The sequence below is a fragment of the Delphinus delphis genome, chromosome 1 (genome assembly GCF_949987515.2).
Source record: "Delphinus delphis chromosome 1, mDelDel1.2, whole genome shotgun sequence".
NCBI lineage: Eukaryota > Metazoa > Chordata > Mammalia > Artiodactyla > Delphinidae > Delphinus > Delphinus delphis.
The window spans coordinates 97,132,638-97,241,891 of NC_082683.1; the positions used below are offsets into that span (position 1 = coordinate 97,132,638).

At 40.5% G+C, this 109,254-nt stretch overlaps 3 protein-coding genes across 13 annotated transcripts; 1 reads left to right on the forward strand and 2 right to left on the reverse strand.

Annotated features, from left to right (window-relative positions):
• Positions 1–6,396: 6,396 nt before the first annotated feature.
• Positions 6,397–30,133, reverse strand: DRAM2 (DNA damage regulated autophagy modulator 2). 6 transcript variants are annotated; one of them, XM_060027100.1, is made up of 11 exons: positions 30,047–30,125; positions 29,809–29,854; positions 29,306–29,428; positions 28,287–28,350; positions 23,273–23,417; positions 19,615–19,682; positions 17,611–17,750; positions 11,145–11,322; positions 10,549–10,631; positions 9,473–9,565; positions 6,413–8,964 (listed from the first exon to the last, which is right to left on the reverse strand). In XM_060027100.1, the coding sequence occupies exons 5-11, from the start codon at positions 23,401–23,403 to the stop codon at positions 8,857–8,859; spliced, it is 801 nt and encodes a 266-aa protein (XP_059883083.1). In that variant the 5' UTR covers positions 23,404–23,417; positions 28,287–28,350; positions 29,306–29,428; positions 29,809–29,854; positions 30,047–30,125; the 3' UTR covers positions 6,413–8,856. The 6 variants fall into 6 exon arrangements, with proteins under 6 accessions (XP_059883130.1, XP_059883118.1, XP_059883083.1 ...); XM_060027109.1 differs by lacking the exon at positions 29,809–29,854 and having other exon boundaries at positions 30,047–30,133; XM_060027117.1 differs by lacking the exon at positions 30,047–30,125 and having other exon boundaries at positions 29,809–30,018.
• A 7-nt stretch (positions 30,134–30,140) lies between these two features.
• On the forward strand, positions 30,141–66,676 carry CEPT1 (choline/ethanolamine phosphotransferase 1). Of its 5 annotated transcripts, none has more exons than XM_060027070.1 (9): positions 30,141–30,221; positions 37,016–37,425; positions 41,592–41,739; positions 43,671–43,812; positions 57,299–57,383; positions 63,910–64,041; positions 64,532–64,690; positions 65,185–65,310; positions 65,906–66,676. In XM_060027070.1, the coding sequence occupies exons 2-9, from the start codon at positions 37,087–37,089 to the stop codon at positions 66,023–66,025; spliced, it is 1,251 nt and encodes a 416-aa protein (XP_059883053.1). In that variant the 5' UTR covers positions 30,141–30,221; positions 37,016–37,086; the 3' UTR covers positions 66,026–66,676. The 5 variants fall into 5 exon arrangements, with proteins under 5 accessions (XP_059883053.1, XP_059883046.1, XP_059883037.1 ...); XM_060027063.1 differs by lacking the exons at positions 30,141–30,221; positions 57,299–57,383 and adding exons at positions 30,661–30,735; positions 50,414–50,498; XM_060027054.1 differs by lacking the exon at positions 30,141–30,221 and adding an exon at positions 30,662–30,735.
• A 2,463-nt stretch (positions 66,677–69,139) lies between these two features.
• Positions 69,140–87,317, reverse strand: DENND2D (DENN domain containing 2D). Of its 2 annotated transcripts, none has more exons than XM_060027169.1 (12): positions 87,118–87,317; positions 82,146–82,321; positions 81,221–81,333; positions 80,104–80,173; positions 79,321–79,398; positions 78,098–78,238; positions 76,716–76,864; positions 74,167–74,344; positions 71,288–71,329; positions 70,791–70,875; positions 70,224–70,463; positions 69,140–69,746 (listed from the first exon to the last, which is right to left on the reverse strand). In XM_060027169.1, the coding sequence occupies exons 1-12, from the start codon at positions 87,173–87,175 to the stop codon at positions 69,670–69,672; spliced, it is 1,407 nt and encodes a 468-aa protein (XP_059883152.1). In that variant the 5' UTR covers positions 87,176–87,317; the 3' UTR covers positions 69,140–69,669. The 2 variants fall into 2 exon arrangements, with proteins under 2 accessions (XP_059883152.1, XP_059883142.1); XM_060027159.2 differs by lacking the exon at positions 87,118–87,317 and adding an exon at positions 82,883–83,099.
• Between the last annotated feature and the right edge of the window lie 21,937 nt (positions 87,318–109,254).

The window sequence follows — 109,254 nt, forward strand, 5'->3', positions numbered from 1 at the left end:
GCCTCAGGCTGGACTACCTTCCCAGTGGGCCTGGAAGACAGAGCATTGAGACAAAAAAATTATTCTCTAGTCTTAAAAATCTAATGGAATGTTCCCTGCTAGGTTTTCAACTCCCTTGGAACCAATGACTCCTGTCTTCTGATTTCTCCCTTTTGGAATAGAAATGTCTATCCTATGTCTGTTTCAGCACTGCATTTTGGAAGCAGATCTTATCTGATTTCACAGGTTCACAGCTGGATAAGAATTTTGCCTCAGGATGAATCATACTTTGACTCTTGCCCACCTGATTTAGATGATATTTAGATAAGACTTGGGACTTAGAGTTGATGATGGAATGGTTAAGACTTTCGGCAGTTGTGATGGGGATGAATGTATTTTGCCTATGAGAACATGATTTTCAGGGGTCCAAAGAATCATGTGTTATGAGCTGAATTCTGTATCCTCAAAATTCGTATGAAATCCTAATCCCCAGCTCCTCAGAACATGACTGTTTGGGGATATAGGTCCTTCCAAGAGGTGATTTAATTAAAATGAGGCTGTTAGTTTGGGCCCTAATCTATCTGACTGGTTTCCTTATAAGGAAATTTGGACACACTAAGAGACACCACTGATGTGAATGCATAGAGAACGTGTGTGAAGACACAGCAAGAAGGCAACTAACTGGAAGCCAAGGACAGAACTCAGAAGAAACCAAACCTGCTGACACTTTGATCATGGACTTCTAGCCTCCAGAATCGTTAGGAAAATAATTTGCTGTTCAAGCCACCTAATCTGTGGTATTTTGTTATGGAAGCCCTAGCAAACTAATACAGGAGTGTATGTCTCTATGTTATACCTCACACAAAATTTTGGTTATTTTATTTTTCTACCAAAAAAAATTACACATAATGTTGAGGTTCTCTATTATACGGAAATTGGTTGGTTTAAATTTTCTATTTCAAAATAGATCAATTTTGATAAATTATATATTTTTGAGAACTGTTGAAAATATAAAATTTATTTCTATATTATGTATTCTCATTACTTAAAATTTTTGCTTTTTCAACTATTTCTCCTTAATAGTTCTCATTTTGTACATTTGTGCTTTATTTTAAAGAAGGTTAGCTAAAATTTTATCTATTTTACTGACTTCTCCCCAAAGCATCAGCTAATTGTCTTATTTGTTTTTCTATTTTCTTCTTTTATCTTTTCTTAATTAAAATAAAATAAAGGCATGTAGATCTTAAGTGTTCAGTATAATGAACTGAAAACTGTATACACCTATCACACACATCTACTTCAAGATGGAGAATGTCTGCATCATCCCCAGTAAAATTATCATATTAGTTTGCTAGGACTGCCATAACAAAGTACCACAGACTAGGTGGCTTAAACAAATTTATTTTTTCATAGTCTTGGACGTGAGAAATGTGAGATCAAGGTGTTGGTAGGGTTGGTTTCTCCTAAGACCTCTCCTTGGCTTGTGGATGGCCATCTTCCTCCTTTGCCATCCTATGGCCTTCCCTCTGTATATGTCTATGTTCCAATTTCTTCTTATAGAACACCAGTCATATTGGATTAGGCACACCCTAATGACCTTATTTTAACTTAATCACCTACTTAAAGACATCCTCCACATATTCATATTCTGGGGTGCTAGGACTTAGAACTTCCAACATATAAATTTTGGAGGGATGTAACTCTGCCCATGACAATCTCTTATGCCCCTTTCCAGTAAATCTTTCCCATAAGGATCACTTTCTGACTTCTATCACCATAGTTTTTGCCTGCTCTCGTGCTTCAAATAAATAGAATTATATTTATATATTTGTGTGTGTGTGTGTGACTTCCTTTTCTCAATACAATGCTTTTCTGATTCATCCACGTTGTTGTGCATATCTGTAGCTTCTTTCTTTTTACTGCCACGCAGTAAGCCATTGCATAAATACACCTCAACTTGTTTATCCATTTTCATATTGATAGTCACTAAGGTTATTGCCACACTCAAACTATTATTAAGATTGCTGGAAAGATTTTTTTTTTTTTTTTTTTTTTTTGCGGTACGTAGGCCTCTCACTGTTGTGGCCTCTCCCATCGCAGAGCACAGGCTCCGGATGCGCAGCCTCAGCGGCCATGGCTCATGGGCCCAGCCGCTCCGCGGCACGTGGGATCTTCCTGGACCAGGGCACGAATCCACGTCCCCTGCATCGGCAGGCAGACTTTCAAGCACTGCGCCACCATGGAAGCCTTCTTATTAGTCTTTTTGTGAACATGTTTTTATTTCTCTTAAGTAAATTCCTATGAATGGATTTTTCAGGGTCACTGGGTAAATGTAAGTTTAACTTTAGAAGAAACTACCAAACCATCCTCCAAACTGGTTTATCAGCAAGACAAAAGGTCCAGTTTCTCAGTCTTATCAACATTTGGTGTTGTCAGTCTTTTATTATAACCATACTAGTGGATATGTAGTGGTTGTGGCATTTATTTTCATTACTCTGATGTTGTACATCCTTTTCAAGTCTATTCATGTATTTTATTTTGTGAAATATCTGTCCTTTGCACACTTAATTGAACATGGACTTTTTATTTTTGATTTGTTGATGTTCTTTATATATTCTGCATACAACTTCTTTAAAAAATATACATACTGTGAATATATTCACCCAGTCTGTGGTTTGCCTATTCAGATTCTTAGGGATATCTTTTGATAAACAGAAATCTGAAATTTTGAAAAAGTCCTTAATATCATTTTCTTTGGTGTTTCTAAGAAAGTTTTGTCTCCCCTGATGTCACAAAGATATCCTCCCAGGTTTTCATCTAGAAGCTATATGGTTTGGGATCTTTCTTGTAGGGCTGTGATGAACCTCAGCATGTCTGTACAGGACTGAGATAAATGTTGCAGCTCATCGTTTGGATATTCTGGTGTAAGAGCATCAGCTGTTGAAGACTTTTTCTCATTGAATTTTCTTGGACCCTGGCTGAAAATAAATTGACTATGTATGTGCGGCCTATTTTAGGACTCAATCCCATTCCACTGGTGTATTTATCTATCTTTATGTCAATAACTACATTGTCTTAATATTATGATACATCTTCAAATCAGATAGTGTGCAATCTTTTCAAGACTGCTTTGACTATTCTAGATGCTGTGAATTTCTAAATTTTACAATCAGCTTGTCAATTTCTTCAACATATCCTCCTGGAAGTTTGTTAGGGGTTACATTAAACCCACAGATCAACAAATAGAGAGTGGGCATCTTAACTATATTGAGTCTTCTGATATATGAACATGGCAAAAATGTTTCGGGATTTTAAAATTCTTCACAGCAACTTTTGTAGTATTCAGTGTAAAGGTCTTATACATTGATCATTAGATTTATTCTGAGGTATGTGACTTTTATGCTATTGTAGATAGCATTCTTTTAATTTTCAAGTGTTCATTGTTAATATAGAACTGCAGTTTATCATTATTATTGAACTTCTAACCTGTGACCTTTCTAAATTCACCTATTAGTCCAAAATTAGTTTTGAAAATTACATAGGATTTTGTAAACATACAACCATTTTTCCTTGTCTCTTAATCATTTTCTTGCCTTTTTGTATTAACTAGGGCTTCTATTGCAATGCCAAGTAAGATTGCCTTCTTGGGCTTCCCTGGTGGTGCAGTGGTTGAGAGTCCACCTGCCGATGCAGGGGACACGGGTTTGCGCCCTGGTCCGGGAAGATCCCACATGCCGTGGAGAAGCTGGGTCTGTGAGCCATGGCTGCTGAGCCTGCGAGTCCGGAGCCTGTGCTCCGCAACGGGAGAGGCCACAACAGTGAGAGGCCCGCATACCGCAAAAGAAAAAAAAAAAAAGAAGATTGCCTTCTTTCCAATCCTAAGTGAAAAGGATTTAATATTAAACCATTAATTATGTTATCAGCTGTTAGATTTTCATAGATGTACTTTATCAAGTGGTGGAATTCTATTTCTAGTTTGCTGGAAAATTTTAATAAGAATGTTCAATTTTGTCCATTTTTTGTGTCTGTTTTTCTCCTTTATGTTAATGTGGCAAATTATATTGCTGGAATAAACCCCACTTAGTCATGCTATCTTTTTTTTCATTGCTAAGTTCTATTTCCTACTATTTCATTAAGTATTCTTAACATCTGTATTCATGAGAGATAGTAATCTTTTTCTTTTCTCATATTTGTCAAGTTTTTTTATCAGGGTTATGCTGGCTTCATAAAACAAGTTGAAAAACTCTCTATTTCTTGAAAGAATTTGTGAACTTAATATTATTTTTAACTTAAATATTTGACAGAATTCAACAGTGAAATAATCAAGGCCTAGAGTTTCTTTTGGGAAAGATATGTAATTATAAATTCAAAATTTTAATAAATGTGGAGCTTTTTTTAGATTTTCTTTTTCTACTTGCATCACTTTTGACAAGTTACGGTTCAAGAGGCTTTTGTCCATTTCATAAGTTGTTGAATTTATTGGCATAAACTTGTCCATAACATGCTCTTCCTATCTTTAATGTCAATAGGCTATGTAGTGATGTCCTTTTCATTCCCAATATTAGTCATGTGTTTTCTGTTTTTTATTTTTTTTAAAGCCTCCTAGGATGTCATGACAAGTCACCATGAAGAGGGTGGCTTGAAACAAAAGAAATTTATTCTCTCATATTTCTGGAGGATAGAAATCCAAAATCAAGGCTCCCTCTAGAGGCCGTAGCGAAGGATCCTTCCTTGCCTCTTCCTAGTTTCTGGTTACTGGCAATCTTCGGCATTCTTTGTTTGAGGCTGCATAACTCTAATCTCTGCCTCTGTCTTCATTTGGCCTTCTTTTCTGTTTCTTTGTTTCTATGCAGTCTTCTTATAAAAACACAAGTCACTGGATTTAGGGGCTCATTCTAATCTAGCATGATCTCATCACAACTAATTACATCTGCAAATGTCCTATTTCCAAATAAGGTCACATTCTGAATTTCTGGATGGACATGACTTTTGGGGGAATACTATTCAACACAATGTATTAGTCTTGCTAGGTGTTTATCAATTTTATAATTTCCAACACCTCACTTTTGATTTTGTTGATTTTCTGTTAATTTCCATCAATTCTGCACAAGACCTCAGTCAATATCTTTCAAACATTTCTTCAATACCATTCTATCCTCTTCTTCTGAAACACAATTATAAGACTAAGACCATTCAATTTTGTCTTCAAAACTCAGATAGTCAATTCTTTTTATTTTTTTCTGATTTCCAGTTTTTATACTTTCAATTGCCCTGTCTTCAAGTTTATCAATCCTTTCCTCTGTGTAGTCATATTATATTCAATTCTAGAATTTTCTTTTTTGTTTTTCAAAATCTACATGTCTGCTGAAATTCTCCTTTTCATGAATGTTTTCCACTCTTTTTATTAGCTCCTTCAGCATTTTTATCATAGTTATCCACCTCTGATAACTTCAACACCTGGGCAATCTGAGTTTGCTTCTATTGACTATTTCCTGTCTGGATCAAACTTTTCTGCTCCTTTGCATGTCTTTATAATTTCTTACTGTATGCTGCATATTTTTTATAAAAGAACAGTAGGTGTAAAAATAATAGTTGCCTCTCAAAAGGGTCATGCCTGTTTTTTTGTCACGTTTATAGAATGGGAGGCTGAGTTAATATGATTTGCAGCTGAGGTGGAGATGAGCTTTGTTGTTGTTCTAGTTTGATTCACTTTATTACTTGCTTCAAACATTTGAAGTGAACAGGATTTCCTTTCAGCAGGGATTGGGATCTGGTCATTGTGAGATTCTACTGGAACCTTTGTGCTTTTCATTTGAGCTGCCAGCTATCCAAACATGGGGAATTTCCCTCTGCACTACATTCCAACTGCATATTTTAGAATTTCTGAGGCATTCTCTTTATACTCCGATCAGGCCTTCTGAGTAGGTGAACTCTCAGGTGAACTCTATTTCAGATTACCATGCCTTTTGGAGGATACAACTGTTTACATTGTTAAGACCCATAATGCCTCAGAAAGAGTTTTCCTTTGTTTTAGGTCTATTCTACATTCTTGTCTTCTTAATAAATGAGCACACTGTTTCTAAAACCAGCACTCTGGCTGGTTGAAAAAAGGCAAGATTAAGGACAGTAATCCAACATTTACTCAACTTCATTTCACAGTGAACCTGTACAGAACACTGCACAAGAGACAAGAGAAGTTGTCTTTCTCATTCATAAATCCATCGCGCATTTACAATATGACACTATTCTAGAAATATACAATATAATCTTAGGAATTAGGATAAACAAAAACAGAGTTCTTAAATTATGTTAGATCTTTAGTTTGGTATTCTAAAATCTGATCAAAAGTGGACTAGTTCGGACTTCCCTGGTGGCGCAGTGGTTGAGAGTCCGCCTGCCGATACAGGGGACACGGGTTCATGCCCCAGTCCGGGAAGATCCCACATGCTGCAGAGCAGCTAGGCCTGTGAGCCATGGTCGCTGTGCCTGCGCGTCTGGAGCCTGTGCTCCGCAACGGGAGAGGCCATAACAGTCAGAGGTCCGCGTACCACAAAAAAAAAAAAAAAAAGTGGACTAGTTCAAGCTCCTACGTGTGATTCTGCCATTTCCTAAAAATCTTGTTGTCATCAATATACAAATGGTGTAAAGAGAAAAAACTGGGAAAGAGCATTCCTGTTTTTCAAAACCTTAATACGAAATTAGCAAATGCATCCATTTCATTTACATTTCACTGGCTAAAATTTGGTTTTATGCCTATACTTAATTAAAAGGGAAATGCAGTCTTGCTGTGTCTCCAAGGACATAGGAAATATCTGCTAATTTTGTCAGCTTAAAACCTCCTATTCTAAAGGCCAAACATTCAAAACAAAATTGATTGAATTTAACTACCTTAACCGTTCATCCAAGCTACTATATCTGACAGTGGTGGCAAGGCATATTTTGAGGTAGGATATGGTTGTCTTCCACTAATTCAGCCTTAAGATGAGGGATGAAGGCACATTCAAAAATCTCTTTATTTATAATCCCTTTTTGAACTTATTCATATTTTCAGCCCATGTTATTTCTAAAGGTAAAAGTTAAATAATGGAATTAAAATACTATCCAAGTAATATTTTTTGTTTTAAAATAATTTAATGTTGTTAGTATACCTCTAAGTCTAATATTCTAGTATGGATGTACAAGTCCATGTGCTTCCCTGTGCCATCTCCCCCACACATAATTTATAATCTTATAAACTTTGATTCTATCAATTTCCCTCTTACCATACCATGGTCCTTCACAACTTGGAATTACATTTCCTTGAGGGACAGCAATCAGGACTAGATGCTGTTTCCCAGATGTGGTTGCACCATGATTTTCAGAGGCATGATAAAAATGTTTTATGGTTTGTATTGACAATTTTTTTCTAGTGATGCCAGATTTCAATCAATGTTTATTGAAATGTCTCCCATGTTCACTGATGCTTGAAATAGCTAAACAGTATTTTATTCCATTTTCTCTCTTATGAGTCCAGAAGTCTTCAGAAATACTATTTAGAGTCCTATAACTAGCAACCTTTTCATAATTGAGATCTACGTTTCCACCATATAACCATTTTTCCTAAAATTGCTCCCTCTTACACTTTAAACTTTTTCTTACTATCTTTTATTCTGGCTATGGACCCAATTCTTCTAAAAAGATAAAACTTGTTAATCTTCGTCAGAGATTCTTTTGCAAACCAGTTTGTCACTGGGCACTTCCAGATGAGCATTTTCTTCTTTTGAATTTTACCTGGCATCTGTAAACCATTCTCTATCTGCACAGATAAGGATCCAAGTCGAAGCTATCCAATCACTTGCATGACCAGAGAGAAAGAAAATTATTTTGGTAGATGCATGTATCACAATTATTCTGTACCTAGTTTTTCTGGATTGCTGATATTGTCCTTTAGAATTTGGGTTGTATAATAGAAAGATCACATCCCATTAAAAAAGGCTCAGCATTTGCCTGTTCAAGGCTGCTTTTTCAAGTAATTATAATTTGCTATAAATGAAAATCTTCACTCTTGAGTGCAGTTTGAGGTGACTTTTATTTTAATTATACTTACTGTTATTCACAAACTTCTCAGACTTGTGTAGGAACACTAACCATTGTCTTATGCAAAACACAACTGGAGTAAATTTACCTATAGCTACTTTTCTCATTCATTAGTAATTAAAATCTCATATCAGAGACTAAGCTTCATGAAACTATCACAAGCATGTGTATACACCAGTTAGCATACTATCTGGCCTTGTGGCAGGAATCAAATCAATATCTACAGAATCTCTTGTGCAAAGCTTAAGCAATAAAAGTGCTCACATGAATTCAGGTCTGCTTCCCTTTAAAGTTGGATTCCAGACGAAATAAATTTTATAAAGGCTATAAGAAATGTATTAATATGGTAAAACTATTACTTCAAAACCCAATTTTAAAGGAGCTGTTGAGCACTGCTGATTATTTGGGGTCCTGAAACATAAATCACATAAGTGCTCCAAACAAAATATGATTTGTAATGTTTTTTAAAATGTGAAAAGCTGGATTTTGCAGACTGCTTGGTGCACTTCTGGTTGTTTCTCTTAAAAAAGTAGAAAAAAATCTACAATTTTGTAGTCCTTTGGTTTTATTTTCTGGGATAAAAAAGTATAGGCATAAATGTTTTTTCACGGTCCTCTTGAAGATATCCTTTAAAACAACACCAAATGGCTTAATTCATGTCTCTTGATTATCAGGATTCTTTGATATCACTGTCAGCCTTGATTAACTGGTTGAAAATTTCAGAGCAGAATAAGTAACTTTCATGAATATTTCCCCAATCCCTGAGAATCATAATCACCATAGGTATATTTTGTCCTTTCATCATACATCTCTGGAAAGTAGCCGTGTTCGTTCATTGTTAATAGGGCAAGGAGCAGTGTCATAGAGGGTTAATCCATGTAAAGTGGCTTCTACCCGTAAAGAAATTTTCTGGAACAGAAAAGAACATTACATACAGAAGTTTGCTCCTTAAAGACAGATCACACGTTCAATATTTTCTGAGGAATACCTTTTGGGATTAGGAATGTAAATCAATTCTAATGAGTAACAAGAGAGAGACAGCTGTTGTACTGCTGTAGTACCAACAGAAATGGGAAAAATAAGCTTCTTTCCTCAGAAGTTCCTTGGTGTTCTTTGGTTTCTATGAGGAATCGGTAAAACTAAATGTTGAGGATGGCCTATGTAAATGTAGGCAGAGCTGATAAAAGTTCTCTGAATTTCTGCAAATTCAGTTGTTTTACAACCCTATTTTCAAGACTGGACCTTGCTAACAAAACACTATTTCTCGAAACACAGAAACAATTCACCTGAGAAGTTCCTCTTCCAGCATCACTGCTTAAGAAGTTAATTTTCGAAAAGGCAAGAGTTGCTATAGAAAGCTTTCTTATTCCACCTGAAGGAGGTTTGACTGCATAAATCTAATTCTACATTTCCTTACCTGAAAATCACGAATGTAAGTCAGGAAAAAACCGAAGAAGGAAAGTGACATAGACCATTCTGCTGCAGTAGTGATCATGTGAAGCACATAACCCTTAAGTGACAACAAAAAAAGAATAATTCTATGAAATTTCATTCAAATGATCTATAATTTTTCTCAAATAAAAAACCTGTAATATTTATAAACCAATCTGCGTTCTGAATATCAACCCCTGATTTATTTAACATATCTCTAGAATTAAAGGCAGACATTAGAAATAGTCCTAAATGATCTATCATAGTTTCATCCACAGCAAGTAAAATTTTCATTTGAATAACTAAGACAGGAGAACTTCTACTCTACAACCAAGAAGTTACTACCTTTCCCAAAGCCACGAGTCATTAAATGCCACTAAAAAAAGTTTAAGTAAACGATGCTCATGATAAACTTAGTGCTATTTTTTGAGCATTAAATAATATATGGATTCTAATTAGGAGAGCCTAGTAAATTATTTCATTTAGTCATTCTCACAAACATGTCCTATCTAGGGCTGATTCTTCAAAAATAATTTAAAATAAAATGCCACCTGAGTGGTTTGTGAAAACAGATGGACTCATTTTATTACCTATTCAAGTATATGTCCCACCTCGCTTTTTCTCAGTATCAGAGATGCTATGTCCATTCAGATATCCACTATATTGGAACCCAAATGCAGAGTGCATAATAATAAACTTCCAGATAACAAAAAGTAGGAAAAGAATTTTTTTTCAATTCAGAAAACAAGTATTCTACTAATAAAAGGTTTCAGTCAGGTATACTGCATACTATATCCACCTTTAGAGGAGTCAATTTCTGAGAAAACTCTTTGCCATCACAATTCTCTTCAGATTTTGAAAATGTTCACAGACCACAAAGTGACAGGAGAATGTGGATGGTTCTACATAAACTCTGTCATTTATAGAAAATAATCCTAAGACATCACTGATTCTTCTACTGAAAAACTTTTATTGTTAGTAGTGAAATGACAAATACATCAAAATCAACCAAAACAGTCATCTTTACTATAAAACTAAGTTTTATAGACTCTCAGTTCTTACTTTGTCCTCAGGATTCCAATGGAGTTTCTGTACTATATCAGCACCAAAACTGCCACTGTACAAAAGTGATGAACAAGTCAGCACTGTTAAAAAAAGTAAGTCAAGGAAGAATCTCAGGGAAGACCTGTAAGTTTAATTTAAAACAAAACAAAAATCTCTTTAAAGATATAAAAGGATTACACATACATTTGTTTCCAAGGTCCAAACCCATTTCTTGAAGACATCATGTTACATGGCAGTAGTAAAATTTAAAATGTGCCCAGAAGATTACTATGATGCATAGTCAATCCCTCTTTGCTCAATAATTCATTAGTTCTATCATAAGCTTTTGCTACATAATTGTTCTCAAGGAGGGCACTAACTAATCCTTCCTGTCTTTGAAGTAAGTATGATTAGGCTAGACATTATCTTTGTTTCTAGCTCAGTCACTAGGTCCCATGTAAATATTTGAATTTCACGTTTCAAATTCTTTGATTTAGGGTTTACTAAACCCAAGAATATCACCCACAAAAGGCCTACTTACAATATGCCAACAATGTTCACTTAAGTTTTGTTATTCAATTCCAAGTGTAGCCACATTCTACAGCAAAGGATACTGCTAAATGCACTTACTCCACACCAGATAACCAACAGTAGTCTGATCCAGAAGACTTGTTTGCCGTGAACTTTGGGCTGCATTTGGTAGGAAAGGATAGTCTGAACAAACATGTATAATGAGCCCATGCCAAAGGTGAGCACAGCTCCACATACATGTACAGCAAAAAAGGTGGTTTTCTGAGAAGTAAAAGGAAGAAATAAGTAAATAAAAGAAACCCCAAACGCATCGACAACACAATATTTAAAAGCACAAGCCCAGCGATTTCAATAGGACATTCACTGAGTGGAAAAGCTCTGCAGATTCTACAAATTATTTCCTGAAGTAATTTTCCCTCAGTACTCAGCATAAACCTGAGAATTACAGTAATCCATATTACTTCATATGCTACTACTGAAAACATGATAGTATTTATTCATTTACACATTAAATAATAAACTTTAGAAATAAGTAAATTCCATAGTATACTAAATGGTGATATGGGTTATAGAAAGAGTAGAACAAGTTAAAGAAGACTAGGATGCTTGGGAATGCAGGGGGTAGGGAGTCTCAACTTAAACCTAATTAAAATCTAAATGCAATTTAAAGGCTCAACAAATTAAAACATCCCCCCTTGTCTCTAGTTTGATTGGTTTTGATAAATTATACAATGAGGGATTACCATAAATTGTAGTTATCTTCTCCTTTACCTTACTCTTTGTTTTCACTTTTTAATTAATTTTTTTCCTTTGCCTTACTCTTATCAGTATCCATTTACATTTTACTCTATATGTCCCTGTTTAAAAGTGATGACAGTAGTTCACCAAAAATTCTACTATCAAAGGCCTTTGGCTGAACTGTATTTTTCTAAACTGATGCTGTCTGTATGTCATTTGCTTGAGAAGGTACTATGCAGCACTTGGTAAAGAGGGTATGACGAAGGTAACAGGAGAAGAGAGGTTAGGTTAGGGGTTGGTTCCCTCCTTCTACAATCAACTGTGCTAATTCACAGAGTCCACTTTTTTAGTTGAAGGTACAAGAAGTTTCTAGTATAAAGAAATAAAAGGTTATAAAGCAGAAACTAACACACCATTGTAAAGCAATTATTCCCCAATAAAGATGTTAAAAAAAAAAAAAGAAAGAAAAGGTAACAATTTATTTGCCAATGGCATTGGTTTCCTTTTGGAGAGAGAAAGTGCTACTTCAATAAGGTCTGGGGTGTTTTAACTGGCAATAAGTTATGAAAATTGGGAAGGGAAAAAAAGTCATTGTTACTACCACTCTGGGTAACAAAGAAAAAAAAAACATTCAGCACCCATAAAACATAATACAAAATGGTAATATCTTCTTGGTTCATGTGAATTTACCTATATATGTAGATATATGGATAAAGGCTGCAAAAATGAAACTGACTATTTTAGGGCTAAGAGCAAGAATATGGGTGAATTTTTCTCCATAAAAATATTCTCGCATATATTTGTCGACTGAAGAGAAAAAAAAACACAACCTAAAAGTTGAGAATTATATTTTATTTGGCAGACTTTCTGAAGACTTCAAGCCCAAGAGGCAGCCTCTCACATGGCTCTAAGGGACTGCTTCAAGACAAAAGGGAGGAGCCAGGACATATAGGAGTTTTACAACAAAGAAAATTACTGTTAATTAAAGAAAACCAGGTATCTCAAATTAATTTTGTGCTTTTCTGTTTGGGAAGATGCAAGAGTCGGGGCTCACTGAAATCATTCCATTGATAAGCACCTTAGCTGTCTAGGGCCAGTATCCAGCCCCATCCTGAGTCCCCTCAGGGTGTACCGTTGGTGGGTGGCTGCACGCCACCCATCTGTCTCCATCCTGAGTTTCCTCAGGGCTCACTGCCCGGGTGGCTGTAGTGGCTTGATGGCTGCAATACCCTTTGTTTACGGAAATGGCAGGCAATGTTTTTCATTCATATATTGATGAAGCTAAATACAGATACAGCCTGACCAATGCCCACATGTGATCAGTACACAGTTCCATCAACAAAATCCTGTAGTTAAAAAGAAAAATAAAGAATGGAGAGCATTTACTACTGTATTTTTATAATCAAAAGAGAGGTATATAAAACTGGTTTTAACTGGCCAGCACTTCTGCTTAATCCACTCAATTTTGTCATTTTAGAGACTAGGAAAACAGCAAAAGATCTTGAAACGGGCAAGAGATTATTCTTTCAATGGAATACTAGAGCCTCTGGGAATGGTTCTACAGAAGTGTGAATTTCACTTGTCTTTGATTAGGCTATTTTGCAGAGAGAACTTGTGCAATGATGGATATTATGTGTATAGACAAAAGTTAACTTATTGAAAATGCATAATAACACAAATAATCCGTATGAATAGAAATGCATATTGTGTCCTATTGAATGAAATTGACTATCACTCTGTGAATAATGACCAGTTTTGCTAGCTTTGCATCTATCTGTAAATTCATTTGAGCATTCCTTATCTGACTATAAATGTGTGGTACTTTGATTTCTCTTTTGAAGTGGTTTGTATTACCTACTATTCCTCTCATTAGTAAATTAAATACAATCTTTGACATGTACAAAAGTCACGATTTTATCTTCTTTAAAAATATATCATTTAACAAAGACAAAAATGTATTCTTTGACAAAGACAGAGAAATTACAGAGATATGTGTGGTCAGGGGCAAATGTTTGCTATAGAATTTAAAAACTATGTATTGAGTGGCCTGTAATCTTCACCTAAAAGCAGTTAACGAAATTTAAGAACTAATCTTTATTCCTTCCAAAGTCTCCATGAGGATAAATTTTCTAGGAAGGGAGAATGCCATGTGACAACAGAGGCATAAATTATAGAGTTATGTTACCACAAGCCAAGAAATGCCAAGAATTATTAGAAGCTGGGAGAGAGAAATGGAATAGATTCTCCCTCTGAGCCCCCAAAAGGGAACCAACCCTACCAACACCTTGATATCAGATTTCTGGCCTCCTGAACTCTGAGAGAATAGATTTCTGTTATTTTTAAGCCACCCAAATTGTAGTATTTTGTTATGACAGCCCTAGAAAATTAACATCGATTTCTGCCTAGTTATCCCTTTCAAGTTTCCTTGAGGATGAATATCCTAGTGCCAACTAAAGAATGTCGCTCGCCATCTGGCCCTACAAGGATTGAGTCATTAGCCACGGTAGTCACTGACCTTCAACATACTCTGGAAGGAGCTCAGGGCAGAGATCAGGAATGAGGCACTCTGCTCTGTGGAAACTGGCAGAACAGGCCTTCAGAGACAGATGTTTTCAGGAGACAATTTTATGAACCCAATTTCTTGCTTCTTCCCATACTTAGAAAAGCACTAAGATCATTAACTAAGATATCTGTGCCTTGTGACTAGCAGAGACCTTCTACTGAGATGTGTGTTTGACAGCACGTACCCTTTCTCCAATAACACATATATGCTGACCTCCCCCCTTAACCTCTTTGGAGCAGTCTCTCAGAGCTATCTCAGAGGCTGCCTCCGGGCTATCATCCTCAGTAAGTCCCCAGATAAAACTGCAACTCACATCCCTCACGTTGTACGTTTTTATTTCAGTAGACATTAGGAAGGGAAATATTCCTAGGCACTGAGGACACATATTTGTTTTGCTGCATGTTTTTTTTCTTGTGGCTGTGAGGCTTGCAGGATCTTAGTTCCCCGACCAGGGACTGAACCCGGGCCCTCAGCAGTGAAAGTGCGGAGTCCTAACCACTGGGTCACCAGGGAAGTCCCTTGCTGCGTGTTTTTATACACACTTGTTTTCAAAGAAATTAAATACGTATTTTTTTAAGTCAGAGTTTTTGTGCTAAGTACTATGTTAGGTGCTGGATATACAATGGTGAACAAAACCACTGAGCTATAATTAGTGGAAATATATCAACTAAAAATTTTTTAAATAAATCTAAAAAATATAGATAAAAAATTAGACTATAAGAAAGTGCTGCACAGAATTAGTTTCCAGAGGCCTGGAGAACATAAAGAAAGAAAACCTGAAATATATAGGAGGAAATTTATTGACAAAAAAAGACTTCCCTGAGGAAATATAGTCTGCCTACATCTATTTAGGCTTGCGGCTGTGGAATGTGCAACAGAAGAAACAATGTATGAAACAGAGTAAACCGGTCTTATTTAAGGAACACAGAAAGACCCCGTGTTATGTACAATATTAGGAGGGGAATGATGTAGAATGAGGCCAGACAGGTAGAAAGTAGCCAGATCACAAAAGACCTTTGAGTTAATTAAGCAGTTTGGCAGTTTAACAAATTATTTTTTGCTCTCTTGATTCTATCTCTTTTCATGTGACCTTGGACCTGTGAGCTTTAAACAGCGGTACAAGGAAACAGAATGAGGTGTACATATATTTCCAAAAGATTACTTTGGCTGAGGCATCAAATTAAAGGGATGTAACAGTGAATGCAGAGGAACTATTAGGGAGGCTAGGGCAGTAATCCAGAGGAGAGGTGATGAAATCTAAACTGGTTGAGAAGGAGATGGCAGAGACAATAGAAATGAAAATGGAGAGAAGCAGATGTTTTCAAGAAATATTTCAGAGATAAAACCAACAAGTCCCTACTTTAAAACAAAGTTCTTGCCTCTCTTCCAAGTTAAGCTCTCTAACTGTAAACCATTTATAGACCTGGTTTGTGTACAATTTTTCCATATATGAATCAACTAGAGTTTGTCTCTGCACGAGAGAAGTGGGGACAGGAGAAAGAGACAATGCATTCACCACTTTAAATAAGCAGTGAAAGTTTACATTAGAAAGGAAGGAAGGAGAACTGTTTGATATGTAGGTAATGCTACAGGGTCTGCTTATAAATAGGGTCCAGCAATAATTTGCAATGGGTGCTATTAGGAACTGCCATTGGAATTTACTGGACTGTGTAAAAAAGTATCAGTTACTAACAGGAGTAGTATGCTATATGTGGAGGTCACTTTGGAATCCATTTTTACCATACAGTCATGAGAGATATTGTTAAACTGATCAAGGGATAACTGGAGCAAAGAATCACTATCCATATACTAAAAACCTCCAAATGCATTTTTTAAACACTGAGCTATACAAACTGATTAGGGAAGGCAGGACCCTATTTGTGGTAGACAGCTAGCTAGCTGTCCACAAAAGTTTTTGTGTCCCTTCCATAGTATAGAGTTGCCCTGGGAACTGATGCCCAGCAAGATTACCTTTCCCAGCCCCTCTTACATCTAGCAAAAAGGAATGCCAGTGGAATGATGCGAGTCACTGCCAGGTCCAAGTTTCTAAGAAGTAGGGGTGAATTGTGCATGTTTTCTTTGTTTCAGGCAGCTAGATGCAGAAGACCACAGAGTTTTAGGAAATTGCAGGGCCCAAAGATGGACAGTGTCTGGGCCTTAAATCACTGTGGGAGGAAGGCCATCTATCAACCAAAAATACCTGCACTGGATGCATGTATGTAAGAAATAAACTTCAATTGTGCTGTATGTGTATGGCTGATTCATTTTGTTGTGCAGTGGTGGCTAACACAACATTATAAAGCAACCATACTCCAATAAAAATTAAACAAACTTCAATTGTGTTAAGCCACTGAAATTTTGGACTTCGTTATAGCAGCAAGCATTACCCTAATATCCACTTGGATTATACTTATAGAGTTTACTAGTATTAACCATTACTAAAAAACTGAAAAATAGGAGTACTCAATCAGAAGCATTATAGGAATGGAGAACTTTGAATAAAAAAGAGAGATGGAATATGCCTTTATACATGTATTTGTATGATGAGGGTGTGTTTGTATGTCTGAATAGCTACTAGATGTCGAAACAGGTTACCAAATGTATAGATTGAAACTCTAAAGACTGCAGGGATTAATAAAAAAAGCACCATATGCTTAGGATGCAGCTGGTATTACCAAAGACTCCTCTGAAAGAATGTCAGTAGAAAGGAACGTGGAGACTTTACAAATATTTGCTGAAGGCTGACTGCTACCTTAACATAAAGAATTCCCTGAGAAAAAAACTGGAAAAGCTATAGCTCCTCCCTTGACTTCCTCATTTAAGTGGCTGGGCACCTAGGGATGCAGGCAATAAACAGGAACATCTAAACAAGAATATAAAAGAGGTAAATGAGTGTGACTTGTTAGGCATAATAAAAAAAGAGTTTAAGTCTGTAATTGTGTCACTTATAATTTATGTCAATTCTCTCTGGTCTTGGAGTAATTTCCAACTAAGTAGTAATAAAGAATCTAGTAAGTAAAGAGTCCTGAGGATCTTTAAAAAGTTATAATAATTTGTATTTGTTCAGAAGATTACTGAGAATGAATTTTTCTAATTTCTAAGAGGGTCAAGTAATTTAAAGGCAGTGGATTCCATTTTGTTAAGGCAAAAAACAATAACTACATGTAACTGAATCTTTCAGGTTTTCTTTCTTAGCATGTATTTTTATGTACTTCAGGAAAATACCTGTGCTGAGCTAAAACACAAACCTGGAAGTTTGCCACAATAGAAAGTCCTAAACAACTCAGTAATCCAAGTACAAGGCCAGCCTTGTTTAATTTGATGATACGACTCTCTTCAGGATTCAGAGCATGAACTTGCTTATAACGAACATAAATGGTCGCAATGCCTGGGAAGAGATAATCGGAAAAACAACAAAGTAATAAATAACTAAGGAATAAAGTTGCCAATAAAGAGCTCACAAAGGTCACTGCTATCCAGAAACATAGAGTTTCCTTTTAAAGCTAATCTGATAGAAGAAAAAACAATAAAAAAACAAACAAAAAAACGGCTGTAGATTTTAAAGAACTTTTAAAGTTGCACTGTGAAACTACTGCTACCTCTGTGTGACTGAGCAAGTCGTTTGCCTCCCATAGCCCTCATATTAAAAATATTTAGGAAAGGGCTTCCCTGGCGGCAAGTGGTTAAGAATCTGCCTGCCAATGCAGGGGACACAGGTTGGAGCCCTGGTCTGGGAAGATCCCACATGCCACGGAGCAACTAAGCCTGTGCGCCACAACTACCAAGCCTGTGCTCTAGAACCCACGAGCCACAACTACTGAGCCAGCATGCCACAACTACTGAAGCCCGTGCACCTAGAGCCCATGCTCCTCAGCAAGAGAAGCCACCGCAATGAGAAGCCCGCGTACCAAAACGAAGAGTAGCCTCCGCTCGCCGCAACTAGAGAAAGCCCACGCACAGCAACGAACACCCAATGCAGCCAAAAATAAATAAATAAATTTATTTATTTATTTTTAAAAAATTTACCAAAAATTTAAGAAATTAAGTTTGATGTTTTCTGAAAATCTCTAGAAATAAATTTTACATAAAACACAAAATATTCTATATGATTAGCATTAAAATATAAAGTAATTAGTTCTAGAACACATATAAAATGAAAGGCAAAAAACACCGAAGGATTATTTGCCTTGCTCCCATTTCATTTTATTTCAAATTACTACAACTTGGCTCAATCAGATATAGCAGTCAGTTACACAGAAAAATAAAACCCACTTGACTGTCCTTATTGTTTAAGAATCATTTTTTTAACTTCAATGTTTTACCTGACCAAATAATAAACATCATATGGAAACATGCAAATATTTTAAACAATCACGACTGATGGAAGAAGTATTATTTTAGTAAACCATTAATAAAAAAATTGGTTCAGGGACTTCCCTGGTGGCGCAGTGGTTAAGAATGCACCTGCCAATGCAGGGGACACGGGTTCCATCCCTGGTCCGGGAAGATCTCACATTCCGTGGAGCAACTAAGCCTGTGTGCCACAAATATGGAGCCTGAGTGCCACAGCTACTGAAGCCCATGTGCCTCAAGCCCAGGCTCTGCAACAAGAGCAGCCACAGCAGTGAGAAGCCCGTGCACCGCAACAAAGAGTAGCCCCCACTAGCCGCAACTAGAGAAAGCCCACATGCAGCAACGAAGATCTAACACAGCCAAAAATAAATAAATTAATTAATTAATTTCAAAAAAATAATGAACAGGAATGTAAAATACTGTAGTAGAACTCAATTTCTTTGGCATTAGAATATCACTCAAAAATCAAAACACGGTTCCACAGCTATTCTCAAACTTCTGAAGTGTTTATCATAAAGGAATTTTGTTGGGGTCAGCTGTGGTCAGTGTGTTTACAGTTCTTTGTCCTTTATTGGTTGCTTAAGAAATCCACTTAGGGCCTCAAGGAATATTTGGTTATACTTTACAACTTCTATAAGCAAGTATATTTGGTTATACTTTACAAGTTCTATTTCTATAGTAGTCAAATAGCCTTATAGGTATTTTTAAAAGATTTCCATAATTTAGCATTTCTAGAAATTATTTTTACTTTAAAAGAAACATATCTGTGATCAATGATTTAGTGATAACATTCCTTCAATTGTAACCAGAAAGTAAAATAAATAACCCAACAGTGTTGAAAGAAGAAAACGGCAATTCAGCTATTAATTTTGATTGTTAAAACCACTCTCACTACTTACATAAAACTGCAGCAATATTTAACATTGCCCCAAACAAGCATTTTTCTGGAGCTACTGTACCAGTGTCACTGAAAGAAAAAAAAAAAAAGGTATGAGGATTTCTCATATTAGATTTAGTATACACATGTATTTCTTCTAAGGGATAAGAAACAAAAGGGGTTATTTCAAATCCTTTATCTTTTTATAAATCTATGAGCTCAACTCTTACATAATGTTATAATAAGAACATGATAATTTGAGCTCGCAATAATTGCCTTGTTCACCTTTTTCTTATATCACTTAAGGTTATTTCTTTTTCACATAATAGAAATCACTATGAATTGATAAAAAAGCTATCCTTATTTATGTTAAGGCTGCATTATTAACTTACATCAGTCAGGCGGCACGATTACCTGTCTCATCTGAATATTCTCTAAACACCAAAGGACCTTTCATGATTCTTTTGGCATCTGTTATTCTCGCCTATAATTCAATTAACACCTAATCGTTTCCTGATTAATTTTAAAAAATATTTATCAAGCACCTACCAGCATTGTCAGACAGCATTTTAGGGACAGGAACACAGTGGTAAGTACAAGAGACCAAGCCCTTACCCTTCTAGAGATTCCACTCAAGACAGCCTTGCTGACTCACACAGCTCTCAGTCCAGACTTCTATTAAAATCACAGATGACGCTCTGCTGCAATATGTCTGTTACATGCCTGTCTTTCAGCGCAGGGTGAAATGCATAGATCCTGATTAATAGTCCACCATTTACTACTAACTGGGGAACCTTGAGAACATCCTTTTATATACCTAAGATGGTTCCCTATCTGTGAAATGGGGCTATCAATTCCCTCCCAGCCTCATCAGATCAACATGAGGAAACAAAACTGTGGTCGTGCATGTGAAGTGTCTAGCACAGCAGCAGACACACAAGAGACACCCAGTAAATGTTAGTTCCTTCCCCTTCTCTCAAACTACTTAAAAGATTAACAAGACAAACTCTTTAGCCTCAAATTGAAGTACTATAGGAAAGAGGTAAGAAGGATCTCAATTCAGACAATGTAATGGGAATAAAAAAGAAATGGAAAGTCATATCCGCTAAGGAATCAATAAGATTTGGCGAACATTTGGATTAGGTTTAGGAAAAGTAAAGCATCAAATATGAATTCTAAGGATTGCTCCTTCCCACTCTAAAATGTTTCTTCAGACACAAAAGATTTTGTTACTCTTTGATCACTTTCAGGGAGTGCGGATTACGTTTCGTTGTTGTCGTTCCTTCTACCTTTCAAGTTTTCAAGAATAATGCATATGTATTATTCTTATAATCAGAAAAAAATCCATAATTTTAACAGTCATATTCCAAATGATGCTCCTGTTTTGGATTACCCCATAAGTAAATAACAGCACGCACTTCCAAGATGGCTGGCTAAGTGTGCTCTGGATCGGAATGACAAACTGGCCTATAAGTGAAAACACCCATCAGCATCGCACTTCAACCCAGGAGTCATCAAACTATTTTGATCACACACCGTCCAAAAAAAAATTGTCTGATCATCATTATATGTTATTTATCATATTATTATACATATACTAAATATAAGTTTCAATAGTTTTTTTTTTTTTTTGGCCGCACCAAGTGGCTTGTGGGATTTTAGTTCCCTGACCAGGAATTGAACTCAGGCCCTCAGCAGTGAGAGTGTGGAGTCCTAACCACTAGACTGTCAGGGAATTCCCAAATGTAAGTTTAAATATTTTGAAATCAAAAATACATAGAAGTTCTAAAAAATTCTTCTTATACCCCAGTGGCTAGTCTCATGCACCCTACTTGAGCATTCACTACTTGAACTAAGAGAACACCTGAAGCACACTTGCAGTGGAATTGTCTTTGAATTGTTAATTGTCTTTGAAGTGAAATTTATATTTGGTTATGTCTTTTGGGGACTTTAATAATTAAGCCTTTTAGGTAGGGTCTATGAACTGAAAGGAATTCTGCAGAGTATCTAGTCTAACTCAACCACTGAATTTAAATATATTAGAATGTTGGAGAAAGTTCCCCGAGCAACAATACTAAGTTCATTTGCAAAAAAGTTAAAAGGTAGAAGGACAGAGACAGAAAAGGAAGTGCCTGGGGTCATATCGATCAGAGAATCACATGCAGTACCATTAGAGAACTGAAAGTGAAAAAGAACTCAAACAGACAAGTTCTCTAAGGGGAAATAAAAATGCTGAAGGACGCTCAGGAATATGTATGCTCTCCTGGAGTTACTAAAGAATGAACTGGCTCCTTAAGCTGCATGTCCCTCTAGCAGAGTGGCAAACAGAGGTGACTACTTATCAAAATTATTCCTAGAACTGGAAACTTAAATTCTAAAATACCTTTGGATTTTGTAAATCTTCCCAAAGTGGACTCAATTTGTTGGTGTCCTTTGTGCTACGCCATACCGTAGTGGTAACAACAAATGTAATGGCAATGCCCTGACCTCTTCTTGACATTTAAAAAAGATAAATTTAGCCTTTTGGTTTATCATCCTTTAAAAGTTCACTATTTTCTGGGTTGGAAAGGTTATTTTTCAGAAGGTAAACAAATAAATAAATGAAACAACTACAACAAAACAAACCAAACTCTGGAAGGAAATCAACCAAACCATTAATCGCCTCTGGAAGGGCAGGAACTAGAGGGAGGCTGGAAGAGTCTTTCATTTTTTATTTTTATAATCACTCTAATAGTGTTTAAAATTTGTTATAATAAGCACATATTGCCTTTATAATTGGGGGGGGAAAGAGGGTTATGGACATAGCACATGCAATTGAGTACCCATACTTACATCATGAGTAGTTTTGAAATTTCAAAACTATTATCAATAAATTTAGATACTTAATGTGTCAGAAAGATCTAGGCAACATGTCATAGATCAGCTCGGTGCTTTGTGACCGCCTGGAGGGGTGGGATAGGGAGGGTGGGAGGGAGGGAGATGCAAAAGGGAAGAGATATGGGAACATATGTATATGTATAACTGATTCACTTTGTTATAAAGCAGAAACTAACACACCATTGTAAAGCAATTATACTCCAATAAAGATGTTAAAAAAAAAAAAAGAGTAAGAGCACAGTCTCTAGAATCAAATGGCCCAGTCAAACTGAATCTTGGTTCCATTAATTACTGAGTCATGTGCCCTTGGACAAACAACTTAATCTCCCTGGACCTTATTTCCTCCTCTACCAACTGGGGGTAATAGTCCCTGCCTCAAAGGGTGGCTGTAAGGATTCAATTATTTAAGACCTGAAGAATGCTTAGAACATTACCTTGTACACAGTAAGTGGATCAATTAATGTTTGTCATTATCATTATTTTTTAATATTATTATCGTTGCTCTAGCATTTTTTAATGGTAAGGGGAGAATAATTCCAATTCTGTCTTCTGAGACCTCAAATAGTTATTTGGAAGACAAGGCACTGAGGTGTCATAATTCACTAAATGAACCTTAGCCCTCTGTCTCCACATTTCTCTATCACATAGAAAGAGCCAAATACAACTTCCTTTTTATGTCCCTTTCACTGTTGTAATATCAAACATAAAAGTTGAATTTTAAAATGTTAAAATTGAATGTTGGGTTCAATGTTCAAATATGAATGAGACATACCATTCTCCATAAAAGAATACATTTCACTGACCTGATATAAGGCAAAACAGGGTCAACATGGTGAAGTGTTATAGCAGTGATATATGAAAATATGAAAGCGGCAGCCGTCCAAATTACAAGGGCTGAAGGAAGGAAACTGAGGCCTTGCTGAAACCACCACATCTCAAACACGTCTCCTGAAGCAGAGAAAAACAAATTAGAAAAGATTATTCACACGTATTTCATCTATTCTGCTTTAGCCATCCCATCCCACAACCTTGTACTTATCATCCTCAGCTGTTTCACTTCTCATCAGCCCCCACACCATCTACTGACACCTGCTCTCCTTCAGCTTCTCAGTTAATGGAACCAAGATTCACCCACTTGCCATATCTAGACACTATCTTTCTCCCCCATCTTTCCACACACAACCAAGTACCAAGGACTGTTTATTCCACCTCCTAAATTTCCTCAAATCTACTCGTTCTCCCCATCTTCACTGCCACTACCCTACTTAAACCACCATCATTTCTTGACCAGATAATTATTATAACCACCTAGACTTGACTTTAAAAATCAGAATGAGCCTTCTAATTCTAAAATACCAACCTGACCACTTTATTCTCCTCCAAAGAACCTTTTAGTGCCTCCCCTATGCCCTTATAAATTGTCCTTCCTCCTTAACATGTCTATAAGGTCTTTTTGTTGTCCAATCTCTACTTAACCTTTCTGTATTCCTCTCCCACCAGTTCTGTCTGCTCCTAGTTCCTTGCCCTAGCTATCATCATCTTCATCATCATTACAAAAGCAAACACAGTGTTTACTGTGTCAGCAAGGCTACTAAACACCTTAAATACATGATCTCGTTTACTCCTCACAACAGAATTACAGAGGTTAAGAGAACTGCCCAAGGTCATAGGGCTGCAGTAGAGACAGGACTCAAACTCAGGCAGTTCCAGTCTAACACCAATCACCATGCTATACTGCCGCAGCAAACTTCTTTCAGATCGTCAAGTGTGTCATGCCCTCTTGCGCACCTTTGAAACTTGGTGCACGTTGTTTTGCCTGGATGACTAGACTACTATGGTGTCACCCCTCCTGCCCCACTACCACCAGTTAACTGCTATACATTTTCAAGCCTCAGCTCTTCTAGCTTCAGCTGAGTGTACCTGCTTTGCTCCCAACAGCAGGCTCACTTTCCCAACCAGGTCATTCATCACACTTAACTGTTACTCGCTTGTTTGGTTCTATCTTCCTCAATAAACTTGAAAGGGCCTACATATACACATACCACTTATCACCATTTTCTCCCTTAAATTCCAGACTGACGATGTTAGTAAGTAATAAGAGGTCAATAATATGAATTAGAAAATATTAATGTATTTGCATGCACTTAATTAAAAAGAATAAATACAGAAATATTTTCAAATTATAAGAAATTACTCCTACGCATGTGAAAATAATTTCGTATTTGGAGGAGTATTTTTTCATAGTGTGATGGACTGAAATTTAGTATTTCCCAAGGACTCTGTAAAAACTTACAATTCTAATCTCCACAATCCTCCAATATGCTCAGCTTCCTCATCTCAGACTGACCTTCCAGATAATAAAACCTCAGCCATTTTTGACTTGTACTTGTCATTTACTCTGATCATCTGACTTGCTGCTAAAATATGTACATTTAAATCTTGCCAAATAAGTTTCTTTTCCTTTATCCCTAAAGTCACCATTATAAACTTGATTTGAGTAATTTCCTGTCTGAATTGTCATAATCTCTTTTCTGTTTTTTTTTTTCCTGTCAGCCCTTAACATTCCATCAATTTTACTCTTCTGTTTAGCTAATCATGACAGTTCCTTGACAAGTTCCTATAGGACTTTCCCCAACATAAGTTTATGGGACAATAATTCTCAATTTCAATAAATTTTGATTAACTTCTAAAATCTTTCATGTTTCTCCCTTCATCTCTTTAAATGTTATTTTGTTTTTTGTTGTTGTTGTTTTTGCGGTATGCGGGCCTCTCACTGTTGTGGCCTCTCCCGTTGCGGAGCACAGGCTCCAGATGCGCAGGCTCAGCGGCCATGGCTCGCGGGCCCAGCCGTTCCGCAGCATGTGGATCTTCCCGGACCGGGGCACGAACCCGTGTCCCCTGCATCGGCAGGTGGACTCTCAACCACTGCGCCACCAGGGAAGCCCTGTTTCTGATAAATTCGATTCTAAAATCTTTAGGAGTCTAGTTCCGTATTTGTTGGTTCTGCCAGCCCTTGTACATGTGTTTTTCTGTTTTTGACTATGAGCTCCTGTTTGGATGATCTTAACTGGGAGTATTCTAAGAGGCTTAGATTAAGGGTGAATCATTCCAGGAAGGGTCTGTATTTACTTTTGCCAAGCACTCTGGCACATTACGAACCTGGGCCGACTTTTAATTTCTTGGCTTCCAGGTTTTTTAGACCATGTAGATAAGTAAATTTGAACCATGAATCTGAGTGATGACAGGCCCTGTAGTTTCAAGTTCTTATGTGGTATCTTTATTCCCCCACCTGGAGCTGTGGTGAAAATTTCTTTGTGATCCCCCTTTGCCAGGAAGGAGGTATTTTTCCTAGCCCACCTTTCATTGAGTGTATAGATTTTTGAGCGTCCTGGCTGATTTGGGGGGAGGAGGTTCTCCAAGGCCATGAGTTGTACAATTTCAAGTAGAAATATTTACATTTTACTTTTTATGAAAAAGTCATCCCCTGACACACAGGCATCATCTACACAAACTGTATCATGTGAATAGTGTCTCTGGAAGTTGTACACCTGGGAGGTCAAAGGGGTATGAATTCTATCTCTCTACCTTGGGTGGTGAGCAGGGGGAGCTTATCATTTACCTTTGATTGTACTTTATTTCAAAGGCCCCAAAAGAGACACACTACTGGTTTACTACTCTGGTGTCAGCTCTCTTCGACTTTTTAGTCCTGAGAATGTTTCTTTCCTACGTGAACTGCTATGCATTTACAAGGCTAATATATTCAGCATTTCAGTGTTTTGGCAAAAGGGATTTTCAAAACATTTTGTCCACCCCATTGCTAGAAGTATGACCTCTTTTTTTTAAAACAAACAAACAAACATACAACTCCCAGAATTCTGTGGGTCACATTAGTCTCAGGTATGTTGGAAGGAATGGTCCCAGCCAGGTTCCAGAGTAGTAGATAATGTCAGAGAAGACAGTAGGAGTGGTAGAGATAGATGTCGGAGGATTTCACTGGAGGGACAAGTAGGCGATGGTTCATTTCAAAGTTGGGAGAAAGCACTGTCTTCCTCTAGCGAGAATGGGAGAGCCTATTTTATTTTATTTTACTTTTTTTGGCCACCCCACACAGCTCACGGGGATCTCAGTTCCCCGACCAGGGACTGAACCTGGCCACTGCAGTGAAAGCCAGGTATTCTAACCATGAGGCAACCAGGGAATTCCCACATGACCTCTTCCTTTAATTGTTTTTTCATGTCCAAATCCTTCCTATTCTTCAAAATCAAGCTGAAATACCATCTTCCACACACAACCTTCCCTAATCCCTTTGCATCTGGAAATAAACACCCCTTCCTCTGAGAACATTTGATTTGCACATCTCTTACAGCTCATTATCTTCTAGAGTATAAAAGTTTGGGAGGGTGTCTGAAGTGGATAAAATCCTTGGTGAGGGATTTCACTTCTCTGCCCAAGCAGAGAAGAGGGCCTTGCTCATAAAAATTACTCAATAACCCAAACCAAATTCTCGTAAACCCCAAAAAGGTTCATTATTTTTCCATTTCAGTTAACAGTACAGGAGATCCCCGACTTAACGACAGTTCAACTTAGAATTTTTCCACTTTATGATGATGCAAAAGCAATAAACATTCAATCGAAACCTTACTTTGAATTTTGACCTTTTCCCAGGCTAATGATATGCAGTACAATATTCTTGTGACAGCGAGATGCAGCTCCCAGGCAGACACAAAAATCACAAGGGTAAACAACCGATACACTTACCACCATTCTGTACCCAGACAACCATTCTGCTTTTCACTTTCAGTACAGAATTCAATAAATTACATGAGATATTCAGCACCTTATTATAAAATGGGCTTTGTATTAGATGATTTTGCCCAATTGTAGACTAATGTGTTTTGAGCAAGTTTAAGGTGGGCTAGGCTAAGCTACCAGGTTCCTGTAGGTTATATGTATTAAATGCATTTTCAACTTATGATGTTTTCAGCGTACAATGGGTTTATTGAGACATAATCCCATTGTAAGTGGAGGAAGATCTGTTCGTACTACCGTTTTTCCAGGCTATCCAGATTCTAAGGCCTCAGAGTAACCTTAGGTTTTCTCATCCAAAGCCCTCACATGTTGTCACTAAATGGCATTTCTACCTTCAGTCATTGGCAACCATTCTTCTTCCTAGTTGCCAGTGTAAACACTCAAATCAGATTCTCAATTCTCTTGGCCTATTTTTTTCTTCCCATCCACCCATTCTATGTGCACTGCCAAATTAACAGTCCTAAAACATTTTTCTGCTCAAAAACGTTTTTTTAAATAAAATTGTGCAAACTTGGGCAAACTTCATTAATTTCTCTGAACCAGTTTCTCCTTTGAAAAATGGCAATAATATTATTGGTAAAAGCTGCACTGTCTAATATAGTCACCACTAGCCACATGTGGCTATTTAAATTAAAATTTCAATTGATTAAAATAAAATAAAATTTAAAATTTCAGTTCCTCAGTTGTACGAGACACATTTCAAGTGCTCAAAAGCCACAGGTGTCTAGTGGCTACCATATAGGATGGTGAAAATATGGTACATTTCCATCATCGTGGAAAAGTTCTATTGGACTAAGCTGGATAATTATTGCAGGAATTACACTGACATAGCACAAGTAAAGAACCTAAACACATTGCTGATACCGGTAACTTTCAGTAAATGGTCTAAAATAATACCCGCTTCAGAGAGGTTTATTCAAGAACTAAATAAGATAATATATATAAAGATGCTCTCATAGGTGGTCAATAAATGTTTGTTCCTCTTTTAGAATGTAAAAGACAAATTACCTGTTTTACAAGTTCTCAAAATACCAGTCTTCAAATCTGCCCAAAACTGCACCTTTTGTAAATCCTGAAATCCACACACAAAGAAAATAGAGGTTGTTTCGACCCACAGGCTTTTAAAACATGTAAAATTTCAAGTCAATGCACCAATATTGTTCATGGATAGAACACTATGCTATAGTATTATTAACGTTTTCTCTTTTTCTTTAAAGAGTTGACACTTGTGTATTTTATAATGATGTACCATCTGGAATTAAATAATATTTTAAATTTGGGATATCAATTTTCTCATCCTTTCTCACATTAGACATCTTTCTCTGATCTCAAAAAGGATAAAATAAAATGAAAAACACTGAGTTCCTTCCCACAGAAGGAAAGACAATAATGAGGAAAGAATGATAGCTTATTATTAAGCCAAATAAAGCACTGACTAGTCCCTGTGATGCAATGGAAAGAACACAGCTGTAAGATCAGATTTATCTAAGTGCAAATCCTAGCTTTATCACATCCCAGCTGTATGATTTCTGGCAAGTTACTTAGCTTCTCTGAGTTTCAGTATTCTGATTTGTAAGGTAGCTCTGTTCCTTAGAGTAGTACAGAGTAAGCATACAATATAATAATGAAAGGTGATTTGTACAACCACAATTAGCCACAGGGATGGGGAATGACAACACTTCATTCTTTGTATATGTGAATCATCTTGGATTCCTATCTCCTTAGGCTTTGAGGGTTCTAGTTATCTAAACTGACAATTTAGAGGAAAAGCAGGGCTTGAAATAGTTTACCAGTTTGCTAAGGACTACTGAGAAATTTAAGTGCACCGACTAGGTGAGGAAGACTACTATTGCCTATGTATCATCACACTGGAAAGCTGGAAGCTTGGCTGGCTAACTGCCAGCCAAGCAAAATTAGAATTTTAATGGTTAACAATTTAAGAAACTTTTCAAGATACTTGAAAATATGCAGGAATAACCTTCATATAGTAGTGAAAGTGTTTAACAAAATGTTCTTGCATCTCTCACCTATCTCTGCTTTCCTTGAAGATCCGTGAATCAGAACTGCAGTTGCAATTTTTGAATTTCACCAATATTTAAATGCCACCAGTGAAAAGATGAATTCCTTACGCTGTCTCCTCTAAGTGGTGACTGCTTAGGAACAATAAAAAAGTAAATTCTGGATATTCCAAGTGAAGAAATAAAGCCCTAGGTACACAGAATCATGCCCAATGCAAAGCATAATAGTAAATGGTTATTTTTCTAAACTCTAATTTGGCCTTCTAACAAATGTAATATTCTCGTAACGGTTAAAAATTAAATAGTCTAGAAAATTAAGTAACTGTTTTACAAGTTGGATCAAATGTTACAGGGAGAGAAGTCGGGGAGAATCTGATGATGCACGGCAAATTAGAGCTGCATTTGGGTACTGATTTACAAATTTAAATTGGGAGAACTAGGAAAATGTGGTGTTTTGTAAATGTATCCTAATGTAAGCACGGTTGTGAGGATACAAAGGACCAGCCATTTACCTTTCTGTATTGGGCTTCCCGCGACAAAACTCCGCGTAGACTTGAGCTTCGAGTAAACACAAGGTCACCACGTACCTCAATTTCAAACCTTCCTCCCCCTTCTCCCCCCAACCCCGCAAAAAGGAATCTGAGCCCAGGAGTGACAAAGGGAATGCATACTCAACCACTGTGTTTCGTGGGACTGGGGCTAAGGTTCTCGGTAACCGCTTAAAACAAATAAAACCAAAGAATTATTTACACTCAGCGCTGCCTTCTTCCGGAAGCGCGAAGCACTCGGACGAAGAGCTGGATTAACGCGTTGTTTGGTGCCGGGAAAAGATGCGAGAGGCAGACAGAGCTCGGTCGGGTTTGGGGCAAACGGGTCGCGGAGAGGAGGGGAGCTGGGGGGAGAGAGCAAGAACCCGGACGTAAAGGTGAGTAGCGGAGACCTGAGCCCAGCCTGCACCCCCTCCCGCCCCCCCCTCCCCAAGGCCCCCTCGCAGCCCGCCTGCGGCTCTGGCCAGCACCTGGTCCCTCTCCCGCGCGTCGCACAGCGTAGTCTTTGGAGGCAGGGCGAGCTGGCACGCGACTCGCGCGTCCACCGCGGGGGTGGAGAGCTCCCGGCAGCGTCCGCTTCCCTACTCGCCCGATTCCATTCTCTGATACACACCCCTTAGTGGGAACTAGGGCCGGTCCTCATCCCCTTTTTGGCCTACCTTGCTTGGATGTCCCTGCCTGTACGGACTGCCGGCTCCGGAGGCTGCCGGCAGGACAGAGGCCCAGAAGCGCGCACCCGAGCAGCTAAGCCGGCCCTGGGGCGCGCTCACCACTAGGGGGTGCGCGCTCGCACCGCCTCCTGTTCCGACCCTATATCCCTTTACGGCAATCGCGAAAGTGTCGTGAATGTGCTGCCGCGGATCAGAGTCACTCAGTCGGCTGGAGGCGGAGGTCTGTTTCCAGGGGTGTGCTTTTGGGGGCCGGGGTAAGGCTGCGGGGCTCGGTCTTTGGAAAATGGCCAGGGTGTGAAGGGTATGTCCGGGGACACGACTCTCAAGAGGGCTGGAGAGATGGCTGCAAGCTCTGGGGTGGGGCATTGGAATATAGCTCTGTATGGACTCGCGCGAGGCAAACGCAGTCCTGCCTCGCGCTCGCTTGTGGGGAGGGCGAGGGGCGACTGCTCCTATGGCCCCGGATGGAGAGATTGATATGGGGCATTGCCAGCGGTAGAGTCCGGGGGCTGCTGTGCTGGGAGTCGGGGTGGGGAAAACCTCGACGGCCCGGACTGGGCGGGCCGAGGGCGCTGCCCGCGCGGAACCGACCTTGGCTCTCAGGTCCACACCCTCCTGCTCAGGTGCTGCCAGGTCCACAAACGTATTACATCCTGTGCCGGATTTGCCTTCCCTTTGGAATACGGTGCTGGTGATTCGTGGCTAGGGCCGCACTTCTTGGTCAGCAACTTTTCTAGAAATTTCAGGATATATTGACAAGCTCTGAGGTTGCCAGCTAGGGCTTATTTCAGCAGTATTCTTGGAAGGAGAAAGGACAGGAGGGTTTGCTAGTCTTTGCCGGTATTCCAAGAATACTGGATGAATGGGATCTTTACGTTTAACTTGTTTTTTCTCCAATTCGGTGCTTGGCGTTTTTGTGTCATTTTTGACGTTTTGCATCATTGGTATTAATATATAATTTTGCTTGAAGTCTCAGTTCATTGATGAATCCTTGTTACGGTAGTAGGCAAATTCATAATTATCTTTAAACAAATGTTAGTGTCTTGTATGTGAACAAAGAATAAAGATTCGGTTTCTACTCTCATACTAGTAGGCATGTGTTCAGTGGAGGTGTTGAATTGAGTAACAACCCAAGTAAGACTGGTGAAGGCATTTAGGGCGTAAAGACTTTAGAACCATTGGCGTTCATGTAAAATTCCAGAAATCGAAGTTCTAAAAGCAGTTTGCTACATATTTGTTTTGTGCTGAGCAAAAGCTAGTCAGAAGCCCCTTGTACAACCTGTCTTTACAACCCTGCCATTTAAGAAATAAGCTAGATAAATATGCCTCTTGTATTAACCTGTTCTGACAGAGGTGTCTTTATTTGTTGTCCAGTTAATAGATTATTATTGAATATTTACAATTGTGGTTTCATAACTTCATTCTTCTTCCTCTCCCACACCCAGTCTCTTAAAATTTACGTTATAAACACTATTATATATTTGATATTTAACTGTAAACTTGTTTTATAACCGCAGTTATATTTTATTGCATAGTCAGTGTGTTTTCTAGGCAGCAGTAGACTTCTTTAAGCTGGCTAAAGTGCCGGTGATGTTCTTTTTGAGGGTCACGCTGTGCTGTCTCTTTCAAGGGAATAGGAAAATAATCCACAAAATGTTAGGCTTTGGCTTTGTTTGTTTGTTTCTGGAGGAAGTTGCTTCCTTTTTTTTTAAGGAATGCAAGATTTCACTTCAGCAAAACAGTAGATCTAAATTGTGTTACACAGTACTGTTTTAGCTTCCAAGTCTGCTGAAAAGGCTTTTGTTTTTGCTAACTTGTTCTGTGTATCACTTGTTAGATAATGCTGAATGTAATCCTGTGATCCTATTAGTTTTTTTTTAACTTGCTTTTTATAATTTGCTCTGCCTCCCAAATATTGTTCACCATTAGTATTTTCCTCTAGTCGTGCCATAAAAGTGGAAAGAGCTGTGTAGTCACCAGTTCCTGTGAGAGGACTATAAACATACTGCTGAATCAGCACAGCTCAAAACTTGGAACCCTTAGACATGGGAGGATGGGAATTTGGAATTTCACACTACAGGTTGGATATTGTGTAAGCTTACCTTATGCTCTGCTGAGCAGTTGGAGATTCCTTTTTTAGTGTGATACTTGTCAGGTGTTCCCCAGTGCTGAACACAGGAATAATGTAGGCAGCATGCTATTATCCTCAGCTGCTATAAGCACAGATGTTCTACATCATAGATTTAAGGTCCACGAATTTTGTATAATTTTAGTAAAGGTATTCATTAAATATCTCTGATTTTATTTTTTGTACCTTTGTTGGACTTTTCATATAAATATTCGTGCCTGCACAAAGAAGAATTTGGGTAGACCATATGTGCCCCCTCCTCTGGACTCCCACAACAGTTTGTTCGCAGTATAACTTAGCTGTTTACAAGACTCCCCACCACTACTTTGAGCTTGAGAGCATGGATGGCATATTTCAATCCTTCTGTTTCCTCAAGGGTCTAGAGCAACTAGGTGTTCATTAAATACTAGATGAACCATATTTGTTCATTGTTCCACAAATAAGTACTGATTACCTACCTAATGTTAGGTATGGTCTGGGATTCTGGGGAAAGAATATTAAGACATGCAAGGCCCCTGCACTCCTGTGTCTTACATACCAGTGTGGGGAAAAGACCAAAAAACAACAACATCTAGCAAAAAAGTTCAAAATGTGGTAAGTGCTATGAAAGGAGTATCACATTTGAGCCAGGTTATAGCAGAGGAGGGGAATTTGCTGACTACAAGTGGAAAGGTTACAATAAGTATAGGACAGTACAATAGGTATAGGATCAGTATTAACATAAACTGAATTCCAGGTGATGAGAATTTTTAAACGTTTAAAATACTCACTTTTACTGTTACAATTTATCAGAACATTTCCTCAGTTAACAAATAGGCTGTGCTACAAAATTATAGGAATCTTTTCAAGTTAATTGATGGCTTTCTATAACATCAGAATAAAATCTTAATTCCTTGCCAAAGTCTATAAACCTCTGCATTGTCTGGCTTTTCAAACTTTATTTTATCCCACTCTTTCATATGGTTTACTACTGCCCCGCCATAGTGATCCCAGAGGTATGAATAAGAAAGATAAGCTCACTCTTGGGTCAGGGCCTGTTCTCCTTTTCTTGGACTGTTCTTCCCCTTGCTCTTGGAATGGCTAGCTCCTTCTCTTCCTCTGAATTTGGTATAAATGCTTCGTCTTCATCGTCTTCAACCACCTTATCTAATAAAATGTGCACCTCAACTATTTCCTGGCTCCATACCTTGTTTTCTCCATAGCGCCCATCACAGTGTGTAATGTTATTTGCTTGTTTACCTTCTTTTAGTTATTTTCCCATTGGACATGGGAGCTGGGACCATGTCTATCTTGTTTACTGCACTCAGATATTGGTTGAATGTGTTTGAAACTTGGAATCCATTTTCTCATAAAAACTTAGGACTGGTGTCTATGTTTCTAGGCTAACCAGCAATAATTTTAATTTCTTGCATTAATTTTTTAGTTCCTTATAGTGTGGGTAGAAAAATGACATTTTCTCCCCAACCTTTTGGGCATAAGCTTGACGTTAGATAAAAATCTGAAGTGGCTAAAGTAATTTTTGTAATGTTTATACCTCCTTTCCATATTCCCATCTCACATCCTTTTCCTCTTTCTCTCCATAGAGTCTGCTTTTCTATTGTAGCAACCTACACTGTCCTGCTCCCTTGGTATGCTTGCATTTCACTTGCTGAAATTCAGAAATGCCTCTTTTCTCCTGATACGGTTTTCGTGGCAATAGCCTCCTGGTCTCAGGTGATGGGAGGAAGGAACAGTGGAGATGGATCTGTGGTAGTGACAGCAACCTCTGTGGCTACCTGTTGAAAGCAAAGTAGCTAACTATATATGTCAGTGGCAACATGTATCTGAATTTTTATTTGAAATCTTGTTACTAATAAGCTTCATGGAGACAGTGTTCCAAATTGAAATATTCTTTTTTTTTAATGTATGAATTATATAATGACTAGATCTAGAAAGGTTTGTCAAAATGTAGATTTTTCTAAAAGAGAAATAGAAGGGAAAAAAAAATCTAGGTCAGAAGGGGAAAACACTTAGAAGGAAGGTATCAGTTTATCAAATAGTCCTGCCAAATGCTCAAACTTAAAACCATTAGGATCAGTTGCTGGTAGCTGTTTAGTGCCAAAAGCAGGCCAGCATCCTCAATATGTCACTTTTTAACTATAGGAGAATGGAACACTGCAATAATAAAATATAAATTGAGTTGGCTAAACTTTTTATTACCATTTTAAGTGGAAATCCATAAGAGCTGATTGATTATAGCTCACCAAATATGAAAATACATCATTCAATTTGACTTTTGAAAATTTGGCTGCTTTATAGTACAGTATTTTGGTGGTTATCAGTCTGTCATTTCATCTAAAATGATTTTGTAACCAGTTGTTTGACATTGTATAAATATTACTTTAAAACAGTTTTAATCAGTTGCTTTTGGTACAGTTGGGTGTGTGGAAGAATTCTTTGAAATAGTAGGAAATTAGCTTTCATTTGACTTGGCTTGAAAATTATTACAATATTTTTATTTCAGAGCACTTCAGTTAAATTGGGGTACTGATGATTCTTTATAGATTTTTGAAAATTTATTTAAGTCAGTTAATGACTACAATAACTATTCTCTAAACCAATTATTGAGATACATGATTGACTGAGGTTTGGGATGCCACTTTAGATCATTCGTGACATTGAAATTTTGGAATTTCTTGTTTTGGGGAATAGAGAGAAGTCATGGGCATGTTTTGCTACCAGGTCCATTGTTGAGATGTCCTAGACCCTGTATCACATTCTGTGTTCCCACAGTGCAGCATTTCCGGGAATTTCATATTGCATTCTGGATAGCTTTCTGCCAGGAGATCAGAGTACACCTGTGTTGGTTCAATGCCACTACCCTTTTAGTTCCATTAAGATTTTCTTTTTTTTTTTTCCTTTTTTAATCCTTTTATGGCTTCTCTTCCTGCTCGCTAATCATGAGTTTCCCACAAGGTTCTTTATTCTTTTCCTTTTCTCTTCATACTTAATGCCTTCAAGAAATTTTCTACTTTCTAGTCTTTAACTAGACTTCAGCTTCCAAGTTGAAAACTTGAAATTTCTATCTCTTACCCAAACTCCAGTCATTTGATTTTGTCTAAAACATCTCTACTTAAAAGTTGCATGTATGTCTTTCCTACTCTCATCCCGAGATCCCCTCTCACCCACACCCGCCAAAAGCCAAAATAACAAACTGATTTTCCTTCCAAACTCTCCTTTTTGACAGTAGTACCACTAGTCTTTAACTGTTGATTTCTTTTTTCTTCTACTTATTTACCCCTCATATCTAATTCCTAAGTACCTCCTCTTGATTCTTCCTTCTAAGTAGAAATTACTTATAGATTTGACTGTCTTTCATATTTCCATTTTTACCACCCTACTCTAGGCCCTCACCACTTCATACCTTTGATATCACCATACTGATTTTTAAGTGTTAAACTTGTCATTGTTTTCTTACATTGCTTAATAACTTATGATAGTTATGTTATTTCTGATCTTTTCGAAGTCAAGTGCAAGTACTTCAGGGATTTAAGGTTTTTTATGAACAGTCATCACTTAATGCAGTTATAGTTTTTTCTTACTACTTCAATTTATCAGGTCACTGCTAACACATAAATGGTGTCCTCTTAAAGTTAATTTTTTTCATTGTTGTTTATCCCCTCCTGGAATATCATTTATATCCCTTTCCACTAATAAGTTTTATCTTTTAATTTAAACAGAAACCTTGTGTTTGTTTGAACCTTACTTACCAGCTGTGTGAGTTTGGACAAGTTAATTAGCCTGTCCGTGCCTTAGTGTCACTTTCTGTAAAAATAGGGATAATTAATAGTCTTTACCTTCTTTGGTTGTTGAGAGGATTAGATGAGTTAATATATAAAACTTGCTTAAAGTGTTTAGTACATAGTAAGTGCTCAATAAATATTAGCTATTTTAAATAAATATCTAGTTTAAGACCCATTTGATTCAAGTCATTCCTCCACTATTAAGACTAATTTACTAGCTGTCTTTGGGTATGCCTTGGACCTCAGTTTCCATATATGTGAAATGATTAGGTCATTTCTAGGATTTTTTTTCGATTTATACTACTGAAAGTGTGAGATAGAAACAAGAAGATCATGAGCTTCGAAGTCAGGTAAACTATAAGGTAACAGGAAGCATATTACTATTAAAATTCTTAATATTTTTCACTTAAAGGTGAGGTTATATGACTTCTTTTGGCTACATCATCAATAAGAATTAGAGCTAAAAACAGATCCCTGGTGTTCTGATCCCTGTTTAATATGTAATATTCTGTTACCAGTTTGATTGTTTGTTTAATTTACTGACATTGATATAAATAGTGGCTGATGAATATATCTTTTTTTTCCCCCAGGTAAAGACTATCCACAAAAAGCTATAAAACAAGATAAATTATACTCCCTAAATTAAAAAAAGGCAAGATCCATGAGTGGGCATCGGTCAACAAGGAGACGATGTGGAGATTCTCACCCGGAGTCCCCTTTGGGCTTCGGGCATATGAGTACTCCAGGGTGTGTATTAAATAAATTGTTTCAGTTACCTACACCACCATTGTCAAGACACCAACTTAAGCGGCTAGAAGAACACAGGTATCAGAGTGCTGGACGGTCCCTGCTTGAGCCCTTAATGCAAGGGTATTGGGAATGGCTAGTTGGAAGAGTTCCCTCCTGGATTGCCCCAAATCTCATCACGATCATTGGATTGTCAATAAACATCTGTACAACTGTTTTATTAGTCTTCTACTGTCCTACAGCTACAGAGCAGGTAAGAGGAATTTCTTTAATAACAGATATAAACATTTATTGCATGCCAGAAACCCTATAATTGGGATTTTTAGGTCATTTAACTAAAGGTAAGATAATCTGACAGCTATTTGTCAACTGTTTTAAAGTATCCTATCATATATATCATTAATAAAGCTCATAGCTACAACCTACTTTATATACACTATGCTTATGAGAAACCAGAAGCAAAGTGTGGACTCTGATCCCAGTAGATAAATTAATGTTAGTTGAGACTAACATGTAAAATATTCCTTTAAAATCATTAAGTCTCAATTCTTTAAAAAAGAGTTTTATCCCATTTTTTTTAAAATGGCTAGTAAAGTCTTAGCAAAGTTTAAAATGATCAGAGAGGAAAGTCTGTGGTAGTAAGATGGCACAGCTATAAATCAGTCTTATCAAAAGTATTCTCTTGATTCCAGTAAGAGTTATTGAATATCCCTTTTACCTTCCTGTAAACATATGTGGCTGATAACCTCAGGAGTATCTCTCTTATTCTAAGAAGGCAAAAAAGTATAAGAAAGAAACAGTATAATGTATTTCCTGCTGTGGTATCCTGCTATGGCTGTCATTAAAAAAAGGGAAGCATGGTACTGCTTACAAAGACTCTCCCTGGGCCTTCTCAAATATAAGTCTCTCCACTGCTATTCCCTCTTTTACTTTCTCTACTCACTTCCTAAAACCAAAACTGAAACTAGAGCCCTTCATCTGAATGGGTAAATTGATGTTTAATTGATTTTAAAATGTTCTTGTCAAAAAGTGAACTGGGTAAATTGATGTTTAATTGATTTTAAAATATTCTTGTCAAAAAGCGAACTAAGGTAGTTAGGTAGATGAAGGAGAATCAAAAACATTTATTGTTCCTGTATTAATCAGAATGATCAGCCACAGGTAAACCAAGGGGATAGAAGGTGATCCTCAACTAAAGCTGTTAAAAGTGACTGAACCATGTAAATCATAATGGCCACAACATTCCTTGTCTTGTTTTAAGCTTGAAGTAATTTTTTTAATGTAGTCTTTTCAGATGATTTTTTGAGATAAAATTATCACCGTTCAATCCTTTATACCTTTCTGTTTTCATTAATTCATTTGTTACCACATATTGCTCTTAAAGTAGCTGTTGAGGGTCACAGTTACCTATAAAACATACTTTATTTTTTGTCTTTTGCCAGATGTTTATTTTCCCCTCACAATTGAATACCTTTATCTTAATTCCTCTTTTACTATACAGGTACAGTTTATACAGATTGTATGGATAAATTTCTGGTTTCCCCTCATTTTCTTAACTGTCTTGCTTTACATCAATCAATAAACTTAAAAATAAACACCAGTACAATTGTTTAAATATGTGCTGGGATTCTTTATCACATTCTTCGAGCTGTTTTACTCTTGGCTTACTTGAGGACCTGACATATACTTCCAGAGGAATCTGGTCCAGATCTCGCACATCTTTAGAGGTATAGAAGAACAGGGAACTGGGTTGGTTCCAGTTGAAGCCTTCTAAGTCCTAAACTAGTTCCAGGATGGGGATCAGGGAGTGAGAGCAGGGTGGAGGGTAGCTTGGCCACGAATAGTCATTTATTCAACACCCAGAGTATACCAGGCACCGTGTTCCCTATAATACTTTTCCTCATCCTCTCTTCTTAAGTGATTTGGAATTATTAGAGTAACCTTAGAATTAGTTACATCTTTGGGGAAACTTCCAGAATAGGAACTACACTAATCACAGAGAACTTTTCAGAATGCTGCTGGGAGGACTCAAGGTGGAATATGACTGTACAGTAATAATTCCCTGATTGATATATTCAGTGTATCAGGCTCTTAACCCAGCTGAGACCAGACTGGCTCCTGAATGAGAAGGCTTTCTTCTTAAAACACCTATGAGAGTTGTGAAATAATGGAAACAAGGAAGAAATATATAAATATTAGTTTAGTGTTCTACAGATTCACCGGAAGAAAGAAAAGTCCAAAGATAAGAAGGCTTTGCTCTCTCTTATATATGTAATAACCATCTTGCTGTTTTCTAGGATTATGTATATACTAATACTTGAAGTTGTCTCTGTTCCAGAGGAACACTTTTCCCCATTAAAATCCTAAAACCGCCAAGAAGTTCCTTGTCCCCTAAAGCAGTACTGTTCAATAGAAATTTCTGTGATGATGGTAGTGTTCTGTGTCTGTGTTGTCTGATACGGAGACCATAGATACTTCTGGCTGTTGAACACTTGAAATGTACCTAGCAACTGAGGAACTGAATTTTTGGTTTTATTTAATTTTAATGAATTTAAACTAAAATAATCACAGATGGCTGGCTAATGGCCATTATAGGACATTATAGGACAGCTCTAGAGAGTTACTGGATTCCTCTAAGAGTAAGAAGCAGTAGACCCAAAGTCTAGAAAGGTAGAGTTCTTAGTCTCATAAGATAAATCACTTAGTCCAGTGTGCTGGCATGTAAACTATGGTTACATAACCACAGTTATTGTTTTCCAGGTTGGTAACTCGAGCCTGGGGGAGGTATGTACGATGATCCTTTTAGCAACCTCAGTGTTTTAAAATATGAGATTCCAAGAAAACATTTAAGAGAAGATCTTTACCTTTAATAACTGAGATCTAAATAGACCTCTGTCAGAGAGATACCTCTTTGCAGTGCAGAATATACTGAATATTTTTTGCAGCTCTGAGTAGTTTTAATTTGCAGCCCTGAGCATTTAATATGGTTAACTTGATAACCAATATCTGAGAAATATCTTGTGGTTATAAAATTTTTTTCGTGGCCTGGACATGGGAAAATAGTAAAAAGTGATGCAAAACACTCTGACACATTCTTACGGAGAACAGACCAAATAGAAGCTCTCCTTTTTTATTTATTTATTTTATTTGTTTTTGGCTGCATTGGGTCTCTTGCTGCACACAGGCTTTCTCTAGTTGCAGCGAGCGGGGGCTACTCTTCATTGTGGTGCGCGGGCTTCTCGTTGTGGTGGCTTCTCTTGTTGTTCAGTACAGGTTCTAGGTGCACGGGCTTCAGTAGTTGTGGCAGGCGGGCTCAGTAGTTGTGGCTTGTGGGCTCTAGAGCACAGACTCAGTAGTTGTGGTGCATGGGCTTAGTTGTTGCTCCGCAGCATGTTGGATCTTCCCAGACCAGGGCTCGAATCCGTGTCCCCTGCATTGGCAGGCAGATTCTTTACCACTGCACCACCAGGGAAGTCCCAAAGCTCTCTTCTTTTAGTTCACTACATTTAAATTCAATATTAGTGGTTCAGTTTCTGTCTGGGAAAAGATAAACCATTCCTTGAAAATATGACCATAAATATTTGAAAAATAATATAAGCACTCTGTCTAGTAAGTAGATCATTATTTTCCTAGTGTTGTTTCATGGAACATTGAAGAGATGCCTAGAGCCCATGCTCCGCAACAAGGAAAGCCACCGCAATGAGAAGCCTGCACACCACAACAAAGAGTAGTCCCCGCTCGCCGCAACTAGGGAAAGCCCGCCCACAGCAACAAAGACCCAACACAGCCAAAAATTAAAAAAATAAATAAAATAAATAAATTTATAAAAAATAATAAATAAGTTACATGCTCAAATAAGTTTGGGAAATGGCAGCATGTTGTATCCCCCTTGAATATGCACAATAGGCATTAGTGAATAATCACAATATGCATTAGCAATCTGAAGGGCTGGAAGAAGTCCAGCAATTAAGAAATCTGTTTAACATTGTTTAATCCAATGTTTCCCAAGTGAGTTTAGCATGGAAATTTTATTTTCGTGTAATACCTATAAGCGTCTTGAAAGATACAATTTGGGAAAAACTGTACTGGGTTATTCATTAATTGATTCGTAGAATCTAAATGTTAGGAGAGATCTTATAGAAGTTACCTAGCCTAATCTCTCATGGGATTTCTGTATTATCCTTGTGAAGTAGTTATCCAGCATCTGTTTGAGTACTCCTACAAAGCAAGGAATTTTAATTCTCTTATAATTCTGATTGTTTACAGAAGTTTTTCATTATGTAGCACCTGGATCTTCTCTCCCATAGCCTCCAACGTCTCTGAAAAATGAAGATAAAATATCTGCAAGTAAAAATATATTAGCCAGATACAGTAATTAATATGACTTATTACTCTTGCTTTTCTTATTTTATTTCACAGGCACCTCTGTGGGCGTATATTGCTTGTGCATGTGGCCTTTTCATTTACCAGTCTTTGGATGCTATAGATGGGAAACAGGCAAGAAGAACCAATAGCAGTTCTCCTTTGGGAGAACTTTTTGATCATGGGTGTGATTCACTATCAACAGGTATTGTTGATTTTTTAATATTAATGATTAGCAGAGATAAAAGGAATATGATAAACAGTGATAATAAGATAAATAAGAGGTTCCTGGTGTTATAATAGTTATCAGAGTAAGTGGTTTTTTGTATTACAAGTTTTAATATTTTCAAAAATATAAATCTGGTTAATATTTGTTCATTATTTGGTGGTATTGGGAAATTTAGAAATTAATTTCTACTTAAGTTATTTTTAACCCTATATATTATTGTTTTGACACCTGTTGTTTTGAAATTCTAAGGGCATAATTGTTATCATGGAAAAATCTCATAAATTATTGATGAGAGTTCAATAATGCGAGACTAGGAATTTGTAGTCTTTATATTTAAATGGACGTTATGTAGACATGTAAAATTACGTTGTAGACTTGGAGTATAACCGTGATAATGGGCTTGGATGAAAAGACTAGAAAAAAATACACTAAGGTGCTAGCAATAGATAAGTTACTATAATTAGATTATATGTGTTATGTCTTTATTTGTACCATTTAAAAAATAATATTTCGGTAGTTTTTTAGAGGGAAAAAAGAAATTTAGAAATTAAGTGACAGTTTCTAACTAGTCTTCCTTTGAAGAAATCCCCTCACCCTGACTTCCCACCCACCCCCGACACACACACACTTATTTTTTATTTAGCAGCTCAGTTGGTTGCTTGTCATTTGTCATAGCATTTAAAATATTTTAAAAGAAGCAAACAAAAACCCTTGATGGTTTTACCTTGTGAACTCAGATTCACATACGTAGGTGTATGTTAAAATCATTGTTTCAGTGTATCCTGACAGCAGCTTGCTTAGTAGAGGGGAAGGAACAGCTAAGCTCTTATAAAGGCTAGTTGGGCATCTTGAAAGGCTATTATAATTTAATTAGTTGGCAGCAGAATGATAGGTGTCCTGTTTTTTAAGTGATAGTCATTTTTGCATTAGTAGTTTGAGTTCCAGACTTTTATAGGAAGTCCTCTTTTTTTCATGTATATTACCCATAATGAAATCTGCTAAATAAGAAAAGACAACTATCTATCTAAAGCTAGTAGGTCCCTTTGTGAATTATCTAGGCCTTTTGTTTTTCTTTCTTTTTGGCCTCTGCCTTGTAATTTTTCACTGCTAACTGGTATTATAGAGTTGGGGGAATACAGACATACCTCAGAGATATTGTGGGTTCGGTTCCAGACCACTGCAATAAATATTGCAATAAAGCGAGACACACAAATTTTTTTGGTTTCCAATGTATATAAATGATATTTTTACACTACACTTTAGTCTATTAACTGTGCCAGTAGCATTATGTCTGAAAAAACAATGTACATACCTTAATTAAAAAATACTTTATTGCTAAAAGAATGCTATCATCTGAGCCTTCAGCAAGTTGTAATCTTTTTGCAGTAGTAACATCAAAGATCACTGATCAGAAATCATCATGACAAATATAATAATAATGAAAAAAGTTTGAAATATTTTAAGAATTACCGAAATGTGACACAGAGATAACTAAGTGAACAAATGCTGTTGGAAAAAAAAAGGCACTGATAGACTTGCTCAATGCAGGGTTGCCATAAACCTTTACCTGGTTAAAAAAAAAAAAAAAAAAGGACAGTATCTGGAAGCATAGTATCTGCAAAGTGTAATAAAATGAGATATGCCTGTACTCCAAAAAATGCTAAAGTATTTTAGTTGCTTTCAAGAAGTTTGGTTCCACTAAGTGGTGTAGTGAAAGAAGAGATCGAAATTACAGGGTAAATGATAATGTAAAAGATGATATCCTACTTTCCTGTTTGCATAGATAACTGAGAGAAGATTGTACGTTCACAGCATGTTTTCTTTTTGCCTCATGTAAAATCATTTCCAGCTCAGTTAATGTTTGTTATTCAGATTTTTCAGTTTTCATTATGATCTTTCTTTTTCAGTTTTCGTGGTTCTTGGAACTTGTATTGCAGTGCAACTGGGGACAAACCCTGACTGGATGTTTTTTTGTTGTTTTGCTGGGACATTCATGTTCTATTGTGCACATTGGCAAACATATGTTTCTGGAACATTGCGATTTGGAATGTAAGTAACACTTAATGGTGATTTTGTTTTCTCTTTCAAATATGTAGAATGTTGCTTATAGGTATTTGAGTACTAGGACTTGATTAAATCACTAGTTCAGTAAATAAAAGACGTTTAAAACTCTCGTTATTTAGCTACTATGTAACGGTCTCAATCATGTGTCCTTCTGTCACACTTTTTAAAAGGAAATATTAGAACCTCCCAACCAATATTTTTAAAGTAACATGAAAAACAGTAGGCCCTTCACTCATATCCACTGTATTTCCCTCAGACAAATTCATTTTTCTTTCTCCCCACTGTTATTCACCTTAACACTATGTTTTACTTTGACACATGAAAATGTATTTTCAGGAAAGAAAAGATAGTTTATGAAAGCAAAGAGCAACTCTTATCTCCAAATATCATAGCTTAATTAGATTTTATTCTTTTCACATCGTTTTATTTATGAATCTATAAATATCTAAGCTCTTAATAATTTAGTGGATATGAGCACACCATATAGATTACTACTGCCAACAAAATGGCTAACAATTTAAAAAATGAAATAGAAACATTCTTCAAACTCCGAAGTGAATAGTTCCTACGTGGTGATTAGCACTTTTCCGTAAATATTAATGAGTAAACCAGTCTTGGAACAATGTTAAGGATGGAATTCACCAACTGGTGTTTAATTAAGTATCACAGATCCTATTTACACTGCTTAAGTTAGTCTTTTATTTTTTTCACGGTGTAGGATTAAAAGATAACTTGAGAAAAGACTCTGAAAACTTCATGGAATATCAAAATAAAAATCTTGATGTCAAATGATAGGAGAATATCTTAACCTAATTTCTCATTAAGGCAAATAATTAATGAATTTTAAAATTTTAGATCACTGATAAACTTAGTTTTCTAGGCCTTGAAAAAGCCAGAATGCATAGAAATTTTTAGCTGTTCCCTACAAGTTCACTTCAGGTGATTTTTGCTAACCTTATTTAAATAGAATTTAAGATGTTCTTATGACAGTAAATGAATAATTATTAATACTTTGGATGTTAACTAAAAGACATGTCTTGGAAGAGTTTAAAGATAAAAGGATTTAGAGAACATGTTTAAGGCACATCTCAAGTGACAATAGTGGACATGAGTGTCCAGTTGAAAACTGTATGCCTGTGCATTCATCAGCAGTTTATAAAATGATCTATGCTCAGAAAATATTGAAGATATCTGATATTAGAAAAGAGCAGTAATCGAAAATATTATATGCAGATGTTTTTCCTCAATATTTTCATAGCCTTTACATTATCTCAGTAATGTTTTCATAGTTTTTTTCTGCTTTAGGTAAAAACCACAAATTATGATAGACTTCTAGGATCACTTGGTTTGTCCTAATTCAGTTTTAATTGTTTGTGATGTTACTGTTTTCAAAAATAGCAGAATTTGTAGTATCTGTTTTTCACATAGTTTATGTTTCATTGGTTATTATCTCACAGTTAACTTTCAAACCCTTATTTTGGAAGCTTATCTAGCCCTAACTTATTTTCTTTCCCTTTCAAGTAAAGCAGCACCAGCTACATGGTGTAGGAACTGAAGGAAGGAAAGAAAATGAACTGTGGAAGCAAGGGAAGAGTTAAATAGACAGTGTTTTTAGCAGTGATTTGCTATCACAACTTTCTTTTTGCCGGTCTTAAAATTTCCCTTGCAGTGTATTCCTTTGATGAAATATATACTTGAAGAACTGAAAGCAGTTCTATATTGTTAAATCATAAGATGCTTATAGGAGTGTGGCAGGAGATAAGGCTGGAGAAGATCCAGAAAATTGAGGGCCTTCTATGTCCTGCTGAGGGCTTTTTATCCTGAATCTATTGAGAACCTTTGCAGGACCTAAAGCAGGGAAATGACAAAAGTACCTTTTGGAAATACCAGTCTAGCAACAATTTGGAGGGTGAATTGGAGTGAGCTGTGACAGAAGTAAGAAGATCCCTTAGGAGCCATCAGCATAATTAAATGTGAGGAACAATGAAATCTGAACTAGCACAATGACAGTGCTATCGAAGAGAAAGGGATAGGTTGGAGAGAGACTTAAGAGGTAGAAACTGTAGGACATAGTCTGTATTTGGTTATGGAGAATGAATGAGAGAGCAGAGACTGGAATGACTCCCAGTTCCCCTCCTTGGGTGGTTGGATGGAAGGTGGAGAAAGGCCCTGCAGGGAGAGGAACCTATTCAAAGGAATAGTTTTATCTAGAACACGTATGTGAGGGATTTTAGACATCCAAATAGAATGAGAATAGCAGAAAACAGAGAGAGCAAGCCTAGAAAGAAGCCCATGAAAATTATTGAACAGCCAGAGTAGGAGGAGGCATACCAGAATGAAAAGCCAGTAGAGGGATGAATTTCAAAAGAGAACAATGCTAAGTGCTGCCAAGACTCAAAATGAGGCCAGACTGTAGGGAACAGAAGTGAACAAAATAAATAAGCACACAGTTAATACAGGTTACTTATAAAATGTGTAGCTGGGATGGCAAGGAGCAAGGTATCAGAGGAGCAAACATGGGCTCAAAGGAAGAAGGGGTTTGTATTTTTAATGGGAAAATTTTGAACATACAGAAGAAACTGACTTAGAAAAGAGATTGAAGACACCTGAAGAAAGGGGGGTGATTTATCGAGCTTAGACTGCTAAAAATGCAGGACCCAAAGGAGTAGAGTATCAGGCAGTTGGGACTAGATTAGGAGCACACTCTCCCTCTGAAACTGTAGTGCTTCCTTATAATGGTGTGGAAAAATATCTAGAAATATCGAGACCAGCTGGACTTAATTTCTCAGTTTAAATTAAATATTTGTATTGTGAAGGATTTTTTTTAATCGACTTTATTTATTTATTTAAATTGGCCGCAGCTTGTGGAATCTTAGTTCCCCCGACAAGGGATCGAACATGCGCCCTTGGCAGTGAAAGCATGGAGTCTTAACCACTGGACCGCCAAGGAATTCCCTAAGGGATTGGTTTTGATTTGGGAAAACTGTATACAGTTTTCTGAAATCTTGCATCCACATTAAAGCAACACCGAATTTAGTTATTTTTAAAATTAAAAGCAAGCTACAACCTTCATAGAAATATACTGCAAGTGCTTTACATTTAAGGAAATATTTATCAGAATACCAATGTAATGGAAGCATATGGAATAATATAGATATTTCTAAAGTAGTTTTAAAAATGCCATTTTAGATTTCACTTTTTTTTTTTTTTTTTTTTTTTTTTTTTTTTTTTTTTTTTTTTTGCGGTACGCGGGCCTCTCACTGTTGTGGCCTCTCCCGTTGCGGAGCACAGGCTCCGGACGCGCAGGCTCAGCGGCCATGGCTCAGGCCCAGCCGCTCTGCGGCATGTGGGATCTTCCCGGACCGGGGCATGAACCCGTGTCCCCTGCATCGGCAGGCGGACTCTCAACCACTGTGCCACCAGGAAGCCCCAGATTTCACATATTTTTTTTTAAGAGCAGATATAATAGGCAGATGTATAGTAGCTTAAATATCGAAGTAAAGTTTATACGTGTGGAAGAGAAAGTCCAAATTTTATTTATTTAATTAGGAAAGGTCAATTCTCAAATATAATTTGAGAAAAGAAATTTTTAAAAATCACTTGCGTTTTGTTCCTCCTTAGGGGAAAGCAGCCTTAGGCATCTTGGGAATTTTATTTTAAAACATTTTTATTTTAATTGTTTTATTTTGATATTTATACACGAGTGACAAAAAAATCATGAGGTTTCTTAATATATATACAATAAATCCAGGTTGTTATATGTTTAATAACCTTATAAAATAGTATATTTACCAAAGAAGAAATTTTGTTTGTTTTTCTTAGTCTCCTAGTGTCCCTATTTTTAGTTTTTAAGTGTGCTTGCACAGAAATTGGCATAATAATTTATCCATAACTAAATAATTTTCATTCACAGTCAAGTATTGTGAAAAAACCAATGTGATTTGGATACTTCTTCCCTGAAAGTATGAGCTATATCTTTGTTCTGATTACTAAAATCTGATTTGCTAAAAGCTGCCTTGCACAGAGAATATCAGTACCTGTCACAGCTAGACAGACCTCTGTCCTGACAGTGCTTCTGGACTGAGTAAGTAGAGAGCTGATGGAGATGGGTACTGCTCATGGGGACCTTCCAGACACAGCTTAGACCTTTAGGATTCTTACTAGCCTGGATGTGAAAAACTGAGGGAGGGATATGGGCTTAGAGGCTAGAACTGCATAGAAGGATTGGGTTAGTGGAAGAAGAGAAGAATTACGAGTTGAAGCTCATTTGTAAACGTTTGTAAAATATTCTTTTAATGTTTATGGATTATATTAAATGGAAGAGTTCACATTTCTTAAGACCTAAACCCTCTATATCCAGATACTTTTAAATATATAACTTGTAGATGTATGTATAGAATCATTTTTATAAATTAAATGCTTAGAAACCCTAAACAATCTACAATAAGACTATATTTCTGTAAAACATAGGTCTTAAAAAATCTTACACACTGTGAAAGGTAAAACTCTTAAGTTATCGTTTCAGAAAAAAAATACTCTTGTTATCTTTTTGGGAGAGAATAAAAGAAAGGAATTATAATAGATTGAACTCAGGCCGGTGTGTCTTGCCTCAAGTGTTATCTCCAAATTATCTGTATATCAGTTTGGGCAAGGCCCATGACTTTTGTGGGCCTCATTTCCCAATTTGTAACGTAAGAGTTTTGGATTACATGATATCTAAGGTTCCTTCTGAGAGTCTATTACTTTTATAGATATTATTTCTACTGTGCTTATTATTTATAGTTATAGCAGGCAGAGTATCTTCACTTTATGACATTTTTCAATTCATGCATCTAGGGTTTCACATTTACATTAGCTAAAAAGCCTGCCACCAACATTTATTCCTATGTAAGTAAATAACTTCTGGCTTTTTCTTTTCTGTAGTTAATTGAAAAAAGTTAATAGGCTGTGTATTTACTAGTAGTGTGACAAATCCAGTTCATCTTCATATCCAAATAACCTCTAAAGAATAAGTATTCAAAGACCTCCTACTTCCAAGTAATTAAAAACTGTTGTCTGTTATATTGGGTTGGCCAAAAAGTTTGTTCGAGTTTTTCCGTAAGATATTATAGAAGACCCCGAATGAACATTTTGGCCAACCCAATACGTAATCCACTTTCTGTGGATTAAGAATTAGGAAATTTCCTATATATAAAATAGATTAAACAATAAGGTCCTACTGTATAGCACAGGAAACTATATTCAATATCCTATAATAAACCATAATGGAAAATAATATGAAAAAAATATATGTTATATAACTTATCTATTTATAAAGTATGTTATATAACATATACATACTATATATACATATTGTTATTTTATATATACATATTATATTTTATTAACTGAATCACTTTGCTACACACCAGAAACTAACACAACATTGTAAATCAACTATACTTCAATAAAAAATAAAAGAATTAGGAAGCTTCCTACTAAATTGCTGTATAGGATCTGCCTATCTTTAAATGTTTAAGATTTATCGCATGAATTATTAAATACCAGAGATTTTCCTTTTAGTTTCTAGTTTACCTGTTTTGTTTTGTTTTTTTCCTCAGCAATGATTCATTCATTTGGACTCTGCCCATTTAAATTTTATCAAATTATTATAGATAATATCCTAAAACAACTACCGCATTTGTATTAATGTAAAACCTAGATTGTAGTTTGAACTCTCAGATCATCAGGTAAAATCATGGACCTCTTTCTATCTCATTAGCATTCCTCAGTTCTTAATTTTGATTATGTAGTTTTTATTTGAAGCCTGTTCTATACTGCTACTCTATTTCTGTCACCATTGAATTGGATGTTTTAGCTATTTTTACGACTAATAAACTAATCCAATATAGTAGAGAGTTATAATGCTGATGGGGAATTAAGGGAAGAGAAAGGAAAAATGATAAGATTCTTAGACTAGAAACAGGAAACAGGATAAGGAAATGGCCAATTTGATTTTTGCTGTGGCCATATCAAAAGAAGTCATACTTTCACTTTCCCTCTTGCCCCTTCCACATCCATGTGGTAATTTTACTGAAATAGCAGAGGTAGGAGCAGGATGAGGTGTGGAGAAGTGAAGGGTATAAGATGATTAGCGGTTTTTCAAGCACATAGATAGATGACTGTCCACTGGGGCTTCTGGGAAGCATTTCTATCCACAGGGAAGTCTGGATAGGTTCTGGCACTGAGGGGACCTATGTCACAGACAGTGTGATTATTTAGCGAGTAGTATTCACCATTCCTAGGTAATTAAGAATTGACTGCATTTTTAGTTACAGTGTTTCCAGCTGCCTATTTATGAGTCATTTATTCGGTGTATTACAGTTTTAAATTTTAAACTTTTATACTGTTTTGATTTGGGTAAGAAGTATACCTGTATGCATAAGGATAGTAATTGTACTGTATAAATTGTTTCATTGAATCTTTAGATGTCTTTATAAGGAGAATGCTACATTTTAAATCTATTTTTGCTACCTTGTTTTAGTAGGGCTCTTTAGCAAAAGCTCTGAGTAAAGTTATTTTGAAATGTTTGTTTCCTTATGCATAGATTCGATGTTACAGAGTCCCAGATCATAATTATAATATGCCAGCTTCTCACAGGAACCCTGGGTCCTTGGTTCTGGAACTTCACGGTAACTGCTAGAATATTCATGCTGTCCAGTGAACAATGGCGTGAACTCAATAAAGACAGCACCTTTGTCATGCACAGAGTAATTTAAAAACAAAAATTCAAGTTTTCTTGTGGTATTTCACAGACAAACAGGTTATTAGAAAACAAATAATTTTAAGATATAGGGCAATAAAAATCCACCCTATTAAACAAAATTTTTTGAAATATAATATTTCTGGTGATTTGATGCTAAAAACAATTCTCTCTCCCATTTACCTACTGTACCTGGTAACATTTTTGCTCTGAAATATTTTTGAAACAAATACCTTTCCACCATTAAACAGAACTTTTTGGTATTTACATTTTTAACAAAATAAAGCAAGCAGAGTTTTCCTTAGATAGGTTAGTTGAGAGGACTCTTTATAGTAATGTAGGAAAAATTCTGTTTATTCTCTTAATATTCTTTAAGAAACCTGGTACTAGTTTTTCTGCTTCTATTAAATGATCTTGGTTTTAAAAAAATAAAAAATTTAATGTTAGAAGCTATTCTCACTTCTATTTGTTTTGTTTACTGTTTTCCTCTCTTAGTTGTGCTTTAAAAACTAAGTATTCTTAGCTTTTCATGTTACTGTAGTTATTCTTTGAATACCCTCCTTTTTCTGTTTTGTTTTGGTAAATACCTATTTCCTTAATTAATGCTAAGAGAGGAAGTAATAATATCTTTTTTCTTTCATATTAGAATTGTAATTTTGGCCTTATGACTTTTGAAAGTTTAAAAAGATTTATTAAGAAATGGTTTCCCAGTGGAATTTTCCAGAATCCTTCACACTTTAGTATGGTAAGGTTTATTTACAAGAAAAATAGATTTTTTTAAAAATTTTGCAGTTTAGGGAGTATTGGGGAACTGTTCATATTACAGATCATTCTATCAATACAAGGCAGCATTAGGTTTTGTGCATTGAGTCCCCATACCCAAACATGCTTCAATAATATGATAGAAATAGTGAGTCTCTGATAGCAGTTCTTTCTGAAAGGTATCTTGTTGCATTATAAATCCAGTTATTCAGTGGTAGTAATGATGGCTTTGGGGACAAATCAATAGTGAGGGATATCCTACATCATGTTTTCAAATAAACTTGGAATATGGAGTATACTAAAAAGTACTATAGGCATGTTTTAGGAGCAAAACTAAAGCCATTTTCAATTGAATTTACAATGTATTGGCATAATTATTTGTGGGATTCCCACCTAGAGTAGAATAATATGCATAGCTCAGGATGTGTCATTCTTTAGCACTCCTTTACACTTAACCTGTTTCTGGTACTTTCTCCAAAGACCTGAAGCTTTATGCTCACTGCAGTTGTCTAGATTTATAATTTTTGATAGCTCATTTATTAATATTAATTAAACTTACAAAAGGTTTTTTTCCACCAATGTTCTTAAAGAAATTAATAGTCAGGATACTATTATTTACCTTCACCTTGTCTGTCTATGATAACAAAGTACCCTCTGTTTATAGAACCCTTCCTATTAAAATGTTTCTAGAACTAAAGCATTTTAACATCTTGAAAAATGTTTTGGAAATACATTTTTTCTTCAGATATATTGTCTTCACTTTTATCAGTTGCTAACTTGCAGAGATTTTCCTTTGCTTTTAATGTGTGTTGCTTTAACTGATTTGGTCATTGAAATGAAATTGGCAGATGTACTTTCTTTTTTCTTTACAAAGTCAGAGGAAAATATAAGCTTCAGAAAGAGTTGTTCTTTGTAATTTGTCTCCAAATTATTTTAATTTATTAGCATCTAAACTTCCTGTGTTAGCTATTGCCTGTGGTATTCTGCCATTTTAGGGAAAACTGTGTTAGAATGCAAGAACCTTCATCCTGAAACATACAGACATCTTAGTGATAACAAGTTAAAAACGTATGACAAATGTTTGTCCCAGCTGATTAGCAGACTAAAAATTAGAAGAGTTTTAGCACTGTGTAGGAACAACACTAATTCCTTTCAAGGCTCTGCCACTTATCATTTCTGTAACCTTTGAAAAGTCACTTACCCTATCTGACCAGATTTCCTCATCTATAAAATGGTGGTAATATTTCCTACCTCCTAGGATAGTTGTAAAGATTAAAAGAGTAAAACATGTTATGTGCTGACTACAGTGCTTGTCATAGTGTTTATTATCATTATTGTTGCAATTTAAGACCTGTGTTAGTAATTCCCAATAATTTCCAGATTTCTTTCAAAATTGATTGTGCTATTTTGAGAGGAAGAATATGTCCATGATCCCTTTATTTAACTCTGAGATTACTACTAAATGAGGTGAGAGGACTGTCTTCTAATTTTTCTGTTGCCAAAGGTGATAAGGATAGGCTGCCCCCTTAAATTTGAGACCTAAACTTTAGTTCCTCTTAGAGGACTTGTTCTATTCTAGCTTTTGCCTGTTTTTCTCTTATTCAAAGTCACTGGGTGGGTTGTTGTTTTATTTTAGTCTTCTCAGATAGTCTAAAGATCTGTATAGTCACTCATGTGGTAGATAATACTGTTTTAAATAATTCAGCTTATCTCAAAAATAGATGCTTAGACTTTCTCTATATATAACACTTGACTTTAAAATACTCGTAGTTGTCACTCAGCTGTATAGTTAATGTTAGTAACATTAAGCTTGTCATGCGCAGTTTGCCCCTTATGAAGGGTAGAAAGTAAAATATTGGAAGGCAGTATGTTGAATTTCTAGGTCAATCTTCATTCCGGTCTACTAGTACTTCACCCACCCTGGTAAAATATATAATGAGTACCATATTCTGCTTATGTATAAGTTCCCTAGAACATCAGATCCATTTACAAATAATTGCAAATCTATAGTTAACAGCAATCTAATCCTTGACTAAGACTCCAGCCCCCTTCAATGACTTTCTAAGCAAAATGCTTCTTTTAAAATAGTAGCTAACAAGTCAAATTGTACAAATCAGAATTTCTATGACATTGCGAATCTAGCCCTAGTGCGTATTCTCTATTAAAACCAAGCTGGTAGCCAACCCAGTTACAACGAAATTATATTTATTATGTATAGTTTAATTTAAAAAATTATGTTTCCAAATTAACTGCAAGTATAGTTTAATTTAAAAAATTATGTTTCCAAATTAACTGCAAGTATATCTTTGAAATGCATATGCCATATGTAGATGAAAACTAGATTAAATTGTCTTATTTCTGATATTGAAAATGCTAGGAAATGACGATTAACATGCTTATCAACGCTCACAGAATGTCAGTTAAATCCCTTCACATTCCTCAGTTAATGCTGAGTCTTGTTGGAATTCAAACCAAATGCATTTGTTAGGAATCTCTCTGAACACTAAGAAATAAAAATGAGACATTCAAAATAGAAATTTTCTTTATAGTTAGCTAACTTAGATGGTTTGGAGTTGTTGCACCCCTTAATCACTTTTAAAAGCTGTACTTCTCATGAAATAGCTGTCCTGATCAGGGAACTTTTTAAGCTGTCTTTCTCTGGTGATGAAGCCTCCCTAGGATCCGCACTCCAACTAGAAAGCTTCTATTTCTTTTTAGTTAAACAAGTTGAAGTTAAAATTACTCATATTTATTTAGGACGCCTTGATATCTTTACCTCTTATTTAGTTGACCATTAGGATGTTGTAAGGAGTGATGGGCCCAAGGGATTTGTTATGAGTGTTGAAGGTTATTTTCACTGTGGACTGCCACACTTACAGCTCCCCTGTCAGAAAGATGGGAGAACTCAATCTCCACAACTGGTTTGCTTTTCTCCACCTTTCTTCTGTGACAACCATTAGAATGGGTTGTTTGTTGCTGGCTTGTTGTAGTAATTTAAGTGTGTTCTGACCAGAGTACTCATGGATTATCCACAGCAGTTGGGAAAGTTCTTTTTGTCCTTTGACAAAACCTATACTAAAATAAAGTAGAAATAAGAAATTATTTAAGCAATACAAGTCAAGATATTTAAATACTTTCATGGTTATAGAAAATTATGTTTATTATCGTCTAATTTCCCCCCTCTGAAACTTTTAGGCTGTGAAAATCTAATGCTATAGTTAAAAGATTTGTTTTCCCATGTCTTTTTTAAAAAGTCACTCTGGTGTTTTAGGTGGTTTTCTACCACATAGCCCTTGTCCCTTGAAGGGCTTATTTTTGGTGTAGTTGTGGAGGTTGTTTTTTTTGTTTGTTTTTGTTTTAGAGAAATAGTTCCAACACTTGGAAATATTATCACCCATGTTATTATTTTGGAAATAACAAGTGACTACAGAAATGCCAAATTCCTGCCTTATATAATATTCTCTAGATAATTATGTCTTTCCTGCATAGCCAAAAAGCATAAAATGAGCCCCCTCCTAATATGTGTTACAGTAAATTCAACCCATATTGAGAGACTTCTTAGTGGAAGGGTGGAAAAATGGACTGTCAGGTAACCACTTCTCTTCTAAACAGAATCATTAACTCTTGTTCACTGTTAATCATTTCTGCCACCTGTCCCACTTAGCTTGCTTAGTTTCTCTCTTTCGGGATGGCCTCGCACTGCACGTTTTTTCATTGACAGTCAAGATTAGAGCCACACATCTAGAAGTGGTGATAGGCAATTCTCATGATTCAGAGCAGGAGGGTTTTATCCTGGAGTACAGAGTATTCCGCTAAATCAGATAATCACACAGGAAAAAATGTTCTTAACTAACTACCAACTGGTAAGTAAGTTTTCCCTGACTCTCCCTCCTAACATTAAGGCATTGTTGATCTAAATTCAGTGATAATATCTGAACGGTTTACAGAATTCTGTCTTCCAAAATTTCCAAACAGGCTAATCCATAAAAATTTCCCAGGAATCCCAGTTTGGGCTTTGTAAAGATCTTTCATGTTTCCTAATCTCTTTTACTTACATTCATCCAAGGTACAAAGATTAATTGCATGAGGTTCCCTCCATTTTTATTTTGTAATTCTATACTTCTGGCCCTTCCCCTCCCAAAAGGCTACTTCACATATCCAGCAAAATGTTGTAAGATGTCTACCCTCCTCCACCCAAGACAGAGTCGATCATCTTTGACACCTGCTTAGTCTCCTGAGTCTGCTACTGAGTGTAATTCCCCTTATTGGCAACATCACTCACCAGGTCAGCTCTACAGATTCTTTTGAGCCTAATTCAGTCCATTTTTTTTTCAATAAATGTGTATATCAAGATAACTACATCACTATATGTTTGCAGCTTAATATGCTTCTATTTAAAAAACATTCTTGAGCAATCAAAGATAATTTTTTTTAGTTGTGAGAGATTGGTCTCAATCTGGTTATTTATTATGAGCATAAAACTTACATGTCTTAAGCTCACATGATAGATTGTCTGCTTGAAGTATCAATTTTAGAAATGGGGGCTCTATTCTGCTCTGGGATTTGAACCCCTTTGCTGTTGTTGCTATCAGTTTTCTTAGACTGAATTTTTTTTTAAGTTTACCTTCTTAATAGATAAATTATTCACTTTGTTTAAAAACTAACATTATAAAAAAGGTGTGCAGTGAATAGTCTCCTTCTCATCCTCATCTCCAGCTGTCCAGTTCCCACACTGTCCTCTCCAATAGGTACCCACTGTTCTTAGTTTGTAATGTATCTTTCCAGAAATTTGTTATGTAATTATCAGCAAAAATTAAAATGTAATATTATTTTTCTTCTTTTTTTATGCAAAAAGTTCATATACACATTCTGCAGCATTTTTCTTCACCCAATATAACTTTGATATTTTTCCATGTCACCACTAGAGAGCTACCCCACTCTTTTTTTAAAAGCTACCCAATAGTTCACTGTATGGAAGTACCATAATTTCTATAACTACTCCCTCATTGAGAGATATTTTTAAAGTTTTGCAACTATTAATAATGCTGTAATAAATAACCTTGTACAGACATTTTGTGCAAGCATATCTGTAGCGTAAATCAGTAAAAAAATTAAAAGGCATTTGGATCCAGTAATCTGAGAATGACAATCTCAAGATTATAAAAAGTGCTAGTTTACAGAGGGAAAGGAACACCAGTTTTTGCTTTGCTCCTCAGTCTTCAGAATATGCCCATATTCTTTTTTCAGACTTTCAGGCTTCTAATTTCTACTGCCCTGTTTTTGTACCAGGTTTGTCTCTTCTTGACTATAAGATCATTTTCAGCAACCTCAAAGCTAATTCTTGGCTGCTTTCAGTATCTTCTTTCTAGACGTCTTAGAGTAGTTGACCTAATAAGCATAAGAATTTGATTGAGAATTGGGTGAATTTTTTTTTCACACCCACATCATGGAAGGCATTAAATGAATATATCTAAAGGGCAGTAAGTTTTGCCAAGGTATCAGAGATTTATGTTACTTTAGTAAAAGCTCGCCATTTCTTCCATTTGATACTACAAAGCACTTATTTGAAGATCTCATATTATATAGCAGTACAATGCAATCCTCTGCTTGACATTCAAAATTTAATACACACACACTTTTTTCTTTTCTTTTTTTTTTTTTTTTTTTTTTTTTTTTTGGTGAGAAAGGTTAAGCTGTAGTTTCAGCCCAACTTCAATGAGTCAGAAATTTTCTTTAGAAAGGAGGGGTTTTTATTGCTCTGTGAAATTCATCAAATGAAATTAAAACGCTCTGGATTTTATTTGATTTTGCTCATAACAAATTTTTGACACCTCCTTCTCCCCTTTCCTCAATATTTGAGATTTTTTTCTATTGTGCATGATAGAGGAATGCTGCTAAGCTTGCAAGTAATTAACCTGAAATTGTTTTGAGTAATTCTGCTTTTTTGGATTTTTTGTACCTAATCAGAATTGATGTGACTGAAGTGCAAATCTTCATAATAATCATGCATTTGCTGGCAGTGATTGGAGGACCACCTTTTTGGCAATCTATGGTAACTCTGCACATTGTGTATCCCATATAATGCATGTTGTCTTTTGCTTGTGTTTTTCTAATATAGTATAATCCAGTTAAAGGATGATATGTAAAATTATTTTATTCTTTCTGGAAACAAAAAGTCACAGCAATGATAGGACACAAACTTCTCTTTAGGGCATAGTGAATTTTACTACTTGGGGTTATGTTGTACAGTAGGTCCATTTCAGGGTTATTTTTGAAGGCTATCAGAATTATTATTTGTCGTCCTATTTTACAGCTGAGGAAACAGCAGGTAGTGTATCAAGTTAACCAATGACAAGATTAAACCAAATATTTTATTCTCTTTCTGAGCTACATGAGTCTACTAATTTCTCCGTTATATGCTTAAAGCTGAGTAACAAATCTTGGTAGTAAATTAACTCTGGCCCCAGAACAGAATAAGTGCTTATTGAAATCAGTGCCTTAGGATTGTTTTCACAAGCCAGGACCTTGATTTTCAACTTGACTTGAAATACAGTCACCCCTACAAACACAAGTTCTTTTCCACAAACTTCTGAAAGAGCGAATATAATATATATAATACGGGGGCCAAGAACACAGTCTCAGGAACCAGACTGCCTGAGTTTGATCCTGGCTTCACTGCCTACTGTATGAACTTGATCTGTTATTCAACTCTTGTGGCTTAGTTTTCTTCTCTGTAAAATGAAGACAATAATAGTACCTGTCTTATAAAGTTATTTTGTGTATTAAATGGGTATGTGTAAAGCACTCAGACCAGTGCCTATCAAATAATGAGCCCTCAATAGAAGTTGTTGCTGCTCTTACAGTTGGCATGTTTGCTACTCCTAAACAAACACAGTTCATAAAAATCAGATTAATTTTAAAGTATAAGGGAAATTTACTGAGCAAGATTTTTCCCTTACCTAACTCACTTTATGATGGTAAATTAGATACTTAAGGAAGTGTAATTAACATGCTTCCCTAAGTATCTATTACCAGAAATTGTTTAATGCCTTTTGTTGGGAGGATAGTGTTGTGAGGAGAGAGAAGATGAAGGAATAAAGAAAATCCATAGTCAACCAGGAAAATTCTGAAACTGTTCATTCATGTACATAATATCATTCAAAATCACATCTTTTTTTACACATTAGTCTCAAAAGTCAATACTGTCTCTAGTGACATCTGAGGTCTATAGATACATACACACTGTATACATATAGATCTATATCTATAGATCTTGGATTTCACTAGAATGTTACTACTTTTGCTCTTGTGTAGGTTAAATAGTTAGCAGTTATAAATAGCTATAAAACTATTAAATAGTTAATAGTTTTAAACAATTTGGCTGTAGAAGAAGGAAAGAAAAGATTTTCTTTTCCTGAAACTAGGTAATAAAGCCTAAAGCCTACCTCCCACTTAATTTTTTTTAAATTTCTTCACTATATTGATTATTATTTTCATAGGCTTTGTGTTTTATACCAAGATCTCTCCCCCTCCAAAATTATTTTGCATATCTTACACACATATAAATTACCTTTAATGTTTCAGCATATCAGTAACAAAAAAAATGGGATTTCTGGCTTAATCATCCAAAATCAAGTCAGCATCAGGTATATATCCCTAATTATCTGTATCAGCATGGAGGTACAGAAAGCATTGTTTTCAGTGCAGTTATGTATTCATGCAGGCTATACACATATCCATAATTTTTAGGTGGTGCCTGGTAGCAAATTTGCTTCAGGTAAACTTGTCACCTTTCTTCATTAGAATTTATATACACAATCTATACATGTACATAACATGTAATTTTTTTTTCTTTTAAAAGGATCAAATATTTTATCCTATCTTTATTGGCAATTAAGATAATATAATCATTCTTTTTTATTATATGTTTTTAAAAAGTAATCTGAGGAACTCTCAGATCCAAGACTGAAATGGAGGTTGCAGTAGGGAAAGAAATTCACGGGCCACTGTCTTATTATTAGCATCGTTGGTTCTACTGTTACCATCATTAAAATAAAAGGAAAGGACTGGACTTTTCTGGTGATATTCGGAGGCTTAGAGAAATACTCTGGGTTCTTTGAGCAGATTTCAGTACAGATTCCCATAATTGACTTCAAACCACTGTATTTCTTTTTTTCTTTATCCTTGGCCCTGTGGGCTCATTGCTGAATATGCTGTTTTGAATTGCATTGTGTTCGTTCAGGAAAGACTACTACATGCAGTGCTCTGATTTATTTGTGTGCCAAAATGGAGAGAAGATATTTAGGGCCTAGCTGTGAAATTTTTATCTCTTTTGAGGTTGAGGCCATGAAATGGAAATTGCCTTCCAAATCCTTATTAGAAGACTTTTACTGATACTTAAGAAAGCAACTTTATAGTAAAAACAAACAAAAACAGTGCAAATGTCTTCTTAAAGCTGATTTTAGAAAATCAGCTGTTTTGCAAAGGTAAGTGATTTCTATCTACTGCTTACTGATTACCCATTTCTTGCCTTTTTTTTTAATTCAAAGAGTTTTGTTTTTTGTGTTTTGTTTTTGCGGTACGCGGGCCTCTCACTGTTGTGGCCTCTCCAGTTGCAGAGCACAGGCTCCGGATGCGCAGGCTCAGCAGCCATGGCTCACGGGCCCAGCCGCTCCGCGGCATGCGGGATCTTCCCGGACCGGGGCACGAACCCGTGTCCCCTGCATCAGCAGGCGGACTCTCAACCACTGTGCCACCAGGGAAGCCCAGAGATGTTTTTTTACCAAAGGTTGTAGTTAGTTTTTGTTGGTTTTGGTTGGTTGGGTTTTTTGTGTGTGCATGGTTTGTGTTTTGGTTCCCCCGCCCTTTTTTACGGAAAGAAATTATTTTCATGCACAAAAGTTAGTATATGGTTTACACATTGCAAAAAACAAGACTTTTTTTGTGTATTGCTTCCCTAAAAGAATATATCCTTTTGGGATGTCTTGGAACTATCTTCTATCATATATATAACTCTTTAAGAAAAGAATGTCATCACTTTGGAAGGGACCCATAAAATCCCCTCACAGTTACTTTCACTGACATTTGATTCTTTTAAAAGTAGTAGCTGAGGACTTCCCTGATGGTGCAGTGGTTAAGAATCCACCTGCCAATGCAGGGGACACAGGTTTGATCCCTGGTCCGGGAAGATCCCACATGCCACAGAGCAACTAAGCCCGTGCGCCGTAACTACTGAGCTTGTGCTCTAGAGCCCGCAAGCCACAACTACTGAGCCCGTGTGCTGCAGCTACTGAAGCCCACGTGTTCTTGGGCCCATGTGCTGCAACTACTGAAGCCAGCGTGCCTAGAGCTTATGCTCCACAACAAGAGAAGCCACTGCAATGAGAAGCCCACGCACCACAACAAAGTAGCCCCCGCTCGCCACAACTAGAGAAAGACCATGTGCAGCAACAAAGACCCAATGCAGCCAAAGATAAAAATTAAAAAAAAAAAAAAGTAGTAGTAGATTAAACGTGTAATAAACCAGGAGACACCTTCTGGAATCCAGTTAAGGCAAATGGTGGGTGTTACTACAGGTGAAGTTTCAGAATTCATTAGGTAGAACTGAAGACTTGCTGTATAGTGTAATTTATTTGTATCTCATTCTTAAACTAAAAGACTTAAGTAGTGGCTTTATACTTAACTAAATCAGACATTATAAACAGGCATTCCCACATTCTTTGGAAGGAAGTATCTAATCTCAAAATGATACTTTCTGTTTCTGCTGAAATTTACAAAGCCTGTAAGAATATTTTATTATGCTCATAAGAAAACTTGTCTAACAGCTTAGTAACTGATACTCTGCATTAATCCAAACGATTAAACCAAAATCTGTGTCCATTTAATCTGGTACACCTGAGAATTTAAGATTTTTTTTTAATCTCTGAAAAATGAACTACATTAAACTGATATTATTTGGCTACATAATTTTATGGCATGAATCCAGAGGATTTTACCCTAGCTGTAGAGCAGACACCATGACCCAAGGGAGTTCTTATTCTTCCCAGTCTCAAAGACCATTGACATTCTGGGTAGGCCTGAGATAAAAGTGTTTTTAGTACAGCTTTCTGGCTGTTTCTGTAGAGTGGATGCACTTTGATCACCCTGGATATGTTCCAGGAGGCTGAGGACAGAAAGAAAGATTGGGAAGGACAATGTGTCCACCCTCCTTGTTCTTGAGTGTGAGGTGAAAATGGCAATAATTTTAATACTTTTTAAAAGTGATTGATCAGTGCTGATTTTTAAGTGATCACCTGGTGAGACTTGGGGTTCCTCTGACTTCCGCTTTCCCTTCATGTTGCCTCATTTTGTTGTAGCTAACTTCCTTTTTTCTTCTTAACGTGACGGCAAGGTGTGTCACGTATTTTGAAATACGGTAGTATTTCAAAAAAAGACATTCTACGTAGAGAGAGAAAGGGAGAACATCTTAATCTATTTGGTAAGTTTATACTGAGCACCTACAATATCCAGGGTTCTAAAAATCAATTCAAACATAAACCTACATTCAGGAGCTTATGTTTTGGTGTATGTAGCTATCATATATGACAGAAGTGAAGAGGGCCCTAAGAATGTTTATGATTCTTTGCCCCTACGTCTATAGCTTGCTTACTTGGTTTGTGGTCCAAGCCATTTACTAATTTGCCTGGCTTTCGTAATGTTGCTGTTTATCCTTTGTTCTTTCAGAGAGCAAAAATTTCCGTGATCCTAAAGCATTTTCACCAAATTTTAAACACATTTGTGATGCAATGCAGTTCAGTTGTGGCACAGATTACTGCTACACTAGAGTTGGCACTTGTTTAGTGCCCTGGCCTTAATACAGGCATGCCCCTGTAATGGATTAATGCTTCACTTCTTTTGAAATCTAAGTGAGTGTAGTATTTCCTCCTTTGCCAGACAGGTCCTTTGTCTTTGGAGGGAAAAGGAAACTAGACAGAATATTGAATTTCAGCCAGGTGCATCAGACTTAGATTGTAATATCCTTAGTTTTCTGAACTGGAGCAAAAAAGTCTCTTGGAGTTCAAAGCAACCATGGTGTTGATTTTCTCCTTTATTGAAAACAAGCTCTGAGCTTGGACTGTAGGGTTTGGAGATCAGTTAGAGAAGGAAGGAGACAATTTAAGATGCTCCGTGAAGTTCTGGGCTTAATTTTTAAGTTGACCTATTTCATTTTAGAAAATTAAACACTGCCACAGTACAACTTGAAATTTGAATTGTTGATTTCCCTGTTTTTTTAGACTGCAGTTTTGCAAGAGGTCGTAGAGTTGTGTAAATAAACTGAGTTCTTGAGAGTTTTAAAGAAATAGAGTAGCTAAACATTAAATTTTATATCTATCAATTTTACCAGGGTTTTATACATACAAAAAATAAGAAGTGTCACATTCTTATTTGATTTTAAAAGTGTAAGCAGATGGCATCCCTAAAAAGTGTAGACAGCCCTGATTAAAATGTCTTCATTGTAAGAACTCATTGCCTATTAAACTACTGTGGGCTTTTGGAATCTTATTCCTAGGGTCATTTGTTTCACTTAATAGAATCTATCATTTTACTATTCCTTTCTTTTCAGTCCATATTGGACAAAATTGGAGACTTCAGAAAAGCTAAAAAGAGATGTGCAGAAAGAAAGAAAATCTTAAATGATTTTTAGGATTTAGTATTATACAAGTGTATTTAATTTTAAATGAGGTATATTGTGTTCACAAGTTTAGATACATGATCTCAAACCATTCAGCCCCCCTTACTTTAGGTAAATCAATTCATATTTTCATATACTGTAAAAATTTATTATTTACTTCTTCTGAAAAGTAAACATATGTTAAAGTTTCGGATTCACAATTATAGAGCTGTACCTGCTTGGGTGTGCTTCACATATTTTTCGTCCTGTCCCTGAGTTTGCTCTGCTCCAATCAGAATCTCTTGACATCAACATGGGAGCTGTTTTTACTCTTATGTGAAGCTACAATTTGAGATTACAGAAGCTCCTTGAATATGAATGCCTTCTTAGTTGCTTTCTACTTTTACTAGCTGGCTGTATTCTAACAGTTTGGAATTGGGAATTCTCTAGTTTGCAGATTTTTTAAATCTAGTTGCAAATATTTCTAGTCCTTTATGCTCCATGCTTTCTCTCATAACAATTAGTAACGAATTACAGATTTAGCAGTAGAGTTCAAAAAATGCACAAAGATAAAGGAAAAGTACACTTCTTTTATTAAAAGGCCAGAAGATAGCCTGGTTCATCATTGCGAGATTTCTGGGATGCATTAGGTGAACCTTATTTAGCTATGACACGAGCTAATAAAGTTGGATCAGTTATTTTTTTTTAAGTTGGTATCAGAAGTCAGATTAATTTTTATGTAGTCTCTCATTTCTTGAGACTTTATATTGTTTATAATGGAAAGGTTAGGGAAACTTCCATCAATTTAAGTATTTACTAAACTAGAAGGAATGGAGAATATATCAGAATATGAATCAAATGTTTGCTTTGTTTTCTTATTTTGATTTATATATATATATTAATTGTTTTCTCTCTCTACCCATTAAAGATTCCAGTGCTGAATATTCAAATGAAAATTTTTCCTGCGCTTTGTACTGTAGCAGGGACCATATTTTCCTGTACAAATTACTTCCGTGTAATCTTCACAGGTGGTGTTGGAAAAAATGGATCAACGATAGCAGTAAGTATTTCTTAAGATTTCCAGTGATTGTGCTAGGACTTAGTTTTGTAATCACTTTGTTTTTCATTTGAATTGTTATTTGAATTAATTAAAATCATTGTTAATTGAGAGTTTCCACTTAGTCTTAAAAAAACCCCTGAAACTTCTCAGTTTTATTTACACATGTATACATTTATATGCTTTTATTTGCATATTTTTTGTGCATGCAGACACACACTTTTATACACACACACATATATATATATATATTTTTTTTTTTTTAAGTGCGATCTGCTTTGTAAAATGTCTGCCCTCTTAAGTAAAATCCTCAGTTTGTGCCTAACTGCTTGTGCCATGCTGCTGCTTTTCCTTAGCTGTTCTGGTATTCAGTTATAAAAGCTGCAGGCTCTCAGACACCGTGAGGTTCTTAGAAGTTCAAGTTGATCTGTCTTCCATCAAGCAAATCGGTATAGAATACCACTAACTCCTCACTTCTCTTTACTCTGTACAGGGAACAAGTGTCCTTTCTCCTTTTCTCCATATTGGATCAGTAATTACATTAGCTGCAATGATCTACAAGAAATCAGCAGTTCAGCTTTTTGAAAAGCATCCCTGTCTTTATATATTGACATTTGGTTTTGTATCTGCCAAAATCACCAATAAGCTTGTGGTAAGCACCAGAGTTTTTGTCTGTTTTCTTTTTAACTTTCATCTTATTTTGGTTTTATGGCCATAGTTTTCATTTCATAATTTCCTAAGCAGTTCTAGAGTTTGCTGTCCTCTAATCAAAATCTCTTGATGTCAATATGGGAGCCATTTTTACTCTTACATGAAGCTACAATTTGAGATTACCAGAAGCTCCTTAAACCTCTACAACTCTTCTTTCTATCCACATTCTTCATTCTCATTCTTCATTCTCATTCTGTACACTCAAGGCTCCTTGTGAAAAGCATATTTAGGGGGACTTAGTTGGCATGGTATATACCTTCGGTGTATAGCTCTCACACCCACTTTTTGTTGTTGTTTTAGTTTTGAAAGTTCAACAGATATTGCTAAAGAATTCTTGAAACTTGATATTTGATCACAATACTGATTTACTGTGTAGCTCACAATTGCTTTAATATGGAAATGCCTGCCTACATCACCGATTCTCTTTATTCATAGGTGGCACACATGACTAAAAGTGAAATGCATTTGCATGACACAGCATTCATAGGTCCAGCACTTTTGTTTCTGGACCAGTATTTTAACAGCTTTATTGATGAATATATTGTACTTTGGATAGCCCTGGTAAGTTTTGTACTGTGTTCTATTTCATGATTTGAAGGGTACTTGTTTTCTGTTTCAGTGGGCCAGTCCTGAGAGACAGATCGTATAATTGTAATGATTTAGAATACTAGAAAACCACATTTATGGGACTTCGTGGGAGTTCCTCATGGCTTCATCTTTGAGTCATTTTTTGTATTATTCTTATTAGTCCTGCCTACATCCTGGCTCATAAATTCCATATTTCTAACTGTAAAGCAGGAGTTGGCAGACTACAGCTTGTGGGCCAATGGCCAGTTTTTGTAAATAGTTTTATTGGAACACAGTCATGGCCATTCATTTATGTATTGTCTGTGGCTGCTTTCATGCTACAGTGGCAGAGTTGAGCAGTTGTGACAAAGAGAGTATGGTCCACAAAGCCTAAAATATTCACTAAGTTTGTTGCTCCTTGGTGTAAAGGAAGAATCTTTGAGGAAATTGAGTTATTAAATTTTATGGAATTGAAGGTAAATTTCAAAATAAGAGAAGAAAGAAGCCTCTCCTCTTGGCTTTCAGGAATCTTAGGGATGGCCTAAGCAGATTCCTGAGAATCTAATAGTATCTTTTTTTTTTTTTTTAGGTCTTCTCTTTCTTTGATTTGATTCGCTACTGTGTCAGTGTTTGCAATCAGATTGCGTCTCACCTGCACATACATGTCTTCAGAATCAAGGTCTCTACAGCTCATTCTAATCATCATTAATGATGTAATTGATGTTATAGGAAACTCATGTTTTCTGCCCGAAAGAATCTGAACATATTAAGGAGAATGGGGTGGTTAAGAACAAATATAATTTATAGTAACCAACGTTATATATAACTTTTATTCTTTGTTATTGGTAACACTCCTTAACTATCCCTGTGTGAGAATGGGAGTTTCAAGTTCCATCCCGTAAATTGTACATGTTGTCAAACAGGGTTGGCCCAAGAAAGCATGCAAGAAAAAAATGCCATGTGTTTGTAATTATCCTGGATTCATAGTAAAATTATCATGGGGAGCAGATCCCCAGTGGTGGAGATTTCTAATGTAGAATATTTGCAGGCCAAAAGATGGTTGCTTTATAATTTTAACAAATCATCATCTTTTAGTGACGTCCTTGTTTAGTATCTTCTCAAGCTTTCTTTACTGAGGAGCTCAGCTTGTGGCACAGATATATCTTGTGAGGTGGAACCTAGTGATAAAGATCTTGAATTTGGATTGAAAGGTTTCCGATCTTTACATTATTGAGGAAGTCATTTTTTTTATTGCTCAAGAAATGGTATCTCATGGGCTTGGGAAATCCTGTTAGCATGCATAATAATGTGGTAACTTCGTCGATCCATTTATTTTTTTAAATAAATATATGATCTGAAAGCCAGTCTTCTCAGTTTTATTCAGTGGAAAGATAAACTAAGTTTTAATGTCGTTTTTAAAATTTTTAAGCAAAATTTATTTCTGTTCTTTAATAAATGAGGAAATTCAGTCAGCTACATCATCATTATGTGTCCTGTGACCTTTCTATTTTGTATAAAACTGTTTAACTTAAAACACAGGAGTGCTGGGCCTCCCTGGTGGTGCAGTGGTTGAGAGTCCGCCTGCCGATGCAGGGGACACGGGTTCGTGCCCCGGTCCGGGAGGATCCCACATGCCGTGGAACGGCTAGGCCCGTGAGCCATGGCCGCTGAGCCTGCGCATCCGGAGCCTGTGCTCTGCAACGGGAGAGGCCACAACAGTGAGAGGCCCGCGTACCGCAAAGGAAAACAAAACAAAACAAAACACAGGAGTGCTATGTTCATTTTCCCTCTTGGTAGATTTTTTTGGTTGTGGTTGTGTCACCCTTGATATTATAAATCTTTTTTTCCCTTTGAGAAAACAGAATCATAATCTTAAAAGTCCAGAGGGGTTTAATAGTCACCTGGTCTAGGAATCTCAAACCCTTCCCCCAGATTTTTAATGAGAGAGGCTTGGGCCTCTCTAGGCAATTATTGAAAATTTGCACTCTCCTTTTCTGGCTACTCAGTATCTGTACAACAGTTTGAATTGAAAACCAGGTGTCCTCAGTAACTATAAACCAGATCTGTTTCCATTGTATATAGTTCAGTTGCTTGAATGAAGAGGGAGACAAGCGGAAAAGGTTTAAGCTATTGACTAAAATGAGGTATCTTACTATTGATTTTTATTTATACCCTGTTTCCATAATCATGGATACACAATAGCTGTGCTGCCTTGCCTGGCAACCAGAACTCTTCCTTGCACTTTTAATGATTTCATCAATTCCATGTAATCTTGATTAGCAATGACTGTGAAACCTTTCATTTCTTTGCTAGAATGTAGCAGGAAGGGGAAGTTTCTCACTGCCTTTGCTTGCTAGCAACTTCTCCAGCATCTGGGGTAGAGAAGTACATACAGGAAAATGCTAGGGCGGATCAAATGTTGCAAGCTAGGACAAAGGAAAAAGAAGGAGGGATAATTAACTAAAGTTACCTCATTGTCTTATTATATTAGATAGACAGAGCAAATGTTAATTACCTACAGTGGAAATTGAGGTCTGGAGAAGCTCAATGGCATACCAGTGTCACAACAGTTACTCCTTTTCCAAATGGGGACTAGAATCCAGATCTTCTGAATCCTAATCCATTGTTCTCTCCTACACCACACTAGGTTTTAGTGGGCTGAAGCTACAAACTGAGATTCTAGAATCTTTTTCAGTGTAAACGAAATCTGGAAGACGTTCAGGTATTTGGTGTGCTCTTCCTTCAGCTCTAGATAACCATCCGCATCATATCAAGGGTATGTTTATAGTAAACCTCAGCTGGTCCTAATTCTTCTTGTGATCATATTATATATGATTTTGATACCTGGTTAGGTATCAAAATTATCTGAAGAATTTTAAAAAATACAGGTTCCCAGGTCCTATTGCTAGAGATATTTGGTAGGTTTGAGATGGGGCCTCATATTTTCATAAGCTCCCCAGGATTCCAGTCCTTGTTAAACCTTTTGAGTTACAACTAGGCTTAGGAACCACTGTCATAAACTACCTAAAAAGGTGCAATGACTCTTGGAAGCTGTGAAGAGTAGCAGCATAGTTAGGGGTGGCATGTGGACGGAAGAACATGTGCCACCTGCAGTAGGTCTCTGTGACCCTAAAATAAAATTATATTGGCTTTAACTTCAATTTGGTAACCCTAGTCCCCATCCCACCCTCCAACAACATTTGTGTTCTTTGTACAGAATGCAGGGGCCTCTGAGGGCCACACTCACATACACACATTAAAAAGATGGAATTTTTGAAAAACAAGATGCTTCTAAAAGTTTCCCATCCCTTACAGTGTTTAAACAGAAACCGTCCATAGAGACAGAGGGAAGATGGACCAGGTGACTACTAAACTCGTTTGAACTTCTAAGATTTTGATTCTCTTTTCTCAAAGAGAAAAAACGTCAATACGGGGATCCCTCTACCTTTAGCTAAAGAGTTGAACTGGGCTTCTCAACATATTGAAGTTGGAAGTAGGATGTCTAAAATGGAAAGTTCCAAACTGGAAGTGATGGGCAGACAGACCTATTGATGGAAACAATGTAGTGTTCTTCACTGGCTTCTGTCAACTGAAATTCCTACCCTCAAGTTACTCGACTGCAAATGCTTCACTCTGGCTAGCAGCCTTTCCTCCCAAGATTCTGGAAAACACACCGAACTAGAACCAAGAACTGCTGCCGTGTCCCCAGTGCGGTTGCTGCTTTTACCAGTATCCCTCACCCTTCCTATTAGAAGGCTCTGCCGACCCCTGTAATCCCACCACTCCAAACACAGTCCCAGAGTTCTGGGCACTATTGCCAGGTCCTCTACTTCTAGCGCAGTTTATTCTCACATCTATTGCCTTGTTTTCCTGGTTTTCTCTCCATAGTGGAAGCCAGAGATACACATTTAAAGAACAAGAAGATTTTCATCTTTATTCTTATCCTCACATGTCCACAGACCTCTTCTTCTATGTGGAGAAACTGAGCCTTTGGGCCACAACTGCTTTCCCTGTTGAGGATTTTGTAAGAGGTTCCTGGAAGAGGGCAGTTACAGCAACTTGTAAGACTCTACAACACCTCTACTACTGTCTCCTGCCCGGTGTCACCTCTGCAGGAAAGGCAGCTTTGTGCCCAGCTCTGTGAGCACAGAGGTCAGAGCCTTCCAAAGTCTTGAGAAAGCTGATTCCAGGGATCCCAAACTCAGGACACCAACTTGAAGCAAGACCTGGTTACCAGGACTCGGAAGAAGGCTGTGGATTCTGAGGGCTGAGAGCTTCACATCCTACCATGCTGGCAGGGGCCAAAGTCCACAACTGGCCTATAGGTCTAGTCACTGCTGTTCACCACAGCTCTTATTTCAAAGTCTTTTCCTTTGGTTTCTTCTGTTTCTTCCGTTCCTCGTATTCAAGTATTTTCTGTTGGAAATAGCCTGTGGGTTCAGATACATGTGTTAAGAGACATCTAATCTGGCCAGGCAGACTTAAGATAAGCTCAGGAGTGAGGGTCAGGAATATCCTCTCTGCTGCCCACGCTCCCAGACTACACCCACATTCCTGCCAGGATGCCCAAGCCCTCACAGGTCTTTGGAGATACAGGTATTTGATTTGGCCCCAGAGGGGGCCTAAAACAAATAATAATTAGTAGGAATTAGCTCCAGACTAAAACAAAGAGCATACGGCCTCCTGCTGGCTGATGAACAGAGCAACTTCTGCAAAGTATCAGCTCAGGAGGCATTTTCTTAGGCTTCAGGTTCTTTCCTTCCAGCCCCGCTTGGTAAGATTACAGCTATTTTTGTGGGCCTCTAGAGAGAAATGCTCTTTCCTCCCCTCCTCTTCATCGTAGGGCCACACCTGACTTGGAGGCAGTGACCCTCTGGGCTTGGATTGATAGGGGCCTGTCACTATACCTGCAGGAGGGTTCTTGCTCTTCTCAGCTTCCTGGATGAAAAGGGAAAAGAGCTGTGTCTTCACAAACTTCTTCACAAATCGGCGGTTGGCCTTGGAGGTCAGAGCCTTATAGAAGCCCCGTTCTTGGAAGTGGCCTTGCCCATTTGCTTCCCGCTTGATGTAGGAAGCGTAGTGGCCCACAGTCTTGACAAAGAACTGCACAAAAGGGCCTGAAACATGCTCATTGATTTGTTCAGAAGCTGCAAGGAACAGAGACCATCTCAGGATAGTGGAAGGATGAAACTACCCACTCTTACCTCCAGTGGCTTTCTTCGCAAGCTGAAAGCTCTTGGAGAAGGGGTGAGGTAGGCTTCATAACTACTGATTGACTGATTAAAATGGGAGACTAGATATGGGTTCACCATTGCTTAGGAAGAATAAAATCTCATACTCGCCCTAGAATCAAGGCCTCTGGGACTAGCCCAGGACTGCTGAGTGAATTTGTTTTAGTTCTGGAAGGGAATTATTGGGAATCATGCCCTCAAGCTCTTAGGAGAAAGCCAAAATAAGAGGAGCCTAGGACTTACTCTGTGACCCCTTGATCCCCTGACCAAGAGATTCTAAGATGTCCTCCTGAAGCTTGGGTGGTAGGATGTCTTTTTCATCACCAACCTAGGAGACAACAGAGGCAGCTCAGAGGTTAAGCAGTCAGGGGGGAGGTGTGAAGTGAAGTGTCGGCAGAGAGTGTGAGGTGGGGATGAATTCTACACCCCACTCTTCCCCCCACCCCCAGATAATTGGCCACATAGAAGAGAAGCAACAGAAGCTTTGACTCTAAACACTAGTAAGTTTCTCTATCCCTCTGGTACTTGGTTTATATCCTTGCCCTAAAGGCACTAACACCGACTGCCTTGTGAAGTCATCTGTCTTTGTCATGGGCTCCTTGAGAGAGGAGAGATCTTGTTAGCATGGATTCTCACTCAACAAAAGTACTTAAAGTTTGTTAAAGTAAGTGGAACATCAGTGAGACTAGAGCAATTGAATTGGTGGTGGGTCTGCTGGGGATCTGAACCGAGACACTTACTGACATTAAGAAGGTTCCTTCACAAAGATTCACCAACAGGACCTGAAAAAAACACAGAACAGCTTGATCTCTTCCCCTTTCTCCATTTCTGCCTGTGGTTGTAACTTTCAGCCCAAGTAGCAATAAAATCAGCACCTTAAGTTCTCATTTCCTGTCTGATAGTCTCTTTTCTCACCACCCCCTCTTTCCTGGGAAAACGGTGTGAGGGTGTAGGAAGCAGGAAACAGGAGGGAGCTGAGGAAAATGGGACAGACAATATGGGTAAACCGTAGCCAGTCACTCCCTTAATAAAACATTGATCATGGTAATGGCTTCTACATATGCAACATTTAGTACATGGCACACATGGTGCTTTGCACATTTTATCTCATTTAATCTTCCCAGTGCTCCCGTAGAGGCAGGTACTGTGCCTGTTTTGCAGATGAGGAAACAGACCCAAAGAAGCTAAGCTGCCTGAGGTGATACTGCTAACAAATAGGACAGTTTCCAAGCCGAGGTTGTGCTGTCCCTGGGACTACGTCTTTCTCCCGACAACTCTCCTTCAACTTCCTTCCTTCTGGTCAGCTTTAGGACAGGGATGGACATCTTTTGATTTTTTTAACGCTCACAACAACTTTATGTACAATTGCCTGGAGTTCCATTTATAAAACTCCCACAGAGCTCTGGGCCTTCCAGCAGGAAACAGCGAGAGGAGGAAATGAGCCCAGGGTCAGCAGGAAGAGGGAAGGAAAGGCAGTAACCTGTGTCTATAGGCTGCAGGTAGGACAAGCACAGGGCTGGAACTTGGGAGACCTGAGCTCTAGTATCAGCTCCATCATTGCCTGAGAGGCCTTCAGTCCAGACTAGAGATGACAAATAGGCATCCTGCTGGTTGGATTCCAACCTACAGATCTGTTTCTTTTTGCCTCAGAGAATTTTTAAATAATTGAATTCAGTTTCCAATATTTAAATTGGAAAATTTCACATAAAATTTGGATTTGGGGCTTCTCCTGAAAAGTCAGGAGCTCTAACACTGATCCACATACAGATGGAACTGAGTTACAGCTGCCCCCTTTAGTCAAGGCCTGTGCTCAGCAGTTTGTCATAATCCCCCGAAGCCTGTGTTGGCCATTTAAATGCCTGCTGGCTCCCTCTTTTCAGTTTGTGACCCTTGGTCTCGACAGGTGGGTGAGTGATCCCTGCATGCACCCTTCTCCCAAATAAAAAGAAAGAGAGGAACTAGGAAGTGTGCCAAGAGACAGAGCAAGCACTGTAATTATCCATCGTCAAGGGAGAAAAGTTGAACTAGTTCAGGCCTGAAACCACTTGTATACATAGGCTCAGATGCCTTCACTCAGGGCAGGCTGTTTACTTCGGGGGCTGGGAGGTAAGAGTGTGTGAAGAAATTTTTTGTGAAGTTGTTCCCAGAAGTCTTTCCAGTACTTGGAAAGACTGTCTGTCAAGCGTTCCCTTCCAGAGAGTGGACGTGGGGAGTCAGGGAATCCCCCTCCCCTTCCCTGGCCCCTAGCCCTCTCCCTTCCTCACCCCCTGCCCATTTCACGGAGCAGCTGCAGAGGAATAAAATAGGCCAAGGCTCTTAGCGAGCAGGAGCTGGAGTCTGTGTAGCCTTCCGGTGTCTTCCCGCCAGGCCAGTGGAGGAAGAGCCACAGCTGAGGAGATAGAGCTGTAGCATCAGGAAGTTCCATAACTTCTGGGTATGGGGCATTTTAAGTCATTGCTAAACATGGGGCTGATACTCTGTCCCAGTTAGTCACAAGGCAAATACTGGCTCAAAGGGCATGTGTACTCAGCAGTCCTGAGGAGGGTTGAGCGGGCCAGCAAAGCAAGGAAGGGAAACAGAGCCTGCTTCTTTACCTCCCAGCAGCACTCTGTGGAAGAAAGGCTTTGGTTCTATCTGCTAGATTCCATCCTTGCCTATGTGGCTTCAGATAACTCAAATGAGTTATCTGGACCGCAGATACTTCTTATGTAAATGGAGGAAGTCCTCCCACTAGGGTGGGTTGCAAGCCTTCAGTAGCTTACTTCTAGGCCCTGCCTCTCCCCTTGGTAGGCCCTTTGTCTACACAGAGGGAGTCAGTGGTTAGCCCGTGCAGACAAACCGAAGTAGCTCTTCTGGCTTGAAATTATCATCATGTGCTATCTCTTGAAAGTTCCTATTGACAACTCAAGCAAAGCACATGTTTTGAGTTGTTCTTCCAACACTGGAGATAGATTTATGTTATTAATGCCTATTTTCACCACTGATCTTTCTGGTGTATCTGGAGGCACTGCCAAGAAATAAGAAGCTGACAGAGATCAAAGGGAATTTGGACCTCTATCCTCATTAGCCAACTGAGCTCTGAGCTAATCAGAAAGATGACCCTTGCTACAAAAAAAAAAAATCTGCATTTTCAAGGCTTGTTGTTTGCAGGAAGGCTATGTCAGTTCACTTCTAAGCACCGCACCGTGAACAGCCCCCAGTGGGGTGTGTGTTGTATAGACCAGCTGTTGTACAGACCAGCTGTGCTCGTCCGTTCAGAAGAAAAACGGGACACCTGGGGCCTGCTCATTAGGACTAGCTGGCCTAGGACAGTCGGGTGAGCCCTGAATAAGCCACGTGCTGCCCCTTAAGCCCAGGGAAATCATTCAGGAGGAGGGAGCAGACCCTTATTGAGTATCAGCTATATGTCAGGCACCAGGCTAGGTGCTTTATGCAGAATTTTTCCCCCTAGGATCCCTAGGAACTGAACATTGTCATTCCGATATTACAGATGAGGGAGCTCAGGCTTAAAGAGGTTAAACAACCTGCGGCAAAATCACCCAGCTGTTAGTAGCAGAGCTGGGATCGGGATCCAGGTCTGCCTGGCTCCAAGTCATGCCCCCTTCTTGCGGCATCATACCTCTTCCATGGGGCTCTCCATAACCTCCTGCCGAAAGCGCATTTGGACTCCAACCATGAAGGGAGTGGGGCAGCAGACAGTGGCCAGAAGGCTCTCGGGGACAACAGGGATGTAGGTGTGGGCCCAGCTGAAGGGGTAGAGCAGCGCCGCAGCAGCATGGATGCACTGAGACAGTGTGCTGGGGACAGGGCACAGAGAGTGAGAGTCAGAGGGGCCTCCCTGCGCCTCCACCCCCAGGGACCCACCCCTACAGCCCACCACTGACAGCAGCTGCTCATGCTGCCTGTAAAAGCAAGTCTGGGAGCCATGCCAGTCACAGAGCTTGTGACTACTTGTAGCTGGGAGGAAAGGTACAGAAACTGGGAGGCTGAGGCTCCTCTCATCAAGGATGGGGCCTCCATTTGATCCTTTTCCCAGTTAAGTCTTCTCAACTCACTTCCGGGGGTGGGGGGGGGCGGGGGAGTGACTCTAAAGAGGGGAGGGAAGAAGAAATGTCTTCATTGTTCGAGTCCCTTCTCTGTGCTTACCACTGTGCTAAGGATGTGGATACCAGGAAGCATAAGACTGGCTCTGCTTTTAAGGAACTCAGTGTAGTTAAGGAGACAAACGTGTAAACATTGGGGTGCAGCAGAGAGGTCAAGCCTGTTTCCTCCTTATGTCTCATCCTGAGTCTTTAACTCTCACAGCTCCCTCTGGCCACTCGTGGTTATTTCAAGTTACCGGGTTGGTGCCTGAGTTTGCTTGGGAAATTCCTGGATTCCAGGAACCTCTGACCAGCAATTCCTACCTGGAAAGTCCCACAGAAGTGGCTCCTCCACCCTTCCCAACGAAGCATTCCCTGTGTAATTATTGCCTAAGTCACAACTCAGGCCCAGCTCCCCCCAATCCCTCCCCCCTTTGCCCCTCCAACACACACACACAACCCCCCTTTCTGTCTTCTCTATTCTCCACTGGCTTTCACGGCTCTTCATTTCTCCAAATTACCCCAAAGCCAAAGCCAATCAAAACACAGATGCAGAAACCTTGTTTCAGCTCTTGGTATGGAGCTAGCACTTCCTGAGTTAGAAAGATGGAGTCTCTGAGAGTCTCGCCAAGGCTTAGGCTGACTGGAAGTCCCCTTCCTGCCTGAGTTGCAGAGATCTGAAACACTCAGTGTAGGAAGGAAGTGGGGAGTGGTGGAGTCTCCCTGAAGAAAGTTAACGCCTGAGAGATGAGTCTTGCCGGCCTTTGCCCATGTCCAGGCCAGAGTCCCCTTCACTTCCTAAACACTGATCTTAGGAGGAAAAGGCCAGAATCCCAGCTCCAGGTGTGACAGAAACTTCTCAGTCCCCTACAGGGCAGAGAGTAGAAGAGCTACTTCCAAAGCAAAAGATTACACCACTTTCCACAAGGATTGGCCTACGACTGGTGCCTTTTCGGTTATCACTGATTTTTACAGAATTTTCAACCCACAGACCCCCATTGCCTGCCCAAGCTTCCTTTCCTCTAAAACCCATGACATTCACCTGGCCCTCTGGCCTAATATTTGGGTCCCTAATATCCTTTTCTTCTTCTTCCCTAAAAGATAAAACCAGGGTTGTCAGCCCAATATAAGCAGCTTTCTCCATCCCAAGACATAAATAGGTCAACCTTCTACTGTCTTACGATTTTTCTCCCTTCTCTATTCTGTCACACATCTCCCCATGTCTTTCTCAGACTTGAAGCCCCTAAGAGGTAGAGACCAAGACGTGATATTATTCTGCTTCAACTATACACAGGGATATAGTCAACTATGAACTTATTATTAAGAAAAACAGCTAGCACTTACCAGTGTGTGCCTGGCAGAGTGCTAGTTACCTAATGTGCATTACTTCATTTAATCCTTACCACACTCTTATGAAGTAGCTACAGATCTCCATTTTACAGATAAGGAGATCATGACTTCAAGAAGTTAAGGACCTAACCTAAGGAACACCATGTAGCTAAAGGTAGAGGAAAAGAACTTGAACTTTGTTCTGCTGATTTCAATACCTGTGCTTTCTTTTCAAATGGGGATAATTCGACATTCCCTTAAGGTCTAGGACCATGTCTTATTTGTCTGTATTTTCCTGATGCTTGGCATCTGGTAAACAGTTGACACACAATAAGTGTTTGTTGAATGAGTGAATAAATGGACAAATGACATGTGTTTGCTACTAAGGATAGTGCGCTTGACCTCCCTACCACTATATGACTTCCTGCCCTGTCCTCCCTCAGCTTCTCGAGAGCAGAATCATGTCTGCATCCACCCTAACTGGTCTCCTCCAGGGCTGTCACGGGAATACTTCTTGTACTTCTCAGTGCTAAATCACAAACCTCCTTCAGGCTTAGGCAGTGATCAAGTTTGGAGGCAGAAACAGGGAATTATAACAGCTATTTTCTAGGCTTAGTGCAGATCAAGGCAGGGTGGCAGGAGGGTGGGGAGCACACAGGTCCTACAGCCTGATTTCCTTCGAGAACCCTCCAGTCTATTCCTTGGAACCCAGGGATGCCAGTCAGTTCAGGTGACCCCACTCGGTGGCTGGACCAACCTGAGACCTTCTGCCAGGAAGATGATTCTTCTCTCCAGCACTGCAGAGGCAAAGATCTGAAGAATCTGCTCAAAACTGAGACAGCGCAACAGAGAACTAAAATCCACGTGCTCTAGGTGGGAGTCAAGGGGCCGCGTCAGCGAAATGAACTGTGGGGAAACCAGAGAGAGGGGGGGAGTCACCACACTGAAAAAAATCACACAAACCCCCGAAAGCTGGGTCTCTACCAGCCTCCGCCCTATCTTCCCCAAAGGAGTACATCTGACCGTGCCTCCCCACTGCTAAAAACCCACCCATGGTTTCCCTACGCTCTGAGGATGACACTGATGTAATCCCCTACGTGGCCCACAAGGCCCGCCTCTCTCACCACCTGCCTCACCTCGCTTCCCCGCATCAACGCCTTTCCATTCCTTGAGCATGTCACACTCTTTCTTGCCGGAGGTTCTTCCCTCCCTCCCCTGGGTTGCCTTTCACTCTTTTTCAAAAAAACTAACTTATTAGTTTTTCATTGAAGTATAGTTGGTTTACAATATTTTCTCTCTTCATTCTTATCCTCCTTTATGTCTCAGAGGCCTTCATTGGCCACCTAATGCAAGGTGTCAACCTGTGTTTCTCATCATTTTCCCATGTAGCATCCTGTTTTCTTTTCATCACAATCATACAATTTTTAATTATTTATTTGTGTGTTTACTTATTTAAGTCTTGCTTTTAGCTCCATGAAGTCAGGGACCACATTCATTTTATTTACCGCTTCGTAGCCAGAAAATAGTCTAACTTGGTGCATAGCTAGCCTGCCACACTTATTTTTTGAATAAGTGAACAAGCCTAGCCCCTCCCCTTATTCCGATCTGGGGAAGCAGAGGACACAGCAGATTATCCAGAGTACCAGGGGTCAGGACTGGAATTCTTAAAACAACGTTCTACTTGCTGCTTTGTCTGCTTAGTGTCTTAAAACAATAGCATCCCCACTGTGGCATGGGTGGGGACTCAGGGGTGGGGATGTGTGATAAGAAAAAGACAGGTGGAGGCCATAAGGTAGAGATATAGGACAGACACCGGAAGATAAGTGAGGTAATGGGGAAAAGTGGCAGTTTGGCGGCTGGGGGCAAAGGCCATTCTAGGACCAGGAGCCTCAGCTTACCTGATTTATTTATTATAAATAAAAGTCTTGGTGGCTTAAACAGTAAGTAGGTCCTTGTGAGCATCAGGTTGGGAGGATCAGAACATTGGGGTTTGACTTTCAGCTCTGCCGCCAATAATTCGAGCCAAGCCCCAGTGCCTGCCTGGCTCAGTGTCTGGTGAATGGGAGCACTGTGACGAGAGGTGCCCCAGGAACACGCCCCCTGCAGTCAGGCAGGGTCTTGTCCATTTTGCTCACCCACCTCAGTGCCTGAGTCGGGGATGAAGCTCTTGAGGGTGACGGTCTTCCCAGGAGCAGGGAAGGCTGCCTCTCGGAGGCCCTGCATGAATGGGTAGATGACTGCCATGGAGATCTGATGCCTCTTTTCCACTTCATCCAGGATCTGTACGGAAGAGGACCACAGGAAACGTGACTCAAAGGGACGCTCCCAGGCTGGTAGCTGAGATCTCATGTGTGAGGCTGGTCCCGCCAATCCTTAACTGATTCTTTCCTCCCTGGCAGAAACCAGTCTGCTGTTTACCTCCTGCGCAAGACCTGCTTTTGCTCCTAGCCTTCTTCTTTTCATCTTCTCTCTACCGACCCGTATTCCTTCCTTCTCCTAACATCAGCACGAGCTACCTTCCCCAGGAAGTCATTCTAGAGTAAACTCGTCATCCCTGATGGTACCATGTTCATTTGTGCTAGATGGAGTGGGAGACTAGAAGCTGGGCCTCTTGGGTGCCACTCTGCCCTCCAACTTCCACCAGAGGCTCCCCAGGTCGAGGGATGGCCTTCATCCACAGAACCCTGCACAGATGAACCATCCACCCAAGCCAAGGCTGATGGAGTATATTACCTTCACCCTTCAAGGGGCCTGCCTGGGGCAGAGCACACTGATGCCCTTTTCTGGCCACTAAGACATGCCGCGTCCATTCGGAAGGACTCCTCTCTGATCCCAACTCAGGTGTACTAGCACTCAAATTAGCTCCAGCAGAAGTCCTGGAGACCTCAACTTCCCCCTCTACCCTGGAAGGAGTCAGAGGGAGTCCCCCAAGCCCCGCTGTATAATTGTCTTTATATCTGTTTAGTATTCTGTCTTCTTCATGTATCATGTCATCTGAGCCTCACACCAACCCATGAGATAGGAAGGGGAGGGATCATTCCATGCATCTGACAGATGAGGAACTGGAACTCCCCACTCCTAACCTGGAGCTCTACCCGTGTCCCTCTCCAGCTGCATTCTTACCTGACTAGACGGGGAGCAGTGGGCTTTCTGCAGGGGAGACAGTCCTCTAGCTTCAGTTCCTACTTTTCCCTAAAGCCAAGTCCAGCCCAATCACCTGTCTGCCTGAATCTCCCCAGGGTGCCTCGCCTGACCCCGGCTGTGGGGGAGGAGCACAGGGGGCTCAGGCAGGGCAGGCAGCCAGGTGGACCTGGAGGCTCAACAGGCCCAGCAGGCCCTGAGGAATCCCGTTCCACCCCTACCTTGGAGAACAAGCCGAAGCAGCCAATGCAGCTGATGATGCAGTACACCCTGGGGAGGCGAGGACCACGGCCGGCGGGCTAGGGAGGGACGGACAGGCTCCTTCAGTGCTGCAGCCTCCCCAGGGCCTCTATGCAACTGGGGCTGATGGGGCACAGGGCTGGTGGCTGGGGCTGGGGGATCCATGGTGAATGGTGGGCTGGAGGGAGAGAGACCTGGCTGTGCAGAGGTCCCACTCATGGGAGAGGCAGCAGGGAGGCCAGAACGAAATCCAAAGAAAGTGGCCTTGAGGGGGCTGGTTGGCTCAAGGGCGAACACTGCCTGCATCGGCACCAACACTATCAGGGGTGAGCAAAGAGGGAGCAAGTGTGTTGTAGAGACGAGGAAACAGCTAGGCAGGAGAGCGCTATGAAAGTGACTTGAGAGCCCAAGGACTGAGCTTCGTTGTCCAAATCCCAGGCCAGGCTGTGGGAGGCAGGGGCCAAGTCAATGAGGCCTGGATAGAGAGGGCGGGGAGCAGGTTAGAAGGAAGCTTCCCCCCGAGCTGGGGACAGTAGAGACCAAAGCATGGCAGCAAAGGTGCCCTGGGTGGGTGAGGAGGGGTGTGTGTCCCCATTCTTGTGAGGTGGCACAGGGCACTAACATGGCAGCAGGTACTGGGCTGTGCTCTCTCTACAACCACCTCTGCCAGGGAGCCTTGGCTTTTGCAGCTGAGGCTTGAGCAAACCCAGCTGTGGAGCAGAACAGGCTGCAGAGAGGAGGGGCCCGTTCTGAGCTCTACAAACCAAGAGGCGCCTGCAGTATCCAATCTTCCTGCTGCCATCCACGTTGGTCAGGACAAACGAGAAGGTCTCCCTGAGGAAGAGCAGACAAGACCTGGTTTACATTTGCTCACTGGGTTCTTTTTATTCCTTAAGATTTATTTATGATTTATTTATTTATTTTTGGCTGCATCGGGTCTTTGTTGCTGCGTGCAGCCTCTTCGTTGTGGCGAGAGGGCTTCTCTCTAGTTGTGGCATGTGGGTTTTCTCTCTCTAGCTGTGGCACGCAAGCTCCAGGGTGAGTGCTCTCCGTAGTTGTGGTGCGAAGGTTCCAGAGCACGTGGGCTCTAGTTCAGGCATGCGAGCTCAGTAGTTGTGTCTTGGGCTTAGCTGCCCTGCGACATGTGGGATCTTAGTTCCCTGGGATCGAACCCGTGTCCCCTTCATTGTGAGGCGGATTCTTTACCACTGGACCACCAGGGAAGTCCCTGCTCACTACATTCTAAAGCAGGAAGGCAGTCAGCATCAGAGCAGGGCTGAGGGGGGTGAGGAGGGTAAAGGGGAGCTGCTGATTAATCCTGAGAGTAACCGTAACATCAGTAATTTATTTAAAGTGCTTATTGGTGTCAAGCTCTAAATGTATCATCACATTTAGTTCTCAGAACAACCCTTTGAAGTAGGTTCAATCACTATGCCCACTTTACAAATAAAGGAACTGAGACTCTGGGGGAGTGTTTCTCATCCAAGGTCATTCAACTCATAAGTGCTAAAGCCAAAACTTGAGCTCAGGCAGTCAAATTCCAGGACTCACGGCAAAAGGCTCTGGCATACAAGGGACTCCTTAGAGGCCAAAGGACTTCTAAGTCCATCTTCTGCCAGAGGCCGTCAAAACACAGTGACTAGCTCCTAGGACAAGTGAAAGAGCCTCGCCCTTCTGTTAGAAGGGACTGCTTAACCTGGTTACCCGAGCTCTCTTGCCTCGAGGTGTCCCAGGCAAGATGTTTAGAAATGAATCAACTCCAGCCCCTCCCCATCAGGAAGGAAGCTGGTGAGAAATCCAGTTGACGGGGGGTGCAGGAACCCCGTGGTTCGCCCTTCTCCTCCAATCCCAGATTCCCCCGTCCCAGGGCCGAGCGATTACCTGGGATACTCAGTGAGTGGGGCCCACTCATTCCCATCTGGGAAGCAAAACAAGGGGATGGCTCCGAGCAGCCGTTCCTCCTCCTCCTGTTGTCCCCGAAGCAAGTTCTCTCGCTACAAGGAATGGGAAAAGAGACAGGTGGATGTGGAGGTAGGAGCAGGTGGAGAGGGCTTGGGGGCTGGCGGGCTACTCTGTGCCCATCACTGCATAGAGACTGCGTTCTGGGTCTGGCTGGAAGAACCCCAACGCTGAAACAGTCCCTCCCGGGCCAAGTCTACATGAACCTGAGTTGGACTTCAGTATCCTAAGGATCTACATAGTCAGGAAGGGGGCCAGGACCATGCTGAGTGCAGAAAGGCCCAGAGACCTCCTGGCTTCCTGGGAGGACCACATCAGAGAGATACCGCATCTGAGAAGAGAAGCGGCCAGCTCAGTAGCCTCACTGTCAGGGTTAATGAGAAAGATGCCCTAACCCCACCCCTTCACCCGCTGCGGGACCAGACAAGAAGGAGTCTGATGCTTGGGCTGTGGCCACCAGCTACGTGCCTGCCCCACCCTTTCCCTCCCACCCACCCCAGGGAGGGGATTCCTGCGAGGACCTCTGGCAGAAGGTAAGATTCTCTACAGAGAAGGGTGGCTGAGCATAGAATTTGGAAGAATTAGGAGGTCCCCCAAACAGCAGAAGAACTAGCCTAGTTTCCCAGCTAGGGAGCCTAGGTCAGTTCGTTACAGACCTAGATTCTGCGGGTGATAAGAGAAAACAGGGCTGGACCTGAAGGAAACAGGAGCAGTGAGCTCAGGGCAGCTCTAGACGAGCCCCCTGCAGGGTGGGGGCTGGGGATGGGGAGACGGCACCCCCCCACACCCATCGCCTCTCAAACACCCGAACCCTCTGTCCCCCATTGCCCCTTCCTTCAATCCTTACCTTGGGGAACTGGTAGGTGATTGTGGGCTCATAATCATCCCCCGAAGGCTTTTTTTTGAGAGAAACCACGAGGAGGTATTCAAAGAAGTGCTGCCCTCCGGCAAAGTTGGGTAGACAGTGCTCCTGGGCCCTTTCTGGTTCCTTTACAACTTCCCCCAGATTATCCTGGGGAGGTCCTGAAACCAAGACACCAGGGCCCACTGGTATCTCATTGATCCAGGCCCCGAGTGGAGGATGTGAGGCTCCAGTATCTTTGGCACTTCTAGGCCGTCATACCGACACCGAGGTCCCTGGAGCCTGCCCAGCACCTCAGGTCCAGGCACGGGATCAGAGCCAACTGGGCAGTTTCCGTGCCTGCCTGGGAGATTTGGAACCACCGGGGGTGGGGGGGCAAGAGGAGGAAAGAAGTCACTGATTCGGAAGCCAAGGAAATATACTGGGGAGGTCACCTGGGAGGCCCGAGGCCCCAGGGTAGCAGAAACTCTGCCTAAGTGAAACAGTACACCCCGAGTTGACTTGGACTCAAGAAATCGGAACAGGCCAAGGGCCACGTGACTGTGACCACAGGGCATGACCGGCTCTAAAAACCAACAGGGGAAACCTCCTGGCCAGGTCACATGGGGAACCAGGGGAAGGATGAGATATAAAAGAAGAAGAAAAAGAAGTATTTCAAGGAAGAAACAGCCCCATCGAAGAGGGTCACCCTGGAAAAAAGAAGTAGCTAATCCAGTCCAGACCTGCTCCGTGTCGAGGCAGCCAGTTGCGGAAGCGCCTGAGTATCCCGCCTACCACTTGTCTTTCCATCTTCTTGGGCCTGTAAGGCATGGAGTGCTTGCCTTTCCTCTAACAGACTGGCTACAGAAAACCTGAGAAGGCGGCTGCCGTTTCAGTCTCCAGCCACAACTCTATGAAGCCAAGCCACGTGCTGTCTTCCAAATAGGGGAGAGCAGTTTCCATCCTATGCACCCAATAGTTGAGCAAGGAGCCCGTGTGACAGGACCCAGAAAGGCAGCAGAACGCCTGCACTGACAGAGGCAGCATCCTGGCACTGCAGCTCAGACCTCAGCTCCTCCCAAGAGCCCCAGGGTGTGGTGAGAGAAAAGGTCATAGGCAAACACCTCCAGAGCCCAGCTGCTTCTGGGCTAAGGGCTTTTAATTCTGGGCTGAAGGTTGTGCAATGGGTTTATTTACAACCCCTTGACAGTGGAGAATGCCTTGCCAGTCCCAGGACAGGGATCTTATATCTCCATAACTGATTCCCGACCTTTCACTTCCTAACTCAGTCAATGGCAGCAGATAACCTCTGCATGGCCCCCTGCTGCTGCACTCTGGGACTTCCAGGACTTCAAGGCTGCAAGCAAGAGCACAGGACCAAAAACTCCTCACAGCAAGGTTGCCCCTGCCTCCCCTGATTAAAATCAATAGACTTGACCTCATTCATTATTTAAGTGGAGAAATTGTTCTAGCAAGAGGAATTCCTGGATATCAAAATGAACCTAATCCTCTCCTGGTGGTGAAATAAAGAGCAAAGTCCATCTCTGGGTTGGAGAGTTCCTGATATCTCAGCACAGTCTACAATGGTGCATCTTTCATCCCCTGCAATATGTCCTAAGGCAAACTTGTCTCACTGGGACCTGTTCCAGGGCTCCAGCAAAGAATCCCTCCTCCCAGATAGGAAGCACTGACTTAGGACAGTCTCCCTGGCCTACAGTAGGGGACTGGTTGCATCAGTAGCCTGAGGGGCACTCAGTGGAGTGGAAAGCATCTGGGTGATCTCCACCCCACCCCCACTCCTGCTCAGTCTTTTTTCCTGGTTTGTCCAGGTCAACAGTTCTGCACAAGCTAAGAGCAGAGCAGCTGGGCCCTGGGGCTCCAGTGGTGCTGTGTCTGGAGGCTGGGGAAGAGAGACAGAATAGCAGTTAATCACCTGGGAATCTCACATAAACCCTTGAGTGTGTAAATGCACGTGGTAAGAGAGAAAGACTTTTGCCAGGAGGCTGCCCCTAAGAGGAGCTAGAAGGCAAAAGGGTTTGGTGCCAGTGTCTGCCACTCCTGCAAAGAATTAATAGACCTCTGGAAGAATGTGTGGTGCTGAAATGGGGGACACAGCTGCTTGCTCTTAATAGTTCCAGACCTGGCCTCTGTGGACTAGTAAAAGCCAGTACTCAGTGGCCCAGCCATGACTCCTGGGGAGATCAAGGATCACAGTAAATAAGAATGTTTCAATCACTGTAGGGACTTCCCTGGTGGTGCAGTGGTTAAGAATCCGTTTGCCAATGCAGGGGACATGGGTTCAAGCCCTGATCTGGGAAGATCCCACATGCCACGGAGCAACTAAGCCCGTGCGCCACAACTACTGAAGCCCGTGCGCCTACAGCCCATGCTCAGCAACAAGAGAAGCCGCCGCAATGAGAAGCCTGTGCTCCGCAATGAAGAGTAGCCCCCGCTCGCTTGCCTGGAGCTAGAGAAAGCCTGCATGCAGCAACAAAGACCCAGTGCAGCCAAAAACAAAAAGGGAACGTTACATTCACTGCAGTGGTGAGAACAGTGACCTGGAACACTCGGATCTGTCACCACACCTTATCTGCAACCTGCACAGACTGGCTGCACAATCCTCGCCACCAATCTGAGAAACAAGCATCATCTCCAGACACAGATGGGGAAACCGAGGCACAGAGTAATTCAGGGACTATTTGGGGAATACAACAGAATCTGTCGGGGGTGGGAATGATGAGCGTTTCATGTTCACGCTCCTGCCTCCTGGGTGCAGTACACACCAAACATCCCACAAATGTGGATGCCTCCTGTTTGCAAAAGACCTTGAGAAGCAAAATCTTTTCCCTGGGCATTCCAGAACCTCAGGAAATGATTTCTTTCCCTAAATCCTTCGGGTTGCATTTTCAGCCCATTTCTTCCTGCTTTATCAGAAGAGCCAAGAGAACAGCAAAACTTACAATCGCAAACAAAAGAAGTTACTGGACTTTGGGGCTGAGGACCAAGAAATCCAGAAAAAAGTCTTCCCCCTTTCAAAGGGGGTTATCAACAGAAGGAAAACCTCCATCACACACACGTTTAATATGGGTCTTCTCATTTAATCCCCAGTGCCCTAGAAAGGAATTATTATCCTGAATTTTCAGTTTAGGAGGGAGACGCCCTTTCTAGGGAAGTCAGGAGTCTGGTTACACGTGTTCCTCCACCAGGAAGTGCCTCCCACAGCCCTCTGACAAAAGTCCCAGAACCAGCTGGAATATAGGTGAAGGGACTTTCTGGAACCTTGATCTGGAAAGCTGGCCCTTCCTCTTCTAGCTCAGCTGCTCTCGACCCAGGACCACCACCACTGCCAACCCTCCCATCAGGATGATTTACACCCATGCGTGTGTGTATACACACACACACACACACACACACACACACACACACACACACACACACACACACCCTCCTACCACACAGTTGCCTTGGGGCCAAAAGGGCAAAAGAGGGAGGGGGAAATTCCGGGAAAGGTGGAGGATAGTATGGAAGATGAAGAAGGCACACTCTCCTGCCCGCTAGGTGCCAGACCTCAGGACAGGTAATACTGGCTGCACATCTTACAGTCCCTCATTGTCATCAGGTACAGTCATCAGCCCTGTTTTGGGAACAACTGGAATGTTTCCTCTGGGCTGCAGGGAGCAGATCCCTGCCATTCACACAGGCTTCTGAGGGTCGAGGGAGACCAGGAAAGACCAAGCCAGTGCTCTCCAGAGAAAAGAGGCCACCAGCCCCACCCTGCATCTGCTCCTGCCACGGCACGCTCCCAGGCATCTGTCCCAACCCATGGTCTCTGACCTCTCCGCCTCAGTACAGGTGGAATGACCAGATAGATACTGGAAACCTGTGTTCAGGGAGAAGAGCAAGGGCTAGGGGTGGGGGACAGGGGTAATGGCAGAAGGAGCACTGATTCCCCCCTCCCAGGTCTCCCCAGCTCTGGGGCTTGGAGTAAGAGGGGGTCTCATTCAATCTTTTGACCACCAATGTTAGAAGGGGTAGACTGTCTTGGTATGACCCCTGCTTACTTTCCAATCGGTTCCCTTCTTCTCAGAAGGTGGGACCTCTGGACAAAGTATCTAAGGGTTGTGGCTGCTTAGCCATCGGGCTGGTCAGTGGTAAGCAGCAATAAATATGTGTTGAATGAATGAAAAAAAGAATGAATGAATTCCTAACTCCCTTCCAAAGCCCAGCGCCCCTGCTGAGAAGAAAGGAAGCGAATATTGACTGCTAATTTAATCCGTACAACCTTGTATGGCAGGAATCATTCTTCCTTCTGTAATGGGGGACCAAGGGATAAGGGAGTCTTGCCTTGCCGGGTTCGCACACTCTAAGGAAGCAGCTGAGCAGGCTCTATCCCAGCTCTGCTCGAGGCCACACTCTCCAGGGCTCCTCGCCGCCCCTAGGGGAGGGAGGGGGGTGACGTCGCAGGGGAAGGGCAGTGCTGTGGCCGGCGGCTGTGTGCGGGGCAAAGTCGCGGGCTCCCACGAGTGGAGTCCGGGGGCGGGGAGGCGGGGCAGCGCGGGGAGGCGGGCGGCCGGGGGCTGAGGCTGTGTCTCCCGGGCGGGCGCCGGGGCCCGGGAGCTGCAGGCACCCTGCGGTTGCCCCACAAACTTCCTGGCTGGTAGGACACGTGGCCCCGGGGCCCCACAACGGTTTCCTTTGGCTGGCGACCTCCCCTTTGCCCCTGCTGGCGTGGCTTCTCCTCTGACCTCCGACCCCTTCCCCACCAGCCCGTTTCCACCTCTACCTGCGCCCTTTCTCTCCAGCTCACCTGACCCCTGCCCAGCACCCCCGGAATGCCCCCTCAGACTGCTCCTCGATCGATCGCGACCCTCCGCACCGCCCTGCCTTGGCCCCTTGTCCCCGTCACCTCCTGTCCTGGCCCGCGGTCCCCCCGCTGTGCCCGCGCCCTCGTCCCGGCGCGCCCCGGCCCGGCACTAACCCCCACGGCCGCGCTTCAGTCTCAGGCTGGCTCGGAGGCGGCGGCCGAGCCCATCCATGGCCCCTGGAACACCCGGCGCCCGCTCCCAGGTCCGCGCCGGCCCCGCCCCCCCAATGCGCGACCTCGGCTGGCAGACACTTTCACTTTTCCGCGGGGGAGAGGCAGAGGGGGACGAGCCGGGACGCGACGGCACACCTTCCGGACTCCGGCCCAACCCCCGGCGCACCTGGGCGGGCCCGCTCTTCCCTGGGCGCCGGGCAGGGCTGCGTGGGGTGACAGAGGGCGCTCAACGCGCGTCCGGGAGGGGCGGTGCCACCTGGCTCCCACCCTCTGTGGGGCGTCCCGGGAAGTTTGACTTTCCGAGCCCCGCGGTCCGCAAATGTTCGGGGTCGCCACGAAGTCACCCTCCGCCTCCGCGGCAAGCGCGGGTTGTGCCCTCCCGGTGGGCATCCCTACACCTTCCAGGTGGCTCGGGGACTTATGCCAGAAGGAGACAGAGTTTTCAGAGTCGGCACAGCTTTCCAACCTCTCCACTTCGCCCCCTGCAACTGCGTTAGCCTCTGGCCATTTCCAGATCTCTTGCTATATTTGTCCTTCTCCTCCGTGGGGCCCGTGCCCCTGCGTTGCTCTTTTCCCTATTCCACTCCCCCGACGAAAGGACCTGGCCCTGTGAGCTCTTGAGGAGGGACTGGAGATGCAGTTGAGGGCCTTGATCCTGCCTTCCATCCAGCCGGCTCTTGGGCAGTTCAGCAAAATGAGAGTAATCCCTGCCCTGCCACCCTGCAAAGACATGGAAGTCAAGGATTAGAAAGCTCTTTGTAAACTCTTATGTGATACAAATGTAAGGGATGATGATAATAATGATGACAATAGTGATGATGACAGTTGCAGCTAGCCACACTCCCCTTCTTCTAATCCCAAATCCCCATAGAGCCATTCAGCTTTTCTTCTGCCCTTCTCACCTTCAATGGCTTCCTTACACTCCCACATTTCAAGCTTCCTTTGTCAGAAATGAAAATTTGCATTTGATAAGCCCCTCTTGCTCCTGGGGGATCCGCCCTGGCTCTCCTCTGCCTCCCAGGACCTGTAGGGTGGAAAGGATAGAGGAAGTGCAGAGTCCTGTCTGAAATTTCTCCATTCAGAGGTTTTAGCCTCTGTTTCAGATTTGGGTGGCAGAGGGAAGAAGACACTGTGGCAGAAATATGTCTAGGATCTATAGAAATGACCCCCGGACCTACACCCCCTTCCTCTCCCCTGCATGGCCTCCAGGTGACTCTTGTGTCACAGACTATGGGTGAGCAACAGTGAGGAATCTAGCCCTGGTATTAAACTGTCTAGTCTTAGCCCAGAGGTTCTAAAAGTTGCCTCTACTCTGGGCCTATGCAATTTTGTACTTAATTACACAGTCTGTTTCTGTTCCCTATTCTCTGTGAATTTCCACACACGAGGACACATCTCTTTCTCAAGTACCTTCTCTTGGCTCTGCATTCATGTCTTCTGCATCTCCGTGTAAGTATAGTAGTTGTTCATGATAAACTTGTCCCACTGGTTGAACATAATTGTGCCTTAATTTTCCCAACCTATTTTATGGCGGCCTTAACCAATCTACTTCCTTCCTGTAAAAACAGATGAAGAAATATGTGTATAGGTACAGCAAAAAGATATGTACAAGACTGTTCATGTTGAATCTTATCTGAAATAGCCTCAAACTGTAATAACCTCAAATGTCCATAAACAATGACATGGAAGAGTTGCAGCATATTCTTACAATGGAGTACTATACAGCAGTAGGAATGAATACACCATGACCGCATGCAATAGCATGGCTACACCATACAAATATAATGTTGAGCAGGACAGTCAGACACAAAAGACGACATAATGTAAGTTTCCATTTATGTAAAGTTAAAAACAAGCAAAACTAATATATGGAATGAGAAGTCAGGATGATGCTACGTTAGGGAGGAGGGAGGAAGTAGTGATTGGGAGAACACCATAGGGCTTCTGGGGTGCTAATAGTGTCCTATTTCTTTTTTTTTTTTTTCTTTAATTAACATCAAGCCATTTACTTTCATTTATCTGTCACTTTTTTTTAAAGGATTTCATGATGATGTATGTTTCCTAAAGTTTAGGTGTGAATCAAAATGAGCCTTTGTGTTTAAAAATATATACAATACATCTTTTAGATGGCTTATTGTCCACCTTTGATTATGAACTATTACAATGAAAATGAAAAATTGGGCAACGTTGGTACAAGCTGTGGCTTTCGCATGCCTTACCTTGCTTCTTTTTATCCCTGTCTTCTCTTCATTTATTTGATGTTTTCTGCCTCACCACGACCATTTCAGTTGGTGATACTGTGATAGTGAAGTTATTTGCCAGTTGGAAATATAAACCTTGCTCCCGTCACGATTTGTTTCACTGCCGAAGGGCTTAATAATTTTTCTCCGCCCAACTTTTTCTGTCTGTGGCAACCAAGGTAGTGTTATGAGAAATTCTCTCATGAATAAAGCTTAACTTCTGAATCTGGGGGCAGGGAGTAGAGTCCTGTTCAGTCAAGTTACTGATTTCTCTAGTTTATCTTTTTTGGTAACTAGAGCCCTCAGAACAAAATGGTAGCCAACAGACATTTCCCAGAGAAGAGGAAGTCAAAAAGGAGTTCTCCACGATGTAGTAAGGACTCTTAGGAATTCATAGGACTTTTATAATCAGTATTGTCTCTCCTCTCTCACCATGACCCTTTTATATAAGGACAATATTGGGCCATCAATGTCCTATTTCTTAACCTGGTGGCAGATACATAGGTGTGGTCATTCTTTGCACTGTATGCTTACATGTACTTCTTTCTATGTATGTGAAACTAAATAGTTTTTTTTTAAAAAAAGTATCCATTAGGACATTAGGATGACATAAATGGAGGCATAAGCTAGTTGAGAATGAATTGAGAAATTATTGGGATGTAAGTAAGCAAGTATAAATCTACATTTTTGAGAAGTGTGGATAACAATAGGAAAAATTGGTCCATAGTTAGAGGGAGATTTGGTTTTAAAGTGGTGGGTTAAGATGGGAAAGATGAGAGCATATTTATGGGCGTAGGGGCAGGATCCAGCGGGGAGGAGATGAAGAGTACAAGAGAGTGGCAGGTTGAACAAGATCTGAGAGCGGGGAGAAGGTAGAAGTTGGAGGCTTTGGCAGAAGACTGGCTTTAAATGGGAAAAGGAGCTTTATTTGTGGGAAATGGGTATAGATGTTGATTAATTTGTAGATGAAGAAGTGGGAAGTTAAAAGGATAAAATAAGAGGCCTCAGTTTCTACTAGAAGAAAAGTTTTTTCCTCCGTTTCTTCTTGTAGCTGTGTTACTGAGTCCAAGCTCGCTCTGCTCGCCACACGACAGGCCAATAAATCAGAGACGAGGTGTTGAGGCAGGGAATACGATTTTATTCGGAAAGCCGGCAGACCATAAGGTGGCAGACTAATGTCTCAAAGTAACTGTCTTATCTGGCTTTGGATTCCAGTTTCTTTCATAGCACAGAGATGGGGAGGAGATAAGGAAGTAAGTAAAAAGGCCATAAGATTTGCAAATGTCCCCCGGAATGGCCAACCTCGGGAAGGGGATGTGTTCATTTCTTCTTTCTTGCAGCCATCCACAGGTGGACAGGGTCAGGATGTTTCCCTGAACAAAGGCACTCTGGTTTAACATTCAGGCAGAGGGGCAGGGTTCCCCAAGGCAGGCCATTATGTATAGACAGTATCCTTTTAGTGAACAAAAGCAACGGGAAGCAAAGGTTAAAGTAAAAGAAACAGATCCAACATGTCAGATTTGGCGCTTCCTCCCTCTCTATCCCTCTGCCTGTTCTCCCAGAGTCTGACTGTGGAGTGGGAGAAGATGAGCCAGCCTTCTTTTCTTGAAGGTCTTGAAAGGAAGCCCACAGGTAAGTTTTATTCAGGGAGGCAGCATGGCACAACAGAATGACCTTGGGTGCATGGACTTAGCCCCAGGATGATGCTTACTTGCCCAGCAGCCTTGGGTTAGGCATTTCCTATACCTTACTCTCCTAAAATAAATAAATCACTTTCAGGGTGCTTGTGAAAACTAGAAAGAATAGATTTGTAATCCAAATGTCCAAACTTCACATATCTCTTTAATGCCCAAAACACTGTAGTCTCAAATCATCTCTTTTAATTGCAGAAGTACTGTCTATTACCAGGCTTCTCTTTCCGGGGATTTCTGGGCAACCTTTAAGAAGTGTTTACACATTCCACAAACCAATTCTGGTAGTTGCTTGTCATCAGAGTCCATAGTAGGGATCCAAGCTATTACTTCCTCCTTCCTCAGTTATGCGTTTGTCTCCCCTGTGCCATTTTGCCCAATTTGGACATTGGCCCTATCTCCAACTCAGGACGGTGATAGCTGAGGTCAGGAAATAAGATTTGTTAGGATTTTGCTGACGGCTTTGATAAGAAAGGATATTACAAAACAGAGAACTTAAAAACGAAGTATCGCTGCTCTTGGGGTCCACAGAGGGGTCCTGTCCTGGCATTTCTCTGCCTGCCCTTAGGGCTGCCCCCATGTTGCAGGGACCAGCAGACTTGACCTCAGTGGAAATGCCCTTGAGTCTAGGCTTGTCTCTGCATTCACATATTCCAGAATGATCTACGGTGTCAAGGTTTATTACATTTGCGGGGAGCCCTGCCCCTGAACGCGATCCTGTCCTTTGGCACAAAGCATCAGAACAACAACAACAAACTCCACAAAACACCTCCAAAGAATGGGTCCTTCAGTACAGAATAACACTGTCCATAGTCCTGTACAGTTCTTCTTCACAGCTTGAGGTGCACAGAAGTTCAACTATCTGTCCTTCAAGCCACCTTGGAGTCTTGGTTTCTAATCTCCTGTGAGCAACAACTTGAACAGGAACCCACGCCTCTGCTAGGAATAATCAACAATAGCCAGGATTAGCAAAGGACCTCTGAGTACTAGGAACAAAGACTACCTTTTTTTTTTTTTTAATATTTATTTGGCTGTGCCGGGTCTTAGTTGTGGCATGTGCCTCCTTTAGTTGCAGCTTGCATGCGGGATCTAGTTCCCTGACCAGGGATTGAACCAGGCCCCCTGCCTTGGGACCGCACAGTCTTAACCACTGGACCACCAGGGAAGTCCCACAAAGACTACCTTTTACATTCCCACAAAGAGATCCTGGAGCCAAAGTTCTCAAACCTCTCTCCTGGACAAGGGTCTCTGCTCTATATTTGGATAGTTTTGACCAAATCTTGACGCCCCTCCTCCCCATTTAAATTAGATCCTCCTGTTGCAACCTCAGATCACACTCTTTCCTTTGTTTTCTTAAAAACACTTAATGATTTATAGTTAAAAACATGGATTTCTGAAATTAGTTGTTCAACTATTCTCTGCCTTTCTAGAGTCACCCCAGGGGGCATGGATCGTGTCTCTTTGGCTCATCCCTGTGTCCCCAGTGCCTAGCACAGTGCTGGGCACACATTAGATAATCAGTAAACATTTCTCCATTGAATAAATAAGTGAATGACTAGGGGGGTAGTCTACCCTTAGCGTCCACCTCTAAGGAGACAGAAAATTACTTGAAACATTTTTGGTCTTCCAAGTTCTATCAGGACTAACACTTAGATTGCTTAACGCTCATTCTGACTCTTTCTTTGCTGGATGAGTCTTTGATCAGACGTGTATCAGATCAGTGGGATCTGATCATGGCGGTCCCAGTCTCCTTTCTTGAGAATGATTTGTAGTGGGCAGGTGACTCAGCTCTGGCCCAGTAAAAGGTAAGGAGGTGTCTGTCCTAGTCAAGGGGAAATCTGCTGGGGACTTCTGGTATAGGTTTCTCTAGAAGGGATGGTATTTTCTGCCTCTCGACATCACTGAGTTTGGATATGATGACAGGAACTGCCGAGACGGAGCCAGCACGTGCAGCAGAACAGGGCAGACCAGCTCTCAGAGTAAGGGGACCAGAGCCAGCTACAGCCGGGCTGGCAGGAGCCTGGAGCTGCCTCAGCTCTGCACTTCTTGTTACCCAAGGTATCAACTCTTCCTACGGATTAAGGTGGTGAGCTTTCTAAGTACATTTTACATGGCGTCCGACCCAATACACACACAGGTAATATACAAAAAACACAAGCTTCACAAAACAATTCCACTCCTACTATATGCAATGTATTTCTGCTTTTTTTTCTTCCATTCTATTATTGCATTAAAAAATATGCTTTTTGAAGGCACCCTAAAATGATTTCATCACCCCAAATGTGTGTAACCTGCAGTTCAAAACACTTTGGAGTTTTCTGGTGCTTTTAACTGCAGACTCTGGGGCCAGACTACCTGGGTTGGTATCCCAACTCTGCCAATTACTAGCTTTGTTACATTGGACAAGTTTCTTAACCTCTCTGTGATTCGATTTTCTCATATTTGATGGGGATAAGACTGACCTACCTCATAGGGTTGCTTTAAGGATGCATAAATGAGTTAATACCCCCAAAGCACATGGTAAGGGAAGGCATTGGGAGGTCTGAAGAGAAGACTGACATGATCTCACAAGGATGAATAAGCTACAGTCCCTGTCCTCACGGAGTTTACATTCTTGTGGGAAAGATATAACGTAGAGGTGCTGAGATTAAGAGAAATACAGAACAGTCCAGAAACATGAAGGAGAAGCATGCATTCTAGCTGTGGAATCGAATCTAATCTCCAGGACGTAGGACTGGGAGATAAAATGAGTTGTGAAAATTCTACTTACTTAAAAAAAAATAGGGCTTCCCTGGTGGCGCAGTGGTTGAGAGTCCGCCTGCCAATGCAGGGGACCTGGGTTCGTGCCCCAGTCCGGGAAGATCCCACGTGCCATGGAGTGGCTGGGCCCGTGAGCCAGGGCCACTGAGCCTGCGCGTCTGGAGCCTGTGCTCTGCAACGAGAGAGGCCACAACAGTGAGAGGCCCACGTACCTCAAAAAAAAAAAAAAAAAAAAAAAAGACTAATTTTTAGAGCAATTTTAGGTTTATAGAAAAATTGAATGGAAAGTATGGACAATTCCTACATATATCCTTCACTTCCACCCTCACACACAGTTTTCCCTATTATCAATATGTAGTACATTCGTTACAGTCGATGAGCCAATATCGATACACTATTATTAACTAAATTCCATAGTTTATATTAGGGTTCACTCTAGGTCTTGTAAATTCTGTGGATTTTGACAAAGGTATAATGACAAGTCTCCACTGTTACAGTATCATATGGAGTAGTTTCACTGCCCTAAAATCCCCTGTGTTCCCACCTATTCATGCCTCCTTCCTTCCCTGGAATCCCTGGCAACCACTGGTCCTTTTACTGTCTCCATAGTTTTGCCTTTTTCCAAAATGTTATAGAATTGGAATCGTACAGCAAGTAGCATTTTCAGATTGGCTTCTTTCACTTAACAATATCTACTTACATTTTAAAAACCTCTCTGAATACAGAATACATTCAGAAGAAAAAGAACGAAGAGTAAGAATTTGAAAGTATCTTTCATCACTATTCAGGGTTCTGAGCAACCAATAGGCATAACCAATGTCCTCGACAAGCATCTGCTTAATAAATATTTGTTGAATAACTATGAATAAGTTCCCAGTGCTATGACTGCAACAGTAGTACATGGTTAGTACATATCTGTTGAGGGGAACTACAGTCCTAACACCTGTGATTTTAACTTAGGAGCTTCCCGGTTCTCCTTGGCCATTCACTTAATAGGAACAGACAGTTCTCATGGTTTGAGCTCTTTATATGTTCCAGGAACGATGCTAAGCATTTTACAAATATTATTTCAAATCAGCATTACTAATAATCCTTTGAGCTAGGTGTTACTATCTCTGCTTTATAGATGAAGAAACAGGTTCAGAGATGCAAGGTCACACAGCAAGGTAAAATGAACCTTTCATTCACACTCAGATGAGAACGTTATCTCCAGGTTCTTAAGCCACTGCCAATGAGTCCACCAGCAGTTGCTGTGGAGTCTTCTATGGAGCTGACAAGTGGTCTGGCCCTCAAAGCCTTCCCTGATGTCCTCAGACAGATATCCTGTGTGAATACAGTCAGGTCAGTCTGCTCAGTGCTCCTAAACTGCCCTACCTTCCACACTGAGGAATTCCCCAAAGTCTATGTGGGTTTCATTGTTGTTGTTGTTGCTTTTTCTTTTTTGGGACAGAGGCTCATCATTATCGGTGTCACAGCTACTAAAAGTCCTCAGAGATGCGAATGATCCCCTAGAGATAAGGCAGACAGTTCTAGTGAAATGCTAGGAAAATAAGCCCACCATTCACCATTGTATGGGGAAAGAAGGGGCCCTGAAGATCATGTATGGCTTTGTAATTCATTGAGGAATTTCTGCATTTAGAAATTCTGCATTTAGAAATTTTAAATGCATTTAGAAATTTTAAATGACTGAGTTCTCTGCATTTAGAAATTTTAGAAATGCAATTTAGAAATTCTAAATGCAGTTTAGAAATTCTGCATTTAGAAATTTTAAATGACTGAGTTCTCCAACGCTTCAAACTTCTGGCAGGGAAGACATATTAATCCAACAAGCAAATCTTCTAAACATGTAAATGAGTCTTGCAAATCGAACATATCGACCTGCTAAATGTGGCAAGCAGACAGAAGATAACCAAAGCCTCACCGTGAAGATAAGTCACTTTACCTGAATGAACACAATTTACCAAAAGTACTGATCCCACTGTCATCTATTTATTGCCTCCTTGCTTATCTGTACATTTTCCCAGAACTACATTTTTTTCTCAGCCAACCAAGGGAAACTTAGAAACCCTCAGTCCCATGACTACGGTAACTGACATTTCAGAATCAGAGTTTGGTCTGAGACTCTGGATAACTAAACAAGGCTTACACAGTAATTCTAAGATCATGCTAGATGAGCCATAAATAGGCTGAACTCTTCTTAAGTCTTTGCAATCCTATATATTTTCTTACAATATAGTGCATCTCCTAACACCTTTTTGATATTTTGAACAGTAACCTTTTATAACACTTTTACTGAGATATCTTCCATGTGAATTTTGATTGACTAATTTGAACTTCTTTTCTCCTTGTCTAGTTTTCAATGAAATGCCTTTATTGCCTGCAGTGAAATCTCTTTGTTCCATACCTTCTTTGTTTCTCTACATCTCATTTGTCTCATTAACCATATTCTGGGCATTTATTGACAGAAAGAAACTAGACTTGTAAAATGTCCAGTTAGAAGGAACCGGATCAGGGGCATTCCTATGCCCCAGGCTGGCCCTGTCAAGGGCTGCTACCTCTGCGGGCACAGTCTCAGCAATAGGAAAATCCCTGCCTTGAGAACTTAGACTCTGCCAGTCCATGGCCTCCCGGGCCATGTGTGTGCGCGCATGCGTGCGTGTGTGTGTGTGTGTGTGTGTGTGTGTGTAGCCTTGTCATCATACAGCTATTTAGTGGCTGTCTAAGGACAGGCTCTGTCCAAGCCCTTATCTTCAGCCCAGTGAAGGGATCTGATGGATAACTGTCTTCATTTTTCCCCCCTTTTTCCCTTAATGAGCAAATACCACAGAAAGCAGTGAGCACTCCGCACAGCCCTAGAACACAGAGATCAGTAAATACTTGTTCATTGACTGATTAATGACACTGACCCCCAGCTGTCCACATTCACCCTAACAACAGAGCCTAAGAATATATGAGCCCCACACCCCCATGGGTCTCTTCCTCTCCCCTTACGCCTGCCCAGTTCAGAAAGGAGCTGTGCTGAACAGCCTTGACCATGGCCATCCTGTAGTGGAAGCTAAGGAAATGATGAAAGGTTTTGAAAGACAAGTATGTGAAGAAAGGGGGAAGGTCACAGAGGGCAGGGACCTGGAGGGAAGAGAGAAAGGTGGCTGGGTAGAGAGGCCGGGGGCAGGACTGTCATCCCCCTAAAAACAAAGGCTGCCCACTTGGGTCTCAGAGACTGCTCTCCTTTCCTTCCCTTTGGCTCCTGCAGAAAATATTATTTTGTCTTATGTCTCGGTCATATTTAACTAGATGGATGCATATAGGTGCATGTATGTACACATGCATATACTCACATAGTTGCCCACATGTCTATTTAGCTATACATACCAAATTGACACCTGTTCCCAAACTGGACTCTGCTGAATACAACCACTCAAACTCAGTGCCCTCAGGGAGCTTGCACTCTTGGGATGACACATCAACTCAAGGATAAGGGCCCACCTCCCCTTGGGTGGATGCCTATATCAGACTTCTCCAAGAGCTGAAATAAACCACAGCCTACTTCATCATTTCTCCACTTCTCTCCTCACTTTACATCTCACTCCAACATTTCTTCATGCAGCTGTCATTTCCTGAGTGTCTCCTGTGTCCCAGGCACACTTCTGGGTGCTGTGGATTGAACCACACAAACTTGAACCTGGTTCCAAGGAGGTACCCCCTCAGCACTCAGAGGAGTTTCCACAACCAATGCAAATTGCTGGCTTCTTGTGAGGACCAAGGGAGATTGTAGTTATGAAAATGCTTCGAGTAATTGGAATACCCGAGCTAATATTTTTGCCATATACTTCAGTGGTATGTATAACAGAGCTCACTAGTGTTCTTGAAGCTGAGAGGAAGCAGAAGGGAACAGTACTCAGCACCTTCATGGACCACACGAAGGGTGTGAGGTCTGAGCAGCAGTCAGGTTGTGAGTACGTGAGAACCCAGGAGCATCCGGGTCCCATAGTGAATGGGGCTGTGCTTTTTCTTTCTTTTTTTTCCTTTTTGTAATATACAAAGGAAACTAAATGCAAATTGGTACTTATTTTATAGGGGCCCAGATACCAGTCCCCTGCTTATCAGGAAATGGAAAGTATCGGTTGCCCTAGCAACAGAGTCCTGGTGGCAAGAGACCTGGGGGCAGGAGGAGGGGCTATGGTTGTTTACCAGCTTGCTCTGGGGAAGGAGGTGGAACCCTCACCCACTGCACTAACCAGAGGAAACTGTCTGTTCCCCAAGGTCATTATGGGCTTCCTGCCAGAGCACCTGAAATTTCAAGTCACGAATGAGGTGGGCCTTCACCTCAAAGTCTTTCCATAGATGGAGATGGAAGTGTGGGTTTGTGAATGACCAACCAACCGCCTCCCAGCTCAAACTTGAACTCCTTCGTGCTGACTGGGGGAAACTGCAGGTAGAAGGAGCACCAGGCTTTTGAATTCTGCGTTTCAATCCTGGCTCTGCCATTTGAAAGCTGTGTGGGGAGAGGGTATAAAGTCCATTGGCTACGTGCAGGCTCAGCGGCCATGGCTCACAGGCCCAGCCGCTCCGCGGCAGGCATGTGGAGTCCTCCCGCACTGGGGCATGAACCCGTGTCCCCTGCATTGGCAGGCCGACTCTCAACCACTGTGCCACCAGGGAAGCCCCTCCCATCCATTTTAATTTTTCCCCTTTCCTTCCCAGTTCTCAGGATCCCTTTATCTCTCCTCTTGTGCAGCCAGTCAGAACTCAAAATTCTTCTTACTTTATTGTGCAAAGCAATTTTGTTTACTTTGTTTCATTTTGTGCTCTCTGAACCAGATCCTGAGACCTAATTTTTCAGAATTGAGTGACTATGTAAGTGTTATGCTAACAACAACAATAAAGTTCTTCTCCAAAAGGAATTCTGTCTCCAGCTTTAATATAACATTGATTTTTTTTTTTTCCCTCATGGCTACTCTGGTGGTTCTTCACTCTATACTTCCCTACATCCCTTGCTCCTCAAGATAACCTAAAATGAATGAGAGAGCCAAACTGGCATGCCATCTCTACAGACTTTTCCCTGCAGATAATGTATGACTTTGTAATTCTTTGAAGATCCTTAGATATTTCTACATTTAGAAATCTAAAATGACTGATTTCAGGCTTCCCTGGTGGTGCAGTGGTTAAGAATCCACCTGCCAATGCAGGGACACGGGTTCGAGCCCTGGTCCAGGAAAATACACATGCCGCGGAGCAGCTAAGCTTGGGCGCCACAACTTCTGAGTCTGCGCTCTAGAGCCCGTGAGCCACAACTACTGAGCCTATGTGCCACAATTACTGAAGCCTGCGTGCCTAGAGCCCGTGCTCCACAACAAGAGAAGCCACCGTAATGAGAAGCCCACGCACCACAACAAAGACCCAATGCAGCCAAAAATAAATAAATAAATAAATAAATAAATAAATAAAATAAAATGACTGATTTCTCCAGTGCTTCAAACTTCTGGCAGGAAAGACATATTAATCCAAGTCCCCAGGGGTGGAATACTCCTCACAGGCCATTTTTCAAACAATCTGAAACCAAACATGCCCACCCTTCTCCCCTCCATCTTCCTCCTGTGTCTTTCTTTCAATCAGCTTGTTAATGAAGTCTTCCAAAATCAGTCTGCCATCTTGCCAACATCATAGCAATACATATTTATTATATACATCTGCCAAACACTGGCGGGGGCTGGGGTGAAGAGGTGGTTTTGTAACAAAATTGCAAAAAGCAATCTATGATAGAAATTGTCCATCACCAACTTAACATTCTTCCTGCATCATGCCCCTTCTACTCTGCCAATAGAACCTCAATGTGTTTAGCTACCAGTAGAAATCTTTTGACTTTAGGGAGAGAAGATCCCTTACTCTGGCCATAAGGAATGAATTGCAATTTGCCTGGACCACACATAGTAATCTCATTCTCCTAAGGTTGGCTACATGAACCAATGAGATATGAGGGGAAGTTTGCTGGATGGGGTTTCCAAGAAGGTTTTTGCTTTCTTGGGTAAAAAGGGACAAACTCAACTGGCAGGGTCCCTTTTGTCCCTTTGTCATTTCTTCTTTCCTGGAATACTGACATCGTGCCTGGAAGTACAGCAGCCATCTTGGGACCATGAGGCACAGGAAAAAGGACAAAGATGCAATCTTTTATGTATGGTTTAAGAGAAAGATAGCAAGACCCTGGGATACTAATGGTAACCTTGAGTAGGTGACCATCCCTGGTCTAATCACTTATGTGAAACAAGCCTCCATTTGTTTATGTCCTTAGGTTTTCTGTCATATGTATCTAAATGCAGTCCTAACTGATATATACTTCTTGCTCTCAAGAAACATTTAATGGCTCTTGAGAGCCATTAATGTATATGCATCTTGACATCAATCTTGATTCCAAATTCAGTGCATGGAACAAAATCCCATCTGCCCTACTATCAAAATATATCCCAGATTTCAACCACTTCCCATTGCCCCTGCTGCTACCTGGTTTAAGCCACCATCCTCTCTCAGAATAATGTAGTATTTTCTTGACAGAACACCTGTGTCTGCTCTTTTGCCTCTTCAGTCTATTCTCAACACAGCAGCCAAAGTGATTCCATAAAATGTAAGTCAGACGGTATCATTCCTCTCATCAAAACCCTCCAATGGTGTCCATGTTACTCAGCTTAGAAGCTAAACTCCTTAGAATGACCTACAGGGCACCTGCATGATTTCACTCCTGGTTTTAGATAGTTTCTGTTACGCCACCTTCAAGTTCACTGTTATTTTCTTCTTCAGGATCTAATCTACTTTTATGTCCATCCAGTGAATTTATCATTTTGTATTGATAAATTGTATACAAAAAATATTGTATTTTTCAGCTCTTGAGGTTCCTTTTTTTTTTTTACAGTTTCTATCTCTCTCTTCATTACATCGACTGAAATAAAAACACACAATATGAGAGATGTGAGTTTCAGTCTTATTTGGGGACTTACTGAAGACTATAACCCTGGAGACAGTGTCTCAGATGGCTCTGAGGAGCTGCTTGAAAGAGGTAGGGGGGAGGCCAGCATGTATGTGATTTTGCAGGAGGGGTACATGCAATCAAGCACACATCTTGGCAGAAGGTTGCTACTAGTCAAGAGGAACAGCTATGATTAGTGCTTGTCTAAGTATGGAAAGATGCAAGAATCCAGGTTCATAAAATTTCCTCCTGAAAGTGTCTGACTCTCTGAAGGCCTGTTCTGCCCATTTTCCCAGAGCACAGTGTGCCTTGTTCCTGATCTCTGCCCTAAACTCCTTTCAGGGTGTGTTGAAGGTCCGTGACTACAGTGGCTAATGACTCAATCATCGTGGAGCCGGATGGTGAGTAAAATTCTTTAGTTGTCATTATATTTATGTTTCCCTTTAAGTCCTTGAATAGACTTATTATAGCTGCTTTAAGGCCTTTGCGTGTCAATCTCCATTTTCTAGGTTTGTTTTTTTTTTTTTTTTTTTTTTTTGCAGTACGCAGGCCTCTCACTGCTGTGGCCTCTCCTGCTGCGGAGCACAGGCTCGGGACGCGCAGGCTCAGTGGCCATGGCTCACGGGCCCAGCCACTCCGCGGCATGTGGGATCTTCCCGGACCGGGGCACGAACCCGCGTCCCCTGCATCGGCAGGCGGACTCTCAACCACTGCGCCACCAGGGAAGCCCCTCTAGGTTTGTTTTTATTTACACATTTTCATCCTGGTTATTAGTCATCCTTCCTGTATTTTGGCATAGGTAGTCATTTTTTATTGGATGCTGAGCACTGTAACTGTTATGTCATTGAATCTGTAGACTTTGTTGGCAGGCAGTCAATTTACTGGCAGTTTGGCTTGAGTGTTTTGCAGCTTGTGTTCGGGCTTTGCTAGGGATGGTCTCGAGTGGCTGTTTAGCTGTCAGCTCTCTAGTGGCATTTTTTTCCTTGGTGATGGGTCTTCACCCATTCTTCTGGAGTTTCACCCTTTGTACGTACAGCTTGGCATTCAGCAAAGATTCAGGGGAAACACACAGATTTCTGAAGCTCTTTTTCTGTATTGCTCCCTTGTCTCTGGGATGCTATTGCACAATTTCCATACATCCCAGCCTCTTCCAACTCCAGTCTTTGTCCTCTCAGCTCAGTGAGACCACCATGCTCTTCATAGGCCCCCCTTCCTTGTGCTACGATCTGGAAATGGTCCCAAGGCAGAAATGTGGGGGAGCAGTAGAGTTCACCTCATTTGCTTTCCTTCTGTCTGGGTTCACAGTCCTGCACTGCACATTGCCTACTGCCTGCAAATAATGGTTTCACATATTTAAACTAGTTCTCTAGTTTATGGCACGAGGGTTACTCAGTCATAACTGGAAGTGGTCACAAACCCTTACTAAACGTGTAGTGCATTTCAGCCTCTGTGCTAGTTACTAGGATACGAAGTTGAGTGCAAGTACATTGGCACGTGGTAGAGGAAATGAAACTCAGAGCGGGGAGATAATTTGCCTAAGACAAAGCTGTCGGTTGGTACCAGGAGGAGTGTCCAGGCGTTTTACATTCTCAGGCTGTTCTTTATGCACAAGCCATATCATTTTTCCCTCAGCTTAGCTCCTCTGAGCACTTTCTCCCCCTCAGTCCCTGTCTTCTAACATTTGGAATACTGACTCCTTCAACCAGCTCCTCTCCAACACCTCCCCAACCCCTCTTTCAGACTAGCTGGGAAAGTTTTCTCAGGCCCACATGTAACAGACCATCTAGAAGGATTGAGACCCCTGCCATCACGAGCCAGTGGGTTGAGCTTTGTGATTCTCTCCACTTGGACATCTGCTTCAGATTTTCCCCAAAGTCCCTTCACGCCAACATGCAACAAGATGAGCCCATGTCGAGGAAATTGTGCCCCAAATAGCAACACCTAAGCAAATGGGATCCATCAAAAACTAAGCAGAGTAATAAACGTCTGCCTCTGTGCATCAGGCCCCAAGGGGCTGAGGGTCACAAATAAAAGGCCTCTATTCTCCAGGAGCATTCATTCAAGGGACTGGCGTTGGCAGACACCTCCTGCTGCTGGTTTTTCAGGGTCTGCCTCAGATACAGATGTCCCCCTTTCCCAAGATCATGCCCTTACCAGGGTGGCCCACATCTGGGGACAAAATTGGGTGGGAGGATAAAGGTCCAGGTGTTTTCGTCTGAAGCAGGACGACTCAGATGGACACCACTTGTTCTAGAGCTCCTGGCCAGGTTGGCCGAAGCTTTGTCAAGGCTGCGTCATGACTCAGCTTCTCCCTCTGCCCAGTCCTGCCCCGTCTCCCTTCCTTTCACAGGCGATGATTCCTGATAAACGACTTCTGCCCAAGCTCTGACTCCACATCTGTACCCAGACTACCTACACTGTGACGTAGGAAGCCACCACTGGGCTTTGGCAGCTACATAGAGTCCAGGTTCCCTGCAGCCTCAAGGTCAGGCAGTGGGTGATGACCCCCCAGGAAGGTCACCCTGATGCACAGGTTCTGGCCCCTCACAACTCTCCACCTCCCTTCTTTACCAGTGGGACAGAAAATTGACATGAACACCCAGAATATATCGGGAAATAACAATAGATATTTACTGAGTGTACATTCGGATCCAGGCAGTATACTCAATGCTTCCCATGTGTGGTCACATTTAATCCCCACAGGCAATCCCACACGGGAGGTCATCTTATTGTCCCTATTCGGTAAAGGACTTTCCTCTTCCCTGGCCTGTGTCTGCAAAACGTTGGGGCAGGTCCATGGGCAGGTGATGTATGATTATCTCAGGCCCCCTCCAGGAATCTGGCCCCAACTTCTAGGGCATGAGACCCTCACAACAGCTTCCTTTCATGTCTGGCTGGTGCTTACGTCCTCCTTCTTTTCCTCGTTCCTCCCCCAACTTTCAATTCTTCAGATCTGGCAGCTCCCCGTACGGGGCCCACTGACAAATCAGAGGCACTTTCAGAGCTCCACCCCCACCCTCAAAACTAGGAAGGCGAGAAGCACGCAGCCCACATCCTGTATTTGAGCCCAATTCCCACAAGTGGTTCAACCTAGGCAAGTCTTTATGCAACAGCTTTCAGCTTCCCTCCAGCTTAGCAAACACCCACTTGGGGTCCCAAGAGGTCACTCATTCACTCATCCGTTTATCAATGATGCACTACCAGTGGTGAACCTACTGTGGACAGGGGCCGGCTGGAAGGACACAGATGAATGACCTGTTCGTTTATTCTTACACTTGTTTATTTCATAATGACTTACTTTATTTATTTATTTATTTTTGGCTGTGTTGGGTCTTCATTTCTGTGCAAGGGCTTTCTCTAGTTGCGGCGAGCGGGGGCCACTCTTCATCGCAGTGCGCGGGCCTCTCACTGTCACGGCCTCTCTTGTTGCGGAGCACAGTCTTCAGACACGCAGGCTCAGTAGTTGTGGCTCACGTGCCCAGTTGCTCCGCGGCATGTGGTATCCTCCCAGACCAGGGCTTGAACCTGTGTCCCCTGCATTGACAGGCAGACTGTCAACCACTGAGCCACCAGGGAAGCCCTGAGGTCCTATTCTGTTTGAAGCACAAGTCCTAGAAATATGTGGGGTGAGAGCGGGGAAGCAAGAAACAGTCTTTATTTATTTATTATCGAAGCAGAGTTGATTTACAATGTTGTGTTACTTTCTGCTGTACAGCAAAGTGATTCAGTTATACATACATATACATTCATTTTTATATCCTTTTCCATTATGGTTTATCACAGGCTATTGAATATAGTTCCCTGTGCTATACAGTAGGACCTTGTTGTTTATCCATTCTATATATACTAGTTTGTATCTGCTAACCCCAAACTCCCACTCCATCCCTAACTCCCCCTCACCCTTGGCAACCACAGGTCTGTTCTCTATGTCTGGGAGTCTCTTTCTGTAACAAATAGTCTTGACCTTACACTCCACTTAGTGGAAGGGAGAAGGGCTAGAGTCCATGATTAAACTACTTTACCATAGTCCCGTCTCACACACAAAGTCCAGAAGAATGGGCAAGACATTTTTAGTTCAAGTTTAACAGCAAAAGGCGTTCTCAGAGAGGTGGGTAGTTCTTTTCGGGAGTTGAGTCTTTCTATTTAGATCCTCTGGGTGTGTCACAGGCCAGTTCCTCTCACCAAGGAGCAAATACCTCTGTCTGAACCTGCTCTCTCCCCTCCCCCTCATGGACACTTGGCCTCATTTAGCCTCCCTCCCAGCGTCCTGCCCCGTAGTTGGGCCTCTCTCAGCACACATCCCATGTGTCTCCAGGCTGAAGTGATGAAAGAGCCTGTCTCTTCCTCTGACTTGAGGCACATTAACAAAAGCCCCTTCTGTTATACCAAGTGTAGGCCTGAACTAGGTCCCAGAAAGCAAGGTGGGAGGTGCCAAGCCTCAGGAATGTGTGCAAGTTGGGACAAACAAGAAAAACCCATTTTGCCATATTTAGAACACAGCATTTCTTTATCCTTTTTCTGCATTTTTCCCTTCTAACTTCCCTGGCATTCTGCCTCTGCTTCGTCCATTTTTTCAGTCCATACCTATTTCCACAGGGAGCTGGGTCACGGACTCATTCCTATATCCCTATTCCTATCCCCATTCACCCTCCCAGCTTTTGGGAGACATCCTCTATCCCAGCAAGAGACTGAGGGGTTGGGGGACACAGCACCTTCTCAGGCCACAAGCCCAGGTATTGAGCCACTCACCAACCACCACCAGAGGGCGCTACTGCCCCTTGCCTCCTGCTGCCAAGGCACTCTCCAGAACTCTACCTGGACCAGTGACAGTGCCTCACTTTCTTCACTGGCTAATAAAAAGCCACATTTGTTGTTTTTTTTTCAATAAAAACATATGTATTGCCCATTCCACTTATTTTCCAATTCTTTTTTTTTTAACATCTTTATTGGAGTATAATTGCTTTACAATGTTGTGTTAGTTTCTGCTGTATAACAAAGTGAATCAGCTATACATATACATATATCCCCATATCTCCTCCCTCTTGCGTCTCCCTGCCACCCTCCCTATCCCACCCCTCTAGGTGGTCACAAAGCGCCGAGCTGATCATCCTGTGCTATGTGGCTGCTCCCACTAGCTATCTATTTTACATTTGGTAGTGTATATACGTCCATGCCACTCTCTCACTTTGTCTCAGCTTACCCTTCCCACTCCCCGTGTCCCCAAGTCCATTCTCTACGTCTGCATCTTTATTCCTGTCCTGCCCCTGGGTTCTTCATAACCTTTTTTTTTTATTTTTGGATTCCATATATATGTGTTAGCATACGGTATTTGTTTTTCTCTTTCTGACTTACTTCACTCTGTAGGACAGACTCTAGGTCCATCCACCTCACTACAAATAACTCAATTTTGTTTCTTTTTACGGCTGAGTAAAATTCTGTTTTATATATGTGCCACATCTTCTTTATCCATTCATCTGTCGATGGACACTTAGGTTGATTCCATGTCCTGGCTATCGCAAATAGTGCTGCAGTGAATATTGTGGTACATGACTATTCTTGAATTATGGTTTTCTCAGGGTATATGCCCAGTAGTGAGATTGCTGGGTCGTATGGTAGTTCTACTTTTAGTTTTTTAAGGAACCTCCATACTGTTCTCCATAGTGGCTGCATCCATTTACATTCCCACCAACAGTACAAGAGGGTTCCCTTTTCTCCACACCCTCTCTAGCATTTATTGATTGTAGGTTTTTTGATGATGGCCATTCTGACCAGTGTGAGGTGATACTTCATTGTAGTTTTGATTTGTATTTCTCTAATGATTAGTGATGTTGAGCATCCTTTCATGTGTTTGTGGGCAATCTGTATATCTTCTTTGGAGAAATGTCTATTTAGGTCTTCTGCCCATTTTTGGATTGGGTTGTTTGTTTTTTGGGTATTGAGCTGCATGAGCTACTTGTAAATTTTGGAGATTAATGTTTTGTCAGTTACTTCATTTGCAAATACTTTCTCCCATTCTGAGGGTTGTTTTTTCATCTTGTTTATGGTTTCCTTTGCTGTGCAAAAGCTTTTAGGTTTCATTAGGTCCCATTTGTTTATTTTTGGTTTTATTTCCATTTCTCTAGGAGGTGGGTAAGAAAGGATGTTGCTGTGATTTATGTCATAGAGTGTTCTGCCTATGTTTTCCTCTAAGAGTTTTATAGTGTCTGGCCTTACATTTAGGTCTTTAATCCATTTTGAGTTTATTTTTGTGTATGGTGTTAGCAAGTGTTCTAACTTCATTCTTTTACATGTAGCTGTCCAGTTTTCCCAGCACCACTTATTGAAGAGGTTGTCTTTTCTCCATTGTATATTCTTGCCTTCTTTATCAAAAATAAGGTGACCATATGTGCATGGGTTTATCTCTGGGATTTCTATCCTGTTCCATGAATCTATATTTCTGTTTTTGTGCCAGTACCATACTGTCTTGATTACTGTAGCTTTGTAGTATAGTCTGAAGTCTGGGAGCCTGATTCCTCCAGCTCCATTTTTCTTTCTCAAGATTGCTTTGGCTATTTAGGGTATTTTGTGTTTCCATGCAAATTGTGGAATTTTTTGTTCTATTTCTGTGAAAAATGCTATTGGTAGTTTGATACATCCTTCATTTTTATTTCCTCCTGTGGCAGAACTGAGTTCTGAATTTCCTCCTTAAGCAAATCCCTGAAAAGCATATTTCTGACCAACCTTAGGTTAATAAGTATAGTTTTTTCCACCTTTAGGGATTCAGGTCTTCCCTGGGGTTTGAAACAGAACTAGATCTTCCCTTCCTAGGTCCCTGTTAATCAAGCTGACCCAGAGTTGGCATTGAAATCTGGCCTTATAACCAAAATGGACATCCTCACACTCCCCCCATCTGGTGATTCTCAGTTTCTACGATGCTCATAAAGTCTCTCAGTCACTCTTGTTCCTACCTGGAGACTTGCTTGAGATTTGGCTGCAGTGCATGTTTCTGACTCTTCTCTGCACCCTAGCAAAGTCAATGTCCTCTTTCTAATCCTGTCTGAAAGCTTGTTTTCTGAAGGAAGCCAGCCCGGTTCCTCCCAGCGCACTGCAGCCATTCTCTAGCCACAGTTCTCCATTCCATTTGCACTGCTGTTCTATGTGTATTTTATTCCCTATTCCTTCATCCTGCGTCTGACACAGGTCTCACCTACGTCCCCTTTCCTGGGTTAGATTCAGAAGCTATAAATAAAGATCGACAGATCAGACTTCAAAAAAATATTTTTAACTGCACAAAGAAAATATAAACAAAATATAAAGTGAAGAAAATGGGAAAAATATAAAATAAATATGAGAGAGAAAAGATTAATGTATACATAATAGAGAGGAAACTCCTAAAAAGCAATACCAAAAAGAAGGATAATCCAGTAGGAATGGGCAGGCAATAGTATCGGCCAATAAACAAATAACATAATTGCTCAATGTTTAATTTTAATATAAATTAAAAATAAGACATCATTGTTTAATATAAAGGATATAAAAGACTGATAATAACTATTGTTTGTTAGAATGGGGGTGATGGGCCCACTCCACATATTGTTGGAGGGAGTATAAACTGAGGAACATTTTGAAGACTAATATAGAAGTAGTAAATGTATTTTTTGGGGTACAAACTCATGTCATTGCAGTATTTACTGTAATTGTGAAATATGGAAACTAAAACATCCATCAGTGGGTAATTGTAGCTGTTGAAAAAGGCATATAAATTGATATATCTTCATTGGTGACACATAAGGATGTTTTATCACAAATTGTTGAGTGCACATATGTGCATGTGTGTGTGTGTGTGTGTGTGTGGAGAGAGAGAAAGAGGAGAGTTAAGAATGATATACCCTATAGCCACTATGGAGAACAGTATGGAGATTTCTTACAAAACTAAACATAAAACTACCATATGACCCAGCAATCCCACTCCTAGGCATATACCTGGTGAAAACAATAATTTGAAGAGATACATGCACCTCAAGGTTCATTGCAGCACTATTTACAATAACCAGGACATGGAAGCAACCTAAATGCCCATTGAGGGATGAATGGATAAAGAAGATGTGGTACATATATACAATGGAATATTACTCCGCCGTAAAAAGAATGAAATAATTCATTTGCAGCTACATGTATGGACCTAGGCATTGTCAAACTGAGTGAAGTAAGTTAGACGAAGATAAATATCATATGATATTGCTTATATGTGGAGTCTAAAAAAAATGGAACAAATGAACTTATTTACGAAACAGAAATAGAGTCATAGATGTAGGAAACAAACTTATGGTTCCCAAGGGGGAAAGGAGAGGGAGGGATAAATTGGGAGATTGGGATTGACATATACACACTACTATATATAAAACAGATAACTAATAAGAACCTATTGTATAGCACAGGGAACTCTACT

Excerpts from the sequence above, each read along its gene's own strand:
- DRAM2 (XM_060027135.1), bottom strand. The coding sequence starts at position 23,403 with ATGTGGTGGTTTCAGCAAGGCCTCAGTTTCCTTCCTTCAGCCCTTGTA. Across the intron at positions 19,683-23,272 it reads CCTGTTTTGCCTTATATCAG|TGACACTGGTACAGTAGCTC; the intron begins GTCAGTGAAATG and ends TTTTTCTTTCAG. Across the intron at positions 17,751-19,614 it reads AAATATTGCTGCAGTTTTAT|GCATTGCGACCATTTATGTT; the intron begins GTAAGTAGTGAG and ends ATCTCTTCCCAG.
- CEPT1 (XM_060027070.1), top strand. The coding sequence starts at position 37,087 with ATGAGTGGGCATCGGTCAACAAGGAGACGATGTGGAGATTCTCACCCG. Across the intron at positions 37,426-41,591 it reads GTCCTACAGCTACAGAGCAG|GCACCTCTGTGGGCGTATAT; the intron begins GTAAGAGGAATT and ends TTTATTTCACAG. Across the intron at positions 64,691-65,184 it reads AAATCACCAATAAGCTTGTG|GTGGCACACATGACTAAAAG; the intron begins GTAAGCACCAGA and ends CTTTATTCATAG.
- DENND2D (XM_060027159.2), bottom strand. The coding sequence starts at position 82,970 with ATGCCTTACAGGCCCAAGAAGATGGAAAGACAAGTGGTAGGCGGGATA. Across the intron at positions 76,865-78,097 it reads TCCCCGACTCAGGCACTGAG|TTCATTTCGCTGACGCGGCC; the intron begins GTGGGTGAGCAA and ends GTTTCCCCACAG. Across the intron at positions 71,330-74,166 it reads TGGAGAGCCCCATGGAAGAG|GTCCTGTTGGTGAATCTTTG; the intron begins GTATGATGCCGC and ends TGTTTTTTTCAG.